Consider the following 144,179-nt stretch of genomic DNA (forward strand, 5'->3'; position numbering starts at 1 on the left):
GTAGAATAAATGCATCAAGGGGGGCGACTATCCTTCTATAGATTACGCAGTCGTCAGCGAGTAGTCGCACGTTAGATGATATGTTAGATGCTATGTCATTAATGTATATTAAAAATATTAATGGCCCTAAAACGGATCCCTGTGGGACTCCCGATATGACTCGTGAACTGCTCAATGAATACTCTTTAATTTTGACGCTTTGGGAGCGATTGCTTAAGAATTATTCGATCCAACCGGTGATGTCGCGGTGCAGTTGTAGGTTAACTTTCTTCATTAGTCTTATATGAGGAACGCGATCGAAAGCTTTTGAAAAATCTATAAATCTATATTCTATAGGTTAGCAACCTGTTCATTGCTCCTGTCAACACATTCATGTCATTATTTGCTGCTGAGATCCCACATTAATCACTGCGAACGGACAACAGAATCAGTAAGATAAATAGAACAGGCGCAGAATGCGGGAACCGCGCCAGTACATTTTTTTCACCATAAAGCACTCGCTGTAACCTTACCAAAAGAGGCACAGAATCATCACCAAATCGTACGTGGTTAACTTTATTGTTATTTCTAACAGCACCTCTCCCATAAGTAATGCCTGTCAGCAGCATTCAAAGCAAGTCCCTACGACACCAACCGCACAAGGCGTACCAGCTAGCACTGATCATTCGCACTGGTACGAGTGCAATCGCCATTAATTATTTTTCTCCTTAGCTCTGGTGACCTGCTGAAGCCGGCCTTACAGCGCCGCTGTTAGTGGATCAGTCCTGCTGTATCCGTTGGCGCTGGCGGAGCAGCACGGCAGGTGATGACCACCCTCACGGCGCTAGTGATCACGAGACCGGCGCCGTGAAGTCAGCACAGGCGCAGCCGTCTGGCGCCGAACCATTTCAGTCTCATACGTGACCCTCGAGTCACGATGAATCATGAGCATGCATCAAAACAAAGGCCAAGGGAAATCGCAAATTGACAACTCGCGAAATCATGCATTAAAAAATATTGCAGCCTAACGAATCATGATTCACCTCCCTCCCCTTCCTGGCACGCATCCCCTCCCACACCACTTTCCTTCCCCACCCCCGGGGCCTTCCTCCTCGGAGCGAAGGCCCTATTTAATCCCTGCCGATGATGAACGCTTTGCCCAGACGAAGACAAGTCCCCTTGTCGAAACGTTGGCTCTAGCAACCTGAGGTTTTCCCCTCCCTTGTTCATTTTGTGATCATAAATTCTAAAAGCGTACAACAGCTGCTCTGTATGAACGCATATATGAAAAAAGTACCCTCCCCCCCCCCCCCAGCATTTTTTCATGGTTCAATTGAACGCAGGTTACACCGTGTAAAAGATGCAGATTGATTAACTAGGCGCTGCGGGCTAACACATCCGGCGGTACTCGACAGATGAAGGAAAACGGAATCTAAGTGATTGTGACCTCCGGGACAGCGGCCGATGCTCGTGGAAGCCACCGGCCTGTTGGGATACACTGAGTCATTACTGCTGAGTGTGCGCAAAGTCAATCAGGACTCTTTTTTCGCATGACAACGTGAATAATTAGTCTCGTTGGAGTTACCCTGTGCTATTTATTTTCCCTGCTTTAACTGCAAAGGATCTGCAGAGCTCTCTTATGGCTGACGACAAACCCGCAGCGCCGTCACACTACGCTTCCTCTATTAATGTTATCAGAAATAAAATAGACGGTAACCAAAATGCCTTAACAGTCGTGCACACGCACACAAAAATTATCATGAACTCATCTGCCCATGAAAATAAATGAGTGCGCAGCTTATTAAATTGAATTCAAATTGAGAACAAAAATACAGCTCATTTTTTTTATTTCTAGGATTTTATCAAAAGTAGAAGCTAAGAAATGCGCAAAGAAAGAAATATGACCCGGACGTGATTCGAACATTCAACCTTCTAATCTGAGTCAGACACGCTACCATTGCGCCCCGAGTCTCTTACATTATCTGACCATGGTACCCATTACAGTAAATCAATGTTCTCTGCACAAGAAATATGAGCTACCGCCCGGAAGTAGCTGCATTCTTTTCAATAGTTCTCAAAACGTCCGTCGTTTGGTTTGGTTTACTAGAGTTTAACGTCCCGAAGCAACTCAGGCTATGAGGGACGCCGTAGTGAAGGGCTCTGGAAATTTCGACCACCTGAGGTTCTTTAACGTGCACTGACATCGCACAGCACACGAGCCTCTAGAATTTCGGCTTCATCGAAATTCGGCCGCCGCGGCCGGGATCGAACCCGCGTCTTTCGGGTCAGCAGCCGAGCGCCGTAACCACTGAGCCACCGCGGCGGCGCAAACGTCAGTCGTGTCGGTGAATTGTAAAGGAACAAATATAGGAATATAAGTTGGCTTTTTAAACAATTCAGCCAGGGTCGACTATGAAACAGATGCTTTTCTTTTTGGCAGAAATGTGAGAAAAGAAGCCACTTTTGTTTTAGCGCAAAAGCCTTATTTCACTACCAAAGCTGAGAAACCCGCGATATGGAAAGCTGAAATGGTTTTCTGAGAATTCGAGGTTATTCAATCATTTCAATCTACGGAGCTCCTAGGTAAAGCATGCAAAGTGTTTTTGCACTAGCATTTGAAATTGTGACGGACGTAATCGTCGATTAAGCTCGCGATAATGTTTAGGCTTCTCCTCATTGCGTTGGGGAAGTGCGAGGAAACTCGTTGTGACGTCATTATCGCCGAAACTTCAGATATCCGCTTCCTTCGACTGCATGCTGCTGTGTGTCGTCCGATGCCGCGAAACAATGCTTTGTGAGATTCTCCTTCAATGGAGTTGGTTTTCTTCCATCCAACGACTGTTTCTTCTCAGGAAACGTAGCGCCGTCGTATGTGACGTCATTATTGGAGCCTCAGCCCGTGGCTCTGCCCTGCAAAGGAGCCTCAACGCCGACTCCGCTTTATTCGGCGATTACGCCGTTATTTCAAATGCTAGGGCAAAACAAATTCGCAGCCTTTACCTGCGTGTTGCACACATTCGGCCCTTTTAAACTCATCGAATCCTAAAGCCTCTTCAGTTGCCCTAAACCTTTGACCTTTGACGGAACGCCTGCGGCGGAGGCCTCACGCAGCTGCTCCGTCAACGCGCTTCAATAACTTTTCTGAAGGCACAAGGCGAAGAGGTTTAGATAGTGACCCATAAATAACTTGATTATTCCTGGCCGTCTGCGGTACTCCATGCGCTATCCTTAGGTGCTTTCGGTGCAAAATTTCAAGACGCTTAAATTGGGAAACAGAGAGGGATATTAATGGTAGTTGTTACATTGTGCGGTTCACCACGAGGGCTTTATTGAGTCTGATCATTTAGTATGGATGACTTCGCCATTGTTATCCTGCAAATGTACGGATCAAATTGAGGTGCGAATGCAGAGATCAGCAATCGAGTCCGCAGTTCGTCGCCAGTGGTGGTGGGAGTCAAGAACGACGCCAAGCTCACTCTAAACCTCGCTGCTGGATTTCGTGGGAGGCCATGCCACCCTGATGCGGGTGCTTGGTGAAACTTAGGAGTATCTTAACATTCTGTAAGCGAATGACAGGAACGTTGTTTATTTCTAAGGCCTGGGTTAAAATTGTTCGTAGTAGGCGTCGCCCACGCCCTATGCTTCGACGTTTCGGCCGTTGTAAGCACTCGCATTAAGCGCGCCTTGATAACAAAGAACGTCGCAGGAATTAGTTTGCTCGCTCTGATTGCAGTTGCACTACATTTAAATGCATTAGTCTGTAGAAAGCTAAGCACTTAAAAATGGAAGTAGACGCAGGTTGCAATCGTTAAGGTGTTTGCTTAAAACACGTCTCTTTTCTGCCGTTACGAAAGAAGCCCGAATTGCACATGTATGTGAAGATGACACAGAAAATATTCCAAGCATGCATAAAACGCGCACAGAAGACCAGGAACAAACGACGCAGGATGGTGCTACATTTCTAAGTGATTTTATTTGAAAAAATTCGACGTTTAAAAACATTCAGTTCTCGTGCCGTGAAATCAAATCCCATTCCTCCAAAAAAGCCATTTCATTCTCAAGCAATGATAGTGAAGGCGTGCTGACGGGGTTGTCACCAGTTTTTTTGTTAAAGAAAGCTTTGACGGTTTCACGCGTAAGCTTTGAGCTTTGCCTAGGCATAACCCACAAAGTGCGCCTTCTGGAACATTAGTTTACATTTGCAAGTCCGACAATGTATATCAGGATGGCCGCTGATACCACCCTTTACAAGATTAAAGTGTTCTATAGTGCTCTTTCGTTAAAACAAAGCCCTGTTTGGCCAATGTACAGTTTTTTACACGTAAAGGGCATACTATACACAACCTTCGTAACGCATTTTGAGAAGTTTGTGACGTGCTTAATACTGCACGGTGCCTTCGTTCTTGTTATCACTGGGAAAATTTCTGACAGCTTGCATGGTGCAGAAAAAAACAACGTTAACGTTGTATAGGAGGGCAATTTTCTTTAAGTTGTAAGATATATCTTATGCAGGTACGATTTACCTGAGTGTTTCTCTGTTTTTTTTTTTCTTTCTTGCATTTTTTTCTTTTCTGCATTAGGCTCTCACAAACAGCTGAAATAAAATGAGCAGGGAAACCAGACATGAGTAGCCGCTTGACTTGCTGATTGAGGCTATCGGCCAATTGATGTGGGCAAGTTTTTTCCAAGGCGGCATTGATGCTGTTCATAACAATGTCGCGTTTTATGATTTTGGAGTGAGCACTGTTAAAAGGGAGAAGAGTCTTTTATGACCTCGGATTATACCTCCAACATGTGGGGTTGGCTCTTAAATTCTTAGACCTAAAAACTGTATGCTGTTTTCGCAGGGAAGTTCGTATACTTTAACTTTAAGGCTTCTGCTGCGGCTTTAAAAGCCATGATAATGTCTGCAATTGCGTCGTCAAGGTATGAAATATGCAAATTGTCAAGAACCACCAAGTATTCATCAAGATATCTAATTTTTTAACATAAAGTCACTGTAGTGAACTGTTAATGCGGTTATCAATAAAAGGATGATGTCACACAGAATGGGGTCTAGTGAAGAACCTTTCCAAATGCCAGCCTTTTTGGTACAAAAATGATCACTAAAATTTACTGCCGTTGTTTGGAGACAAAGTTTTAAAAGCATTTAAAGTTATCACTGCTGACGCCTGAAAAATTACAAAAGTCATTTCTCCGGTTTCTTAAATCTTACGGATTGAAACAATTCATCGTGTGGTACGGAATAATAAAGTTCTTCAACGGCTACGGAGAAACCGATGGTATCAGAAACAGTCAAGTGGAGCTCTTGGTTGAGTTCTTCGACGATCTCGCGCGATCCTCGAACCAGGAAAGGTTCTTCAAACTTCAACCCCGTTAACTTCCTTTCCAGGTACAGATTGCCAACAGTTCTCTTCTGAGACAGTGACTTCTCTTGCAGAACACACAAGCTAGAATTCCGGTTTCGAGTCATTGTTTCAGAAAAGAACTGCTGGCAATATGAAGTTGTGCTGACTGCACAACTGCACTGTGACTGCACTGGAGGTGACTGCACTCCAGTGACTGAACTGGAGGTGCGTGCTCAGTGCCCAATGCTTAGTGCGCTGCTTGATCCAGCTCCAGTTTAACTGCTTAGTACCACTAATCCACGGCCGCGTCAGGCGCTCAGAGAGCTGGCGAAACAGCTGCTTTTAGTGGACAAATGTTACAAATTTGCGATCCGTCACGATCCTGATTATTTGACACATAAAAAAACCTGGTGCTGCGATGTCATCAGTCCTGTACATGTGCGTTACAGAAAAGAAGTAACCGATTGCAATTACAGTAACTTCATTTGAAATGTAACTGATTTCAGTGGTCAATTCGAGCCCCCAACACTAAATGAACAATTAAAAAGGAGTAATGAATTATTGTATGCTATTTACGTGCACACTTTCATTAGCAGAAATTAAATATACATGGACTAGAATGAGACGGTGCGGCTTCCTTTATGGGCTGCGAGTTGTAATCCATAATATGTTAATTTATCTCAGGAGTTGTTTTCCAAGCTTTCGTCGGTATTTTTCCCACGTTTCCTCGTGAAAACATCAGCAGTGACACTGAAAGCTACCTCGGTGAAGGCGCTGGAGGGAAGGGAGGAGTTGTAAAGTTCGCAGAGCTTGAGCACAAGCTGGTAGTTTCGCAAAGCGGCGCGCTTTGTTATTGTTCGCGCTTTAAGGGGACAAAGCTCAAGCTCACTAAATATGAAGTTCTCTTGTGCCGCCGTGAAGAAATGCGAACCGCTGAACATGGGCTAGTTAAATGCAGAAGGCAAGCGTAGCAAGGGGCGGCAGAAAGTTACATGGGTGGATCAGACGAAGGGAGAAGTTCGCGGAGACAGGGTGGCCGTAGCTGGCAAAGGTCGGGGTTAATTTCCACATTTAGAAAGCAGCATTAAATGAAAGAGGTATACCTCTTGAAACTTGGAATATAACCACCTTGGCGTAAATAATTTCAGAAGGATAAAAAATGGCTGAGGCTTAGCTAAGGTTAAGCCTTGTCAGATGCGAAGCATATTGATGGCTAGGCTTGGTAATACATGGCTTTCCTTGGTTGAATACTTGGTCATTTTAATACAACCACTAGAAGCCTTCGTCGTGGGGGAAGACAACGGCATGGCTACAGCGGAACGCCGACTAACCCCGAGACGCGTGTTGCGTGAGCGCCTCGATTGCCACGGAAGCCGCGTCCGCCTGCCCGGTGGAGCGAGCGTTTCACCTACACCGAGTGTGAACGCGCGTTCGAAAGGCGCGGGAATGCTGCTCGAGGACATTCCGGCGTCTGTGCGATGGCATCGTTCTCCCTCTCCCAGCGCGTGACGGCGATCTGTCGTGACGTCATCGTGTCACGTGGTTGGTCGCGTACAGCTCCGAGCGACGGCGCGAGGTGGGGGACCTGTTTCTCATCGGTCATGACGTCATCGTGTCACGTGGTGTGACGTAATCGTGTCACGTGGTTGGTCGCGTACAGCTCCGAGCGACGGCGCGAGGTGGGGGACCTGTTTCTCATCTGTCATGACGTCATCGTGTCACGTGGTTGGACGCGTACAGCCACGGTGACGGCGTGGGGCATAGCTCTAGCAATATGCTTCGCATAAAAGAGACGAGGAGACAACGGACAGGCGCCAACTTCCAACTGTTTATTGCTAGAAAAGCACATACATTTATAGCCTTAGATAACGCCCACATTTTGACACGACGTGCCTTATCGCAGCCGTGACTTATCGCCTCGCACAGACATTATTGCACAGAATATCGGACTCCATCGCATACAATTTAACTGACGCATCACTCACGCACAGGCTGCCTTTTTATTTATGTGCAAGGCTTCCAATGAAAGCCTAGCCTGCTTATTCTTGCTTCTGCCTAGAATCCTCGCCTTTTCCAGTCGAGGTGCACACTTGCATGTGTTAACATGGCTGACCAAATTGGCATATTGAAAAAGGCGAGGATATCACAGCCGGAGGTACGGCCGGCCATATGGTACCTCAAGTCGGGCACGTTATTTGCAGCGGCTCTCTTTGCGGGTGCTCGCACCAACAAGCGTGTCACGAACTGGGAGCCAGATATTGTGGGGTACGAGGATGCCTTGGCGCCTGTATTTGTGAGCGCTGCGCGAATGAACGTGTCACAAACTGGAATTCGGAGAGAACAGCATGTGGTCTCTCTCGTAAAATAGTTCTTTCGAAACACATGCCACACGCCTGTGCGACGTCCTCGTGGCTGTGGTGACAGTAAAGTGAAAAAAAAAATAAATGTTGTGGAAACGAGAAGTCGGAGACTGAATGCGCCTGCAGAAAGCGCTGATACACTTTTCTATCCTGTTTCTCACTGATGACCCTCGCGAATCTCTCTTGCCGTGGGGCGAAATTCCGAGCGACGGCTTGAAAAACATAAAAAACAACCTGATGGAATCCAACGGATAGCTTCGACAGCCAAGTTTACCCCAACAGCACTTATTAGAAAATTATCTCTCTCTTGCAGCAGCATTTTTTTGTACCATCTATCGCACCGCAGGCATTAGCGCAGCAACGGAGGCCTAGTGGTTTGACAATTAGCCTCGTGTGCGGGAGGTGCGGAGTTTGATACTGGGTGCCGCCGGGTACTCGCCGTTGATACAATAGAGGCTTTTAGGATTGGGGGACTTATCGATTAGAGAGATACGAAGAGAGTGCGCATGCGCTGGCCGATAACCAGAAGTACGGTATTGTTCTGCGCCTGCGCATTGGCGCCCAGCTGTTTCCCTATGCACTACCCGATAGGGACCCGCCGTTCTAAAAGGTCTGTAATGGGTACAAGCTTTTTTTCTATCCTGGTGATCGGCATATCGGGGTGTTCTAAATAATTTTTCATACTTTACCTCCTGTGACATAGTGCTGAAAAAGCAGTTTTTCAAGCAAAACTTTCACTTCAAACCCTAGGCCAACACAGAATAAAAAGAACTCGGTTTGATGAAAAGTATCCTGTTAAGCAGTCTCCATACGAACTACTACAAAATGCAATTGATCAGTACCGATCACGTACAAATTATGGCTTATAAGGATTAACATCATTCATAGCAGAACTCCTGAACGAATACCCCGACATATTGAGACTGCTGCAGTATAGAAGTCCCCTACCATATTTGAAGCATGAAGTCAAGAAAAAATTTATTTCAAAGTTTCAGGCTTAGAAAAACTGTCTCTGATGTCAGTTTGCAGGGATGTGGTTTATCTCATTAATGTTCATTTGGCACAAGGTGTAGGTTTGACTAAAAATGGTGAAGATGTAGAGTTTACTTATTTATTAGTCCTCAAAGGTCCCGTTCGGGACATTACATGTCGCAATAGTTTTTGCTTGACCCCCCCGCCCCCGCTGAAAATTAGACACTTTATCTAGTCATTTATTGTTGTAGCTCTCTTCATCTTTATGTAGTATGTCTGATGGATGTGAAACCATATGTCAGATATTGCGCTGGCTCCGAGTGCTGTCAGTGTGTCATAGCCACGTCAGGCTCTTTTCGGTTCTTTTTTATATTTCCAGAGGCAATTTTACGCAACTGTCTCGAATGCAGCCAAGACTGCAGCTATCGAGTCGTTCAAGCCACCACATCCTGTCAAAGAGCTGCGGAGCTTCTTGGGCTTATGCTCTTACTTTCGCCGCTTTATTCATTGCTTTGCGAACGTACCTTACCCCTGACAGGTGAACTTCAGAAAGATGTGGCTTTTGAGTGGACACCTGAGTGCGACTCCGCCTTCCGCCAACTAAAATTCCTTCTGACATCCCACCCTGTACTTCGCCACTTCGATCCCTCCGCTTCCACAGAGATTCATACCGACGCCAGCGGTGTTGGCCTCGGCGCTGTTCTCGTCCAGCAATGCGACAACAAAGAGCACGTTGTTGCGTATGCGAGTCGCTCGTTCAGCAAGCCGGAGCGCAATTATACAGTCACCGAGGAAGAATGCTTGGCCGTCGTCTTCGCCACGCAGCGTTTCCGTTCCTATCTGTACGGACGACCGTTCGCAATCGTCACCGACCATCATGCCCTCTGCTGGCTCGTTAACCTTCGTGACCCGTGCGGACGCCTTGCACGGTGGGCTGTCCGGCTACAAGAGTTCGATTACACAGTCGTCTACAAGAGTGGTTGCCGTCACGCTGACGCGGACTGTCTTTCGAGGCTGCCCCTTCCTGAGTCGGAGTCTACCATCGCTACTTTGGACCACTGCGTCGCGTCAGTGTCACCTGCTTTTCCTGATGTCGCAACGTTCAAAGCGGAACAGTGGAAAGATTTAACCCTACGGTCTCTCCTTGCGGAGGCTGAAGATCCTTCCAATGTCAGCCACTTTTGTGTGCGAGATGGTCTTCTGTGGAAGAAAAACTATTCTTCTACGGGCCACCGCTTCCTGCTGCTAGTCCCGAAGAGCCTGTACAACCATGTCTTGCAGGCCATACACGATGACCCTACATCTGGACATCTTGGTTCAGCATGGGCTCTTCACCGTACCCAGGCACGCTTCTATTGGCCGAAAATGCGGGCCACGACTGAGCGGTACGTCGCCAGCTGCACTCAGTGTCAACGATACAAGCGATCTACTAGCCTTGCACCTGGTCAGCTTGACCCTGTGACACCGTCTGCAGCACCGTTTGAGCAAGTGGGCATATATCTCCTTGGTCCGTTTCCGAAATCCTATCAAGGGAACTGCTGGATAGTGGTTTGTGTCGATTACCTTACTCGATATTGTGAAACGGCAGCCTTATTCATGGCTACAGCGTATCATGTGTCCTCTTTTCTGCTACGATTCATAGTTCTGCGTCTTGGACCTCCAAAAGTTATCATCAGTGATTGTGGTCGGCAGTTCACCGCTGACTTCGTGGAGCAGCTTCTCCGTTCCTGCGCATCGCATTTTCGCCATTCCTCGCCTTACCATCCCCAGACGAATGGACTCACTGAGCGCACGAACCGCACGATCACCAACATGCTGTTAATGTATGTTGATTATGTTGATTCAAGGCACAAGAATTGGGACAGCGTCCTGCCGTTCATCACGTACGCGTTCAATACCGCGCGCCGTGAGACTACTGGCTAAAGCCCCTCCTTTTTACTCTATGCTCGCTCCCCCACACTACACCCTGGACACCATACTACCATTTTCTGACGAGCTTCCTGAAGATCCCTGCATCGCTGAGACACTGTCTCGCCGAAGAAGCCGGGCGCCTTCCTCGCCTTCGTGTTCTCGCCTCCCATGACGGATCAAAAGCGCGCTACGATGCCCGCCGTCGTCACGTCACTTACAGGCCTGGTGATTTGGTTTTGTTGTGGCGGCCTATCAGAAAGCGAGGATTGTCTCAGAAGCTGCTGTGCCACTACGATGGACCGTATTTGATTATTGGGCAATTTAGCTAGCTCAATTACCGCATAGCTCGTCTCACGGCAAACGGCGGTCATTCAGCGCGAACTGAAGTCACTCACGTTGCCCGGCTGAAGCCCTACCATTCGCGCGGCCCTTCTTAACTTGCCCAGCGGGCTTTGGCTGCGTAGGTGGAGTGTGACGCCCTATTCTGCATGGTAGGCGTTGCTGGATAAGCCGAAGACGAGGAGAACGAGGTTGGTGGCGTCTCGTGCTCGGCAAGCGGACCCAGCTGTTTTCAATCCTCCGTCCCGGTCTTAATAAACCCCTGGGCGTAACAATATGCCTTGCAAATGTGTAATAGACTCCGCCTTGCGTAGATGTGAGACACCTTGTGCCATGGTGCTGTCTGGCCAAAGGTGTCTTTGTGCCTTAAAAAATTAATAATGATCATCAAAGACAGAAACACCCGTCTCCTTTTTCTCCCTCCATTGAAAGAGCCTCACGTACCTGGCAGCTAGCTTCTTTGTAGATGAGGATTCAACACTCCGCGGAACGGCACGTGTGAGAACAGCGCTGTTGAAGCAGCACGAAGACGCATTGCTCAGCGCGTCCTAAGTGATTCATGTCGGCCGCTGTGGTGGATCTTCGCCACATTTGTGGACTTGCCGAGGAATGCAGTACTGAAGAAGACGATTACTGGAAGTTGGACTTGGCTGCAGCGGAGGAAGACCTGCAAGTGTGGCTAACGGACAACGCTAGGAGTCGCAGCCTACAAAAGTTTCTTGAAGAGGATTGTCTTCACCATATACTCTAGCTTTTCGACAACCTCTTCTTATGCCACAAAGCAAGTCTTCGAATTAAAAAGAAATGTAACAACACGAAATAACGAAAGAAGGCGGACGAAATCGCAGGGCGAAGAAAGTCGACGTCATAGAAAAGCTGCGCGGCGAAAACACCGCTCTGCGAAAAAAAGAGCACAGAGGTAGACCAGCACACTGACTGCACTGCCCCGCAGAAAGAAAAGCCCAGTGTTATTAGGACGACTGTCACCAGCGTGCAGGTAAATGACACTGAAAAAGTGACGTAATTAACGTTAGTGATGAGGGCGGAGCAAGAAGTATGGCTGCTGTTTGTAACCGTCCTAGTAAAAATGGTCTATGGACAGTCTATAGACTTCTTATTGACTCTATTGACTTCCTATATATGTTGCTTATTGTCTATTCATAGTCTATAGGCTGTCTATAGACAAAAGTTTACTAAATATGTATAGCCATAAATCTATAGATTGTATATAGACTGTCTATGGCATTTGTATTGCCTATAGACTGTTCTCTAGAATTTGTCTATAGACAGTCTATAGGCTTTATAGACATAAATCTATAGACACTCTATAGACTGTCTATTTTTTTTGTAAGGGCAGAATAACCGCTTCACCAATAAGTGTTTAGCGATTTCTTTTAAACTTTCTTCGCTCCTTGGAGTACGATCGAAAACGCACGTTTAATTACTGGGCTGGTCGTGGGGCGTTTTCCGCAGCTGTGTGCGTTTTGATCACTGCACATAAGAGGGACCCGCTCCATATCCTATTACGATGCAAAGTGTCTTAGTCTGAGGAATAGGCTTTGACTGGTGTTCATTTCTTCATTATTCATACTCTTTTTTTCCCAATCTCGGAATCGCTCTTGCCGTCTGGGACCTTGCGTGTGTTTCTCTCCTTTTCATTTTTCTCATTTCGACCACCCTGGCGTAATATGCACCTGTAAAAAAGAAACTGCAGCATAACAAATTTGAGCCTGAGCATATTGCGCGTGTGATAAAAGTTGCGGATTAAAATCCCCACACTGGTGAAACAAAGTTATTGAACCGATGATGACGCAGGATAAACAGTGAATTTTTAAGTACAGTAATGCATTTAAAGGCTACATTTTTAACGATTTTTACCGCAAAATCTGTCTGCCTGGTTTTCTTGAGTGAGCCCACAACACTAGAGAAGTTACGAAAATAAAGTACACAGTAGATAATTAGGGTTCAGTGGGATTTGAACCCACGCCTGCTGGGTGCTAGGCTGAGACCCTAACCACTTGGCCACTGCTTCTTTTATTTCTTCAACGTAGTATTTATTGCAGTGTAGCAATTCAATGTTCTATGCACATGAACTATGTACAAATCATTACGAAAACAGTGGCAATCAACACTATGCATAATACGACACACTTAAGCAACCAAGCGCCAGAAAAGCGGCAGTGCAGAGCACGTCACCAAGAGGGAGTGCCACCTCGGCTCGAACTCAGTCTGGGCATACACTTTCTTCAAATGGACAGTCATTCTACTGAAGTGGCCTTTTTCAGGAAAAAAAAAAAAGATTCACAATGTCAGTCCATCATGCATGTTTTCAGAGGCTGTGTCGTTCAACTACAGTGAACATATCTAAGAGTTCAAAAACAAATGGCAGTGCTGTGAGATATCGTATAGAATGTGGTGCCATATCAAGCATTTTTTTCAGTGTCCCTTGCATGATATCCCAGAAGAGCGCTGCATCTTTGCAATTAATGAAACAATGCACAGTTATTTATTGAGCATCATAAAGGCGGCAACTCATCGTAGGCAGTAGAATGTCTTTTTCCTCTACCTATATTTTAAAGGGTAAATGTGTCCGTGTAACTTATAGAAAAATGTCAGTAAACTGAGAGAGGGGCATTTTACGTACTCATTTTAGTATGTCATGTCCTGGTAAACCAAAATACACAGAGCGGTACATGGGTAAAGGGAAGAGCGTACAGACTAAATGCTCGTAAAGCCGTTTCCTAGGCAGTAAAAAAAGAACTAGAAGGGAAAACGAACAAGTAGGAAACGAACAGCCAAATATATCTCATCCATTAAGCGCCCGAAACACGGCCGATCAGAAGCATTAGAAGACGCAGTGATGTTCGAGAAAATATGAAATAAATTGACTTGCAAGAATGCACGCACTATTGGGTGCATAGTGTCAAGGATAAACATGAAACATGAAACTGTCTGCAAGACATGCAGGTGGACTAAACCAGAACCGTCAGTGTTTACAGGCTGGAAAATGTTGTCAGGTTTAATAGATGAAAGGAACGTAACTTACGCAAAAGTAATTAAAACTCTGGAAACGATTAATTTGTTTGATAACATGAAGTACACTATAAATATTAGTGGCGTCAAACCACGGTCGTAAGGTTGCTGCTCGTGCTTCTATATGGCATTTGTCTACCTAATAAGAAATGGGTGACCTGGATGTTGTGCAAATGGTCACTTGTCACAATTAAAGAAGGCAAAAAAAATCGATACAGAAAAGAGGCTTAGAAAATGTATTTTAGGAAGATTAGAAAATATGCAAAAAGTTGCTTTTTTAATATATCTCTTACTGCAAGATGACCAAACAACAAGATACTGCACACTTTCTGATACTGGAGCCCTTGTTTCAAAGTCATGTAGAGGTTATTATGGTCACGTCCCAGTTTTGGTGTTGCAAACGTTACAATTTTCGCGTTGCCTCGACCGACGAAATTTACAGGGAACTTCCATTCCTACACGCAATACTATATAAATAGTCTTTCGGAGCAAGCAAGGAAAAACACAGGTGAAGCCAACTGATTGGCTGGCGGGCTAGCAAGCGAGGGGCGCAATAGTATGGAAGCCACCTTACTGATATATAGCTCATTAAGATGGCGCAAATTCATGGAGTGGGAAGCTTACGACGAACTGCAACACTAAAGTGTTCGGGTGAGGGCTGACCTTGTTATGTTTTCTAGATTGCACTAGAACGAATTGTGCGCGCACACCGGCATTGAAGCCGTGCTGCACGTACTTTTGTTTTATTTTTGTCATGGCGTCAGACTCGGGCGAGAGTGCTCTTCTGCGCGTTATTGCTAGTGTCCATTACATGTCACAGACGCGGAACCTGACCGCCAGCTATGCGTGGCATTCGCAGCTGGAACTGGAATCATTACGGTCTATAATAATGGCACGCTAAAAAGGGAAGATATTTAGCAGCGCTTTGTAAAACTCTGCGTCGTTCCTGGGGGGGGGGGGGGGGGGGGGGCAGTACACGCGGCTGTATTGGTGTTATCATGGCCTCCTCAAATTATCTTCTTCGTCACATCATGTGCAGTTATGTCTGTTACGATGGCTTTTAAGGTGTTCAAATAGTTGAGTCCTCAATGTGGAGTCGTCTTCTACGAATTTTGACAATGTGTGCAGGCGTCGTCTTGATGCGGTTCTACGTTTTGGGCGGCCGCTCCTGCCACTGTTGAAGCATGGCCTGCCACATATGAAACGACTTTGCCTCTGGTACGATGTGTTTCCAAGAATGTTGTTTGTTCATGAGCTGCCGCCGCAAAGAGCATGTGCGACAGCTGCAGCACAGTCGGTGTCATTACAAAAATCCGTTACCGCACATGCCCGTCTGGGCAGATGTCATTTAAAGGCACCTGACACTTGTACACATCTCCAATTTAACTGAATTCTCTGGAAGGCCATAACGAGCAATAGAAAATTAAATGCATGCGGCACACTACCTCCAGCGATTCACTGGGGTGTGCATGTCACCTACCTTTCGTGTGAGTGCCATTCGTTTAGGGAACGAATCCCGAATCGTTAGCTGTGTGGTAGGGCCTTTCTGCGAGCTGCTTTTCTTGGCTAACTCCTGCACAAGGCTGCCATCGGTGCACTGAAGCAAGCATGTTGCTGTCAACTGGGCTTCTGCTACTACTTCTCTTCCTCATCGCAGTGCTGCTCATGTATGTCTCAATTACTGCGGCATCTACTTATTTCAGAACTTCGTGATCTGAGCAGCGAAATAATTTCACGAGATTCCCGTGTAGGCTTAGCTCGTAAAAAATCGGGTAGTAGGGAAAGACTTAACGCAATATTGAAGCTGGTGGATTCATTCCTCGGCGAGAGGCTGGACAGCAAACGAGCACAGCACTGGTGCTAGCAGGAAAGTTGAATCTTTTAAGAAGGACCATCTGCATCACTCTGCGAAGTCTCTAGTGAGGCGCTAAGCGCCGCAAGCGCTACCACTGCACAGCATGGTAGTTCTAGAAGGAGGCGAATTAGCGTCCTCCATTTTTTAAAGATCTGAAACATAGAAAAGATTTCTGCCACTGTCGAGTACATGCAATGGAAGTAGGAGTTAAGCTTTGACTTTCGTCCTAAACGGGTGCGAAAAGAACAAACTTCGGAAGCACATACCTGCAGGAGCAACAGCGTGAACTATAACCGAGCTCAGAAGGATCGATAAGGTGTGAAAACTTGTGCCTAAAATTTGTACCCATTTTTGTTGTCTTCAAGTATTCTATTATTTGCTCTCACTGAAATTCGGCGGGCTGTGCCTCCGTCAGCACGCTTAACACAAACGCTCGAAGCGCTGGTGTCTTTCACAGAAATTAGCGCCGCTGGGGGTCGGCCGCTTGGTCTGATACATTAATAATTTAATAATTCATTAGCGCCCAGCGTACTTTTAAAAATACAGTTAATTTTTGTAATGATTTCTACACCAAATATTTAATTTTTCTTTTAGAGTAGGTCATACTTTTGTCTCTATGGGATCGGCTTACGCCTTTGAAATAAGAAAGCGCGTTTCCTCTCCTCAGTATGACATCTTTCCATGGTGAAACTTCAGGATACTTGTTTCTTATGAACTGCACCGGCAGTCGCTGGCTTACAATTTTCTAGCGGCCGCGTTTATGCACATATTATGCTAGCTTCAAGTATAGAGCAGCAAGAAACACGAAAGTAAACAATGGATGCTTTGAATGTCCTGCACGTTTGGCTTTTTTGCGCTATGATGAATTATATGGCTGTGCTTTCTGTAGTACACTGGGCGTTCCTGTGTGCACAACGGCGCCTATCCATTCCAAGTCATAGATTTTGTGGTTCCTTGCAGTATTTCGAGAAAAAAACCGAGTTTGTCTGCTCAGCGAGGCCTCAGAGACTGCTGTACTTGTCGCTAGCTATCTTGAATATGATGATGGTGTGCTTTTAATTGGTTATAATAACAGGAACTGGATTTTCTGCAGATCAGACCGTTACTGTCAGCCGGTTACTCTTACTGATCAGACGGTTACTGGTTACTGTTATGCAAAGTCGGAGTTCGGAAAAGAAACTTGAAAGCGCGTGTTGTCGTTGCCTGATGAGAGTTCAATGCTTAGTGACCATTTCATCTTTTTTTGGCATATTTATACCAGTCGAGACATTCTTATAACGCTCCGCTGGGAGGAATTTCGGGCTACTGGAACCGTTCGCCAAAACGGGTTTAGGAAGTGTCCACTCGGCCAAAAGAAAGCAACGGAATAGAAGCAGTCAGGAGAAATTGGTTCTACATTCAATAGTGTAGGTTACGTGCTTTTATTGAAGTATAAGGACAACAGTGTAGTCATTATGGCCGGCGACTATACCGGCATTGAGCCTACAGGTTTTGTGTAGTGGTGGTTGCATAGAGGGCACGAAAAACAGGACTTTTGTAAGACAAAACTCCTTTCCTTTTACAACAGTGGTTCGGCAGGTGTCGACCTTTCGAATCAAGCCGTAAACTGCTACTACATCGGCATCAGGGACAAAAAATCGGGGTGGCTGTTGACACGAAAGCTCCACTCTGCAGTTGTGGTCACCTGAATAATCTGGCAAATTGCTAGAGACGAGCCTGCTAACTATTCTTGCTTTGGTAAGAACGTTACTCGTCATTACCTACGCCTTGACATGCTGCAACCAGCGGTTCGCAGACACTCTGGCTCAATCGTGTCTGATGCTTCTTTGCAAAGCAGAGAGCTTCCCGCTCAAATGAGAATACCTGCAGTGCCAGTATAGGGAGGAAAGATTCACAAAGGCCTGCAGGAAGTGTTATACGACCTACGTAAAAATCACGGACATAATAACAAAATTCACGCCACGAATTGGAGCGGAGTGAAGTAGCCACATGTGCTATGGGGAGGACCCAGCGTGCTATTAAAAGTACACCTGTGTAACTTTGGAACGAATGAAGGCATCGTGACGAAATTTCTTTAACCTGTTTTTTTTTTTATGAGGGAGCATTATGTGCTAAAAATGAAGAAAGTCGCTCCTTTAGATTTTTCATGGTTCCTAATTGGTTAAGGTGGAATCAGTGAAAGATCTGTTTCCAACCGCCGCACACATATTGTGCAGCATGGTACCGGTATCAGCGCCCAGAGCTCAGGGGCTGTAATAACAGTGTAGGACGCGCAATCGAGCATTCGTGTTAAAGGGGCACCGCGATGATTTCCTCCGTACCGGTTAATATCATTAAATAGATTCGCTGTTCTTTCCAGGGACCAGAGCAAAAATAATTATTGAAATCGGAGCACGCAAACGAAAGTTATTCCACTCTGAAAATTCAAAATGAAAGGCTCAGGCCAAAACGCATTTCACTCGCCAATTTCACTCACCCAGTACCGAGATTGGGCGCTACCAATCAGAACCGCGCCTAGCGCACACGCAGCGGAAGCGTGCATGCAGTTGTTGCTTTTTCGGGGCTGTAGACAGCCGCGCATTTTGACGGCGTCTTCCCCCCGTGTACGCGACGCCGTAGTCAGGGCAGGGGTGACTAACAACAAAGGAAGCCCCCCGAAGTTTCTTTTTAGTCGGACTGGAAGGCTGTCAGCAGTAGCCCCCTCCCCCCCAAACTCGACTGCCGTCTCCTGTCCGGCCTTTCTCTTCACAATTTTGGGCAAGGTATGTCGACAGGCTTTTTTTTCGCTGCCGTCTTGGTATGGTCACGGCCGGTCTCGACACGCGCGCTTTCTGGTTTGAGCCAACGTTTTTTGAACAGCGCTGGCAGCCAGGAAGGTTTGAAGCGGAATGGAAAGTGTCGCCCCTAGCTGTATCCTTGTTAGTTTTCGTTCGCTTTCCCTGCTTCTTTCCAGTTTTTGTGGCATCCGAAAAGCTTTCAGTACTCAGAGACATAATATTTTGGATCCATTTCGCAAGTATAAAGGAACAATATGCAAACTGGACGCCCAGCCAATGAGAAAGGCAGCGCCCTATCTGGATGCCACCTCATTTCCGCTGCCGCAAATGACCGCCGCGTTGCGACACCATCGGGTCGAAACAAGCATTTCTAGCGAAGATTAAAATATCAAACATTATGATTTCGGTGATCTCATTGTGCGTTAAAGACTGACAATGTCCCTTACTCTGCATACAAAGAATAAAGACCCCATACTTTATCTACGTCGCAGGGCACCTTTAAGTGGGCTGATGACGGTACTTCGTACATTATGCCCCATGACCTTTTCTGCTAGAGAGACATGTCATATTCTTCGGTAGTGCAAACTGCTTTCGAATGGAACTGTGCAACCGTACTCTGCTGAGAACGCCGCATATTTGGCTTGCGCAAAAGTGCTATACAATACACAAATTTCGGTTTGCGTCAGCGCTATACATACAAGGTGCTCGCAATCTATTTGGAAGCCTCGGGCGCCTACCTTTACTGAAAAGTGACGTGATTTGTTCAAAACATTAGAAATTGATTTTGGAGAAAGGATCCATCTCACATCTCGGTGGACACGTGAACCACGACGTAGAGCAAGATATAAAGCAGGGGGTTACAGAAGAAAGGAAGAAACCGGTGCCGTAGTGGAGGGATCCGAAATAATTTCGACCACCTGAGGATATTTAGTGTGCACTGAAACCGCACAGCACAGCGGCGCCTTTTGCGTTTCGCCTCCATCGAAACGCAGCCGCTGCGGCCGGGTTCGAACCCGGGAACGGCGGCTCCGTAGCCGAGCGCCCGAGGCACTGGGCCACCGCTGCTGGTCGCACTTGTTATTTCAAGACATGTGAATATCACTTCCTCCTGTTGATGGCAGCACATTGTGATGAAACTTTCATAGCGGTATCGCCCAACAACAGTACAAGAGTCAGCATGGGGAGAAGTATTCAAATATAAAAAAATTTCACAAAAACTTTTTATTTTGTGCAAAACATCTGAATTCCCCGGTTGTAAAGAAAAACTACCTAGGAGCAGAAAATAGAGAGAAGATTTTGAACAAGCTGGTGGCTTAGCCGATTTTCTCTGGAACGAGCTTTATGTACAGGACGCTGCAAAGTCTTTCGCTGTAGAGCGCATCGTCCTATCGGCACAGGGACCTCATCATCCGTATCTTCTGGACTTCGATAGACCAGACAACATTTTACCACTCACTCATTATCTTTTGAACCTTCCGGCATACATTGTGTTGAAAGGAGCTAAGCATTGGCTCCTATTTCACAAATTCTAGATGAGTCCTGAACACTCCGCTCTGTTATTAGCCATTTACATAACTGATTAGAGGAAACACGCGTCTCACCAGTATTTCAGAGTTTGATATATTTGGGGTGTTAAATTGTGGTCTTTAACTGTGGTCTTTAACGTCCCAAAGCGACTGAGCCTATGAGGGACGCCGTGGTCAAGGGCTCGGGAAATTTTGACCACCTGGGGTTCTTGAACGTGCACCCACATCGCACAGTACACGGGCCTCGGTATACGTCTACGCTAATGCGTCTCCGGTATGCTAAGAGAGTCTGTTATGTGTATCGGTCCATCCTGATACCGTACAAATCGCGTACCTCCAACCTCTGATGACACTATCGGCTCTCTGCTCCACTCAGCCTTACTAGGGTTGAAATATTTTTCGAATAGTAGATGCGGTCTCGGTTGGTGGTTCTTGGCGCCTTCCGTCATAGCACTCAGCGCTGCGCACGGCGGCAGTGAGCACAACTATGCGGCTGCCATTAGTGCGCGGTAGTCCCTCTAGGTTTCTGCATAAGAGCAGATAGAATACGGAAAGACCCTCTTCAGGAACCGTCCTCTGAGATATGTTAAGAGACTCAATTCACGGTCGCCCGTGACTGGATATCAGCCGTGAGACTCATCTCTGTTTCTCAGCGCAAGCCATTGACAAGCTACCAGGTCGACGACACGCGATGGCTGGTCAAAACGCATCCAACTGCGCTCACAGTCACGCCCTGGTAACGCTTACTAAAGGCGTACACTTTCAAAAATTTTTTGCACTGTTATTAGCAAAGTGCACAGCCCACCGTATTTTTATATAGCTTACCCGGTATGTAAGCTTCATTTTACCCTCGGCTGTGAAGAATTTACAGGCTCGGCTGTAAACCTTTATTTTTACCGTCATTTGTGAGCAATTTGCTGGTTACTCTGAAGCCTTCATTTTCACCATGATTTTTAATTTACAGGTTACTCTGTACCTTTCATATTTTATGGCACGGAACGGCCAGCGCAACATCTTCAGACATGTCATAGGCGCCAGGCGTGTAACAAACTTTTCAGGGCCACTAGATATCTCACCGGGACTGATTTTGCGGTTCCTCTCCGTTGTTGGTTGTCTCGGTGCATCTACGGCTCTTGTAGGACTGCGATGACTCGCGCTGCACACGTTACCGCTCTTTTTAGCGCGAAAGCATTTCCTGTCGCATGAGTGGCGTGTACAGGACCTGACATCAGAGCGTGTCCGCACGAAAGAAACCACTTGAAAAAGGAATTCGCTGGCATTGTGGTTCGAACCCAGGCCGTCTGTGTGCCACGTGGGCACGCAACGCTATACGCCCTGAAGGATCGTTGGTTGAAGCAGGGCACGAGGTGAACGCGTTGCGACTCGTACGACCGTAAACTGGGCTGGGGATGCGTAGTGATGTTAGACGACAACGACTTGAAAAAAAAGTTGTTGACGTCATCCAGGGGTCACATAATAAGTGTCACCTGACTGCAATGACTGGCAAGAAAACGTTGCCAAATGTCATCCAAGGTTCAAGTGATAAGTGTCACGTGACAACGATGACTTGCAAAAAAAAAAAGTTGCTGACGTTCAAACTCAAACGCTTTCTCATTTCTTCAATGCAGCAGACTGCAGTGCTCTCCAATTTTTTCCCTTCAAGAGGCGGCAAGCTTGAGGAACTGTTGTTTCTTTGAAAGCAAAACAACTTCTTGCACTACAGAATATGTTAGGGTCAGTGGATTTAAACTAAGGAGATTGTGCTCAATGCTTTCTCGCTGATTCGCCGAAATGCGTCTGTTTTTATTACTGGTATTATCCTTCGCGTTACTGCATTACTAAAGTTTAACACTTCTAGAGGCTAAGCCAGTGAAGTATATCTGCATAAGGTATTCTGGAACTGAATTAATTTCTAACCGATACAACGTTTATGTCTGCCATTGCAACATAAAAGCATTGAGGTCAATAATTATGAATTAATATAGTTTCCGTAATTAGTCGAGGAAGCAAGTTCTTTCTTGCCTTTTATTCTGTCCTCTGATTATGCGCTGAGAGCAACACAAAAGACAATATGCATGCTACGGTTTAGACACACTAAATGTAAAAGACACGCTACGTAACAGAGGCAATGCTATAGAGCCATTGAAATATATGACACTTACTATTTTTCATGCTAAAAGTAAAAGACTCGCTACGTAACCGAGCAAATGCTGTAGAGCCATTGAAATAAATGAAACTTACTATTTTTCATCCTAAAAGTAAAAGACACGCTACGTAACTGAGGCAATGCTGTAGAGGGACTGAAATAAATGAAACTTACTATTTTTCATCCTTTATACTCGAAAACACATTTTCTCATAGCGTTCTGTCAGTCCTGTGGTCAGGAGTTTTATGCCAGCGTAAGGTCCTGAAGTCACAGCAGTGCAGTAGAAAACGCATTTGATACTCCAGATATTATCTAGTTGTTCTTGCAGGCCAGCTTGTATTTCATGTCACCTTCTACCGTCTGATCCTCTGGTTCTTCACCATAGAAAATGTTCCTTGTAGCTCAAAATATGGGAATATAGACTGCCGGAAACGATGAAATATTGATATAATCACTGTAATTCAAAGTAGACATAAGTGATAGTGCATGCGTATGATATAGTCGCGTGCACCGCCGAGTGAAAGAAGAAGAAGATCGGTTCCGGCCTTCTCTGGGTGCTCTTGGTTTGTTCTCCGGTGCCGTCCATGTCACCCCCCATTAAAGCCTTTCGGTTACGAGACCCAACGGCTACGTAACACTGGTGGCGGTGCATTCAAGATCCCATGTCCCGGACCTCTTCTCGCAGCGGTTCAGCGAGTCCCGACCGACTCCCGCTGGTGTCTACGCCCGTTCATCGCAGCAGCCGCCGCGTTCACGGCCTCTCCCCAGAGTTCGGTCTCCTTCCCGACCGCCGCCCCGTTCAGCTTCATCCCATGGCGCAGGCGAGTTCCCCTCATCTAACCCTCCAGCAGCCCCGTGTACCGACGAGTTTCCATGGCGCTCCTGCTGAAGACGTCGACGACTGGCTTGAACAGTTTGAACGTGTGGCCAACTTTAATCAGTGGAGTTCTGCCATGAAGCTGCGCAACGTATACTTCGCGCTGGAAGACGGCGCCAAAACCTGGTACGAGAACCGAGAGACCGGTCTTCAAAGCTGGGATGCCTTCCGCCAGCAGCAGCGCGATACGTTTTCCAGCCCCGACCGCCGCGACCGAGCGCGCCGCCTCCTGGAAGCCCGTATCCAAATGCCCAACGAGAGCGTCGCCATGTTTGCCGAGGACGTGACCCGTCTTTGTCGGCGGGCTGATCCCGACATGACGGAGGCCGCGAAGTTGCACCACCTGATGCAGGGGGTAAAAGAACATCTTTTCGCTGGTTTGGTGCGGAATCCCCCCCAGACCGTTGCCGACTTCATTAGTGAAGTAACCCTCATCGAGCGAGCCCTGCAGCAACGTTCCCGACGAAACGAGTCTGCGTGCGTTCAGCCCTTCAGCTCAATGGCCGCTTCGTGCAGCGCCAGTGAACATTCCTCTTTGCGAGAGTTGATCCGAGACGTAGTTCGCGAGGAGCTCCGGAAACTCACATCATCTCGCCTGATCCCACAGCCGCTGCCCTCACTGAAGTCGTGCGCGAGGAGATCCGGCAAGCGTTTGCACCGCCTCAGTTGCTGCCCAAGCCACGCCCTCTGAGTTATGCAGCAGCTGTCCGTCAGCCCGCGGTGCCTCCCGCGCAGCCTATCCCGTTCGACTCGCAGCCGCCGTCCGTTCTGCCGCCACCCTCCTACCAACGGCCACCGCAGCAGGGACTCGCCATGCAACCACCGGTCCGGACGGCCGACATCTGGCGCACTCCTCGTCAGCGGCCGGTCTGCTTCCACTGCGGGGATGCCGGCCACCTGTATCGGCGCTGCCCCTACCGTGAACTCGGGCTTCAGGGATTTTCACGTCACGCCCCGCGCCCACGGTTCGGTGAGCGACCTCGGAAATCGAGGAATACCTTGCTGCCCAGCAGACTTCACCGAACGGCCGCCAACGGTCACCTTCTCCCGTCCGCTACTCGTCACCTAGCCGTCGTACTTTCAGCGAAACGATGAGGGGGCGGTCGCCAAGCCCACGCCGGGGAAACTGAAGGCGGCGACCTCAGGGGGGCAGGTTGCTGAAAAACGAAACCGACGTCCCGAAGACCCCCCTGTGACGACGCAGCGTGATTCCGCGACAGCGATGCCGCCGCAGCGTGATGCCGTGACTCCGAGCTTCCCTCATACCGATGACACAGCTAGCGCCGACCTTCCCGTGCTTGTTGACGGGCACCCAGTGACTGCTTTAGTAGATACAGGAGCAGACTTCTCAATAATCAGCAAGAATTTCGCGGATCGGCTCGCAAAAGTTAGGACTGAGTGGCCTGGACCCCAAATTCGTACTGCTGGTGGCCACCTTATGACACCTTTAGGGCGTTGCACTGCACGAGTCACCATTGCCGACTCCGTGTTTGTTGCGGTTTTCGTTATTCTGCCCAACTGTTGCAAGGACCTCATCCTCGGCCTTGACTTTTTACGACAGCATGGTGCCGTCATTAACGTTCCTCGCCGTTTGGTCACGTTTTCACCGCCTGCACCGAGTTCCGCAGACGCCGAACGACGCCACGCACCTTTGCGCATCCTTGACGCGGATGTAACCGTGCCGCCACGCTCATGTACTCTCGTTACCGTCAGGTGCGATGACCAGTCCAGTGCTGCAGTGCTACCAACTTCGGCAATGAGCGACAACGCATCGCTAAAGGGACCACGGTCGCCTACTTCGAAGATATCGCCGAAACTTCTGATTGCATCGCACTCCAGACCGGGACATCTGCCAGCCGAACGGCCCAATTCGCCCTCGATGTGAACCCCGCTCTATCACCTGCCGAGAAGGATCGACTTGTCGGGTTGCTCTGTCAGTTTCAAGACTGTTTCTCGTCTGCCTCCGCGGTCAAGCAGACGCCCCTCACCAAGCACCGCATAATAACCGACGAACGTATCCGACCAGTCCGACAGAACCCATACCGAGTCTCACCGCGGGAACGCGAAGTCATCGCTCAGCAGGTAGACGAAATGCTGAATGACGGTGTCATACAGCCATCGAGGAGTCCCTGGGCTTCACCTGTCGTCTTGGTTAAGAAGAAAGACGGCAGTCTGAGATTCTGTGTTGACTACCGCAAACTCAACCAGGTCACAAAAAAAGACGTCTACCCGCTACCACGCATTGATGACTCCTTGGACCGGCTGCGCCATGCGCGCTACTTCTCCTCGCTCGATCTCAAAAGCGGTTATTGGCAGATCGAAGTAGACGAACGGGACCGTGAGAAGACTGCGTTTGTCACGCCGGATGGACTTTACGAGTTCAAGGTCCTACCGTTTGGATTGTGCTCCGCTGCAGCGACATTCCAGCGAATGATGGACGCAGTCTTATCCGGCCTTAAATGGCAAACTTGTTTAGTATATCTGGACGACGTTATTGTGTTTTCCCCAACGTTCGAGGAACACCTCCAACGCCTTTCCACCGTGCTACGGGCTATAAGATCTGCCGGCCTCACGTTAAAACCTGAATAGTGCCACTTCGGTTACGAAGAGCTCCTGTTCCTGGGCCACGTCGTCAGCCGTCGAGGTGTTCAGCCCGATCCCGCGAAAACTGCAGCCGTCGCCAACTTCCCTACTCCATCCGACAAGAAGACAGTCCGGCGTTTTTTGGGACTCTGCACCTATTACCGCCGATTCATTGCAAACGTTTCACGAATTGCTGCCCCGTTGACGCGTCTCACCTGAGATGATGTCACCTTCGCCTGGACAGACGAACAGCAAAAGGCATTCGATGAATTACGGCACCGCTTGCAAACAACGCCTGTGCTTGCCCACTTCGATGCCCATGCCGAGACCCTGGTTCACACGGATGCAAGCAACGTAGGCCTCGGCGCTGTGCTCGTACAGTGGCAGGATGGCGCTGAGCGAGTCATCGCGCACGCTAGCCGGACTTTGTCTCGTGCTGAAACCAATTATTCCACCACCGAGAAAGAGTGCCTCGCTGTTGTCTGGGCAGTGATGAAATTTCGCGCGTATCTTTATGGCCGCCGCTTCCAGGTGAGCGACCGTCATTCTCTTTGCTGGTTGACGAACTTGCGCGATCCCTCCGGACGCCTTGCACGCTGGAGTTTACGTCTACAAGAGTTCGACATGACCATCGTGTATACGTCCGGACGCCAGCACAACGACGCCGACTGCTTGTCCCGTTCGCCTATCCAGTCGGCGAACGAAGACGAAGAGCCCGACTTCCCTCTTACCGCAACTGTCGACGCAGTCACTGTTTCGCAGCGCCAACGTGAGGACCCGGGACTCGCTCCACTCGTCGACTTCCTGAAAGCGCGTACTACGGAAGTACCCCGTCCCTTCGCCAGAACGCACTCCTCGTTTGTCTCCTAAACGACGTGCTCTACAAGATCAACTTTTCTCCCACGGGAAGGGATTAACTCCTCGTCGTGCAAGACACTCTCCGCGACGAAGTCTTGCAGGCATGTCATGATGAGCCCACCGCCGGTCATCTCGGCTATGCTCGAACTTTGGCTCGCATTTAAAACAGTTTTTACTGGCCCAAACTTGCGGCGGCAGTGCGCCACTATGTTCGAACGTGCCACGATTGCCAGCGACGGAAAATACCGTCTGTAAGGCCAGCTGGTTTACTGCAGCCTGTCCAAGTGCCCAGACTTCCATTCGAGCAGGTTGGCATGGACTTGTTGGGCCCTTTTCCAACTTCCTCCTCGGGCAACCGGTGGATAATAGTCACTACCGATTACCTCACGCGCTATGCTGAAACAAAGGCCCTCGAACGAGGCACGGCAGCCGAAGCAGCGAAATTTTTCGTCGAGCGTATCGTCCTCAGGCACGGCGCCCCGTCAGTTGTCATAACGGACCGAGGCACAGCTTTCACGGCCAAGCTGCTGGAATCCGTCATGCAGCTGAGTGGCACTACCCACCGTAAATCCACCGCCTACCATCCACAGACGAATGGCCTGACCGAACGTCTCAACAAAACTCTCGCCGACATGCTGTCTATGTACGTGGACGTTGAACATCGGTCTTGGGATGACATCCTACCGTACGTCACATTCGCGTACAATACGGCACAACAAGAGACCACGCGCATGACGCCCTTCTCTCTGTTGTATGGCCGCGAGGTGTCCACCATGCTAGAGGCCATGTTGCCCCTTAACGGTCATGACCCCGAAGCTGGTACCGAGGAATTTACTCAGCGCGCCGAAGAAGCACGGCAGCTTGCGCGACTGCGCATCCGGAACCAGCAAGGCCGAGACGCTTGGCGTTACAATCACCGCCACCGAGTAGTGACCTTCGAACCGGACGACATGGTGTGGGCGTGGACTCCGATTCGACGCCGAGGGCTTTCCGAGAAACTGCTAAAGCAGTACTTCGGTCCCTACAGAGTGGTCCGTCAGCTCAGTGACGTCACATACGAACTTCTGCCAGACGGCTCTTCTACTTCTCATCGCCGCCAGCAGAAGCCCGAAGCCGTCCACGTCTTGCGAATGAAGCCGTACTTTTCACGCGAGCACCGCTAGCAGCCTACCGCCACGCCATAACCGCATGCTTATTGTGACCGTTCATTTTCTCACCATCCTTGCTTACGAACTGCTTATTTTCTGCCATGTTCTTGTGAACTGCTTTTCTTACCTTCTTTTCTTGCGCATGCATCGGGTCGATGTTTTTTTTTTAGGGAGGGGGGTAATGCCACGTTTCCACAAGCAGCCACTAGGCGGCTGCTCTTCGCAAGTCGCGTGCACCGCCGAGTGAAAGAAGAAGATCGGTTCCGGCCTTCTCTGGGTGCTCTTGGTTTGTTCTCCGGTGCCGTACACGTCACCCCCATTAAAGCCTTTCGGTTACGAGCCCCAACGGCTACGTAACAATATTTTGTTTAATAAGTATAGATTTAGTTAGTGTTGTTATCAAACAAGTAATTACAGAGATTAGTTAGTCTGGAATTGTGACAGGAAACCAAGCATCGCCAGCCAAAATCCTTAAAACGTGAAAACTTCACCAATGTAGCACGAATGACTCCTTCGGAGCCGTATGCACTCACATGTAGTACCGTTATAATAGCCCGGTTATAACGGAGGCGCAGGGCACGAGGCATGATAGAACGCCATAGCAAAGAAACCTTACGCTTTGGGTAGTGCACAAGCAACCGAGAAACGTGAAACATGGCAAGAGGCAGTGAAGAACAGACCACCTCACTCCCTGTTTTTTTTTCTGCTACACGCTGCATGCTAAGAACAGAAGGTGCTCACTTCGGACACAGTTGGCCTTGAAAAAAAAGTATTTTTATACCGAACGAAGACGAAGTGCCCCTGCTAAGGTGGCTGCACACCATATACACTATTACTACTCCTTTTCTTCTATAAATGCTCCTCTTTCCAGCAGTTCACCGCCTGTGTCTTGGCCACTCCTCCTTAGAGGGTATGTGCCATTTTATTTGAGGCCAACCAACAAACCAACATCCCTCCAGTGAAAAATCTCGCCATCCGCGTAATTACATTCCCTATATCAAGAGAATTGACTTCACACCTTCTAATAAAGCTCCCGAAGCTCATGCGCCATCTGGCTGGTTGGCATTGAGAGAATGTCCTTCAGTCATCCCTGCAGCTGGATTGTGATCCGAGACTAGGCCTAGGCCCTCCGGTGACGCGCTGGCGGAGGTATCTCCGCCGGCGTCGCCCATCACGACAGCTTCCGCAGCAGCTCTTTTGACAATTGAGCGTGGGTCCCAGCTCCTGCTCCCGGTCCATCAGCGGCAGCGCACATCCCGCCTTCTACAAATGCTCCTCAGCCCGCGAGCGAACTGCCGTCTGGGTGGAACTCGGCAATGGCTACCCTGCCTCCACTTCTGGATGGGGCTTCAACCGCGCTGCGTGAGGAGGAGACCTCTCCAATGAACCTGCCTTCAGCACCTACATCCGTTACGTCGGCTTCCCGCGGTTCTCAAAAGCGTCCGTCAGGAAACACTGCACAGGATTCGCCTTCGGCCAACAGCAGCTCACAAGGCAAGGTAAAAACGTAGCGCAAAGAGACAAGGACACAGAAAGACAGAGAACACATGGCAAAGAGACAAGGACACAGAAAGACAGACTACACGTAGCGCCGTGTGTTGTCTGTCTTTCTGTGTCCTTGTCTCTGCGCTACGTTTTTACCTTTCAAATATGAATCAACAAGCCCAAGCATATACTCTTTACAAGGCAAGCGTTCCTGCCTAGCGAAAGTCAACCCCGTTGTGTCGACACCGAAATCGGTATCGTATAATGTGGCCATTAAGGCAATTAAAGCTCTGTCAAACAAAAGCCTCACAGACATTCTGAACAGGATTCTTCAGGCGAACCTGGACGCATGTCATGGGACCAACAGTTTGCGTGGCATCACGGCTATAACGAAATGTAGTACCATCGCTTTACGGTCCCCAACTTTGGCTGCTGTCAAGCGTCTGCAAAGGGTCAAGTGTATATCGATTACAAGTCAGACCTCAGTGCCGGTCCAGGTGTACCTAGTGGAAGGTGCGGACATACAATGCTGTGTTCTTTACAACGTCGACATTGCCGAAGACCAAGCCACCCTCCAGCGTGAGCTATACTATCTTTCGCGTTGTGTTATCCAAGCGCGGTGTATGGTCAAGGAAACGCTCCTCCATCGTCACACTGCAAGGCCCACCAACTCCTCCAGAACGCCGTTACTACTATGGCTGTGTTCTGTGACCTAGACCGTACAAACCGAGCATTGCCTACTGCTATAGTTGTTTCAGACCTGGCCACATGCGTCGACCATGCTCTTGTACAACACAAGATCAGGCTAAACCTTACCGGCGCGGACATTGTATGACAGACGACCACGAGATCACCTCTCCAACTTGCCCAACAAAACAGAAGGGAAGTGAAAAGCTTCGGCGTGGGATCTATAAGCTTGTGCCTCCACGCGAAAATACAGCCCCGATACAGACATCCAACAGGTTTGCGGCTCTACAGTGAGTTGACGACGACTGGCCGGAGCTTTCTGAGCCCAATGCACCAGCAGCCCCTGCCCAACAGTCTTACAGTGATAAAGTGCGCAAGGATTGCGTCGCCTTTAGGCTACACACAAGCACAGCACGCTGGAGCCTCTGAAGGTGGACATGGCGGCAATAGACCAAATTGCACGCCTTTCAGCCGAGGTTTCTAAGCTACGCCAACGCCGTGCTTGCTTGTTCGTCATAGACCAACAACAGAATACCACTCCACGCCAGTCAATGCTGCAGCACAGTCGACTACGTCCAGCCCTCATGCGTTGTTGGTTGACTCTATCAGGTACTGAATAACTCTACAACATCCTTCCTCCGATTTATGGTATCCCAGTTATCTAACCTAACATCAGTTCTTTTAGAAGGCTTGGGCGCTTAGTCAAAAATTGCGACTACATGTTGTCGTGCACTCCAGTGGAACTGCAGAGGCCACTCCACAAATGTGGGAGAGCTCAAATCGCGACTTCGCCTGAACAAGCTCCAGGTGTGGGCCCTGCTACTGCAGGAAACCAATGCCTTGCCATCCATTCCGGGCTTTATTGAATACATGCCACCTGCAATAAACGACTGTCGTGTGCACACTGCTGCCCCTCCAGGAAGGGCGGCCGTATATGTTTCAATTCAAATTCAATTTTCAAATTCTTTATTATTGTCATTTCTTCAGCACAATACATAACATCACTCTCTGGATCCTTAGCCAAAGGCTAGTTATGGATACGCGTTTTCCTCAAGTTCACCTCTCTCTAGACAACTGGCGTTCCTCCTACCAGGAGGTAGTTTCAGTGGCCGTGAAGTTTTCCAAGACAACTGTTGGGGTCCTGTCATACTACATAAGACCCGCCGGTGGAGTTCCCTGCCGCATTAATCGGGGATGGTTATTAACTCTCCGGTGACAACATTCAGGGTGCCCTAGTTTAGTCGGTGGTGACTAACGCACCGCTTCCCGACCGGGGATACCCCACTTCAAGCTCCCGTGGTAGGTGTGTGCGGGACGCCTTCGCGGATGCGTCATTTGTTTTACTCAACCATCCCGATTAAGCAACGCGGGTTGAACGCCATGCTCGCAGTCCAATATATGCCCCGGACCATACGTGGTGGTCAGGTCCCGGCACTCCCTCGTGGCACTTGGAGCCTGACTGCTGGGGTAATGACCACCATCCTATCATCATCGATCTTCATCTGTTACGGGCCCACCGATTACTCCGTAGGTGTTCTGTGGTCAATTCTGACACTTTTCGCACCACCCTTGATGTTCTCTCTCTCTGCTCTCATCTACACTACTCGTGGACTGCATACAAACTGCTCTTAATAAGGCTACAACTGTCACCTGGACAGACGTCAATCGCCCGGCGCCGGATGTGGGTCTGCTTAACTTTTGGGCTCCTCGCCGACAAGCGGAGATGGCAGCCTCCCGTGATTCGACTTCTGCGCAAGCACGTACAAGGCTGAGTTACCATGCCAAGGCTCGCAGATATGAACGCGATCTCTCACGACACCAGTGGCATGCGTGGTGTGAACAGTTCTGGACCGTCATCGAATGCTTCTCTATGGCGAACATTTCGTGCAATAGAACATGGGTCCGGTCGTCCTGACGCAGTGTCCACAGCATGCTTAGCTGCTAACTTAGCTCCCGATGATTTTGCAAGAGAAGCAGCGCAGGTGTTTTGAAGCGAAAAGCTTCACTAGGCTCGTCAACACCGGGAATGGCGTGCGCCGTGATCAATTTTAGCCACAGCTGCGCATGCGCGAAACCGAGCGACGTCACGCGGAGCGCAGGTGGCCGCTGCAGCTGCAGCCGTCGTCGCCGCCGCGCGCTAACGCCGTCGCCTGAGCGTCGCCTCAGCCATGCGCAGTGCACATTTGAAAGGAGGGGTATATAAGGCGCGCTTGCCCATAGAACAGGCGCAGACACTCGGCATGGAAGGAGAAGAAGCAACAGTCGGACGGCGCAGAAACACCGATCCATAAGTGGTAGCTTGGGAGTTGGCTGAAAATCAGCGAGAGCTTTTCGCTTATCCAGGCTTAACCTTAGCTAATCCACAGCCAATATTTTCCCCAAGTATGATGTGTTGCCTCCAAGGGTGACAGCAGCCTACTTTGCTGGCATTCCAGCATATGTCGATAGACTACCATCTACAGCCGACGCCAAGGGAATTGCAAGCCTATTTTCCATGCCCGAGTTGCTTGCAGCAATAGATGAGGCCCGTAAGAAGACTGCACCGAATCCAGACTCCATTCCGAACGTGGTGTACAATAACTTCAGTCCCGCTGTACTCTCACAACTCCTCGCCACAATTGGCAAGGTAAGGATAAAAGGCGTCGTCCCAAAAACCTGGAAATCGGCTATTGTGTTCTCCATCCCAAATCAGGAGAGGCCGCCTGCAGACCTTGGTAATTTCTGGCCTATACTCAGCACGTCCACTTTCTGCAAGCTTGCCAAAAAAATGCTTGTTACACGACTGTCGTGGTGGCTTGTGCACTATAGCTTATATCCCCCGGCCCAAACTGGCTTTGGTACGTCTAGCGGTACAGAACATGGATTCGCTATCTTGGCGTAAGCAGTTTTAGTATCAACTCGAAGCCACAATGTATGCGCCGTACTCGCCGTGGACGTTTAAAAGGCGTACGATAACATCAGGCGATCATGCCGATATCCTTGAAACCCTTGGCATGCTGCATTTCCCCGTTAGAGTGCGAAGGTTTGTAAAATACTTTCTGAAAGGCCGACAATTTGCCTTACGCCTCAGTGATGAGGCCTTCAGATCCTTTGTGGCTCTTCGCGGCGTACCCCAGGGATCGGTATTATCGCCAAATTATTTAATATTGCTTTTATCCGCCTTGCTTGGCGCCTACATGGAGCGTCTGAAATTAAGCTTTTGTTGTATGTTGATGACAACACTATGTGGAGCACCCACCACGACCTGCTGACTCAACTCTCCGCCATACAATCAGCCATAGATATTACGTCCATTTATGCCTTTTCAAATAGTCTTCAGCTTTCAGTGAGCAAAACTACGTACATGCCAGTCGCCAACCGCTGGGGACGCCATAAACTCGCGGCGACACCAATTCGTCTCCATCAATCCTGAACTCCACTTCGAGAAAGTTCGACGGTAAAAATCTTCGGTTTGATAATACACGAGTCATGAACAGGGACTGCTTGGCTTTATCGAGCTAAAAAGCAAGCGATTCAGGCGTTTGGTGTGACTGCATTGCTCCTAAAATAAGCGGCGCCCGCTATCATGTTGCACATTTGCTGCGGGCGTTGTTTACCAATCCTAATTCCAGCATTTGACGAGGGCCCAATGGGATTGTCTCGAAGCCGTCAATCAAGAGGCAATGAGGGGCATCCCTTGCCTACTCCGCATCACCCCGATCGTGGCGCTCCAAGAACATGCGCAGCTGAATACACTAGATGAGGTAGTGCAGCAACGACGTGATGCTCGCCGGCTTAAGTCTAACCTAACACACGCAACGTACGTTTGCACTCAGGGCATGTGCTTCATCGCACTCCATTCTACAGCCGCCTCCGCCAGTTCTCCCTCCCTGGCATTTTGTGCCGCTAACCGACAACAAACGAACTGATTTACGTCGGGCATCATTTACACTCGCGGCGTCGTCGTTTCGCGAAAAAATTATAGAAGAAGACGCCCATCTTTCACCTGGGTATATCGTTTTATACGTAGATGCAGGTATCCAAGCCTTTGAAACAGCGACTTTAGTTTACTGCCCTTGCAAGCATGCCCTGAACAAAACGTCCAGGTTTTGCCTCCCAGAACCTCCTTCGTGTGCTGTGCGATGTCTGTGCACGTTAAAGAACCCCAGGTGGTCGAAATTTCCGCAGCCCTTCACTACGGCGTCCCTCATAGCCTCAGTCGCTTTGGGACGTTAAACTCCAATAAACCAAACCAAACCAAACCAGAACCTCCTTCCTCCTTCTGTGCGGCGATGCTTGCTTTTAAAGAGGCACTTTGCTCTGCGGCCGCCGTTCCCCTGCTACCTACGGCCTGCATTGTCATTCGCACAGACGCTCTTCATGTCACACGCCTACTACTACGCGTCAGTCGCACCCCAGAAATTTGCCAAATCATCCATCGTCTAGCGGCACGCATCCCGCAGCCAATCCGTATTCAGTGGGTTCCACGAGACCTCCTGAGCTCGTAAAGCCGCGCACATTCTGCGACCCGACTTAGGACCCCAGCCTCGTCTTTGCCTCGATTCCTCACTCTGAAGGACACCACTCTCCTTTTAACAAGAAAGGAAAGCTTCTGGCGCCACATACGTGCTCTAATCCCTCCATGTGCGGTAACCCTCCCCAGCAGTCTTACGCGTGCAGAGGAGGTTGCCCTAACTCCAGCCGTGACACAAACTCGGCTGCAATTCTAAGGTTTATATCCCCGCCCCGGGTGTCCAGTCTGCAAAAACAGAAATCTTGAGCCCGACATTCGCCACCTGCTCTGCGTTTGCCCGGTGCTGAAGGCGACAAGAATTCCGCACCTGACGGCAGCGGTTCTTCCGCCGAACATTACAGCTTCATACACCGCTTGGACACAGGGACCACATCATCGTTCACTCCTAGGCTTTATTACATCAGCGAACTTTTTTTTTTCATTTATTTAAACATCCTCGTCATCCATCATTACACACCGCTTCATGCCCTGAAGCAATAAACATCGTTTTTTTTTAGTTTTTTTTTTTCGTGGTGGCGGCGTACCCGAGTAGCATCAGCGCAGGTGGCATTGGTTAAAAAGACACCTTTTCCTTCTCTTCCTCATGGCATGGGCATCACCGAAACGTTATAAGTTACTGTAAACTGAGGGTCTCAATATGTACACGAAAAGATGTTTTCTGTTTAAGTTACGTGGCGGATTTTTTCACAATTAGCGTATAAGCCGCCAGACTTCGGACGGTGTAACAGACAATATAGAATAGACCATGTTTGCTTTAGCTGAATTTGTTTTTCTGTAAATTTTATTCATCAGAAAATTTGTAATTTAGATGGTTTCTTTTTGCCTTGTATCACCATAATTCTATATGCCCCATCAACTATTACATTACTTAACCTATTTGCCTTACCCCACCATAATTCTATATATCACATTTGCTATCGGATAGTAAAATTCCACTGATGGCAGTGTATTGTATTCTTATTATTTTGAGAAAGCCGCTATCACGCTGTATAGCGTATCGAGGTCTGCGGCTTTGTAAGCTGTCTTTCATGAAAACTTATTCTGCTGGCCTCCAGTGTTTTGTACGTAAAGTGATTGGAATAAAGGCATTATTTTATTATAAAATGTCAAAACTATCCACGTTGCACCTTTCGTTTTAGCGGGCATCAATGCTGCTAACTTTTTAGAAGTAGCTTGATATGTTACCAAGTTAAGTTTATAGAACGACTGTCTTGAGCTGAATGCCACGCTGTCTTTTGCATCGCCGTGAGCGATACAGGGAACAGACAGCCATCGTCGGAAACCTTCGGAGTTACTTAATTCCACTGGTGTGGCTGGCTCGGCGACATAATTTTAGTCATGGCTGAAATGAAACCATGAACTTGTACCAGTAACCTCAGCTCTGATCTAACCTTGCGTAGCTCCGCCTGTCCTTCCCAGCTGATAACACAGTGAACACAGCTGCATGGCCTGAATCATGCGTTCAACAAAAAGTGATTTCCATGTTTATTGATTGACAGTAACTTTTATGTGCGTTTCTTCTTTCGACGAAAGCCTTCCAGAAGAAAAAGTACGCTCCTTGCCGAAGGTTAACATAATATATAACTCAAATGAACTGCGGGCACGTGTAGCGTTGTATTCAGAGAATAGCATTTCTACCATAAACATTGTCAACAGGGCTTAGACAGTTTGGGTGAAACAGCACATTTTACCTTACACCACTAACAGATTGCTGTACGCCGAGAAAAATTATTATTTAATAATAGATAGTAACCTAAAGCTAAAAGGGTCTTCGGTTCTAAGAAACTAACCTCGGTGTAACTTTCTTCATCCGCTTGGCGTGGTATCAAGAGCGACATCTCTATAAAGCAACTTTTAAGCAGAAATTTACGCCATAGCTTTCGCTATGTTAAGCAGTTGTTGAACTGCAGCTATTTTTTTTGCCATGAGTTTCCAACTTCTCCATGAAAGTTAGACTTGTTGCGAACTGTGATATCTAATGTGTTAGATTTTGTGTTACACTTTGTGAGCTACCTACAGTGTGAATTTTGTTCCCTTTATATTGCATTTTTTTTTTGTGTAAAGTTGATTTGCGTCATGTCGCGTTGTTTCCACCGATGCCAAAAGGTGGGCAGCCCCGTCAAGCATATGTAACGCCTTCTGTTAAGTCCCTCATGACATTTCTGTGCGGCAATGCCTTGAGAAAAATACGAGATAATGAAATATATTCCGAGTGCATTATTTTACCAAGCACCGGACAAAAATTTCTGCAACAGTTAGCTCGAGGTTCCCTTCTTTCTTATTTCAGATGGAGACGACGGCACTTCTCGTACTTCAAGAAGCTCGGAATCCCTGGGCCGAAGCCGAACCTTTTATGGGGCAACCTTGCGGAGTACCATTCGACTGTTAGAATGAAAGCACACCTCTCTAAGATATCATAGAATCAATGAATGAGCTGCTTGCGAGCGGCGGATAACTTTGCTACCATCACAAGCTAAAGTGGTTTATTTATTTGTAGCCGTGCCATTAGAGTTGAAATGACAAAGCAACATTTAATGGCATGCCATGGTCGACGGCGCAGGGGTGACGATGAACGGTTGTGAGACGGTTCGGGGCGTCGGGCTCAAGAAGTGCGGTTCAGATGGCGACTAAGAGCGGCGGAAATAGACGGAGTCCGGACAGCGGTGGTAGGTCGATGCTGGGGGGCTTCGGCAGTGTCGAGAAATGTGGCTAACTCGAGAGTAGTTAAAGCAGATGGGCCTGTCAGCAGATGTCCTCCATTCATCTGGATGGCGGTGGCGAGGATATTATGAATGGCGACAGTAATCCACTTATTGCCAGATCGGGTCAGGGGAAAGGGCCAAAAAGGTCGAGACCGACGCGATAGGAAGGAGCGGGAGATATGTAAATAGGCTGAAAGTGACTAGCATGCAGCGCAGATGTTTTTTTTTCGGTGTTGACGCACGTCGCAGGTGGCGACATAGCGACGGACGGCACCGTACAACCCTGGCCAAAAGAAATGGCGGCGGGCGCGTTGTATGTTCTAGAGACACCGATATGTCCGGTGGTTGGCAGGTTGTGAAGTTCCGATAAGACAGCTGAGCGGAGGCGCTAAAGAACGACTAACAGTAAGTCAGGGTGAAGATTGCGCTGGTACAGAATGACATCTTCAAGCACAAAAAGCTATAGTGAGGAATTAGGGTGGGTAGCGGCGAGCCCTTCAATGATCGTGCGTAACCAAGGATCGCGTTGCTGTTCGGTAGCGACGATCGGCAAGTCGGGAATGGCGAAGGGATGAGGTGCCATGTCGTTTTAAATTGAGTCAGGTGGATCCACAGGGTGACGAGATAAGCAGTCAACGTCGTGATGCAGACGTCCGCACTTGTACACGATGTTGAACGCATACTCCTGTAGGCTCAAGGCCCAGCGATTAAGACGTCCCGTTGGGTCCTTGAGAGAATAAAGCCAGCAAATGGCGTGCTGGTCGGTCACGACGGAGAAAGGTTGGCAGAAGAGGTGAGGGCGGAATTTAGCAACTGTCGAAACGAGAGCGAGGTATTCACGGTCAGTGATGGAGTAGTTACGTTCAGCGGCCGAAAGAACACGGCTGGCGTATGCAAATACGCGTTCGTGGCCCTGCTGCCGCTGGACTAAGACAGCGCCGATCTCGTGTCCACTAGCGTCGGTGCGAATTGCAGTAGCGATGGACGGGTCGAAATTCGCCAAAATAGGTGGTTTGGCCAGCAAGATGATGAGCGTTGAAAAGGCTTCCACTTGGCCTGGCCCCAAAAAGGAACGTCGTACTTCAGGAGGTCTGTGAGTGGAAGGGCGTCAGCTGCAAAATTTCGAACAAAGTGGCGGAAGAATGAACAAAGGCAAATAAAGCTGCGGACATCCTTGGGAGACTGGGGAATAGGAAAATCTTTGACGGCGTGGATTTTATTCGGGTCAGGGCGTATTGCCGACATCTGGAGAAAATGACTGAGGATTTTGAGTGGCGACGGCCGAGCTGATAGTTCGAGGAGTTGAGCTGGAGCCCACCGTGGCGAAAAATGGCGAGGATCACTGTAAGCCTTTCAAGATCAGTTTCAAAGAACAGCGGGAGGACTACGACAACGTCGAGGTAACACAGACATGTTGAGCATTTTACTCCTCGAAGAAGCGAGTCCATCATCCGCTCGAAAGTGGCCGGAGCATTACAGAAATCGAACGGCATTACTTTAAACTCGTCACGCTCCCTTCGCCACGCTCGCTTTTAAAGATCGCCATCAGCTTTACAGTACAGACTAGAACTGCAAGCATAATTCAGGTTTGTCATAGGAGGACCTCCATTCTCCGTGAGAATTTGATCGTGCGCCAGAATTCCGCGTGATTATCCAGCAGCCTTGCTCTCATACGACTGGAAATCGCGATTGCAGCAGCGACGGGTGTGGGAAGGTCTCCAGCAGTTTTTCGTGCTGTAGCTTGCGTGCTGTAGCTTTCGTGCTTAGGCTGTAGCTTCGGAGTAATGACAAGCAATCATTTGCTTTTAAATATTTTCTGATTGCACCCTCAGATCCAGACGCATTGTAGAATGAGTGGTTTCAATCAAAGCAATAAAAACGTGGGGTATTGCTAAAATTGGTATAAGATACAGCAATCCCTCATTCTGCAATATAGCATAGTTTTGCGAAGCACTAGTTACAATTTCTTCACGAAATGGTTCTAGGCAGTACATTAGTGAAAAAAAGATGACTGAAAAAGAGATACCATGCGTGCAATGGCGATATTATCGCTTTAAGACCGTTCTTTACGCGGGCATCCATTGTTACGGTGAACACGCGAGCGCATGGCTGCGCTCTTCGGAGTTCCATACTTCCGACGCAGCCGCGCATCGGAGCAAAGTGGCGAATGCGCACAGAGACCTGAAGGAGCGGCTTCCCTTCATCTGCCAACGCGCTTCGATGCGCGGGCGAGCGCGACGGACTCACTGGCGCTCCTCGGAGTACGGCCACACGCTCTTGCGTTCACACTAAGAGAGGACGACCCTGTTCACGATGCGGCATGTAATCGGATAAATGAATGAGTTCATTGCGGTTTACAGGAGTATCGTAATCGTATATTTCGTGAAAGAAAGTGAAGGAATTTTTCAACGAAATTCAAAAAATATTGAATGTCATGGTCAGTTTTCATGCTTGACATGCTGGAGTTTCTCTTACGGTTGAAAAATGAAGTCAGCAGTATTAATTTAGTCCCTCTTCAGTGAAGTAATTAAACTGACTTTGTTGTTGCAACAAGCTGCGTTAACATAACACAGTCTTGAACTTACTAATCTTTTATGAAACAGCGTTTTTGTGCATGGCGGAGAGAGAAAGAAAAGTTTAATGACGGGAAGGGTGGACAGTTTGCCCGGCGGTAACGCGACTTTGGCCTGCTAATCCACACGGGGGAAAGGCAAACGAGAGAGGTACAGTTAGGGTGGCGATGTCATGACACAACGACTTGCATACGGCGACCTGGAAAACAGAGATGCCCACGCAAAGACTGACTAAGAATTTTTTGTGGAGAGTCCATATTATAAGAGCTTCAACGCCAATACCATCAGAATTCACGAATTGCAAGGAAGTAAATTTAAGAATTTGCAAATCTGATTGGTTTTAATTTCATTTTATGGAGTTTAAAGTTAAAAACAACTCAGGCTATGAGGGACGCCATAATGGTGCGCTCAGGTTAATTTCAACCTCCTAGGATTGTTTAGTATGCACTGATATTGCACACTACACGGCCCTATAGCATTTCGCCTTGATCGAAATAAGACCACAGCAGCCGGAATCGAACCGTGTCTTCCGGGTCAGCAGCCGAACACTAAAACCACTGAGCCACTGCGGCGGCAAAATTTGAAATTTGAGGTTACTATAAAATAATCCTAATTATTTAACTAATTACTTTAATTGGCTAAATAGAATTTTTAGCTCACACAGTCTTGTGGTCACTGCCAGTGATAGTTCGACGCCACAGACAACATGATGCAGTATCAGTTCTTGAAACGAAGAAAGGGAAAGATAAGGACCTCGTAGTTGGGGATGAGTTTTTCTTGGCGCCAAGCGGCGACGCAAAGAATATGCATGACGTGGGAATATAGCGCCGACAGTTTAAATTGAGGGCCGTAGGAAGTGCAATATGCCACCAGTGGAGGCTATGTTTGCACCGAGCTTTCTGCGCTCTTCATGCTCTCAGTTTTGGTTCTGAGTTGAAAAAAGCGCTTGATTTCTTAGCGCTGAAGAGCTTTACAGAATGACTTAACCATCATTGCAAAAATTGATGAGGCATTGTCTTGCCCGTGAATTCTAACTCGCAATTGGTGCTGACTACTAGGCTGTCTTAAAGAAACAGAAATTAATTAGACCTTTTGGGTAATTACGTACCTAATTACTGTGATTTTTATTCTAACACCGTCCACCATAGCTGAGAGTTCGTTTCTGAGAATATTTCGTTTCTATTTGGAACTACCTGTCTTTAGAATTTTCAAAAGTCGGCTGAAACACCTGGTATGTTGTAAGCGTTTAGTAAGAAATCATCCATTGCGCTTTCAAAAGTTACGATCAAAGTTTAGTAGACCTAGTAACGGCAGTAACAGCTCTTTGAAGGCTTTGTCAAAAGCTGTGAAGAGGTCTAAAAAGATGCAGCCTGCAAAAGCTGATCACCCTAAGACGCCATCGTAATTTATGAGTGGATGATACTAGTTATATATGCTAAATATGATGATATATGTTCAATTGTTTCTCTCGGTATATCGCATAGTGCACATCTCTTATCATGGTTAGATTGTTTTCTATAGCTTGGCATTTTAATACACCCCACTCTCCCTCCAAACGGTGGGTATTGTATTTTGAATTGTCATGGAATGATGCCATCTTGATTTGTCTTTTCTATTTTTCACGCGTTTGCAGAGCCCGCCTTTTTTCTATCGAATGAAATCAATTCTCACCGTGCGCCCTTTTTTTCCATTTAACGCTCTTTACTTCCCCGTTCTGGGCCCGTGCCTTCACAGTGGTTAGTTCTGTAGTCCTTTTCTAACTCTGTGAGACAAGACAACGTTCTTTCTATAAAACACTTAAATACCTTAGCTGCCCATCTGTTTTCGTCCAATTTCGTCGGGAATTCTTTATGCGCTATTTTGCTCTTTGCTTTCTATTCTTCAAACCATGTCCAGCTCATGTCCCCCTTTACTGCATCATTTGTGCTTCCGTCCTAAGCACCTGATGATAACCTGCCAATAGTTCTCTGATTTGTTTATAGCCTCCCCTGAAGTTTTGCTTTTAGGCACAAAACTGCCCCCAAAAGTAAGACATTTCATTATTATTCCTTTACAAATACATCTCAGTACTTTTTACCTATCTTAGCCCCGTAATGGTCTATTATTTATTATCGCAGCGTCTCTAAGCCTTCTCACTCTGGTTGCTTGATTGTGCTTTTCCATGTATATCTGTCCTTCTTTTAGAGTCATTTATATGATGCCTGCAAATCCAGGTGTCTGGTAGCCTTGTACTGCGAGCGCCTGATCAGTCTGATTACAGATTATCAACAATGCTGACTCAATAGCGCTAAAAGGAAGCCTAGAGTTTCTCCTTCATCGCCGCAAGCATTAACCAAGTCTAAATTTTCTTGACTTTCAGCTAATAGTAGAATATGATCTACATGCATTAAAGATTCACTACTCTGTAGCAATCTTGCCTAATACGTACGAAATATTATATCTTAGGTTGCATTCCTGTAGTCTTTTTATGTTTATCTTATAAATCACGAACAGCATTGGGGATAACGAACAACCTTTCCTGGTCCTTCGTGCACGTCAACTGTTGCCGCGTTCCTTATCCCTTGGCATCCAATTTCAACTTGATTTTCTCGATAAATTTTCTTCAGCAATTTATTACCTTTTCGGAAGAAATAATTGTGCAGAAAACACACATGAAGAGGCTAAGAAAGACACAGGACAAGCGCTACTAACTATTTGCCCCTCTACAAGTTTTGTTTAATTTTTTATGCCGTTTTTTATACGTTGCCCTTTGAATATACTCCACAGAGCTCCCTATTTACCGCTGATGTCCAGGAAGGCTAAATAGAGAGGGCTCTTCGCCGCATTATTTACTTTTATGCCTTGCGTAAGCACGAACAGGCTGTCACCTACGCGCTTCCTGCTTATGAACCCATTCTGAAATCCTCGTAATATCTTATTAGATTCCCTATTTATGTCTGTATTTTTAATTTTACTGCCTGGATTGCCAGCGTTAAGTAACCGACGTTATCGGCTTAGGTTAGAAATATGCTATCATTGTCCTACCTTTTTTCTGTTTAGAGATCAAATGAATTCTAATATCTGGTCAGTATTCCATAGTTTAATTATGTGATATGACTTTATACTGCCTTTAGCAACGCCTCCTTGCTCGTTGGTCCAACTTCACTAGCTACCTGCTTTAGGGTTTTTAGGAACATTTGCCTCCGCTATTCTCCAGCCAAGAGCGTTAAACTCTTAGCTCCTTTCCATTATGTTGTCCTGTACCGCTTCTCCATTCAGGGGATACGCATCATCAGCCACCTATATATCCGTGAACTGTTTTATTTACCATGTACAGGGATCTAAGCTTCTAGGTTATTTTGCTGATATGACTGCAAGTGTTTCTGTTTCATCTTGAGAAAGCTGCGCCTTCTTTGCCTGCCTGTTCTCGCACGAAGCCATCCGTCATGGCTCGATGACCTCCTTAATTTCCGTATTCCACCACCTTCGGGGCTTTAACTTTCCTTTCCAGTGGCTTCCCACTTTTACTTCCCTTATTTTGGTTCAGATGAGACGTTTTTCCTCAATATAATACCACTTTTCCATAGGGCGCTTCTCTATTTCTTCTTAAATGCCTGCTGCTATTTGCTTGTTTTGTTTGTCGTTTAAATTTGTGCTTCCTTTTTGTGCACCATACATTTCTCTTTTTAGCAGCTGCATCGTTTGCAGACTAATATTTTTACGGTCGCTTTTAAAACCATGGTTCCCCTCTTCGTTCATTCACATTTTTACAAGCTTGTTGAGATTTCCTGCGATAGTAAGCAGTAGACACTGGTCGTGCGCCTGTTTCAAAATTGCCGCGTAATTTGGTATTCATATTTAGGTTTTCTATTTAGTATAATAAGGTTACTCTGTTCCCAGAGTTCTAGCATTACCTTCCAGTTACACTGGGGCTTTACATGAGCCCGACAAATGTTGGGTGGAGCAGGCTGTCGAGCTCATGTATACGCTAGGGGGTCGAGCTAAGCGACCGTCGAGTCCAGCTGCAGGGGGTGGGTTGACTCTGCCCGATCCGGTTGGAAGGAGCGTGTATATGCTCCTGCCATATATACGCGGTCACTGCGCAGGAAGTCGGAGGTAACCTGTTTTTGGTCACGCCTGGGCATTCCTCCTCTTCTAGCGTCCGCGCGTGGTTCGCTTGCTCGATGCTAGGGGAAGCGGCGATCTCTACCCGACAAAAACAGGCTCATGTGCACGCGGTCGGGTCGGGTTGGGCCAGCCCGACTTCTGGTGCGCCCCGGCTCGATCTGCAACGTGGGGCTCATGTATGCGAGGCTCTAGTTCGGGTATCCGTTCCGGTCGTCGATGTGGCTCCTATAGAATCATTTGGCATTGTTTCCAAACTGCTTCATATCGTCCTTAAGACATTTCACTGGATCTTTGTTTAATGCAAAAACATTACTGGTGTCATTACGAGAAAAGCCAGTGGCCTGTGTTAGAATGTTTGTATCTAATGTGTGTACTCGAAGAGGATACCGAACATCCCAGCGATGGCAAGAAAAATTGTGCAACGCCATCAAGCGGCCCACAAGACGCAGATCAAACCGAGCACCGCCATTTCAGACAATCATGTAAATGCCGTTCTTCAATATATAGCCCCCTTGGCTGACCTCGATGTGGCGACAGTTTTCACGACTACATTCGCACCATAATTGTGAGTAACCGCTTCTTCGCACAGTGTTACGGGTGGTGTCATACGATTTATCGTTGCATATAGCTTATGTGTGCTAGTCAAGTTGGAGGCTAGCCTGCGACAGCATTCTAACCGACGACATATGGAGCTTAAATTGTATGCCTTGCCAGAGTCTTTGCCTCTTTCCTTAAGGCGCGGTTGCGGTGTCCACACTGATGTGAGATAGTTATTACGCCATTTCCTTTACTCCAAGCCAAATTTCGTATAAAAATTGTGAAGTAACCACTCGTCGCGCACTGTTTCGGATGGTGTCATACGATTTCTCTTTGCTGATAGCATGCTTCTCCTAGTCAAAGTGGAGGCTAGCTCGCACCAGGTATGATAAAACCGACTATCCGTGTGTCCGAGTGTTTCACTCGGATCATGATGTATTCAGCGACTGTGGAATCAACGTTTAGAAACACGTCTTCATTTCATTTCTCAGTGCCTAACCTGCATCGAGGTCAAACCCGCACGATTACACACTAATGATTTCACCTTCATAGCACATAAGAAGTCTTAATTGTCCTCTGAATTATTTTTTCTGCCTTCCACTATTCCTTATGCATAAATAAGCTACCTGTAGCGATGCCCTTTTTTCAACAATTGCACCTCCTATCCACACAGGTTCTTTCCAAATTGATTTTATTCTCTGCCAATTCCTTCTTTGATGGATCAGCATGCCAACTCTTCCATCGATATGCACGTCGGTCTTTGAATCCCGGAGGTATGTCTCATGCAGAGCTTGCGCACCTCTTCCTTATTTATTGAGCCGGCGCTCTATTTCGACCCCATTGGGGTTCTCCATGTTTATGTAATTGGTTCTGTTGTTAAATTCTTTATATTTTTCTCTCATGATCAGCTCATTTGATCATTTTGTTGGCCATTACCTCCGTAATCCCTCTGCCTTCTTCACTGCCTCCTAATCCGTGGCACTCCTAATCCTGGTCACCATTGCCACCTGGTGCCCCTGGAGATGGTATGCGAGAAAGATAATAAAGACGCGTTATCTGTTTCTATCCTAGGTACGGAAAACTAAGTGGCGGCCGTGCCGGGCCTTGTATACCCCTTAAGGGCTTCCAGCCGTTTATGTCAATTAGCTTGTGCTGATTAATGCGCTAAGCCTCTATGATTAGCTTTGCCCGTGTTTTTTCTGTAATACATTGCTTATTAAAGGCTCGCTTAGGCGGCTATAAGCTTCGTGAAGCATCTCAGACGTCGTTAGCCTAGTAATTAAGCCCTTCTGTCACCTTGCAATCTACAACACCATGCTATAATGCTTTTACGCAGGACTTGTACAAGACTATAGGAAGATGGAAAGAGAAATATGGCGACACTTTTGGGTAAGATGGATTTCTAAGGTTACATTTTATAGCCATCTGTTGAAGGGAGTGCATGGAGCAAGCGTGATGCCGCCTTTGTTTCAGACATATGATATTTCTAATACATACTACCCTCAATGATTTACCTTAACGTTTCTGCGCAGTTTCTACAACGGAGACGTGCCGTTCGTGGTGACCCTTGATTTTGACCTGATAGAGGAGGTGTACGTACGGAATTTTAAGAACTTCATCAATCGCGGCGTAAGTACCCGGAGCCGAACAAAAACCCCGAACTCAAGACACACTAGGATTTATTTTTGTTTGTGCCGCTCATCGGGGCGCCTGGCAGGATCGCAGCAGAAAGCATGCCTGGTTTAATTAATTCTGGCAGCGAAGTATTTTTTTGCGTTGTCACTGAAGGTCTGGTGCCAGATAACAAACTCAATAGTACTTCATTAGAGTGGGAGTCAAAACGCGCCTGTATTTGTTAAAGACTCAATTCTAGAAATTTTTAGGAGTGACATCATAGTTGAAAGAAAAAACTGACGCCAACCAACATTTTCATATTGGTTGGCGTCAGTTTTTTCTCTCAACTATCTCAAAAACCCAACCAGGCGGACCTCCGTCGAAGATGTTTTCGTTCAAATGACATCATAGTCATTATGACAGTTCTGGATTACTGGCCTGGTAAGTTAAATGCAGCATGAAGGCTCACAGCGCAAGTGTATGGGCTCAGTGTCGTTTAGTGTAAGCTGGCACCGCAGTAATCAAGATGCCACTTGCTTCGTAAACTCGGATCCATGTTGGCCCCAGCATATATTTTTCTGACTAAGATATTGAAGGAATCTGAAAGACATGAGTGTAAAAAAAATGAATTAAGATTGAATGAATGGAAATGCCTACGTGAGTGCTAGCTAGAAAGCGATAATGATTACGCATAGAAGGGTCACTCTACAATGAAATGATCCTATCTAGATGCCCATGGGATGAAATAATTGTGAGATGATGCAGCTAGCGTCAACGCTGCTGCGGCCTTCTCATGCTTACGTGTACGGCCAGCTCACTAACGCGCAGCATCCTTGGCCCGAGCTTTTGCTCGGTGCCGGGCGTCCATGCAACTAGTGCAAATTCGCATTGATGAGCGCCGCCTCGAAACTACATAGGGGCCTAATATAGCGCCGTCCGTTTTTGTCGTGGGGAACGACGACGCCTACAAACGTAGCTCACTCGCTCACTCAGCTGTAGTTAGGATATAACATCATGTGTGAATAGCCCAATATTAGATGTACTCAAAACGCAACTCATAATGGAAATAGCTGGTATAGAACTTTGGTGCCAGGTATGAATTACCATCGTGGCATGTTGACGTTCTTTTACGCATCACTAGCTTAACCATGTGCCGAACATATGTTTGATTGAAAGCGCCTCATTACGAACAATTATTATGTTCAACCTCACACAGCATACACCATACTTTTCTCTCACTATGGGGACGATGTTTGTGAGAAGGTGGGCTGTCATTGTCTCATTGTTTTGTTTATACTGCTCTGGATCAACGAGCTAACTCTTTTGTTCAGGTAACAATGGCGTCATACCAGCTGCATCCGTACGTGGGAAAGTCACTCCTGCATGCCACTGCTCCCCACTGGAAAAGCATTCGAAACTCGATAGCGAATGGGTTTACTGCAGCCAAGTTAAAACTAGTAAGTACAAGGCTACGTAAGCCAACACCGATACAAAACGCAGTACAAAGTGCAGGCGTGCCCCAGCCGCAGCGTACTCAACAGGTATGACTGACTTAGAAGGTGATCTGAAATATTTGCGCAGGGCTACCCATCATAGCAGTTGTGTACGTGCAGTCGCGAGTAAAAAAGATTAGCACACATGACGGAACATCGGAGCGCCGGAATGACAATGCGTGGCGCTGCAGGTGACGAAGTGGCTGATGACGAGAGTGCCGGGCCGTTCCCATTCTACAGTATTAGGGTTCAGCGGACTCTCACGGACCAGCAATATTACCTGCTAAAAGCAGCGCTATTATCTATTCTTCCCGCGAGTTCCTTTTGACAAACCATCGCGGACATAAAAAAAAACAGCAATAAAAGGAAGCCATCTTTGCTCATGATAACCGAGCCAAAAGGAATGCCGCATACGCAGTCACGTAGGGTCGGCAATTCAACGCTCGGGTGGTGCACGCTTGATAAAGCATACTTCCTGCCGTCCGCCCCTGGCTGCGAACATGGAAACGGCCTGATAGTCAAGCCTGCGAACCGCAGCGCCGCGTGTTGAGATATCCCAATTCTGATCGTCTCACACTTTGATCTTAGCCAAAAGGCTACGCCTTGATACGCATGAAGGAGCGTCTTCAGGCGACAATGTGAGGATGCCTCGAGAGAGGTTACCAAATATGCACGGCAGATCGCCAGTGATCTGTGCTAATATTTTTTGCTCGCGACTGTACATACAAAGAAGAAAAACAACACCAGAAGCTTAATATCAAGGAAAACTGCGAAATATAATCCGAATGCCTCGCTGAAGGAAATGCGAATGAAAATATTAAAATGCAGCAGAAATTGAAATAAAGATGAGCGCACTAAAACCTTTGCTGGGCCCATGGCGCGATTCTTATGACAAGTGGTTCTACTAAGAAGTCCTCCAACGTTAAACTTTTAGAGTTGGCGCTTCCGCTCTAAAAAACAGTCACATATATTATGTCTCTTCCTTCCTATTTTTGGCACACAGATGATCCCAGAGCTCGAAGAAGACATCAGCATTTTTCTAAAATCACTGGAAGAATGCGCAGATTCGGGACATGAAGTGGACATGCTTCGTGAGTACGAGCATCTCGCTGTGGACTTGGTTGGTCGACGGTCGTTTGGGGGAGACGAGCACCTTCAAAACCAACGAAATCATCGAAATATTGGCATTGCCAAGCTCTCATGCCGCGAGCTGATGACTGGTGCTCTTCACATGATCGCACGTGAGTGAATTCAGCAGTTAGATCCTTTCTCTCTTTATCAAAATGGCAAACGCACAAAAATACAACGGAGTTACAAGAAGGCCCTCCTTACGGTGGTAGGATTATTATAGTTGCAAACACATCTTCAGAGACATTAAAGTGTAGCCATGGCAACAAGCAGAATTCTTCAGGAGTGACTGTCTTGATGTTTCACTGCAGAGCGGTGTCAGCTTCCCTTCTATTCGAGCTTAATGCAGATTCCAGCCTACCTGGAGGTTGCCACAGTATGAAGCAAGCGCGTTTTATCTTTCGGATATCCTCAGTGATTTTCTCTTCTATTTGAATGTGTTCTTTTGTGTGTGAAGATATTTTGAGAGACAGCGATCGCATTATGTAAGCAAACTCTACGTTGTGATTAGGAAGCACAAAACAAAAGCGTCGATAACAATACTTTTAAGCCAGCAGAAGAGGGAGAATCGCTGAGGATGCTTCCAATAAGTAACGACTGTTATTGGTGATTCAAATAGTCATTGCAAGCATTTGTTTTGACAGCGTTCTTGCAGTGCCGGTTTGATGGGGGCTTTTCTTTGAGTGCACGTGTTAAGGGCAGCAGTGAGTCTTCTTTTATGCCTTCCCCTTTTTCGTCTCAATTCTGTATGTCAGCTCAGCCACTGCAACCAGTATAATCAATCAGGAACGCTGCAGGTGCATTACCACACCGAATATTTCATAGTGAATAGCGAGAACAACACTGCAGCGTGGAAAGAGACACAATAACAAGGGCGATGACATTTTCTCACAGGGGTAGTTTGAAACGAAGTGGCTTTCACGCTACGGCTTCGTCACCGTAAATCCGAATACTACTGCAGTTTTTTAAGAATAGTCTCCTTCAATGTTTGTGATCAACATGCTTGAATGGCCACTAGCTTCGGTACAGCGCGATTTCTTGCAACTGATTGCTTGTTTTCAGTTTTTATGGCTTAAGTTGCAAATTTATGTCTGTGGAAAGGGCTAGTAGATGCAGACTGTTATACGAGTTTGGACCTGCAGATATTCTTCTGTTTTTTTTTTTTGTGCCAATTTCGCATGCCGAAGGAGGCGGAAACATACCGCAAGGAAATTACAGAGCGCCAATAACCCTTTTTATTCTAACTGCCACATATGTACACGTTGGGATGGAAAGGATAAAACTCATTGTGCCAGTTTTCATGATATCAAAACTTGCTGTCTGGGCGTTGCTTTGCTGTCGTGCTTTGATCCTGAGCATTGCTGGTAAAGAAAGCATTAAGCACTCTTTTCATTGCGCTTGTCTTCACGCCGTCGCCCAGGACGGCAACCAAGTGTTCTCGAGGTGTCCACGCTATAGTGCGGCTGCACCTTAGGGCCTGCAGATCCCGCCGCGCGTCTGGTCCAGGCGGCCTTGCTGCGCCTTTCACCTGGCACTTCCTCGAACTCCGGGCACCACGCAGAAAGCATTTCGAAGTGTTTGGTGGCGTCTAGCGGCAGTGCCTCCCACCCGATACCTTTAACTCCCCATACAGATGCGCACACAGTGTCCAAGAACAATTTCTAAGCGTTTGACCGCTTCGACCGCGCGTCCTATCCGATGACAACAAAGGTGGAACACTGCGCGAAGCACGACCTTAGTGCACAGGGAAGGCGTCCGCTCCTTTTCGGGGGACGCCCCAGATGCGGCTGTCGCTGTGAAAAGCTAAAACCTTTTCTAGGAGTCTCTGTATGGTCCCCTTTCGAGGGTATTTTGCACTTACGAGGGGATAAAAATTACCTCTCGTAAGGTGTCCTTTATACAAATCTTTGTTTCCTTCCTTATGCATTGCTGCGCACAAAATTAGTGTTAGTCTTTAGCAGCGCTCTTGTTCAGGAACCAATAATTGCAAGCTCACTAATATATAAGCAAGTTCCCTTTGAATAAACTTCTACGACTTGCATGCCAGTGAAAGGAGCCGCAGTGCCGCCTGCTCGCGTCGGAACAAACTGCCTCGGCGCACCGTGCTGCCACTACCCATAGTGGCACCTAAAGGGCGTGGGTTCTAATCTCACTCAAACATATACCTTTCCGCGAGTGTTTTATTTTCTCAAATTTTCCAGCGGTGTGGCCGTAGGGACGGACGGGCGGACAAAAATCGGCGATAATGTTGTTGTAAAATGCATTCCTACCATAAAATACGGAATGCCTAAAAAATGAATAATTGAATAAATAAATAAGTGGCACGCACACAGAGAACCGAAGCACTTCAATGCTCGTGTTTCGAGTCTCGATGTCAGCTTTCACACGCTAATAACGATAGCTACATGGCCTATAGTGCGAGCCGTCCAGCTAATTTTGTAATACACAGGCGACACAATTACAAAGACGTACTCAACGGGATATCCCGCAGGTGTACACCTCGCACTGTCTTGATTTCACGTAAGGCACGTTGGTTTTGTCGTGAGCACTACATGTGTACATATGCATACTTCATATGTACTACATGTGTATGCTTCAGTAAATAGCATATGCGTTGACTATAGGGGACGCGAAACTGCAGGGTCTTTGAAGGAGAGAAGGGGGAAAGGAGGAGACAAAGAGTGCATCCCGCGAGCTTCCGGAATATCTCGGCGGCTGCGCACGAGCGCTCGGCGGTGATGCGGGTGACCGCGGCCAGTCGCCATTTAAAACCCGACGCACAGCCCGGCCCAAGCCGACTAACGGATACGCTATCATGGGATAATAGCACGACATAGCAGATATTAGCATAGTTTGGCATAATGGCATCGCTTGGCATAACGTAACAAAGTTTAGCACAAACTGCCATAACTTCGCATAGATTGACATAGCTTGGCATAGCACAGCACAGCTAGCTATCGCGATATGAAGCGGTATCACTGAGCAGGCAAGTGAACTCGTGGCGACTGCTCTGTAGATGACCTGAAGGCATTCCAAAAAGATCCCGTGATAAGTACCAAAGCTTTTGCTGTGGCAAAAAAGTACCAGAACAGTTGCCGGAGCGGTCTCCATAAAGTTTCCACAGCAGAAAGCATTTCGAGCCCAAAGCAGTTCTCACAGCTACCACTGGAGGACATTGTACTTATTGCGCAAAATGTTGGTTTGGTTTATTGGGGTTTAACGCCCCGAAGCAACTCAGGCTAAGAGGGGCGCCGTAGTAGTGGAGGGCTCCGGAAATTTCGACCACCTGGGGTTCTTCAACATGCACTGACATCGCACAGCACACGGGCCTCTAGAATTTCTCCTCCAAAAATATTCAACCGCCGCAGCCGGGATCGAACCCGCGTCTTTCGGGTCAGCAGCCGAGCGCCATAACAACTGAGCCACAGCGGCGGCGCGTCGTCTGCTGCGCGCTGTTGCCTGTGGTGAGGTGATTGCATGCACACCTTCGATGGTGGTCGCTCGAAAAGAATTTTTTTTGGCTTAGCGAAATAAAATGCGTTTTCTGTGTTTTCTTTTCTGAAGCCTTCAGCTTAGTACGCGAGTTTAGTGATTCTTGGGAAAGCAGACTTGCTCTCGATGCCCTTCTTCTGATTGCTGAAGAAACAGAAATCGATGAACCTCTATTTTATGATTTGCACTTTGAAGCATGTTATTCCTATGTTACGAATGTGGTCTCTTTTGAGCTGTAGAGTGCTCCCGTATTTGAAAAGCGGCACGTGCCGCGCATGCCTACACCGATGTGCTCTTTTGCTGGCTGTCAAGTTCTTGCTCGCTATTAATCGGCTCGATAATTAAACAAATTATCTGAAGATGGCACCGCCGCCGCGGTGGCTCAGTGGCTATGGTGCTCGGCTGCTGGCCCGAAAGACGCCGGGTTCGATCCCGGTCGCGGCGGCTGAATTTCTTTGGAGGAGAAATTCGAGGCTCGTGTATTGTGCGATGTCAGTGCACGTTAAAGAACCCCAGGTGGTCGAAATTTCCGGAGCCCTCCACTACGGCGTCTCTCATAGCCTTAGTCGCTTTGGGACGTTAAACCCCATAAACCAAACCAAACAAGGTGGCACTAAAGTAACCTTGCGGCACGAAAGTAGCAGAGAAAAGTGCCGAATGCGACGGCTTCCCCGCTGCCTCTGAGCCTGTGTGAGCCGAACATGCAATCAGTGCGGCTTTTGCAGAACCATTGGCCGCTGGCAAAACCCAGCGGGTCTCAAAGTCCCCCAGGAATGCGATAATTAGGACAACTGCTTCCTTGCGTTGAGGTTATTTACATAGCTGTGCACAAACAATATTGCTCGTGTGCTTGGTATGAAACGCAAGGTGGGCTCTCCTTATCGAAAATGTTATCTACTCTAGCTCAGATGCTCAGGGGTTGTGGTTTTACTCGTTTACACACTACGATAACACTACAATAAGCGCCGATGATGCTATCGCTTGCTTGGGAAACGCTTCGCCTAGGACCAGCGTTTCCGCTAACTGCATCTGCTTCTTCCCATGGCACAAATATCAGATTTTGAATTGCTTCACCGAAAAATACGCTCGGACACCACTTGCATTAATGAAAACCGCCAGATTTGTTGTCCACCGGTCCTAAAAAGCGCATTAAAAAATTGGCACTAGCTTAGCTCGGCTATGCCATGATATACGTAAAGAAAGCAGGCATGCTACACAGCTGGCGAAGCGAGTGGAGGCGAGCGCAACGACGAGGCAAGTGGTGTGACGTCATACCAAACGGCGGCGGCGGTTCCGCGGCAAGGCGCGCGGTGTGACGTCACGCCAGATGGCGCGGCCAGCGCACGACGTTCGCGAGCTGCGCGGTTGCTAGGCAACGGCTCAAGATCGGTCTCTGTGCCTCCTCGGAGCAGCGCCACCGCGAAATCGCAAGTTCGTGGGTAATGTAGCTTTCGCTACAAAATTATTGCTGGACATTCCTGAAGCGGGGTGCTTTAACATCCCAGGCATATGGCTCCTTGATTTGAGCTGCTTTCAGAGCCCCTTTAACGCGTACTGACATCGCACAGTACGCGGGCATCTATTATTTCACCTCCATCGAAATTCGACTACTGCTGCCGGGATCGCACCCGCGCCTTTACGGTGAGCAGTCCAGCACGATAAGCACTGAGCCACCGCGGCTCCTGTATATATATATATATATATATATATATATATATGTGATGCGAAATTGAGAAACGCTTCTTTTAAGTAAACATTTATTGGGAGTCGACGTTTCGGACAGAGCCTGTCCTTTTTCAAGACTGAAGTTACATGGTTCTTGCTTCTCTTCTTAAAGGGTCTTCATCTGTACAGGTGTTCGACACATGAGCCAAAACAAGCCGACGATGCAGAAGGAAGAACGGCTCAGGGAAGAGAAAAAAGAAAAAATTAACAAAAAATACACAAACGCGACAGGGAGCGGGAAGGGTAAATGTCGTCGCCCGCCACCCACGTATGCGGTCGCAGGGAAAAAAGAAAAAAAAGGAGAAAAGGGGAGAGAGAAAAAAGAGCGGGAGGGGAGAATGGACGGAGAGCTGAGTCCTAAAACAGCGGACAGGCAACAAATCTCGCCTACATGGCGCCAAAATACATGCGGTTTGAGAAGCTTGCAGGCAAAGCAACCTCTCCAGTGAACCTAACTCGTCGAAATAGCCAAAATTTGTTGGGCCACAGCGCCGAGGTTAATCGCGTTCTCGAAATTCTAAAAACGGATTTGGACATTACTTACGGTGGGCTACATGCCTCTCAATAATTAAGGAGCCCAACGGTAATAGTTTAAAAGTTAACTATTAAATATTGGTTAACAAGCCTGCTAGTAAGCACGTCTTAGTTGAATTATGATGTACTACACCACTGACAATGCTATGCCAGAAAAAGCACGCATCTAATTCAAATAGCTTATTTTTAAAAATTCCAGAAAATCTTAGGTGAAACACCCTGTATATATATATATATATATATATATATATATATATATATATATATATATATATATATATATATATATATATATATATATATATATATATATATATACACACACATGGTAGAGCACCAGACCACCAGACGCGTAATTCGGAGGTGGTGGGTTCGGTTTCCACCGGCGGCATATAGTTGTTTTTTCTTCTGCTTTTCTCCTTAAGCATTAGAATATTTAGTAATATCCTCCATTGATCAACACCATAAATAAACAAATATAAATTGAATCCCCCGTGTTCCTTGGTTTCTGTGCCTGTTGGCTTCACTCATATGTATAACGAGCCCCTCATTCCCCTTCTCTTGTCTGCTTAATTGATTTACGAGGGCCTCGGTTGTGGCAGCCTTGATGCCAGAGGAAGCACAAGAGGGTTCTCACACGCCTTCTACCCTCGCCATTCGACGACGTTCCACGTCACACCAGCGGTAACTAAGGGCGTACTGCGCCCGCCGCTTATGAACTTGGGTGGCGCTGATGAACACTCTCAAGGTTAGGTCAATTGTAAGCAGAAATACCCCAAGAAGCAGAAGCTCTGACAGCCGTCGCCATAGCTCAGTTAGTAGAGCATCGGACGCGTAATTCGGAGGTCGTAGGTTCGGTTCCCACCGGCGGCATGTGGTTGTGTTTTCTTCTGCTTTTCCAATCAATTATCTTTAAGCGTTAGCATATTTACTAATATTTTCCATTGATCAGCACCACAAATTAACAAATATAAAAAAATTCCCTGTGTTCTCGGTTTCTGTGGCTGTTGGCTTCTCTCATATATATATATATATATATATATATATATATATATATATATATATATATTATTAGGGACAGGGGGGATTTTTAATTAATTTATTTATTTTGTGGTGCTCATCAATTTACAATATTACTCAACATGTTATCGCTTAAAGCTAACTGATTACAAAAGCTAACTTGACCTCTGCGGAGCTCGCCGCACTGAAGGCCCTAAAGCAGCAACACCGCAGCTGCCTCGCTCTTTGTGCCGAAGAACTCGGGTGGTCTTCCTGGACACACTAGCGTATCGACACTGCCGGTCACGGGCCCTTCCACCAGCAACCTCGTCGAGTCGCACTAGCCAAACGGTGGGTTATTCATCAGCACGTGGCTGAAATGCTGAACCTGGGCATCATTTCCCCTTCGTGTAGCTCCTGGTACTCGCCCGTCGTCTTTGTGCGCAAGAAGGATGGGGCAATGCGCTTCTGAGTGGATTACCGCAAATATCAACGCCGTGACCCATCTCAACGTCTATCCGCTACCTCGCTTTGACGACGCCCGCGACCGAGTGCAGGGGTTTCAGCACTTCACCACCTTCGACCTTCTTTCGTGCTACTGGCAGGTGCCACTTCATCCAGCAGACGCAGAAAAAGTTGGCGTTTGTGACTCCCGACGTTTTTTACCAGTTCAACCGCATGCCTGTATACCAAGCGCTATAAGAAAGCGTATTTCTCAAGAGGCACTCTTGAGAAATCTCTGTGATGAAATCCCCTCTGTGATGAAGTGACGAAATTTGATTTATGGCACTTTTTCTTCTCCCTCCAGAGAGCATGACAAGTTTCGGGCCATTTTTGAAGCCACTGGTCTTATTGATACCCATTGTTGGAAATTTCCGTACGTTAAGGCGAGAAACAATGAAGGTCATGGAGATGAGGAAGCGAGACCCTAAGGTAAGCCATGAATTTCAATGTGATTGCATGTAAGACGTCGCGTAACAAAAATTTCTGGCTTCTCTTTCATGAAATCCCTTGATTGGTCGATAGAAGTTACACCACCATGTGACAGCATCACAAACTGCCTACCGTGGCACGTGGCAACCTGCTAACCACATTGTGAGAAAACTGCCAAAGAGACTGTGAGCAAACTGCCCACTGTTACCGAATTTAATGCAGTTGCCACCTGCCCACCGTGGCGCTTTACATGAGCCTTCCAGGCGCTTGGGAAAAGCAACCTGGTTTTCAGAAGCCCCTCTTGTGGCTGTGATTGAAGCAGCCACCCACCAGAGTAGCGGGGCATCGCTTAACTGTTGCACCACGGCGCCAGCAGTGGTATGAGGACTACCCGCGATCTATGAGTGCTATTAAGAGGGTCTTGATGTCATCAACACCACGTGACCATCAGTGGACCAATAATAGGGCACAGCCAAATTTGAAAATCTGAGGATCGCCCAAACATGGAAGCTGGCCCATTCCCAATGCTTCCTCGGAACACCCGAAGTTTCGGAGTAGGCCCACCCCAGAAAATGGATTGACGTGTATTAGTGGGTGCATTAGGGTGGATTTGTGAGTCGGACTACATGGAAAGTTGTGCATGCCATGTAAGAGCAGAGGAATCAGTTCCAATTAGAATTGTGTGGAGAAAATCACGAGAACATTAAATGCTCACTGTTGACATCATAGCTGGCAACCGGTATGCGGTCACATTTTCTTCTTTAAGAATGTCAGTAAGAAAAGTCTAAAGGTTTTCCGGCTTTTCATCGGATAAGAGCCGAAGAAAAAGATCCTCAGATTTTCATTGTCAGCGATTTAGTTAGCACACAGTGAGTGCCTATGTTAACATCCTCTCTTTAAGAATTCTTTTACTCGCCATGCGCGTCTCCCCATAGTACATAGACACGTTTTAATGCGATGCATTTAAGTTGTCGGTCTCACAAAAAATTTCCGGCTTTTATGTAAAGAAATTTTCTGATTGGTGAAGAGGGGTCACATGGCCTTGTGATGTCATCACAACCTTTCCTAGCGGGTCAATCTGATTTGTCGAGAGAGGTCACGTTAACCCCAAAAGTTCGATCAAGGTGGATGAGTGGAGTTCGTGGGTGGTGTAGATGGATTATTGTGTCGGATTAGTAGAGTTCCACATGCTAATCTTATGTTAGATACTGAAGCAGTGACGACGATGACTCATGCCTACTATACAAGGTAAGTGGAACCAGTTCTAACAGAATTGATGTCGTTTGGTTTCAGGGGCTTAACGCTCAAGAGCTACTCAGGCTATGAGTGACGCCGTAGTGAGGACCCCTGGTAATTTCGGTACCTCAGGTTCTCTAACGTGTAATGACATTTCACAGCATACGGGCCTCTAGCATTTCGCCTTCCATCGAAAGGTGACTTCCGTGACAGAGATCAACCCGCCTTTTTCCAGCCAGCAGTCGAGCACTATAACTACTCAGCCACCATACTGGCTGATTCCAACTAGAGTTTTGACAGGAAAACCGTGAGAACACACTAGACGCATTCATAGTGAAGGTAGCGCGAAAGACGAGGACGAAAGGAAAAAGCAAGAGACGACAAGAGCGCCATTTCGCCCTATTTCTTTATTCCTAGAACACTGAATACGAACCCACCACGTGAAAAAATTGTGCTAGAAAGAAAAGAAAAATAGAAAAAGGTAGCAACCAAAAAACAACATGAATATCGCCGGGAAAGTAGTTCACTGAGGAGAAAAGCTGAGTAACAACCCACTTTGTATACTATCTTGAAAACATCGCTGCCACAATTCAAGAACACCAGAAGCAACCTAGTTCCACATGTGGTCTAGGTATGCTAGTTCTGTCGCCGTCAGATGAACTGATGGTTTACTTATACAAGATTCTCCCTGCCTGGATATGTGAAAAGCTTCGATAATTTCGCGAGAAAGTCGCTCTTTGTGTGCTGCTAATATTTCTGCTTGTCCGTGAAGTGGGCTACAACCTTTACATTCTCGACAGTGGTCAGTCAGATGTGAAAGCTGTGAACCTGAGAACGAATTTTCAGGTTCTTTGAGTCGCATCTTCAGACAACGTGCTGTTTGTGCTCTGTAGGTCTCGCCAAAGGAAACAAAAAGTTCGTACAGCACAACTGATTTCCAAGAAATGAATTCGGATGGATTACATGATTTATGTCATGCTCCGTTTTCTTCCATACTTCATTTCGTCCTCGTCTTTGGCTCCACCTTCACCACGAATCCGATCCAATTTTCTCATCTTTCCACCTGAAAACATGAGTCATTGTAGCCACCATAGCAGGCGACCTAAATGCTGTCGCATTTTTTGTTTGGGGGTGTGGTGACGAAGACAACCAGATTTTTTTAAGGTTTTGGTCTAACATGAAAGATCTAAACTACCTTATGACGTGAATGCTCGGAGCTCTTAATTTCGGAGGGCTGCTTACTTGTATCTGGCCCTCCTTGCATGCCCTGGTGGCGAGACGCTCAGCACGGAAAACTCGCTGATGAAAGGCGCTTTTACTCGCAATCAATTGCACCGCGTGGTAGAGAGGAAAGAGGAGATTGCATCATTTGACATGCGAAGAGGAATGCCTGGCTGGAGTGAATGCGTACGTAGTTCAGAATTCACCAAAAGCTCAAAAAGAGCTAGCATGTCTTTCCACTACTGCCATCTAGTGCCAGCTAAGGAGAGACCACGCGTTGCTTTTTGGCGAAAAAAAGAGACAAAAGCTCCCATTTCCTACCTAAAAATCATGGATCAGCGTTGTGGGCATCGCATGCTGTGGGCAGGCCTTGAAACCAATTCATTGTCCCGCACATGTTAGACGTCTTTTTCATTTCATACAGCTGCGTTAAAATGATGTTCATCACATTTCCTTTGGGCTCTACTAGCCGTTTACTGCTCATAGAATTTAACATTGCTTGAAATGAAGTGAATTAGTGCTATAATTAAGTTTCCAAAGAAAAATTCGTCTCTAAGTTCCTTGAAATACAACGGAAGAAACAAATGGTTTCTCCTGAAGCGCAACGGGAGGAGACAGTGCTGTGCAGGAGTTAATGTTTAGTTCCTTTATATTGTGATTTCTTGGAAATATCGTAGTGGTGTAAGTGCCAGAATAGAACTGACAGAGCTATCAAAGTTAAGAAATATAGGCTAGCTAGCCGACATAATGAAGGAAAACGAGCATGCTCTAAAGAGCGGAGGTGGCCTAAACACAGTGAAAAGGTAACTAGGCATAGGTAAAAACCACATCTATACGCTAAGAGACAAAGAGGACAATGTCATTAGAAAGCCTTAGGGCCAATGCAAAGGGGCAAAGCAGCTGGTGAGGAACAGGTAACAGCAGATCTCTCTAAGGACGGAGGGGAGATTGTGCTAAAAAACTAGCCACCCTGTATACGGAATGTCTTATGACCTCTGGAGCACCAGAAGCTTGCAAGAACGTTAACATTGAATTAAATCATAAGTAAGGAGATGTCAAGGACTTGTAAAATCACAGAACGATCAGATTACTGTCTGTTGCCTACAAGGTATATACTAAGGTAATGGCTAATAGAGTTAGGTCAACCTTAGACTTCAATCAACCAAATGATCAGGCAGGCTTTCGTAAAGGATACTCAACAATAGACCTTATTCACACTACCAGTCAGGTGATAGAGAAATGAGCAAAATATTACCGACCCCTAACATGGCCTTCATTCATTACGATAAAATGTTCGACTCAGTAAAAACGTCAGCTGTCATGCACACATTGTGTAGTCAGGGTGAAGAAGAGCGTTATGTGCAAATATTGAAATATATCTATAACGACTGCACGCCTACCATAGTCCTCCATAAATTTAGCGATAAAATTCTTATAAGGAAGGGTGTCAGGGTCGGAGGCATGATCTCGCCAATGTTATTCACCGCCTGTTTACAGGAGGTATTACGAGGCCTAAACTGGGAACAGTTGGGAATATGAGTCAATGGAGAATACCTAAGTAATCTGCGGTTCGCTGATGACATTGCCTTCCTAAGTTACCGAGGACATGAACTGCAAAGCATGATCAATGAGTTGGACAGGCAGAGCAGAACGGCGGGTTTCCAGATTAAGATGCAGAAAACCAAAGTAATGTTCAACACTCTCGCAAAGAAACAGCAACTAACTATTGGTAGCGAGATGGTGGAAGTTGTTAAGAAATACGTCTACTTACGACAGGTATTCACCGCTGATCAGGGTCATGACAGTTAAATAACTACTGTACGAATAGGGTGGACTGTATATGGCACCTTCTCTCAGATCATGAATGGAAAGAAAAATGCTAGGTGTAACGTTAAGAGACCGGAAGCGGGCAGAGTGGGTGAGAGAGAAAACGTAGGATAATGACATCCTAGTCGAAATCAAGAGGGAAAATTGAGTTTGGACAGGCCATGTAATTCGAAGGCAAGAAAACCATAGATCTTTAAGGGTAATGGATTGGATCCCATGAGAAGGCAAGAGTACCAGGGGGCGGCAGAAAGTTATGTGGACGAATGAGATTAAGAAGTTTGCGGGGATACAGTGGCCGCAGCTGCTAAACGACAGGGTTAATTGGAGAGACATGGGTGAGGTCTTTGCCCTCAAGTGGACGTAGTCAGGCTCATGATGATGAAGCAAGTGGTCTAGAGGTTATGAAAAGTTTTTATTAGGCTGGAAGAAATTGTGTGTACCTAGCAGCCTCTATATCTGGAAGAGGGTCGACAGCGGTCATCTTGGAACTCATGTCCAGAGAACTAGCCTTGTCTTGTGGAGAAACAATCTTGTTTTGCGCAGTAGGCGGCTTCCTGAAGCTGGAAGCTGTCCTTGCTCTAACTACAATCATTTTTAGTAAGCTCAAAGGCTAGAGTGCAGTTGCAGCGGCAGCAAGCTCGCTCTCGTAGGCGTACCCGCAATGGAAGTTTTGCGGCGCTGGAAGGTCGTTAAACTGCGGGATTTAGGTGAACTGCGTTGACAAACATTTCGTTTGGCGAAATTTGCCCATTCTCACTCGCGACCGGCGTTGTGCTCTGTGTTGCTTGTATGGATACACATCGACAGCACGTCTCTCTTGGAAGCTGAAAAGTGAGAATCTTAGAAACTTGCTGCTTAAACCGTACTGCCTCCGAAAGCCCTTAGTGGAGTGCAACAAGAGCAGTATTATCGAGGCCGTGCAAGAGTTGTGCCCCGGATAATTTGACCTTCGCCGGCAGTGCTGGAGGCGTGTGAACAAACCTCTGCAAATGTGGTCTCGCCCGTCATCAGTCGTTGAGCCAGTTCACTTGTTTCGTGGACAGGTCCCGCCGAAACATTGCGCGACTGCACACATGACGCATTCTTCAAAGTGAACCGTCTAAGAATTCTCGAGGCCAAAGCGTGTGGCTGTACTTACCTGCCCGTGATCATAGTGCTCCTCCTTAGCACTGGCTGCAGTGACAGCAACAACAGGGTACCAGATAAGGATAGGTGAGGGGCTGTTTTGGATACGTACTTAAGAAGCTAGCAGTTTTTGAATTTCCGCCGAGGAAACAAGTAGGATTATTCGATCTTTTTATGTTGTTAGAGAAGCAGAAATGTATGGGGCAATAATTTTAGAATTTAGGTTATTTAGCTATGAAAAATAGAATACAATGTGCTGTCTGTTCGCGCCGAACCCTAGGTATAGGAATTCCGGAAGCCGTGCATCTCTAATTGGGCAGCGGCAGCATCTAGTTTGTGTTCTACATTTCAAGCTATTTATGTTGAGTTTAGAGGTGTGCAAATAGTACTTTTTCCAAACCGAATCGAATAGGAATAGTATACTCTTGCTATCGAATCGAATACGAATAATGTAGCTAAAAACCGAATCGAATACGAATCGAATAGTGAAAGCAGCGAATCGAATACGAATCGAATATTCTGCAAGTTATGTTCATATCATTTGTACGTTGATTACGAAACATGAAAATGTGTCTGCATTTCAATTTTATTCAAAATGGTGTTTGATATATAGTTCACAACATTGCACAGCTGCAACAACCTTGACTACAGGCGAGGTCAAGAAAATCTTTAAAAACAAAAAAAGACTGCACAGTATCATAGGCGAAAGAAAATAGCACTCTATAAAGTGAAGTAGAGTTGGCAGGGGTTAATAAAGTTACTAGATGCAGCTTGGCTAGAAGTACAGCCTAGCACTACTAGAACGCACAACTAGAAATTGAGTACTGTCAACATGGCATCAGTTGAACAGCATCACATCAACTCAGACAAGACTTTCTAAGATTAACCATCAAAAATTTAAAATTGCTTGACTTGATTAAAGCACTAACACTGGTGGAAAATCCCATAGAAAATACAAGACTAGATTAATCTGCAGTTATTAAGCAGTTAATGACTAGGAGTGATACTTGTCACAATAGTTATTAGAAACGACCATTCACAAAGAGAAAATTTGTTATCGCAAAAGGTGCAACATTAGATGTAGTGCACATTGAGTGAGACGAAGCGCATTTCAAAATGATTTAAATGAGTGCATGAAAAACTGGGCATGTTACAATGGCAGCATTGTGCATAAAAACGAGTGTTTTAACTATGGGAACAAAACAAAGGCAGTCTTCGGCCTCATAATGTAACTAGGGATATTCGCCAACAGATGCTTCTGGACTGTAAAATTGCACAGCAGGTCTGTTGGGAAATGTTATTGTAGCTTGGACCGCACTGAGTTGTCGTGCAAGAAAACAAGGTGCTGCACACTGTCCGATGAAAGTGATTCCCGCCGACAAGTTACTGTGTTGGAGCAATTTGAGAAGAGTCTCTCGCTTGCCACCTGAGTAGCCGGAATGGCAAGGTACTTCCTGGCGATGGTTGCAAGAGCTCCATACTCAATTTTTTCCTCTGGTTGCCACCAATGAAATGAACTGCTATCACGAGGCAACACTGGGGGCTGAAGATAGTCGGACATTTCATGCATGAAAGAACAAGGGTTTTCTTTGTGTTCTGATGATACCAAGGTATTAAACACTCCGCAAACGGATGATTGTTCTCCTCTACGATCCGTCTGCTCCTGTGCAGAAGTTTCTACTGAGCCGAAATGTAACAGCCTTGACTCTTCCTGTTCCTGAAGTACTGAATACAAGAGGCACCGCATGTGCCCCTTTTCTTGCTGGTCACTGCAGACATCCTTGAACTGAGGGCCAAGCAGAGTGGCAACAACATGGGGCATCTGTGTGCTTATATCTTGAAATATTCCTTTCACAGACCTCGGGAGGTTCCTCAAAAACTGTAGCCCCTCAGCTCTACAGGCCTCTTTAGAAAGCAGCACCTGAATGCAGTGAACAAGGGGAATAACAAGAGACAGTGTTGGGTGGGGCTCAGAACAAGCTGCGGTATTGGCTTCTTCAATCGGTTGCAGCACTTAGACGAACGCTGCTACTTGACGCCTTTCGAGAGTGCTCAGGTTGTCAACAGAATCTATTTCTGCCAAGTCTACTGCCACAGCTGACTTCAGCTTCTGCGAGCGCGCTAAAATGGCATATTCACTAATCCATCTTGTCGGCACATCTTGTATCACCTCCAGTGGCTCCTCTATGCACATTCTCCTTTGTATTCCTTGCAGTCTTGTTCTCGCGCTGCTGCTTCGTTTGTAGAGCCCAACGATAGCCTGTGCTTTTCCACAGGCTTGCGAATCCGTTGTTTCCTTCTTTCTTCGCGTCCTGAACACAAAGTTGCAGAGTGTGCACGAAACAAGCGGCATGCACCCAGGGCGTTGACCCAATCGCGGTCACAAAATTCCGAGCATTGTCAGTCACTACATAGCAAGAAAGGTCCTCAGGTATGTCACACTCTTTAAAAGCGTCGATGAGTAAACAACGCAGGTTCTCTGCAGTATGATTTGGACACAAGTGGCGGAACGCAAGAACAAAGCTTTGAGGCATGAAGTGGTCACTCAACACGTGGCACGTTACAGACACGAAACTGTCTCCAGCTCGCGACGTCCAGCCGTCAGTTGTGATGGCGACAGAGCCTACATCCGTGCTGATGACGTTGCGCAGCTTATCATGGACGGAGCGTTTGCCAGTGTTGTACATTTCACGCACCACTGTCCTCGAGAACGTCGTGCGACAGGGGACCATCTATTCGGGTACCGTGTACCGCATCAGGTCTTGAAACCCTGACTCTTCGACAATATAGTAGCTATGCAGGCCACCTACAATGAAAGAAGCAATTTTCTCTGTAAGCGCCTTGGCGCGGGGGCTCTGAGGGCTCAGCTGTGGCATGAAAGACGAACTAACACTTGCCTGTTTCGTCTTTCATGTAGAACGCTTCTGAGCAGCAGATGCTCCGTTCTCATACTCCTTGCGGGCTTCTGGATGCCGTCTGCGGTGGTTGATCAAAGGCGTCGTTGTGTTAGCTGGCGTTTTGCAACCGCTCCGTACATGACACACGTGGACGAGCCTGCCTCTACACGTTCGTAAAAAGCCCAAACACCACTGCGTTTTTTTGGGCATGTCGCAGTCGCTGTTTCACCTTCATGCATGACGAGGCAGCTAGTGGCGTCGGAGCAGCGGCGTCGATCGGAGCGCAGAAAGGAGCAAGCGGAAACAGACCCGTATAGTTCCGTTTTACTTGTGGCGTGCGGGCAGGAACAGCGGAACGCTAGCGACGGCGCTGCGGAAGCGGGCTATAACTCGTGGAGTAAAACATGTGACGTGAAAAGGTGAAACCCTGATCTCCTCTAGGAGGCGCAAAAACTGATCTCTACGCATGTTGCCAGTTGATGGTTGTTTTTATCTACAACTAATATGTTTCAACGAATTTTTTAGTGAACTAGACGCATGATGCAACATATCAGAGAATGCGAATGGCTGAGCGACGCTTCCGTTCCCTTGCGTCCGCCTAAACTGAGGCGTTTCCCCTGCTGTCGGCTCTTGGAACCAGTTGTCGCCGAGCACGCGATCTCCTCATCGACCTCTACGTTTCAGTGACTTCCCTTGCTTTCGTTCATTCTCATTTAGCTTGCGTGTTCCCCTATAGATGGCGCTAGGCGACCGGAGATATATAGTGGAGAGATGTATTAGTATAAGCTGACAACATTCATGCAACTCTCGTGTCATGCGCCGCTCGCGTAATAAACTTAACCTCAACTATTGATGATGGAAGTGAATCTAATTTTCAGGGAGTAAACGTGTAGCGCCACTTCTCGGCAGATTAGAGAAGTGCAAGCTATGACACTACTATCAGAAGTGGCCTTCGCAATTGGAGATATGTCCAATCTTTAAGGTCGGCATTATGAATGCTTCCACACAAATGGACCGTGTCGCAGCCACGCTGAAGCCTGTAGGCTCCCTAAAACAGCGTTCTCTGTTTCTCGCATAGGTTGATTGCGGCAGCAAGCTGTGCGTGCTCGGAGGTGACGCTGCCTTCGAGAGAATGGTCGGAGGTAACCAATGAGTTATTTCGTGCCCGTTATTCGAAAAGTATTCAAAAATTATTCGAACATTTGCGAAGATATTCGAACAGATTCGAATAATTTTCAATTTCCACTATTTGATTCGTTTAACGAATCGAAGATGAGGATATTCGATTCGATATTCGAAGATTTCGAATATTCGCACACCCCTACTTGAGTTACATGTAGCCTAAACATGGGAATGATCACTAGCGCTACCTACTACCATAGCAGCGGACACGGAGCATGCTTATTTATACTGCAACTGCTATGTAATAAGTATTCGATGGTAGAAAGAGTAAGCTGTGCTAAACTCCTCTCAAAAATCTCTCAAGATATTAATGGCTTCAAGACTGCCTGAATAAAGACTTTCTTTGAAGTAAACAAAGTCTGATGAATGGCTCATTACAATGAATGCCCAATTTCTTTCCGCTTTCCTTGGTATTAAAGCATGTCAGCTACATAACAGCAAACCAAAAGATTTCTAAGCAACCCCTTACCCCCGCCTCCGATCTAGGGTACTTTTCTGTGCTCTTCAGGACCCCAATTCATGTATGTGACTACTGCACCCCGCAGCCACTTTTTCGCAGAAAAACATTGAGAACCCCACAGCGTGGGATTCATGTTTGTGCTAAAGCTCTCTTCACTGGCTGTTTTCAGTGCGACGGAAAGTGGCCTTAACAACTGAAAAAAAAAAACAAAAAAAACGAGCACACATAATCACCGACACCTAATCAGTGTTCAGTATTCAGATAGGGTGTGCCCCTTGTGCTGACTTTAATACCGCTGCTTCAAGGGCACCTCGATTCCTGAACGAATGCAATCCCTATAGAATTTTTGAGTGGGCTCGATAGTCAGTGCTGCTACATGCTCACACACGATCGAGATCCATGAGGTGGCCTGCTAAATTCCAGATGACACTGCATGCACAGAAAGTTTTGCAGAAGTTCTGGAAAACAAAAGTTGGCAATCAAGGAATTTTAACAAAATGAATTAATATAACAATTTTGCGATCGCAACTAAAGCAAAGGGGCTCCAACTATCGTACTACTGTCCTGTAAACATGGATAATGTGTTCTTGGTTGCACGCATATTCACTTCAACGAAAGCAGGCTCCCAGCGTTGACGCAGTTTTAGAAATTCCGCAGATGTGACTAATATATAACTTTAATTTAAACTTCAATATCTTTCATAGAATATTCTTGTGTACTTGTCATTTTAGTTTCCGTTTGACAGTTCTCTGAGCGCGCCGCCGCGGTGGCTATGTGGTTATGGCGCCCGGCTGCTGACCCGAACGACGAGGGTTAGATTCGGGTCGCGGCGGTCGAATTTCGATGGAGGCGAAATTCTAAAGTCCCGTGTACTGTGCAGTGTGAGCGCACGTTAAAGAACCCGAGGTGGATGAAATTTCTGGAGCCCCTCACTACTGCGTCCCAATAGCCTGCGTCCCTCTGGGACGTTAAACCCGCATAAACCAAACCAGTTGCCAGAGCATGACGCTAAGTAGCTCTATCGCGCTTCGGGAACCGGGCCTGGCTCGCGCGATCGGGCTAGATCGCGATGCAGCTGTCTGTGTAGGAACGTCGAATCTACATTGAGTTCGATCGATCCCAGTTCACCCAGTAAGGGCCGAAAGTACCCGTGTGACGATGCTACAGTTTGACAGTGTAGCCTGATGGACTATGGCTGCAGTGCGTGCTTTCAGCGTTGGGCTTCAAGCAGCGGCGATACGCAGCATTTTACGGAGCCAATACTCCCGCTTGCTTTAGCTCTGCTTTAGTGCACTGGATCATCCAGCTTGTGTGTGCATTTTCCGCAGCTCCGAAAGCCCGATACACTCCAAAACCTCCTTGAGGCAAAATACGTAATGCGAGGCAGCGGAACCCACAGAAGACATGCTGACAATGGTGAGACAATGAACCTTTAATAATCTACACAAACTAAATGACGTCTGCTAATACAGGTAACTTTTTTCTGCAATACAGGAATGCTGTTTTTTGGTGTTTTCGCGTCTTTTTTGCGGTTATTTCTATTTTTGATCATTTTGAAAACAATGTGTTTTGTGTGCCTCCTCCCCCCACTCCCGTTATGTAATATTCTCTTCTAGAGGGTGTTTAGGGGAACTTTAATAGATAAATAAATCCATAAATAACAGTCTCCTCAATTTCCCTGCAAGGAAAAGGACGGGGTGGTCTTGGGTTCGACTGGATCCAACCGGCACGCAGTGAACTTTCGGTGGGTAATATAAAAGGCAGCGGACGCGTTCTGTAGAGTAGCTTCTGTCTAATCTTTGAAAACTTCTTAGGATATGGCGAATATTAAACTGCGGATTGAATGCAAATTAAACTTCCTTTATTATGCCTATCTTTTACAATACATATACATCACTGTCTGGATCCTTAGTGAAATGCTAATGATGAATCTATGAAATGAAATCAAAGAAATCATTGAGAACAAATGTTTTTCGACTGCATACTAACGTAATACAGATATACAAATCATACTAAATTGGAAGGCACAATCAATAGCACATTAATCCAAATTACTAAAGTACACAACGGCTAATGACAATAAAGAAAGATCTGGGAAGAAAAGTAGCAATCATTGTACAAAAAATAAGCAACACATGCCTTTAAAGCGCTTATTCGAAATTTTCAGTAGCAAGCCCAATGTAGAAAATAGAAAGGAACGCAATGAGAAGGAACCAGACAACGAGCGTTGTGCATTAGGTAGTTATTGCCAACACGAAACAATTGTTCAATGAAATGGAAGGATTAGACAAGGCTAAGAGAGCAGAACGGACCTTGTTCCAAAATTGTACTCCCATATACCGAAGGCGACGCTGGCCATAGTGACTACGCGTGGTAGGGACAAAAAATTTTCCCCATGCTGCTGAGCGACTATTATTTTTGTCTGTACGATATTTGTGCGAAGGAAAAGGCGATACGCCGGACATGACTCCAAGTACGAGTAGTACGACGGGGAAATCTCGAAGCTGCAATACCGGCATTATTTGGTTCCTCAAAAATAAAGAACGAGAGGGCGTATTCGGTGCTGTGCAATTCATGATTCTCAATGCTCGCTTCTGTGTGAGCAAAAGAGGTGCAAAATTTTTGCAAGCGAACTCACAGGATTCTATACAGTAAGTTAATTGTGACTGTAAAAACTGAATTATTATATTTTAGCGTGTGAATTTGGAGACGTCTCCGGGCTTTAGCCAGAATAAAACATGCGTAAGAAAGTTTGTTGCGCAATTTCTCGATGTGCAATGTCCAGCTCAATGCGGCATCTAAAATGACACCAAGGCACCGAATTATTCCGGCTTGTTCAATACCGTTACCTCCTATCGATATTCCGGAAGAGGCATCCTGGAATATTTTATAGACCTAAACCGTGTTTACACACAAAGCGAAGGAAGGGGGGGGGGGGGGGGGGTTCGCGGTTGGTGGTTCCGACAGGGGGTGAAAAGTAGGCTTAGCGCCATTAGGAATACCTGGAAGGAAAGGTTTTCAAAGCAGTTTTCTGATTTCACAATGCACCTATGATGTCGTGCTTTCGTGAAGAGCAACCAAACGGATCCTAGAACAGGCTCTCTAAGTATAAAGCATCATTAGGGAGGCAACATATTTTTAAAACACCTATGCTGGGAGTGACACCCGGCTGCGGGTAAGAGGAGCGCGGCCCGTAGAAAGGCATATGAGCAAAACTTACCAAATTATGTTCGAGGGTAAAAAGAACCGCTACAGGAGCAGGACGTGGGAAAATAAGTGGACAGGACGAGCAGCAACTAGCAACTGGGGCTTATTGGAAAGAACGTGGTGCAGCAAAACTGTGTGCCTTCGCAAACCGTATCGCAACAGAGTGAGGTGAACTTCCGTGGCAGAATTCAGACAAAATGAACTTGAAAATTAACGAAATACAAAAGCAAAACACACAAAGAAAAAAGCGCGTACCAATATAGCCAAGAATCGAGTCTCCTTATATATAGAAGAGCCACAGAAGGCTCACTAACACGTGTCTAGTCCAAGTTTGCGCATGCATGCTGGTTATAAAAATTTCTCTGTCTAGCCTAGACTTCCCCTGCCCGATGACAGCAGCACTCTTGGCATTCCCGCCAATATTTTGGAAGATTGTCACCATTGTCTGAGAAGCATGGTTGCTCATAACACCAAACACGAGCACCAACCAGTTCGTGCGTTGTGCCATGGAAGTGGTCCACCAGTTTCCACTCCTATGCGACTGAGTTTACGTCGGCCTGACGAACAATAGCTTAATTGACAGGCTGTGTCAGTACTTTCGGTCCTTGAAACAGGAAAATAGCTCCAACTTCCAAAAACACTGCAGGGTATGCCAGGTATGCTACCGTGAGCTGAACAACGCTACTGCTATCAGGAGGAGAAAGTCTAGGGTAGAAAGGGAAATTTTAGAAGCAGCATGCATGCATAAACTTGGACTAGACACATGTGTTAGTGAGCCTTCTGTTGCTCTTCTAAGTAACGAGGCTCGGTGCTTGACGAGACAGACATGCACTTTTTCTTTGTGCCTTTTGGTTTTCTTTAGTTTTCAAGGACGTTCACCTCACTCTGTTGTGATACGGTTTGCGCAGGTGCACACTTTTGCTGGACCACTTTCTTTCCAATAAACCCCGGTTTCTAGTTACTGCTCGTCCTGTGCGCTTCTCTTTTCACGCCCTATTCCTATCGCGGTTCTTTTTACCTTTTAACATGTCGGACGAATTGGCGCAGAACTTTGCCGTGCTTACAAATTTATATTTCTCGCTTTACAGAGGACCCATGGAGGCAGGCCGCTACTTTGCAGTGGGTGAGTGCTTTGAAGAACAGCGTGACAAAGTATGGTACGTCAATTAGAAGCAATCTTTGTAAAAGCTCATGGTAAATATGTGTTATGAAGGCCGACGTTCCTGCAAAAGGCTCTGTGTCTGCTGGGTATTCCCCCAAATCGCGCAAGCTTTTGGTGTTGTCTGACATTTCTGCCGCTCACGCTTCGTACCCTCGCAAATACTGTCATTCAAACGATGAAACGATAGCAAGGTTTACATTCAAGACAGCCCTCAAACAATACGATAATCGAACTGCGCAGTGCAGCAGACGAATAACACCGTGAATACAAACCCAAGCAGCAGAGGTAATCGGCCCAGTAATGCAAATGGATGGTCTCACTCAGGTCATTTGCAGGACTGGCCTTTGCCAATACATTTCTAATATTGGGCCGGTTACCTGTGCTTCTTGGGAGACAGGAGGCGCTGGCAGACGCCGGAGCCCAAGGCGGCCAGTGTGTCGTCGTCTGCGGCGCCGTCTTCTGCAGTGCGTGGCGCTTTTTCGTGCTCTTGTCATGTCGTTTGCAAGACAGCATTACTTTTTCAGGTAATGCTGTCTAGGCTGTCTAGGCTATCTGGCTTTATTGATGGTATTAGTGAGCAAATGTAGCGCACGCGGCAGCATGTAGGACTACACGAGAAGCTTGCGCAATTCGGCGAAACACCAAGTCGACAGAGCGCCTTTTGGGGGTATGTGCGGCTTCGCAGCACATATTTATCAGGTATTTCACAATGATAGCTTCTGTATGACGTGCCATACTTGGTCGCACTCTTCTTCAAATGACTCGCCAACTGTTAACGACCAGCCTCCTTCATGGTTGGGTTTTGGTTTTATGGGGTTTACCGTCCCAAAGCGAATAAGGCTATGAGATACGCCGTAGTGGAGGGCTCCGGAAATTTCGACCACCTGGGGTTCCTTAACGTGCACTGACATCGCACAGTACACGGGCCTCTAGAATTTCTCCTCCAAAGAAATTCTGCCGCCGCGGCCGGGATCGAACCCGCGTCTTTTGGGTCAGCAGCCGAGCACCATAACCACTGAGCCACCGCGGCGGCCCTCCTTCATGGGTACTCTGTGAAACGATGAAAACATTTCGGAAAGTTTTGCTTGCACGCGTTTCTAAGGGCCGCGCTTCCGTACCTTACCCCCAACCGGGAGTCATTCCCACGCGCAGGTGTTTTAAAATAGATCGCCTTCGAACCGACGCTTCACACTTGTAGAGTCTGCTCTAGGATTGAGCTTGGTTTTGTTCACGAAGTGATGGCATCTGTGAAATCAGAAAAGTGCTTTGAAAAGTTTGGTCTTCATGTATTCGTACGGGCGCTACGCCTACTTTTCGACCCCTTGTTTTACCCCAGTCGGCCCAGTGGGCGACAGTAGCGCCACCGCATCTTGCTTACGTCAGCTATCGCTGTTGGTCTGTAGTTCCAGAATGCTTGAACTGCGCTCTAAAGACAACCCTGCTGAAAAAAGTTGCATGATGCAATAAACTCAAACAGTTTGTCGTAACAAATATCATAGATTTATCACACAAATGTCATACATTTCGGTAAAACCATACAGTCATCATAGACACGTCATAGAATATCATAAAAACTGTATGATATTTTATGATGGAGCTTTTATGAGGTTACTTTATCATAGGAAATTTTTTGAACAGGAAATGAGTACAAAGAAAGTACACAGAATGAGGGCTGCATCTCAGCTTTCTTTAGCAAGTATGCATCGCGCTTTTTTTCCATGCTTTGTCAACAATTTTGTGCTTTCTCCTGCAGCGTATTTTGAATACTTTATGAGAATTGCATATTTTCCTGCCAGCAATGCTAGAAATGAGCATAACTGTGCTGTATTCTTATTTCAGCCTGTATAGTTTCCCCTCAAGGGAACTGTATCGATCAAAATATTAAGGTTCGATTTTTGAAGGCCGTGTGCATTAAGAAATATTTTTCGCGCTGAGGCAGCGGCGGGTTCTCGAGCGCACACTTTCTCCACTATCGCGGCTTGAGTACAATGCATTTGCAAATATAAAGGAATTGTGTTATAATGTTCAGTGGCTCTATGCCGCGAAACACTATTGACATCTGCGTTGGTGGCGCCATACACGTGACAAACAGCGCAAAAAAAACTTGGAAGACCATAAACAGAAAGAGGTTGCACAAACGGTTAATCCCAACTGATTTTTTTAGCCTCCGCGGTTGCTCAGTGGTTATGGTGCTGGTCTGCTGACCCAAAAGACACGGGTTCGATCCCGGCCATGGCGATCGCATTTCCTTGGAGGTGAAATGCTTGGGGGCCGTGTACTGTATGATGTTAGTGCACGCTAAAGAACCCCAGATGGCCGAAATTATGGGGAGCCCTCCACTACAGCGTCCCCGATAGCCTGAATCATTTTGGGAAGTTAAAGCCCATAAACCAAACCAAAACATACCAACTGAATGTTAAACAGAAATAAGCAGTCGTTGTGGATAAGAAATTAAGCAGGTAACCGAGCGGCGGTCCGAGACGCACGGCGAAATCGAACAAAAACAGAAAAAAAAAGGCAGGCATCTTCTGGTGGGCGTTGAAGTAACGAGCGTTTGCTGTTTGGTTTACTAGAATTGATATGAAGGAGATTAAAGGGACGTACACCAATGGAAATACTATGCCACCATTTCGTCCCTTGACGTCATACTCACATAGTTCCACCTCTATCCACCATATTGCACCGTGACGTCATCATTGGCACGCGACAGGTGGTTTTTTATACAATCTTATTGCAGATGGTGCTACAAGTCTCAATGCGAGAAGTGCTGTTTTCTAGTTGCTGCCACAGAAGGCGCTGTGATCTCAGGGTGGTAGCAAACCCCACGAAGTCTCTAAAGGTTATGAGTAAGAGCTAACGCTCTTAAATAAATTCAGGGTGGCACTTTGTTGACCTAAAGTGTTTTGAGGCGAAAGCGTTTAGCGCTTTGTTGCTGCTTGTGTCACTGATGTGTGGTTAAGATGTTAATTAGGTACATAATTGTTTGTGAATCTTAAATGCTGGACACACTGGAAAATGTTTGGGAGGCATCCGTCTGATTCGACGCCTGTCTGCAAACACTCTCCAGCGTCCAAGACAAGGAAAACTGCATATGCGTTGGCAGAGAGTACAATAAAGAAAAAAAAGCGTTGGCAGAGAGTAGCGTAGCCATTAGCACACTCGGCTACGAACGGGAGGATGGTGGTTCGAATCCCATCGTGCACAAAGATTTTTTTTCTGGTCTTACTAGAAAAGCGTGACACCTCTGCTGACAACCTTCTGTCGACAGCGATGAGGCATTAGAGGTTTCCGCCTTAAAACAAGTGTGCAAAAATGAGAAAAGAGACAAACGCTGATATTTCCGGCATTTGACCGAAATAACCATTGCCCGCCTTCAAAATGACATTTAAAATATGTGTCTCACGTGACATGCAGTATTTTCACGAAAGCCTTTATGCTTTTTGTTATACCAGGAATCCCAGCGACAAGGCCACTAACCACAGACGAGGTGTTGCTGTGCGCGGGAACGATCTTTCTCGCCGGGTAAGTCCGACAGGTTTCAGTGAAAAGTTCAAATCTGACTTCTTTACGACCTTTACAGTGTCTTTCTTGAATAAATGCCGCAGGTCTGAGCAACTTTTCTTTTATTACTAATTTCAGGCAGAAACTAATCTGGTTTGTTCAGAAAATGCAGAAAATTAATCAGTCAATTTTTAAAGCAATCAGTTATTTTTGTGTGGCTCCAATAAAAGTTTTGTCGAAGAATTGGCCTCCACGTATGCGCGTAGCCCTCAGCTTTTTCGACCCAGAGAGAGAGAGAGAGAAAGGAATTCTAATGAGAGGAAAGAAGGTGCATACCAACAAGGATGATAAATTTTGCAAAGGTCGTGAAATTAACAGTGCCAATTTATTTATTTCACTATCTATTTTCACGTACTGCACTCTCACATGACGCTGCTTTAGGAAAAGGTCAAAACCACTCGTTGTTAGCGGCGAGCGGTCTCAACTATGATATGAGTGCTTTCAACAAGGCAAGCTCATTACTTGGAAATAACGAATTTCCTGGGTAGTCTTATGAAACTATTGTGAATGTAGCACTTTATTAAAGTCGTATCACACACGCCATCTTCAACTCTGCGTGCCGCTTATCATTTTTTCTTGCAGAAGATAAGAGTGACAGTAGAGGCGCCGTGCAAAAGCTCCGTTTAGGCAGACAAAAACTGACCGTTTGAAAATAACTGATGAACATATTCGTATGCCGAGCACCAGCGAGAGAAACAATATAATTCTAAAACTTTAACTTCTGAAACGTGCTTGCGGCTGCAGATGTGACATGTTAGTAGCCTGTAGCGTACAACCGGGCACCAATTGCCTAGCCGCACAATTAGTCGCTTGCTTCGCATACCTTCGCAAGTAAATAATAAGAGCTGTAGTTGCAGGTATACTACCTTCGAGCTCTTCTTTTTTTAAATGGAAGCACGTCGCCGGTCGGATTTTTCAAAGCAGGTTTTGTGACGCGAATTTCCGGGTCCCATTTTAGCACTTTAAATGCCATTATCCTCAACCGACATTAAACGCGTTAATGAAACTTATTAGTTGAACTCCCTGTATCCTTGTGCCCTATCAGTTGTGTTGCAGAAGTTCCTGCCGTTAATTTATTCCCGCTATTTTTTTAATCAAAACAACAAGCAGGAGTTCAAATATAAACTAGCCTATCCGACAAGAGCACGACCCCAGATAACGTATTGAAGTGGCTTTGTAACCCAAGCACAGCTGAGGAACATCCTGTTCGGTCCCTGAATAGAAGCATGATGCACTGTACGAATTGTAACCGTGCGTTCTATACACGTGCCAAATTTAGGTCTCAAAGCAAATTGACCGGTGTGTTAGGAAACGTTTCACAAATTTTCTTTCTATCAGACATTATGGAGTGGAGGCGAGCGAGCCCTGGGGGGGGGGGGGGGGGATGAAACCAGTGCAACGCACTCTACTTGCTGTACCGCCACTCCTAGATGTGTCGCCCACCAATCCAGTCAACGCAGCCCATGATGTTTGGCGTCTCGCCATGGTTTCCAGTTTGAAGACCCTCTCCGCTGCGGCACCCTGCAAGTTGGCTGATGTCAGCTTACAGTGCGAAGCTCGAGGAGTGGTAACTAGAGACAACCGGCCTACTCGTCTCGAGTAGGAGCGGTATGCAGAGAATTCTGTCCATGACAGACTCCTGGAATCTTATTATCATAGCAGCCCCTGTATTTTTTGCATCACTTGAACGGTTCACGCGGGGATAATGTGATATCCCCGGATATTGTCAAAGTTGCGGTCTAATCCGCGCTACCCCTGGATTTGCGTGCTGCAGGAATGCATGGGTGCTGTGTCGTGTTTTGCCAGGGGTACGTAGCGAGTACTACGGACAAGATGGCCACAACAAGCTTTTATGCAGTAGTTTTTTTCAGTCAGTAGTCAGCACTCATGTGAGAACAACGGTGACGCTCGAGCGGCACTTGCGCTTAAGCATTTTCTGTACTTCTCACCGTTACATGAGGAAGCATTTCAATAGGACATCGTGTTTGGCTAGCTTAAGGTAACCGGATGATTCCAAGGTGTTCTTTCATGGCAATGGCTTCGCGTACTGTGTCCGTGCTTTCCTGGCGTGACTTAACTCTGACATCCCCGCTCGGTAATTTGGAGCAATGTTACACCAATTCACAGAGGGTTTTATAGGCGCTATGAAACCGCTGTGTGGCAGAGGTCTTGCTCCTTCATCCCCCTATGTTTATTAGGTCCTCTTCTGATCAGTCCTAGTACTTGTTTACTTGTGGCCCGAATGGCCTTGAGGGCATCTTGACCTCCCCCATCTATGTGGAAGGTGAGGCCAAGGATCTTGAGGCTATCCACTTCAACAATAATGTTCCCTGCCAGTTTGATGTTTAAGGGTTTCCTCACATTAATGTTTTGCAGTGATCACATCCAGTGCATAATCTGACTTCCAGTGCAAGCACTTTGGACTTTGTTGGGGAGCACTATATGCCGATGCCGGTGGCGTATGAGATGACTGTGCCTGGAGCCTTCTGTAGTGTCTCTTTTACCTGTTGCTTGGCACCCGCATTGGTCCAAATAGTAATATCATCGGCATACAGTGCGTGTTTGACGTGTGGGGTTTTGCGCAGGATCTTCGGGAGGAATCTCATAGCTACGTTAAAGAGGAAGGGGAGAAGACTGCCCCCTGTGGCGTGCCATTGGTACCCATTTGTATCGCCGATCCTTGCAGCTCTCCAAGTTTAATTGAAGCTGTTCTGTTCCTAAGGAAGTTTCTGATGTAATTGTATGTCCTGGCCTCTACGTCCATCTCGAAGAGACCCTTAAGAATCGATTTATTGGATAAGTTATCGAAAGCCGTGCAGAGGCCTAAGCTAAGGATTCTATGCAGTTCTTTTCCCTTTTTGTCTGAGGAAAGGCGTCATTTTGAGTCATCCAGAGTATGTCCTTAGTCGGGAGGCCAGGCCTGAAGGCAGTTTGGTTACAAGGGAAGAGTTTTTTCTTCTTGGTTCAAGAGTTGAGTCTGTTGAGAACTACTCGCTCTAGGACCTCGTATAGGCAGGAAGTTGGTGAGATAGGTCTAATATTTTGAAGATCTGGTTTGTTGACCGCTTTGGGAATGATAATGACCTTCGCATGCTTCCATGTGTGTGGAATACAAATGTTCCAGCACAACATTCAAGTATTTGCTAAGGGCTGTGATTAACGCATAATCCATGCTGCGGAGGCTTTTATCAGTGACCCCGCGTTCTTCCGCCGACAAGATGGTTTTCATAGTACTTAGCACAAGGCGAAGCTCCTGGTCTCTAATTTCCTCGTCTAGGACTGGGTTATCCGCTCCCAGATAGTCCTCAGAGGGGGAAGCGCTTTTCTCCGTGTTAATGTATGTACATTGGAGCTCTTGTAGAAGCTCGTAATTGCTGACTGGGTAGGGTTGGGCTATGCGCAGCAGATTTTTTCTGCGCCGCTGGTTTAGTACTAATTGGGTCTGTAAGGTGTCTAAATAAATGTCAGATGTTTTTGCTTCCTAACTGCCCATTCATCAGGTCGCACGTATTATGCCATTGTTCTCTGCTTAGTTGGGCTGAGTATTTTTTTCATTTGGCGGTTAATTTTTGCCATTTCAAGATTAAATTGGCTGTTGTGCTTCTGCTTAAGCCATCTCTTGAGGAGACCTTTATGCGCTGCACAGGGGTGTAACAGGTGGGAGTCCGGCTTGGGCTTGTCCTCCTCTTGCTCCACATCCTTCGTAGCGCGGTTTGAGTGCTCGCATAGCTCCTTGGACCACTCCTCAATCTTTCTAATTTTGCTTTTTTCTTGTTCCGTTTATATCTGAACGCTTCCCAGTTGGTAATCTGGAAATGTGGTATCTAGCTTTGTGTTTTCCACTGGTAAATATGCTAGCAGAAACATAGTGCTCACTGCAGAAGCAGATCTCTGTGTTCTCCCACCGCGGATTGGTTACCACTTTAACGAACGTGAGGTCTGGTGACGCGTTTCTGCAAACGCTGTTGCCAATTCGGGTAGGTCTGCCCGGATCGAGCATAAGGGTCTGGCCTACTGAGTGGGCGGTTTCTCAGATTTTTGCCCCTTTCCTATTATGTGGCCTGTTGACATAGTCCTATGCCTCATGGGGTACGTTGAAGTCACCCACTATAGCTAGGGTTTGTTTTCCTGCCTGTTTTGCTGCTGGTTTAATATGACGGAATAATTTCTCAGAAGTAGTATCCTTAGGCGCGCTGTAAACGTTTAGGATATAAGTGTATTTATATCCTCTACTGCGTGGCAGTATTTGGATTAGGTTTTACGCGATTGTGTTGTCGCCAGTTTCCAATACAATTTGGTTTGCTGTCATATTCCTCTCTATCATGATGGTGGTGAGCCGTTTGCCTTTTGTGAATTCATTGAAAGTTGTGTAGCCTGATAATTCGCACTCAGCCCGTGTCTCCTGCGGACAGATTACGTCGGTTTTGGTTCCAGATCTAGTATTTTCCTCTCCAAAGCCCTGCGCTTTTCTGGGAAACTTCTACAGTTCCTCTGCCAAACCTTTATCTACTCTCTGGGTCTTTGGACATTGAAAGGTTCAAGTCTAGACGCTCCAGTGATGGTCTGGTTTACCTTTTGAACCCCTGCAGTGAGTTCGGATGTGGTAGGGGTTTGCAATATAGGCATTTGATGTGAACTTTCACTTAACTTTCCCTTTCTTTATTTTCACTTCAGATATTACAAAACGTTTGCAAAAACTGCTGGGCCAATAGCTGAAGCTAGTAGAGGCTGTTGGGACCGGGTAGCGTGGTCGTACCGGAGGAGGGGGCGAGGAAGTCGGAGATGTGGTTAAGAAGAAAACAAGGAAAACGTACTACAGGCTATTTACATGAATCACAACAGAGCAAATGAGAATGACTCTCAGTGGAAGGGAACTTCGCCAACGGAAGTCTCTCGGCCAAACTCACAGCTGAAATAAATAGGGCTCTCATTCCCTAGAGTCACTAGACAAAGGACGGCCTCGCCCAGGAGGGAGTGGCCTGAACGTTCACTTTTAGGCACAATTTCACACTTTCTCTCATTTGAAGCCACGTCCCTGTCACATGTTAGAGCTTGAGTAAGGAGAATGCCGCCGAGGTCGCGTAGGCTGCCATAGGTCAGCACGGGTTTTTCCATGGCCAGCTGATGGAAGATATGTGTTGCCGAAACCTGTGCTTAATAACACCTGACTCGTGGGGCGGGCATGCAGGAGGGCAACACCCGAAACAAGACCTTCGTCTCCAGGCCTGACCGCGATCATTGGGGGAGATAACGCCCGACTGCTCGCTGCGGTAGCTGTCGGCACGTGGGGCAACAGAGGAAATTTGGCGCTTTTGTACCCCAAGCATCGCCCCGACGTCTCTTTCAGTCAAAGGCGGCCGCACACAGGGCGGCTTGCGTTCCCCGGGTCTGCAGGTCGTTGCTCGAGTGGTGTGCGTTCGCCTTCGGCCTTCGCCGGTTCTTGGCCTTCGCCACCACCGCCGTGGTCACCTGGTCGAGGGAGTCCACTGCCGTAATCCACTTAGGCTGGGGGGGGGGGGGGGGGGGGGCTCCCAAGCACTACAAGACCCAATGTACATATTTGTTATTACAGCAACAGAAGATACCAACATGAAGCTCGGTTATAAATGATCAGTGAACAAAGTAATAGCAAGCAACACTCAACAGCAGACATAAAAAGATTAACACAAATAACCCTCTAGAAAAGTAGAAGCGCTCAGTAGAAAACAAAAAATTGTTAGCCATTTTAATTTCAAATGGTACACTATTCCATACTTTCGCCCCGCAATATTAAATTAGGCGCTGACCGTAGGCGTTTCGGGTTATAGGGTAATTAAAATTAATATTGCTTGCATCTCTAGCATTCCTATTAGGCAACACAAAAATATTAATTGAAAGCGGGGAATTATTTTGTATAATGTTGTTTACTACCATTGCGATTCTTATTTCATATAACAAAGGAAATTTCCTAGCGACGTGTTTGATTTGGGTTGAGTCGTTTTGATTGGCAGGGCCATGTCTCTGCTGTAGTCGGTTAGGGCTGGCGCCTCACGTTCGGCTGTTGGTCCTGTGCCCTAGCGGCGGAAAGGAAGTGTCTCCTCCGCTGGGGGTGTAGGTCTATTCCCGGAGCCTCGACTGACGCTGTCCTTGTCCACTATTCTTGTTCACCGGAACTTGGCTTCCAGTAGGCTTTTGTGCTTTCTGCACGTAGCGGAATTTGCACTGCGCGCTATTTGTTGGGTGGATTCCTTTACAGACGATGCAGTTCACCTTGGGCGTAGGTTCCTGATCGGGTGGGGGGTGCGAATGGTCTTCCTCGCACCTCGTGCATAGTAACTTCTTGGGCTTTGGGCATATGTCGGACCGATGTCCGATGCTGCGGCAGTTGAAACATGCTTCCACTGTTACATTGAATCGATAGACATGGAGGGTGAGCAAGTGACAGTCGACAAGTGTGGGCAGGTCCTGTCTAGCGAATGTGATTACCATGTGCGCTATCTTGCCAAGTCTTTTGGCGTTTATGATGCCCATGGTTGGGTTTCTGGCGTGAAACTCCTTAAGAATGAAGTCGTTCGACCCATCGCTAAGAGCGTTGTACAGCATTCCCTTGGTAGAGCTGCCAGGGGCAGGCAGGTAGGAAACTACCTTGTACTTCTTTGGGTCGACGCTTATTTCCTCCACCTTTTTATAGGCAGTTGCGTTGCTGTATGCCAGAGTACTTATCGTTATGGTTTTGTTGGTCGGGTGCAGTTGTATCTTGTCCGTATATAGCGTTTCAGGCCACAGACCAGGAGCTTGGCGTAAAATTTCGGCGAGGCATACTCGTCCCACCACAGTCGTCTCGAATGAATCTCCGGGTCTCATGACTATTTTATAGTCACTATCAGGGAGTGTTGGTACAAGACGCCTCGTAGCTTCGGCGCTGGTCTGCCTTAGCAACTTTTCATTCCGCGGTCCCCGGCTCTCTTTGTCTCAGCGTCGGGGAGCGGGATGTTTGCATTCTGGGCGCATCTCCTGAATCAAGAGAATTGTTGCCATGTTCCGTCTTTTAGCACATCGTGATCAATTTCTTCGCCCCTGACTTCCGAGGTATCCATGTGTTGTGCGGACGCTCAGCATCCAGCGGAGCGGCGTTCTCGTCGAGCGCTAACCCGAACGCTAAATGCGGCGTGGTCGCATGCAGAACTGTCGAAAAACCTCAAAAGAGGCGTTTGGGCGCGGTAAACTTGGGTCACCTGATAAGCTTGAGTCTGCTGGATGCCCGTTCCATTCACAGAAGTTGAGTTCAGTCAGAAATTCGCTTCCTCGGTGTCCTGGTCGGGTCTCCTGCGCGGTACACAACCTTTCAACAAGAATCGCGGCGGTTGCGCCAGATGGCGCCTTGTCCGTGAGGTGGCTGAAAATTCGGTATCTCGGGACTAATGAGCGCGTAGATCTCATGACCACGGCTTTTATGTGGGCACATGGATTGCGCGAGCAGTGGACGCTCCTCTTATCTACTGCGGCGACTTTGACGTCGACGCTAAGAAATCACAGTGGTTGCCGGTGTTCATGCGCGAACTATTCGGGGTCACAATTGTTAACAGCCCGCTTCAAGCCACTATCACAAGAGCATCTTCCATTTTTTACATCTCTGCATGACACGTCGATCTAACCAGCATGACTAAGTGCTTTACTTCAGTTACCACATGCCGTTACTGCCGCCGCGGTGGCTCAGCGGTTATGGTGCTCGGCTGCTGACCCAAAAGACGCGGGTTCGATCCCGGCCGCGGCGGCTAGAATTTCTTTGGAGGAGAAATTCTAGAGGCCCGTGTACTGTGCGATGTCAGTGCACGTTAAAGAACCCCAGGTGGTCGAAATTTCCGGAGCCCTCCACTACGGCGTCTCTCATAGCCTTAGTCGCTTTGGGACGTTAAACCCCATAAACCAAACCAAACATGCCGTTACTCGCTGTCCTGCGCGACAACACAGAGCACACGCGTGATAAGAAGGAAGTTTCCTCAAAAAGTGTATTTTGCTTATGGCAACAGAATATGGGCCACCACGCATGCCTTCCTGCAGTTGAATAATCTAGGCGTAGCACGAATTAGACCTCTAATTTTGTACCTTTTCAGTGTTTTGGCATATTTATTTTATTTTCCTTGTTTACTTTGTGTGATGTTCTGCCCTAATTTGCAAGAAACTCTGCATTTGTGTAAGCCTTTTAAATCGAAGCATAGGCTTTTAAGTTATTTCTTTTCTTCGCTTTTTGCTTAGCAAGTTTTTTTCCTTCTACGAAACCTTTCAGTTACTATGACATATAACACATTTTAGCTCAGTCTGCTTTTACGAGTCATGTAATTTCAAGAAACCAGTTTGCAAAACGTTTAGCTGGAATCACTGCAAGTAATGTTTGAGTGCTTCATCTTGCTTTTTTAGAAGGTTGGTGTTTTTGAAGCAGAGAAAAAAATGAATAAATGAAGAAAAAGTTGTCAAATCAATGCACTAAACTCTGTCGAAGTGAAATTACAAATCTGTAAGAAGATACAATAACGTGGCCTCATTTTTCTAATGCAGGTTTGACACAATGGTAGCATCGCTGAGCTACTTAACCTTCATCCTCGCCAAGTACACGAATGTGCAGGAAAAAGTTCGTCAAGAAATTAACAACGTCGTCTCTAAGGATGTGAGCAAACTACCGCTTGTAACTAGTCCTCTGTTAGTATGGCTGCCAATCGCGATGAATGAAACATCATCGACATGAACCTAATTCCCTCCAGTGGTGGACAAAGTAATCTGTGCCAGCTGTGACAATCTTATCCCCGCAAACTTCCTAATTCCATCTGCCCACTTTACCCTCTGACGCTTCCTGCTGCGCTTGCCTTGTCTTCGAATCTACTCTGTTACCTTAAGGGACCGATGGTCCCTTAAGGTAAGATATTAACTTGCGTTTGTCACCTGTCTCATTCTTTGTTTTTTTTTCTTGTCTCTTAACGTAACGCCTGTAATTTCCTCTTCCATAGCTCGCTGCGTTGTCCTCTACTCCAGTTGAACGATTTTCTTTTGGCCGAAACGTTTCTTTCTTATATGTAAGTATAAGTAGCTTATAGTTATCAAGTTATATATATATATATATATATAGTATAAGTAACATATCAAGTATAGTAATAAACTACTGCTCATCGCTTGAGAATGTCTGCCAAATACACTCTACCCTATTCTTGATCTTCTAGTTATTTCACTCTCGTAGTTCGGATCTGTGGCCACCACCTGCCCTAAGTAGATGTGTTTTCTTTACCACTTCTAATGCTTCGCTGCTGCTTTGAATTCGTGTCCTCTTCACGGACTGTTGAACATTACTTCACAGATTTCCTTATACTATTTTTTACTCACCGTTCTGCTTTGTCCGTCTAGGTACTTGATCATGCTTTGCAATTCGGACACTTAGTTAGTTTCCATGGCAATGTCGTCAGCTAATCGGATATTGCTACGGAGTTTTCTACTAAATTTTATCTCCAACTCTTCTCACTCTAGTTCACTGAGTACCTCGCGGAAATACGCAGTGAATAGTACAAGATAGATCGTGTGTCCTTGCCTGAAACCCTTTCTGATTGGCATTTTCTCACTTTCCTTGTGGAGGAGGCTGGTCGCTGTGCAACCGCTATATATATTTTGCAGTAACTTTATAAAATGCACTTCTATACTTTGTTACACAATGCGCGCACGGCTGCTAAGATTTCTTCTCAGTACAATGCTTTCTCATAATCGATGAAGGTTACAGATATAGGTTCATTCAATTCTGCACATTCCACTATCAGCCGCCGTACTGGGGTTCAGACCCGACCGCGGCGGCATCGTTTCAATCGAGCCGAAACGCAAAAATGCCCCCGTGTGCTGTGCGATGTCAGTGCATGTTACAGAACCTCAGGTGGTCGAAATTATTCCGGAGCCCTCAACTGCGGCACCACTTTCTCTCTTTCGTTTTTCACTCCCACCTTCTTCCCTTTCCTTACGGTGCGGTTCCGGTGTCCACGGAGATATATGAGAGAATTACTGCGCCTTTTCCTTTCCTAAAAAAAAAAGAAAACAACCAAGATCTATAAATGAAGAGCAGGTTTAATATCTAGTGGCATTCAATAGTACCATGAATATAAATATTTTTTTTTCAATCACAACAGTAGCAGTAGAGTATTCCTGGTACCAGTGGCACATTTAGCTTCACTTTAAACTCTTTTCGATCGATGTTACTGCCGTCAAAAAAGATTCATGAAAATGCACGGACGCAGTAACTACAACACAAGCTAATCGGTCAAGGCGTCTAGATATCACACTCATTACCACACAAGTATCAAAGATTCACACCGAGTTAAATGGCACACCCGAAGTGCTGACGCCAATCTAGCGAAAATAGGGCCGCGGTTATCTTCAGGGGCGTGTTTTTCATGTCTGTGCTGCTAATATGTTTTAGTATATATACGACTAGCCTCTTTAGCTTCGGCCGCAGCCATATTTGTTGGGTATTTAAATATTGTGTAAGGTAACGCAGTAAGAAAGACAGGACTACCGACTCTGGCATACCGCAACGTATTGTGCAAGCTCGAATGGGCTACGCAAACGCCCCGCATGCGTGGGGCGTTCGGCTCTACACTGTACTCTCTCCCCCCGCTCCCTTTCGCTCGCCGACGGGGCTTAGTGCGCGCTTTCCTCCTTTCGATATACACCTAGCAGACGCGCGCGCGCACACACACACACACACACACACACGCACGCACGCACACGCGCGCACACACGCGCGCGCACACACACACACACACACACACACACGCACACGCACACACACGCACGCACACGCACGCACGCACACGCACGCACGCACACACGCACTATCGCTACAGGAATGGGTTTATTTAGTCCAGTGTTGTAGGCGTTACCGAAAAAAAGTAACTAAATACGTTACTCGTTGCGCTAAAAATATAACGTGTTACCGCCCTACGTTACCTACAAAAAAAAGGTAACGCGTTACCGTTACCGAAAAAAAGTGTCGCACGTTACTTTGCCGTTACTCCATGGCCATAAATTTTAATCAGTGGGTCTCCGCTGTAGGAACTCAAGATAAAAATTTTATAAAGCTCATATTTCACATAATTACAACTTCACAAAGAAAATTGCTGAACTCAACAAATTTACTGTAATTCTGGTGTGCGTCTGCTTACGAAATTACGCGGAAATTGTTTAGCCATAAAGAAATGCTTAAATGGCATAGTTCCGGAAAAAATATATTTGCGCATATAACCATTTTTTTCACTTGAACCTGCATAATTCTCGAAAAAAGATGAGTGTTTATGTCAAGGTGTTCAAGGTCAGCCTCGCTCGCTTATGAGTTGTATGTCTGAGTGGTTTGGGGGTGAAGACAAGTGTGTGAATGCGTGTGCCTGCTTCTTTTTTTTGGTTGAGGCGTCGTCAAGGGCAGGTGTTTTCCGGCATGCATAGGAGCCGCAACAAGGGTCATAGAGAGCACCAGTATATTTTATTTTCAACATCATTTTCGGCCGTTTTTTTTTGTGAAAAAGAGGCGGAAGGGGACAACTGAAATAAAAGGTAACTAGTAACGTGACACATCACGTTACCCAAAAATGTTAACGTAAGTACGTTACCCGTTACAGTTCCGAAATGGTAACGAGTACGTTACTAAGTTACCGAAAAAAGTAACGCGTTACCGGTAACGCCGTTACTTGTAACGCGTTACCGACAACACTGTTATTTACAAGATGAGCTGGGAAATGGGTGTGAACAGGGAACGACCAGCGTCAGGCTAACCACAGCCCGAGTTCTCGCGCATCCGCCCCGTTCTCTTCTACCCTGCGCGCAGCGCCGCGCCATGCAGCCTAATCGGCGTAACACTTGCCGCCCCTCCAGGTGAAGCTTGTCCTCGAGCGAGTCAAGAAGACCTAGGATTGCAGCGTTTCAATCGAACCACGTGCACGAGCGGCGTCTTCCGTGAGCAGCGATTCGTCGAGGTCATCTTCGCGATGGCATAGTTGACGTCACTCAGCCGCCGGATGATGGGAAGGCGTCCGGCGTATCGGCACGAGAACTTCTGATACAACCCTTGGCGGCGTAAAGGCGTCGAAAGCAAAACGAGATCTCCAGGTTCGTAGGTGACTGTAACATGAGCGGCGTTGTAACGGACCTTGGAATGGTCTTGAGAGGCGAGGGTGAGTAGACGAGCGACACGAAGGGCTTCCTCAGCGAGGCAGAGATACTGGCGAGACAGAAGGATCATCGTGTATGGAGAATGGAAGAACGGTGTCCAGGAAGGCTTGCGGTAAGCGAGCGTAGAGAAGAAAGGAAAACAGCCGGTTATTTAGCGGTATTATAGCGGGGTTACTTAGCGGTGTTATAGCTGTATGTCCCATGGCAAGACGGCGTCCAAGTTATTATGGTCGCGCGCTACATACATCGACATCATGTTGATTAGTGTCCGACTGAGGCACTCTGTAAGGCCATCTGTCTGGGGATGGTAGGGGGTAGAATGGCGGTATTCTGAGCCACAGGCCCGGAGCAGTTCTTCCATAACGTCAGCCGTAAACTCTCTACCGTGTTAACTGGTGGTGCGCCGTGGTGAAGAACAATTCTGTCAAGCAAGGAGTGGGACACGTCGGCTGCTTCGGCAGAAACGAGCGCTGCTGTTATCATATATCGAGTCAAGCAGTCAACAGCCGCGCAAAGCGGTGTCCATAAATCGTTCAAACGTCGCTGGGACATTGCACATCCCGAAGGACACCGCATACAATTCGTAAAGTCCATCAGAGGTCACAAACGCTGTCTTTTCTCGGTCTGACGGATGCGTCGGTATCTGCCGATAATCAGACCGCAGGTTGACAGAAGACAAAAATGAAGCGGGTTGAAGACAGTCTAAAGCGTCATCGATACGCGGAAGAGGATAAACGCCCTTTTTCATAACGGCGTTTAGCCGACGATAATCGACACAAAATCTCCACGAGTTGTGCTTTTCCTCACCAAGATGTCGGGTGCAGCCCAAGGACTGGAGGACCCCTGTACTAGCCCTTTCTTCAACATGTCCAGGACGTGTTAGTTGATTACCCGCCGCTCAGGCGAGGTTACTCGATAGGGCTTCTGCATGATCGGAGTCGAGTCGTCGGTGTTGATCTAATCTAACGTTTGGAAGCTGCCGGCAGAGAAAAATAGGCTTTCTGGGAAAATCGAACAATTACGAATGTGCAACAATTTCACGTAAGTCACGCTGGTCGGAAGAATAGGGGGATTTGTTTATCATCTGGTTAATATTTGTGCTGTAGTCCGGATTCACGCTCGGGCCCGGATGAGGAGACAGAGAGCGCATGGTAAGAAAATCAATATTGTCGAATGTAGCCAACCTCAGGCCAGAGGGTGAACTAACATGTTCCGACGAAATATTCACAGTCCACATGTGAGCGCAACAATCCGCGGCCTCAATGACGGCATGGGGCACTAGCAAATTTTCCTTGGCGGCGTTGTTCAAGTCGGCTTCAATGAATACAGAGCGGATGCTTTCTCGGGCGCTAGAGCAATGGACAAGCACAAACGTTGTCGCCAGAGCTGGCAATAACACATCGTCGCTGACATAAATGCTCCGTCAGTGGGGTTAGGTGATTCTTGCACATAGGCGGACAGAATATTGCGCTGCAGAGAAATTTCCTCAGCTGCGCAATTCACCGTTGCTCCACAGTCGCGCAGAAAGTCAATGGAGAATCCCATCATGCGTGGCTCGTGCTAAAACTACCAACTCAGCCCGAAACCTTTCCCCAGCGATGGCGACTAACAGCTACCAGAGACCCATTTGGTGCAAATGTTCTCCCCCAACACCGCGAAAGCTGGCACTTTGGTGCCAAGTAAACAATACCGTTGGTCCTAGGCGATTTTTGAAACAGACTCATTACGGTGACTGCGGCACCGTTGTCCACTAAAACGAAAGTATTTAAACCATTTACACTAACATGCACTTGGTTCTTCAGTATCACAGCATGCAGAGGAATTGGCGAAAATGACTGTTCCGCGACCTCACCTCCATCGGCAGCTTATGCTAGTTTCCTGACGGTGGCGAAGGCAAGCGGCGAGACACTCCGCCTCTGTCACCGTGTAGCTGCGCTCGGCATTCGTTAACGTGCGGCTTGCGCAAGCGATAACATGCTGCGCGTCGTGCTGAAGCTAGACGAGCACCGCATCTATGCCCAGGCCGTTGGCGTCAGTATGAACGTCGGTGGTAGCTGCCGGATCGCAATAACGTAAGACAGGACCAGAGGTTAGCAGGAGCTTCAGTTATCGAAAGGATGACTTAAACTCCTGGTTCCACACAAACGAAGCGTCTTTGTGGTGCACGGAAGTGAGCGGATGAACAATTTGGGTGAATCCTTGAATGAAACGGCACAAATATGAACTATGAAATATGAAATGCTCGATATTTTGAGGTTCCGGAAAGTCGCGCATTGCTGCGATCTTTTGTGGGTCGGGCCGTATACCGTCTTGATCCACTAGGAATCCCAGCACCAAAGTCTGTCGCTCACCGAAGTGGTACTCCTTAGAGTTCAAAATTAGACCGGCCTATTGAATGCAGTCCAACTCAAGGCGAAGCTGCTCATTATGCCCCCAAAATCTATTTCCATAAATGATTACATATCTAGGTAGCACTTGCATACCTCTCATTTAAGCCACGCCAATTACGCTGCTACACTGTTATGCCGATTACGCTGCGTGGCACGGTGTTGCGTCGGGATGGGCACCGGCCTCTGTTTGAGGGCGGTGGTATGAAGCTGCAGTCAGAAGTGGGAGAGTCACTCCGAAAGGGGCCAGAGTAAGGTATTTGTAGACGAGAGTGATTCCGTGCAGTGTGATACCGGGAACGCGGGAAACCCGGCGAAGGTCGGGTCCAATGCTGTCGCCGGCAAAGACTAAACCGGGCGATGTGTTGGCGGCGGCCGCAGTTGTAACAGATCGGCGAGTCACGAAGAGGGTAGGTGCCGGCGGGAGCGGAAGGTGGTCGATAGACGGGAGGAGCATCACGGTACACGTCCGCATGTGTTGAAAACCGGGTGAACATAGGCTCAGAGGTGTGACCATGACAGTAGGAGGAGCGCGGATGTTTTGGCTGCCAGGACCACGAGGCTGGGGCTTCTGCATTTGGGGGGCTGAACAGTGTATTCGTAGTAGACAGGTGGTGCGCCGACGCCTTGGAAGTGTTTGGTCAGCTCCTTACTGACAACTCTGTGGACCAGTGAGACAAGATCGTCATGAACAGTACAATCAACACTGGCGACCGCTGTAACGTTAGAAAGGCATACAAATTTGGGCGAAATGCGCCACATTTTCAGCGTCTCAGACGTGCGGCAGTGCTGAATAACATCCGTAGTACTGCCGAGGGTTTTCTTTGTGTTCAGAAAATGATGAACATCTTCAGCAATCCCCTTAAAAAAAAAGATGGCTAACCTTGTATTTCTCGGACATGCGCCTGTTCACGATGCAGCAGAGCCTCAGGACACGCTGGATGTAAGTCGTGAACGTTTCTCTTGGCAACTGCGCTCGTTGAGAAGGGGTTTGTTCTGAATTGTGTTTCTTAGATGTGGAGTCTCCAAAGCATTTAGTGGTCTCGTCCACGAACATGTCCCAAGTAGATAGTGTGTCTTCATGGTTATGGAACAATAACAGCGTTGTGCCGGCCAAAAAGAAGACCACGTTGGCCACCTGCATGGCTCAGTCCCAGCGATTTTACTTGCTGGCACGTTGGTAGTGTGCCGGCCAATCTTCGACGTCCTCATCGATTTGACCGGAGAACGTTTTGTGCTCACGTTGGTGTGGCCAGGAACTGACCGATTCTAGATGTTCGCGGCCTGTGTAGGGAGCCGTTCCAGTCATTTCGGAAGAGTCTGCGTCTCCTTCATGGCTCGCCATTGCTGCTCAGTCAGCCAAAAGTCTGCTTCACTGAGGTTCTGCGGGGTTCAGGATTACCTCGCACCTCCACGAAGTTGTTACGGGATGGGTGTATTTACAAGATGAGCTGAATAAAATGGGGGGACGCTTAAGCTTCGTCTTAAGGAGTGGAACGCGATAGCGTGTTGCAGCACTGTCTGGGAGTCCACGGAACGCCATCGCCCGTTGAGAGCGGTGCCTTGCCCGTTGGAACCAGCTTTGAACGCAACGCATTTTTTAGGAGAGGAAATGCTCAGTAATTGTCTCACATCTCGGTGGACGCCCGAAACCCAACGTATGGAAAGGGAGGTAGGTGGCAGTGAAAGAAGAGAGAGAGCGAAAATGGTGTCGTAATGAAGGAAACGAAAATTGGATTTGAGGAAAGGAAGTTGCAGTGACTGTCTCACATGTCTTGGTGGACACCCGCAGCCTCGGTTATAGGTCACCGGTTCGAATTCCTGCCGCAAGCACTCTAACTTAACAAGCAAGTTTATGCTGCTCGGAACGCGGAATGGTATTACATCATCTGGAACATTCTGAGGCAAACGGCTGGCATGACCGACTTTTTTCCGAGGCGCGGTGCCGACAACTACTAACTATGACGGTGACGGCTTTTCGACCGAACGAGCTGTATACGCGGGTACGTAAACTACTGTGTGTGGGACACTGAAAAGAGCACCATAGAACTACACAGATAAGACGTCGCTCTCATATTCTCAAGCACAATTCATATCGCATTTACAGCTGTCGCTGAAAAGCGCGCTGACACGTGGTAACCGTCATGCCATTTGTTGTTTTTTTTTAACCTTAACCCGAGAGTAAGAGATATGAGATTTCTGAGGCATCACACGCGAGCGTGGAGTGCTAGGCTTCGGTGGCAAGGATGCAGATGAGCAGTGGAAGTAGAAATTAAAACATGGCCGGGGCACTCACGCGTGCTTTACATCAAGGCGCAGGGGCGCGAGTGTGTGAAAGCCACTGGATGAAGCAGCAGTGTGTCAAGTTTGTACGGCTGTGTGCGTCCATCCCCCCCTCCCGTTCCCCACAATTGTGCGTAGAAACTTGCAGGGGCACTCGGAGAACGCGGTAGACGCATTTCCGTACCCACGAAAGCCCGCATGACAAGTTTTGTATACGACAGGACGTCCTGGTAGTCAATACACTAGATCAGTTAAAACCTTGTAGGCTAATCCAAGCTACGGCCCGAAAGCCTTTTGTTCATTAATGCTTCTGGAATTTTTCGCTCACGGCCAACGCCGCCGACGACGACACCGGTTTTCTGCTTCACGGGGCCCTTAACGCTATCGCGATAAAAATGGGTGCGAACAGGGAACTGCCAGCGTCAGGCCAACCACAGCCCGAGTTCGCTCTCTCTCTCTCTCTCTCTCTCTCTCTCTCTATATATATATATATATATATATATATATATATATTAATCACTAGTGTCTATAAAAACCCACAGACAGACAACAGTATCTTCATTTCAACAGCTGCCACTCACGCCACTGCTAAACTTCAATCCCATATTCACAGGCCATCAGATTCAAACGAATTTGCTCACGATCGGAAGATTTTCACGAAAATGCTAATCGCATGCGGGACACTCTAAAAAAACAACATTACCCGTCTTCTATAATCAACGATGCCATTAAAAAGGTAGAAGCAACTAATATTAATCATGTCATTAAGAAATCTCAGCCATCATCACAGCGCTGTAATCTTATACTAACCTTCACAAATAATCTCCGAATATTAACAACATCCTAAAAAAACACTTTAATATCATAGAACAGAGTGACCGTCTTTCAAATATTTTCACAACGGTCCCCCAAGTAACATAAAGGAGACGAAAAAATCTGCAAAACCATGTTGTCCATTCGACAGTCAATAAACCGAGAGCTGTAGGTTGCACACCATGCAAAAAAAGCCGATGTCAAGTCTGCAAACACATGGAAACCACGGCACTGGCTAAAAGCACCCATTCAAACTTCAAGCATTCTATCCGGGAAGACCTGAATTGCGATTCCAGCAACGTGGTTTACATGCTCGAGTGTGGCGACTGTCGAATGCAATACATAGGCCAAACAGACAATTCCTTCCGTTTCAGATTTAATAACCACCGCTCACATACCCAATCCCTCCCCAACCTCCCTCTTTCGAAACACCTCCGCGAGAAAAGTCACGAGTTTGACAAACTTAAAGTAACAATACTACAGAGTGGCTTCAAAAACACTCGTGAGCGCGAGCAACGAGAATCATATTTTATTTTTAAATTTAACACAGTGCAAAATGGCATTAATGAAACTTACGGCACCCTCACCTCTCTTCCGAGGTCAGGGGCCTACGAAATTAAACAAAGCAACACTGACTAAGTCGTCTGAGGTCATACCCCTTTCTGCATGCCACACCTGTGCCACACCTGTGCCGTTTCCCCCCCGGGTGTGCTCACCTTGTGGTCACGCGAATGCTGCACAATTTCTTTTTTATTTTTTTTTATTTTTTCCTTTTTAATTTTACTATGTAAGCTCACATTTTTTATATATATTTTTCTTATATTTTTTTCCTTTTTTACATTCCTTCCAATACTTCCCCTCACGAGGGGTGGGTGCACTATAGCTGGGTGCGAAGAAAAAGCACTACTTTGAAGGATTTCTTTTACCTATTTCACTTTTTTTTTCGAGGTTTCTTCCTTGCTCTGTTCCTTGCTCAAGAACATGAGAGACTTGCTTGTCAACGCGAAAACAAAGAAGACCGCTGCCCGAGGTGGATGCCACCCATGCGGAAAACCCCGTTGCAAGGTGTGTCCGCACATTTCCGACACCAAACTTGCAAAATCCAAGTCCGATGGCTTTACGTTTCACATAAATGGAGACCTCGACTGCGATTCGAGCAATGTTATCTACAAACTTCAATGCGAGGTGTGTGGGGAGGAGTACATTGGTCAGACCAAGACAACATTCCGTTTCCGCTTCAACAACCACAAAGCGCATGTGTAATCCCTGCCCAACTTGCCCCTTTCTAGGCACCTGCGTCGGCCCCTGCACAGTTTTGAAAACATCCGTGTAATCCTTCTCCAGTCCGGGTTCCCTAACACATATTACAGGGAACAAAGGGAATCGTACTTCATTCATAAATTCGGCACGTTCTCTCATGGCTTGAACGCTACTCCCGGGAGACTTTCCTGCTTAAAGGAGCCAACGTAGGAAATCCCGCCGGTCATAGGCCTTGGACAGCGTTATTATCAGAGTACGCCGGAACTTGACAACTGCAGACACACTTTGAAATGGCAGGGAATCTAGCAGTTTATTTCCTGAGTACCTTTTTGTCCAACCTCCTGCCAGCATCCACGTACCATCCCAAATAGACACCTTTGATCTATCACCTAGACCATTGGGACCACGCGGCAGCTCCGCGGGCCGCAGACCTTTCGCGTTTTTCGCACACATGTATTATTATTATTTTTAATTTGTTAACTTTTGTATAACTTGTTGTGCTCAATATTCTCCATGCCATTTTTATTTTCATTTTTCTACATATTCCTTGTCATTTGTTATTTACTTACACCAACATCGACTCAACTCGATAATATCGGAATGATTTAACCTGCGCGTGCATGCAAATCTCGAAACCACATGCACTGCGCCAAACTTTATCAAAGTGCTAATCTTTTTCTGCTCTTCCCTTCTTTTGTTTCGTTCCCCCAAATTCATCTTTGCCTTCCCATTACGCGCTCGGGCTAGCTCAGTATTTTACCCGACGGACGCTGTTTTTTCACGGGAAACTCACTGCGGGACACGGGTTTGGACAGCCTAGTATATTTATGGGAAAAGGGGCGCCAGATTGTCTGGTAGAAAGGCCCGACAGGAGAGCAAAGCGACGAAATGAAGCAAAAATACGCAGAGGGCAGAGGCGCAAGTTGCCGTTGCAGCGGTTAACAAGTGAGTGTTGGCCGTCTCTCGAACGCGTCCCTTGCAAGCGTCTCAGGATACCTGATACGGGCCGCCCGCTCGGACCAGGCGGCGTCTTGCGGGGGTGTGCGCGTATTGGGAGGGGGGGGGGGGGGGGGGGGTAGCGGCTTCCGTGTGCGCCGAGAGCCGGGTTTAACGCTCTTTTGCTTCTTCTATCGCTGTGCTCTTCAGGCTCGTTCTTTGTTACTACTTTACCATTTCCACCTCCCCGTTTATTTTTCTGGTTGTTGTTCAGCCGCGGCCCGTGTGAGACTTGTCGTGCTGCCTATTATACGGTCCCCTGCCCTCATTTTCGAGTTTGTTTAGAGGGCGGAGATTATACCTCCTCGCTTGTTCTGTGTCCTTATATTGACGAAACGGATTCATTGTAAGCCTGCCCTGACGAAGGGAATACCATTCCCGAAACTGTTGGCAAAATAAACGTTAAAAGAACATTCGCGTTTGTCGTAATACTGTACCTAAACTAGTAAACTGGGCCATTGGAACCCCTACTGAATACTATATATATATATATATATATATATATATATATATATATATATATATATATATATATATATATATATATATAGTATTCAGTAGGGGTTCCAATGGCCCAGTTTACTAGTTTAGGTACAGTATTACGACAAACATACATACATATATATATATATATATATATATATATATATATATATATATATATATATATATATATATATATATATATATATATATATATATATATATATATATATATATATATAAGCAAACAAGGGAAGGGGAATGAGGGGCTCGTTATAAATATGACAGAAGCCAACAGCCACAGAAACCAAGGGGCACAGGGGATTTTTAATTAATTTATTTATTTTGTGGTGTTGATTAATTTAAAATATTACTGAATATGTTATCGCTTAAAGCTAATTTATTAGAAAAGCAGAAGAAAAACAACCACATGCCGCCGGTGGGATCCCATTCGGAGGTCGTGGGTTCGGATCCCACCGGCGGCATGTGGTTTTGAATATTGGAAAATGGCAAGGTACTGGGACAGCAATATTGAAGCTAATGGTCCATTCTTCCAATATGTAGCAAAATCTTTATTTGAATGTTTTTTCATCGCTCGAATCATGCCGTTAAGAGTGCCATAAACTACCAATAGGGAACTCTTTTGAGATAGGAAAATGTTAATAGGAAAAAAAAAATGAAGCCTGTCAACGGGAGATATAAGATATATTGATTGTTATAGTGAAATCTCGCTGTGTACTGCCGCGATGAAAAAAAAATGCGTTCACAACTCTTTCCTGTTAAAAAATGGTTTTGTCCTGAACTGTTTCGTATGTTTTAAAGTTAATATTTAGCAGGCAGGAGCATTTGCTTATTTATATGAAATACCACGTGCTGCTCGAAAGGAAGTGGTGCAAAGTAAGAAAAGGAGACATATCAGGTTACCGCAAAAATTCCAGGCGAAAAGAAAATAGAGACAACAATATGAGTAAGTATTTCGTAGCTTTGAAGTGCGTGTTCACGGGTCAACAAGGAAGGTAAAAACACTAATGAAATGTTCCTTTGGCAGATATAGAAAGACGAACTGTGTGAATTTTGTGTTGTGCATATTTACTTAATTTTTCTCCAGGGTGCTCTGGATTATGACACCGTAATGAAGAAGCTGAACTATCTGGACCAAGTCATAAATGAGACGTTGCGTCTATATCCCCCGGGCCTTACGTGAGTGTGCAGCCACCTGCTCATTCACTTCATGCCACGTGGAATGAAAATATACTACTGCTAATGAACCTCAATCCCATGCCGGCACACATTGAGAGTGTAAATATTTGCGGGAAAAAAAATTAGAATTCATGAAATTTAAATCACGCGCGTTAGAACAGAAACCAAGGTTGTTGCTTGGCAAAGCGCTTGTTTTCTATGTAGCACTTGTTACGTGCTACGGGCTAGACGCGAACTAAGCCTACACTGTCATTAAAGATGCCCTCAGAAAAGCTTTGTGAAAGAAATCTACACAAAACCTCAAGAATGACGCAAGAGACAAAAACTGGAAGCCAGACACTTGCAACCACAAACGGAGAGTAGCACTGGAATAACCCGGTAGCCTCAGTCAACTGGGATCTGTGATCTAAGATTTACATGCAATTTACTTTGGCGTCAAGCTCCAGTTGCTGTGCTAGCCATACATAAAGAACGTATACCTTCAATAGTTGCTAGCTTTTACTCTTTTAATACGCTGTTTTTGGATTCCACAAGTAGGTTTTATTTGATATCTTGCATACAAAGACTGACTTTACGGAATAAATGCCAGATGGAAGCTAGCGTTCGTGAATGACCCGTATTTCTTTGTCGTAACTCTTGTCGTAACTACAGGCACAGTTCCACCTAGTCCGAATCTTGCGTAGTTGAATTGCCTAGAAATGTTTTCTTTGCCCCTCTGAAACGCATAGGTGACATGCTTTATGACTAGACTTTAGGTCTTTTGTTCAGTAGGATAATATGTTTGCATGAACGAGTTCCCTAGGTGAGAACTTCAGCTTGTTAGTCGCAAACCTCGGAGCTTTTCAGACATCCAATTGCACACGAGCTGCGTACGGAGGAAATAAAGAAATTCATTTTCTTTTCTTGCATAAGGTATGAGAGAGAGGGACCCGGGTTATACTTCAGGCTTCTTTCTCCTTACGACTCTTCGGCTTGTCTGCGTCACTCAAACTTCTGCCCCCCGTGCAAGTCGCACAGCGTTTCCTCGAGTGTCCAAACACAAGCTTCACTTGGTGTCGAGGCCAATCCACCCGTTTTGACGCTTTGAGCGGAAAATCTCTCATTTCATGAGCATTCGACGGCAGAAAGTAAGGAAAATTGCACTTTATAAATGCCCCGTTATTCTTGTTGTAGATGCCATTGTCCAGTGTGTACAGGGCAGTCATAAACAGCCTACGGGTCGCAAGGCGCAAACTTCGCCATTGTACGTATTAAATTAAACTTAGTACGCACATTAAATTTAGTGCCGCACACTGTGACGGCAAGCGGGCGCAAGAAATAATACCCGAAGTCAAAAGGCGCTTTCTAATGATGTCGCCAATACACAACTTATTTCTGAAATTCCCATGACATTTGTTCTACAGCGGCTCCTTTTACAGCGGATTATCCCACGCATGCTCTAGAGCTGGCCTGATAGCGCCATGTTTCTTCCAGACTAGCATGAAGACGCGCACGTTTGCTACGGGCAGGCCGCCCCGGGTTCGCCTTTATCGAGGGCGTCCACTACTTAGGGCAGACAACTAGCCTTGCCTTTTCGGGTCAGTGAGACTCGCGCACCGTCTGCACGCTGGAGAAATCTGCCCGGCAGGCAACAACTGAGATCACCTACCCGCAACTGCAACTGTTGCGGCTGCTGCTCTACTGGCTCTTGCGATGCCTTGAGAACGCGTGCTTCTTTGAATCGTGCTACGCGCGGCCACGTCAAGTGCGTCGCCACGTAGCGTCGTATTTCACTTTCGGTAAATATTTCACGAACGTAGCGGTAGTACACTCTTCAGCCCTGGTGTCCCCATATGAGGAGGAGGAACTATCAACACTTCGTTTAAAGCCTTAAATTTATGATAGTTATGGAGTTGAAAGGTCAAATTGGTAGAAAAGAAAAAATGCATTGATATGTGTTCTGTCTAGCACACCTTCGTGCGTTTCTGAAGCGCAACATGCATATTTAGGGCGGCATGAAGTGTTATGATGTTTATTTTTTAACTGCCCATTGAAGCGGAACCATAACTTTGTACTTTTTTTGCGACTTTACTTTGGACAACAATTCGCTTAGAATATTTTTGCTTTACGGGTGCAAGTACAGTCTTTGTCAAAAGTTTAGAGCCCAGGGGGTTCACTTTCAAGCTTTATATTGGGACTCCAGGAGTATTCATGGAAGTCCTACCTATTGCAGGAGGCAGTACCAGAAACCTTCTCATGTCCAGGAAATTTGGAGCGCTAGAGATCCATTAAGAACGACACAGTGTGGCTCAGAAGAAAACCCCCTGGGCTCCAAACTTTTGACAAAGGCTGTACATGTAATGCAACATTCTTTTCATGCCCTCACGTGAGGACGACACGCATGGTGGTTAGTAGTAGTAGTAGTAATAAAAATGTTATTCTAGAGGATGTGAGAGCGAATCGGGGACACCCGTAGTTCTGGGTTCTCTTGGCCGACGCTGCAGTTGCGGCGCAGCGGACCAGCCATTGCTAACGCTCCGGCCAGGGTCCTGCAGGGCGGCTTTTCTTTCTTGAATGGAGGGGTGGGGAAGAGGAGGCAAAGAAGCAGTGACTGGCATCTTGAGCAATAGAAACTAAGGAAAGCTTGCTCACAAATTTGTTTTAGGTTTTTATTCACAGGAGTGATATTGACACTCAGATTTTTTTCTCAATAAAAACGTTGGTGCGGGTGTGCGGTAGTGGACGATGAATTCAGTTCATAATTATTAGCAGAGGAACAAATAGAAGAGCCAGAAGTAGCGCAACACGAACATTCACTGGTAGAACTAGAAGCAGTCTAAAACTTTACTTCCTTGCGTTCAAAGTTATTGTCGCGGCCTCACTGACAACACGTAGCAGTGTCTGCAGCCGTAGAAGTAGCGGGTGGCGGCAATGTTGCCCACTACACCCACGGAAAAGAGCAAGCTTTTCTTGGTTGTTAACGGTAGAGCTTGTTTGATACGACCTAAAGGCCCAGTGGCTATATGCAGCCAAGAAACAGAAACAGTGCAAGTTAGAAGGTTGCACCGCGATAGTGAAATTAATTTCAAGCAAGGATAAACAGGTGCAGACATAAGTAAAGGCAGCAAGCTATTCCGTTCTATCTGCAATCATGTCTTCCCTATGGGAAATGAAGAAATATTGTTTTTGCATAAGAAAGCACACCGTCTTCTACTCCTAGCACGCACATACCTTAGCTGGCAATTTCAATTAGGGAAAGCATAAAAAAATGTTCAACGGTAATTGCATGTTTTGTTTATTTTTGTCCGCATCTGTACACATCCGTTATTGGGCAATTGTAAGAAAAACTGCTTCAAGGCTTTTGATGCGGGCTACTTGCTTCGATCAGCCTCAGGTATGCTCACGTCAGTCAAGACGCAATTTCTGTCGCATGAGATGATCCGCGTACCGAGGGGCATGGGTAAAAAATTACACGACGAGTTGAAGCCAATGGCAACCACTGGATCTTGGAATCCTCACATGTGGATACGGTCCCATTGTTCTGCAGCCACGCATGCGCGAGATACCTTTTCCATTTACCTGGCTGTTAAAGAATCCAAATAAACAAGGAAAAGAATTCCAGAATCGTACGAGAAATTCAGAGCTCAAAAGTATGATTCCGGCAACCTGTATCAATCGAATTTTCACATAGAGCCACCTTTATTTGTAAATTAGAAGACATTTGATTAGAAGGAAACTTCAGAGGCTTTAGAATTCGACCAGCATAAAGCGGTTGAATCTGTCTAACTTGCACGTAAACCACGCGAAGCCCTTTTGGGCTACCATTTGAAAGGGTGACGTAATCATCGATTAAATTCGTGATGGCCTTCTAGCTTCTCCGCAGCGCGCTGCGCGCATTGCCAAGTGGGGGACGCATGATGACGTCACCTACACTTTAAATGTCCCAAACAAACTATTTATTTGAAAGAAGAAAACCAACGCCGCCTCGTGGCACAGCCCGCCGAGCGTTGTTTGACAGCGCTCAGGGTGTGGTTGACAGCAGCGGAAATTTGAAATCTTACTGGCCGTGACGTCACTGAGAGCTTATCTGCACTCCCGCGATGCTCCGAAGAGGTGCCTGGATTTTATAGATGATTATGTCACCATTTTAAACGCTAGCGCAAGAAAACGTGGCATGCTTTCTTGTAGCGTATATAAATCTTAATTCTTGAATATCACGAAATTCTCAAAAAATTGATGCAGTTGCCCTTTAGCTCGCACGCTCCGCCACACAGGCAGACCACTCAGTGGTACAGACATGAAAATTATTTGTTGCATTCTTGATTATCGCCCCGCCGCGGTGGCTCAGTGGTTACGGCGCTCGGCTGCTGACCCGAAAGACGCGGGTTCTATCCCGGCCGCGGCGGCCGAATTTCGATGAAGGCGAAATTCTAGAGGCTCGTGTACTGCGCGTTGTCAGTGCACATTAAAGAACCCCAGGTGGTCGAAATTTCCGGAGCCCTTCACTACGGCGTCCTTCATAGCCTCAGTTGCTTCTGGACGTGAAACCCCAGTAAACCAATAAACCATCTTGATTATCCTGCACAATGTGACGCTTTCGTATAACTGAGCCAGCGCTGTGCGAAAAATGTACTTCGCCGCAGGTTTGTAACAAGGCGGGCAGCGCAAGACTTTGAGCACAAAAATCTGAAGTTCAAGGCCGGAACGTGCTTCATGGTGCCGGTCTACCAGATTCAGAGAGACCCTCGCTTTTGGCCCAGTCCCCTGGATTTCAACCCCGACAGGTGTGCAGCGGTTTTAAAGTTGCAAATTATTCGCTCTAAACTCATGGTTTGTAATAATATTTGCGAGTTGCATGCAAAACTTGTCACCTTCGTGTATGATTGTAGTCATATACTGTGCCTGACAATGAGCGAGCAGTTTTCGGAAACTGTAGCTGCCGTTGTCAGGTGCTTCGCACGTAAGAAGCTTTCGAAGGCCAGGCTACGGTGCCTGTGCCTTCGCCTGTCATTCTTGCCGGCATTGTGCTATAGCCATGTGCTGTACACTCACCGCGGGGAGTCAGTCCACATAGGCCGACGGTCGCTGCAGGAGCTGATTTTTTTTTTTTAGGCTGGAGTAACAAAGACCGCTACGAAGGTGAAGGGCACTGCGGTTCCACTGGGCTCGTTTCACTACTGGTGAACCACTTTCGTAATCGCAACTGCGGTTCCTTCGTATTGTAGAGCGACAGCTCTACTACTCGAGGTATACAACTAAGAGTTTCGACTGGCTTTGTGCGATTGACTTTGAAGCGCGACCAAGGCCAAACCAAGCATACAGCCCGAAGGCTAACTATGTATGACTATGTGTGTTGCGGCGCATAAACACGATATGCCTGTCTAGTATGGTCATAGCTAATAACCAGTAACCATGTGACCGATGACCAGTGGTCATTTCTCCCTTGAAGCCGCCGCGGTGGCTCAGTGGCTATGGTGCTCGGCTGCTGTCCCGAAAGACGCGGGTTCGATCCCGGCCGCGGCGGTTGAATTTCTTTGGAGGAGAAATTCGAGGCCCGTGTACTGTGCGATGTCAGTGCACGTTAAAGAACCCCAGGTGGCCGAAATTTCCGGAGCCCTCCACTACGGCGTCTCTCATAGCCTTAGTCGCTTTGGGACGTTAAACCCCATAAACCAAACCAAACCAAACCATTTCTCCCTTGACCTTGAACTTTAGAGCTGAGATTCGAATCGCCTGATGTGACGTTATGTGGTGGTGTAGTAATGACATCGCACCATTCTTCGCTACAAATACCGCTGGCTTTGCTTTCGCTCGTCAACTAGGTTCAGCTGGGTTGAACCTCAGCCAATTTTTTAGCCCCACTTTTGCCGGTCAAACTCCCCTCATCTTTGCATAATGACACTTGTATGCCCGTGCAAAACATGTGCCGCCTAGCACATTATCGCGAAGGAACCGCACAGATAAGTATCGCTCAATGAGTAAACTTTGCTAAGTCTTGCTTACTGCGGCATCACAACCCGCATTGATCGTGACATTTTAAAATATATGATGTTCCAAATGACGTGCATAATTTGTTATGGTTCTCTTAAAAGTACTTGCCAGTGATTAACGAGCGGCCACTTTCATATGTGCACTGGGAAATGAGCAAATGATTTTGGGATGTTTTGCGTACATCTGCGGCTATGTTCCGCGATCACGCCCTGTAGGCTGCCTCTCCACTCCCAGACGGATAACTCCGGTATGCACATACTGATTTGTTATAAGAATACACCGGCTTTCAAATGCCGCTCCATACTTGCACTTTCTGTTCTCGTATGTGCAGTCAAATGCGATTTGAAGGCGATCACTTCATTCCGGCAAAACATTGAAGGACTATGGTTTACGCTGCACTGAATAAACTGCCTTAGCTGTGTAAATTTTGCAAAAACATCTGCAATCAATACATCAGCTTAACTAACCGATGTATTCCTCTATTCTGCACCGTCATGTATGTTGGGACCGTCATGCCAGGGAGAATTTTTTGGTCCGTTTCAGCCGGAACGGACGTGATAACCTTCAAATCGCGCTAGACTGTACTTAGCTTTTTGTATCAAAGAACTTCGTTAAAAGTGGACGGCGAAATCAGAAAACTACTTTGAAAATTTTTGTTTAAGAGCATTCGAATGGGCCGTATCCTCTTCTGTTATTCCCCAGCCGGTGACAGCAGCGGCACCACACCTTACTTACGTCACAGATCAGTGTTGCTCTACAACTGGCACTGATCGCATGTTCTGTATAGTGCACAGCAGAACTTGAAGTTTGCGAGTTTTTTGGCAAACGCATGGAAATCAATAAAGCAGTAATAATCATGACCAGACGATGCTCCGTTCTCTCTGGTGACAGATTTTCTCCTGACAACGAAGACAAGCTGAGGAGAGACGCCTTCGTGCCTTTTGGCATAGGGCCACGCAACTGCGTCGGTAAGATGATAGCCATATTGAACATGAAGTTCACGATGGCCAAACTGGTACAAAAATACTACATGCAACTAGGACCCTCGCAAATGGTGAGAGCAAAGGACTGCGGTTCATAAGATGTATGCGTGATAGGAGGCAGTAGTGAAGTGTCAGAATCTGAGAAATTTTCATTGGTCGAATATTTTATGACTGATGTGGAGTTTCATTGGAGGGTTTTTCTTTGTGAAAGCGATAAGCCTTTTCTTTCAACTAGGAAAAGTAACCTAGAGAATTGAAATTTCAGCCAGTGAAAACATCTTCATTTACGAGAAGCTTACAACCCGAATAGGAACTGGAATCGAGGCTCAAACTGAATCCCCTGTGCGTGAACGCTGTAAAGCTGTGGAACGGCAATTTCGGGACATATTCTAGCCAGTGAATGCGTGTCGTATGTTTAACAAAGTTAAGTCGGACGAACGGAATGTATGACACATTTTTGAAGGAAACCAGTTTAAAACTATTTTGTGTTATGAATCATCAATGAGGCGCACCTATAGATAAACGGGGCTATGTGTACACTGCACTATTTGATAGAAGTAAGCAAATGGGCAAATACTAGTCTTTATTCCTGAGGCCACGTCATAGTCACATTGGAGCCGATTATGTTATTTTCGAAGAAAAAATAAGCAGTATTTTGTTCTGAAGTCTGTTTTCTGTGAAGTGTGTTCTTAAATTTAGTTCTATTTTCTCGTTTTTATAGCGATGTATAATTATATAACGATGTTAAAATAACAATCTTCTGTTTGCTTCTGTTTCGCACCCCAGTTATGTAACCCCCCTCACAAATACTCCAGTCGGAGCCCGTCAGGTATTTGAATAAATAAGCTAATTAATTAATTAATTAATAAGGGCGAAAAAATTAGAACAATGATGACTGAGGAATCGTTAAAAGTTATACTTACTGGAAAGCTGCCATGCGCCCCCTGTTTGTAGCGAAAATATCTGCGGAATACTTTTCTGCTGACATGTCCACGCATCTAACTGCCTTGCACCTGCACGACTTCAACTTTTAAAGCGAAAGCTTTACTACTTGCACTTTCAAGCCTTTGCCGTGCGACGAAGTTGCACATGAAATGACCTTTCGCATGACCTCTGTGTGACGTCACGCCGAAGAGCTGGGCGCCCATCTCGCGCCGTCTGCGAGTAGTGTGGCGCCACCAGCGGCGGCCTTAGATTAGATTGGATTAGATTACATTACATTACATTAGATTGGATTAGATGAGATTAGATTGGATTAGATTGCATTATATTAGATTAGATTAAATCAGATTACATTAGATTAACTTAGATTAGATTGAATTAGATTAGATCAGATCAGATTAGATTAGATTAGATTGGATTACATTACATTGCATTACATTACATTGGATTGGATTGGATTGTATAACCGATGCATCACCACAAGTCTAACCACAAGCACCACCACCAGCTACACTACCAGCTGAACCATGGCGTAGGTACGGATATTGCTTTCGCAATTACCGGGCTTAACCAAGCTAAGCCACAGTGAATTTTTTCTTCTTGAAAACAGAATCAAGCCACCTAAGATCCCGGCGTTTGATGTGTAAAAACACTTATAATCCCGGCCGCGGAGGCTGTATCTAGATGGAGGTGAAATACAAAACCGTCCATCTGCTCTGCGATGTCAGCGCCCGTTGAAGAACCTCGTGTGGTCTAAATTACTCCAAAGCCCTCCACTACGGTGTCCCTCTTAGCCCATGGGTTGTTTCGGAACGTTAAACCCACAATTTACAAATTTCAGAAACCCCGATATCAAATATATGAAATACCGTTTGAGTTTAACAATGATAAATCGCAGCCCCTGGGATCCGCGCGAAAAGTCGACGCATGAAGTTCACTCGAGAAATCAGCCGATCTTGGCGGCACCTGTGTTTATATTATAGCGTATAAAAGGTGCACTTTCGATTAGAGTTGCTTTATTGTGATTAGAACCTATCAATAAAGGCTAACTTCAATTTGTCCCCATGAGTCCCTTTAACGCTGAAGTTCTAATGACGTTGAAAGGAACACGTAATGAATATGAAATAACGAGACTGCAAAAGAAGAATATGAGCGCATGAAACCCACACACACCTATTATTATCGCTCGCTCTATTAGTGTGTACCATTCAGTTACTAAACATATTTAGTAGTCTTTGTAATGGTAGCAACTGAGCTAGAAAGACAGTTGCGCTTCTTAATTACTATGTGAATAAATGAGAAACCTGACTTAATCAGAGTGTGAAAATGGAAGGCGAATACTGTTCTTGTCACCAGGGCGAGGAATTACGATCTGGAGAACCAAATGAATTTTTTTACTAACAGAGATGGAACCTGGCGCACATAGTGACCAGAGGTATGATTATTTTGACATTCAGCCGATTCAGACCTATCGCTGTGTTTTGTATTATTTTGTCCACAGGGTGAAATGAAGTTGGCCTCGCATGCAATGGTGTCTGCGCCTGACAAGGGACCTTGGATCATCTTTCGTCATGTGACCAAGTCGCCTTAGCATAATATTCTGACTGTTGGAAGCAAATTATTGACATCTAGATGTGAATACGCTTCATCGTTCCAGGGCTGAAACTCTCCACTGCTTATCTAGTCACTACCACCCTTCCAACGCACATCACTTGTGTTCTTGCTAAGTGCTCTGATAGCGACAGCGTCGAGTGTATTGAATAAAACTTGAGACCGTGACTTTTACCGTGCCGTGTGAATATGTCGCAAGGAAAAAAAATTCAAATTCGTTGCTTTCACATAGAGCGCATTGATCATAAAAAAGAAAAGGTGCCTGCATCCTATTAAATATTCTTAATTTTTCATTTATTTATCGGGACAGCGAGATTCCCGTGGCGGCTTTTGGAAAAATATGTAAGCGAATATCTCTGTTAGAAAATCGCCCAACCAGACAGCGCTATGAGCACTCCCACCTTCTATTCCAAGTGTAGGGTAGCCAACTGGGCATCGCCTGGTTAACCTCCCTGCCTTTCCGTCCTTTTCTCTCTCCCTCTCTCTATTCACCGACAGCAATACATGTTTCTTCCTGAGCGTTAAATTGTCTTTCCCATCTGATGCTGGGCCCAATGAAAAGCGTATCAGACGCGAATTCCGGTGAAGACGAAATGCAGACCGCGAATGCGCTGCACACAAGGTACAGGTCCCGGCTCCTCTTTTCAGTATACCCTACTGTCAGTATTCAAAGATTGTGCAATAATGTTCAATTGCTTGCCATAACTGCTGCTCGTAGCATGCTTGCTTTTGAAACTTCTTGTATCCTTTTATACAACTCGTCCTCCGCAAATTCCTGGGTAGGCTTCTGTTATATTTCGCAATTTTATGGATGGGCAAATTTATTTTTACATTCATGATCTTTCACGTTTTTGTAATATTTCCCGCCATCGTATTTAATAGAGGTAAGGACCCTCAATCAAAGACGTTAGAGCGGAAGCTTGGGCTAGTTGGTACGACATTTTTTCTGAATAACAGCGCGAACTTGGACGAGGACAGAAGAAAGACACATGGACGGGCGCGGACTTGCAACTGAAAATTTTATTGCTTGGATAGTGAAAATAAATGGGTGGCCAGCAAACAATAAAGGAAAACAACACACTCAATCATACATACTCATGATTCATACACGCACAATCATGAAGGAGCCATACGCTATATCACTTGTATATCGATAAAAAGTACAATTCTTTAGAAGAAAGTGAAAAGAGGGGGTGCTGACACAAGATTCTGCTGACCGGATGATTTGTTCCGCTTCAATGATCTCACATGTTAGCTGATATTTGTGTTTACTTATTACCTTTGTTATCACCTCAATAAAAACCTGACAATATCTGCTGTGCCATAAAACAGACGGTCATCACGTGCAGTTCATGTCTTCAAGAACGACCGGCCCTTCAAATTTTTTGGGGCACAATGCATTTTGGTGCAACAAGCTGGATAAAATATGCAAATCAAAAACATGGCCTAAGAGTTTGAGCATTCGCCTCGCATCATGGAGGTGCAGGGCTCGATTCCCAGCGCCGCCGGGTGCGCAGTGATGGTACACTGGGTAAAATCTTTCACCAGACCTGTTGTCCGGCTTGAAATGCTTGGGTAGTGAGTGAGACCGATGACCCCACCTTGAGTAGACGAAGATACCTCTTTCACGATAGCTACCCTTGCGCCACAAAAACCACCATCATCTTCATCACATAAAATTTAAAAAAATACCATTGTAGAGCCTTCCTCATTTGAAAACACTATTCCAACTGATGCCTAAAATAACAGCGCTACGCACAAGACGAAGGACGAAGGGAAGGATAGACACACCTTCGTCTTGCTCCTAGCGCTGTTCATTTAGGTATTCAGTAGGCACTAGCCCGACACCTTACTCTTGCGAAATCCAACTGATGAATGAATGCTTAGCACTCCTATCTATAAAGCCGGTTGTCGTATTTAACACACTGAAATATCATGCAGCCACCGGACGCAGAACGAAAGGGAAAAGCACCAGTCCATCAACAGAGAGCGCATTGGCAAATGCGCACTAATATGCTTTATTAGTAAGGCAGCGTCATCCATTCGAAACGTGGCGGCACCGGCTTTACCGTCAGCAAGGTGTAGGCTTGGGTTAGGCTAATTTCAAAGCCCCGAAATGGCTGGGCAAGACTGCCACACGCAGCGTCATTTAGGCTGTGTTGAGTTCGTCTCGTATTGTTATGTCACTCTTTCCGATTGTATTCCAAAAGTCTAATCTAAATCACACATTTCAAGAGCGTTGAAATAAAAGTGAGATCTACAATAATTTCGCGTAGGAACCAGCTATAACTAAACCAATTTCTATCAGTGCAAGGAACACAAACCAAAGGAGTCACTTTCACGTCAGCATCCTTTTAAGAGCATAAAAATGAACTCTGATGCGAGCGAAGAAAAGTTGCCGCGCTCTGTACCTGCTCAGAAAAGGAAGTCGGCTACCACAGTGGACGAGACTGAAAAATATATGCACAAACTACGCTGATGGCAATGGATGAGAAGATGGCGGTGGGGGTATATCACGCCCCAGCAGGCGCAGCCGTGTGGCCGCAGCGATGGGCGAAGCAGTTATCGCCTTGTTGCCAGACTCCTACTGTTAAGCTATAAAAACATATGAACGTGAAAGTGCCTAAGCAATAAATTTACAGCTTGGGTTAGTGTTCGGGTTCACTACCTTTAATTTTAGCTCCAAGCAACATTTCCTTCCTATTCTGACCAGATCGAACAAAATACTATTAATACGCTGCATTTCATTCGAAACATTTATTTTTAGTTCACTTCAGCGCTTGAATTTTTTTTCCAGCGTAATAAGAGCAAAGCTAGCATACATTATTAACCTGTTAAGTTTTGTTGGAGTCAGTTTTGGGTTCACTGCCAAGAAAATGAATCCTTTAACTTGAGGACAAGCACCATAAGCTGGATAATGTGAAGGGAGTGGAGATGTGGGCCCTTGATTTCTTCTTCCCCAAAACAAACAACGCGCTTCAGGCGTTGCTAACACTAGGAACCTTCTAGTAGGAGGCTGTGTAGTTCTTCGGCTTTCAGTGAACAGTCGGTGTCTGTTCGTTTTTCATCAGCAGTGTAAGCCTTAAATTCCTCTTGAGTACATAACATTTTCGCGGGAAAATCAACTGCTGCCTGTGGCTGCTCTTGATCTGCTGTGGCGAACACGTCAGTCCGCTTTCGCATACATGCCAGATGCTTTGGCTGGCAACGTTTCTGCACTGGTCAGCGTTACATGGCGCTTAGCACCTAAGTAAACTGATGAACAAAAGAAGTAGATTCCAGCAACAACTCCTCATAACTTTTCATGGCATCAGCCACGCTGCTCGCTTTCGGGTTTTCATTTCTGACACATTCATGGGGCGATTCCAACAGGTAGTAAAGGAACTGACTACTGCTTCTGCATGAAATTCCGCAGGGAGTTCGCTGGCAGGCTCCAAAGCTTTCCCTGTCTATTTCTTCGGCCTATCGCTTTTTGTATATCAGCTCATATGCGCCTTCATGGCGAAAAAGGTCTTTGTAAATTTTCAGAAGTTATAACAACCATTGTAACATGGCGCCTGCCGACGTCACATAACTGACCTACCGGCTAAAGCTTGGAGGCATCGAGAACAAACTCATGGGACTGTTGCGAGTGTGTAACGCGAACGCATATGTAGAAGCTGGGGTGTGAAATCGAAGAGTTTTTTTTTACAAATTTGTTTAGATTTGCTACTTTTCATTATCTTAAGGGACCTAATCCAACATTCTGATCGCGCCGCAGTGTCCTGACGCGATGTTCACAGGGCGAGCCATCGTCGCAGGTGCGCAATGAAACATAAACACGCCGCGCTGCTACCCGCCCACCAGCCACTTGGCAGCGCCGGCGGAGCCGCGCTTATCTTGTGGACGCCGATGAAGCCGCAGAAAACCTGAAGGAAAAGTAAAAATTAAGCATACCTAACGTTCTAAAAAATTGGCTGTGGTTTTGCTCTGGTTAAACCTGGAGGATTGCGAAAGCAATCCATGTTATATTGCGTGAGCTACTTTGCCCACAGTTTCGACGTTTCGCGTGCTCTTGCACGACCATACTGCGCATGCGCGAGAAGCAAGTGACGTCACTACAGCACAACTGACGTGCCTCGCCGCGTGCGCTCGCCTTCCTTTCATTAAAATGATCGGAGTGTAAAACGTTGACAACGCCAACGCCAATGAACACAATGAACGCCGATGACCTATGGCTTCTGGCACAACCGCGTTTCTGGCGCAAACTCGACAATGCCTGCAGCTCACATCTCTCTCTCTCTCTTCACCCCACGTACCTATAAGTAAGCACGATTCAGGTGTCCACTGACCCAGGGGGTCATTATGAGCACTTCTTTTCCTTATAATAATCTGAGTGTAAAAGTGTAAGTGTAAATGATCTGAGTCCGGAGCCGCTGCCGGAGTGGCAGCGGCTCCGGCACAGGCCCCGGCGCGCCCATGTGACGTCACCCGCACCTCGCGCATGCGCAGCTTGGCCTTTCCAGAGCTTTGCGAAATAGCTCGGCGACTAGCGTAGTGTTGCTTTTGAAACAAAATTCACAGCATCAGCTGAGCTTCTGTGAGCTAGAGCTCTTGCTTCAGCATAGCTATGGACGTAGCCGTTTACCACAATTATCCTTCTGTTATCGTACGACAACGTGACACTAAGTGTGTACATGCCAATCTGCTGGAATGGTCTCATTGGAGGCTCAATTGGCTTCACAAATGTTGAAGGAGTTTCAAACTGGCGAATATGGCACGCTGTCGACTCAGCGTGCGACCTCAGTTGACAGAAGAGCCGGTAATATTGACTTGAATCTTTGTAATATTTGCTTGTTCATGCTGAAAACCACACATGCGCATCATGACATGTGACGAAATGCACGAATAGATTTATATGGAATGTTTCTAGCCGTACGTGACTGATTAGTAATATTTCGAGGTTATCTTAGATGCTTTCCGCGGTTAATATATAGCCTCTGCGTCCCCTTTAAATTGTGGTCGGCCAAGAACAGCGGTGATTCTTCTCTTTGACGAGGGCCTTTGCTATCACATCCGCCGAGTTGTTCAGTTCGTTGTGGGTGCGAGTGATATCAATAATGCGCTTCTTTTCGAACCCTTTCACTGTCTTCCTGACTTGTTGGCTGCCGTCACCGCTATGTCATATCTTGTGGAGGTGCCGGCCTGCGGTTCCGCTATGCTCCCCTAGATGGACCTTGGTGCACAAGCAATAAGCCTTGCATTCCGCCAGCCTCGTGAGCCGGAGTCCTTTAAAGGGACCGAACACTGAATTTTATGCACCCTGTTTTTTTTTTTTCAGCACAACAGAAAGTTTACTGCCTAAGGAGCTCCATTCCGCTACGGTTTCGCTTGACACGCTGTAGAAGATATTCACCGAGAATGTTTATATCAGTACATGCACCGGTTTTTATGTATCTCGATGCTAGAAATCGTGATCAGCAAGCGCGATGTTGTGTTCACGTCGGCAAAAGTGCTGTACCAAAAATTAATATAAATCTCCCCACCCGACAGTAATAAGGTATTCTGTACATCCTAATAAGACATGACCAGCGCTCCTGAAAGAAAACAAGGCGCACTTGAAACAAATAAGCGATAGTTTACCGAGATGTGGTAATGTGGTGGGTTACACTGATATTGGCGGGTTTCACCGCAAGATGGTGCTTATGTCATTGTCAATGTGAAATTCAATTATTAATATTCGTTTCTTTGATATTACAGTCTCAGTTCGACCAATATGAGACACGATCTTTTCATTTCCGCCGTAATATCGTGGCCCGGTCGTCGGTCGGTCCCTTTATTGGGCAACCGCATGAAGGCGTGGAAGAATGCGTTGACGAGTTCGACAGTGTGGCTGCGCTGAACTCTTTGGACAACAAAGCGAAGCTCAGGAATCACCTTCTCGCATTAGATTGCACAGCGCGGACATGATTCAGAAGCAACGATGACTCTCTTGCAACGTAGGAAACACCTCAAGAACGAGCTCCTCATGTCGTTTGTAAGGCTCCTAAGGCGAAAAAAAAAGATCCGAACTGCTACATCAGGCGTGCTTCCAACATCAAAAGGAGACTGTCACTGCTTACGTCCAAGATGTGATGCGCCTTTTCCGACAACGATTGCCATATGGCCGAAGAAAAGATGGTCAAGGAGTGAAAACGGCGCGGCGTCAAAAAACAACTTTTTGATGGCCTAATACAAACTCCCTTAATGCGACCGTCAGAAGCGGCTTCTCACACAACTTAAAAAACATGGATGCGAGCAATGACAACCTCCGGACAATCATCCGCCAGATCGTGCGAGAAGAACAGCGACGTCTGCTATTTACATCGCAGCCGCAAGTAGCTTTCCTTACGGATGTTGGAAGGTGCCGCAGCAGGCACTTCGGAAAACACAGTCGGTAATAGGGCTACCGACCGCGCAACCAACATTCCCTCCAGACGTGATGACCCTCGCCGCCACGGTACGCAGATCATGACACCCTGTCAGCCCACGCCAGAAGCCCTTTGTACCTCCCAAACCACTGCAGTCGATCAGCACCCCATCCACGCGTCAACCAGCTGCTCTAAGGAAAGCAGATGTCTAGAGGACCCCGATGAGCGCCGCCCATTCTGCTTCCTTTGCGGCAAGCCCGGTCTCGTCTTCTGGCATTGTACATACCAAAGAAGGGGCCTTCCAGGCTTCATGACGCACCCCCACCACGACCCGTCCTGCGACCACAGAATGCAATAGATTACTTGCTTTAGGACGAGTACATGCCGAGGCACATATCGAGGTTGCCATCACCGTCATCAGCATGGATTGCTTTGCCACGACGCACCATCGCACCGTATCCTCGAGGAAGACGTTCCACCCTTCGTAGGGGAAAGTAAAAAGAGCAGCCTTTGGAGGTGAGGTTGCTTCTCAGCGTATCAACGAAGGTCTTCCAGCACTGACAATGCAAGGCCCCGCCACATCCGCGACAGCAACGCCGACGACGAGGAGGGGCCTGACAGCCTGACAGAGATGTGATATAACTTCGAGACGACGACGGTGTCACGTAAAACGACAACGGCGTGCCCCAGCTGTAGTACCAACACCCGAACGAGCTGTGATCCGACACCGAGACCGACATTCAACTCGATAACACGAACCTCGGATCAGGAAGTGTCCGTCGACGCCCGCAGAATAACGTCTCTAATGTGCACTGGAGCTGCCGGACTGATCCGTGATAAGTTAACCCTTGGCCGAACATCTAAAGAAAGTGACAAGCGCATAAATCAGCCTAGAATACCTCGAAATTCTCTCATACCGCTAGCTTACTGATGGGCTTCTGCTCACTAATTTCTTCAGTTAACTGTTCGAGTCTAGAATAATTCGAATCGTTACCATCCTATAGTCGCTGCATCGCACCTTTCCGAGGACATCCATTCCCCCCAAAAGGCATCGCTGAAAAACTAAACTTTGCAAGCTCTCTATAATACCGTAATTTAGCATGCAACGATCCAGTAACACGATTGGCTCAAGTGTTAGCACGCATTAATTATTCGTTAGATATGCACTATACATATCGGGGCAACATCAAATAGGAGGGTTGCAAGCCAACGCCTAACGAAAGCTCCCAAGTAGAGCTTTCTTAAACTATCGCCCAAATGATGGTAAGGAAAAGAAACACCCAGCGCTTTGTTTTTAATTTTTACACAGTGGGTCAGGAAAACGGGGCGAGTGTATGACCCAGGTTCAAGCAGTCATGGTTATGATTGTCCAGCGGCCTTATTTCAATATCGACAACGACAGACTAAAAATGACATCGATTATTTAAGCGAACCTAAATTCATTTTCAAAACATATGCTATTAAACAATAAAGGCGGAGCTGAGTTGAAGGTGGCCTGTTATTTTTTTTTTTGCGAAAGCAATACTACGCCAGGTCTAACGGCTCGTCGAGTGGTCCGTGGACCCCCCTGCTCCTCGAGGAGCCGCCGCCGCGATAACAGATGGTATGACGTGAGCCTCTCTCTTGCTCTGGCGACGCGTGACGTCAGCTTGCTCTCTCCACCGCAGCCAGGAGGAGCCGGTTGTGCAACGCTCCTTGAGGAGCCTCGCCATGGAAGCCACCGACGAAGAGTCTATTTCTGAATCTAGTTGCTGTACTGCTTGAGAACAGTTTAACTTTAAGGCGACAGCCAAGCAAGCTAGGAAGAATGCAAGAAAGAGGTTACAACGTGCCCAAGAAACGGAAGAACAACGAGAAGAACGACTGCGGAAACGACGAGAAGCCGAAGCAGCTAAACGAGCTCTATCGAGTTAAGAAACTGGGATTAGGCAAGCTAAACGGAATGAAGCCAAGCGGAAACAACGTGCCCCGGAAACAGAGGAACAACGAGAAGAAAGGTTAAGAAAACGACGAGAATCAGAAGCAGCTAAGCAAGCCACTTCAAGTTCAGAATGTGAGTCCAGCCGTGCTATGCGGAATGCTTGAAAAGCGTAGGAGGAGAGGCTTTCGCAACCAACCAGGTTTAACTAGAGCTAAACCACACTAATTTGTTTTTTTCATAAATTCAATAGAAGGAACGCCGAGCAAAATTTTGTTGCTTAATATGAAGACGAAGACGTTTCGGCTTCCATACGGAAGCCTTGATCACTCTCATACCAATTTTTTTTCTTCGACAACCATGCTAATTCCAGCAACAGTAAAAAGAACTTTTTCCGACGAAAGAGCTGATTTCAGTTCAAGCGCTGCTCGTAATCTGAAATTTGCGCTGGAAGCGAACACAAAGTGTTTTCAGGGTAAGTGCTGCCGTGACATGTTTCAACCCAGCATTTTGCGAATTTTTGGACGTTTCGCCGTGTAGCAAGTGCTTATGAAGAAAAGCTTTCGGCAAAACTCCGAAAATGGCGCAAATATATATTTGTTTGGGCCTTTTCTGCGGCAGGCCCTCTCACTGCCGCTAAAAAGGCGGTGAGTAACTCTCAAGTTAGATTTGAAGGAAGTTCATACATTTCTATACGTGTTCTGTTACTAGGATTAAGAAGTAGCAGCCCATTTCAAAGAACTGCTGCCGATCATACAATCAGCATACTGAACCCTTTCTCGATAACGGTGCTGATTTTTGCTTCTGGCTTCTCTCAGTTCTGACTTTTTTTCTGTTTATCTAAAAAAATAATTCTCTATTGAGACGACCGCCTGCAAGTATTGACTGTAAGATTGACGGAATAAACTTTTACAAGGAGAAGCATTGTGTTCAATGTGAGAACGAGGAGCACTTGCCGATCTTCGCTCTAAGGTAGTGCGGGTAACTCCTTTTTGCCGGCATGGTTGTCCTACCGTTTTATATATATCCCAACTTTGAAATTACATTCCTGATTTTCACACAGCGCACTAAGATACACTAGGCAGTTTTTAACGTGGCGCATACCTAAGCGCAGCCGTCTGAAATTGGATACTGCTTCAATGAACTCTGTAGGCCAGTGCCGCCATGAGATACCGTCGGGCGTGTTTCGGGCCACCGGTATTCCTGTTGGTTTCAAATCAGACGAGGATCTACAGCAAAAAATATTGAACGCCATTTTATTTCGGATCATACTGAGACAGTACATCAGTCAGAAAAAAATGTATTTCATGGGAATGAGAAGCCTCAGTGGGAATTTCGCAGCAGTCACGTGTGTTGTGTATTGCAGTCTGCTATAATGACAGTTATGCAGGTTAATTAGACCCCTTTTTTCTCCATTCTGAATTCTTTATTTACGCCTCTGCTGGACGCCATGGCAGTAACCAGTGCAGTGGCGGTCGTAAGGGGGAGGGGGGAATGGAGGAGGCAGTCGCCCCAAAAGCCTTTGCACATTTTCCCGAACGTCCGTTTTCGGGCTCTCATAGGGCGAGATATGATTTTGACGCAGAACTAGAAAGCGTTTTCCTCTGTGATGCGTCAAGTAGTCCCCTACTTTGTACGTTACCGTGTTATCGGCTGTCTTATCTTACACTATTCGACATTCCACAGGTTGGTAGATATACAATACAATGACTAGTGATTGAAGAGGTATCGTAGTCCTGCCGTGCTTCCACCGTTGTTTTCCCTTGGCACCGGCGCGGCTACCACGGCGGCGGCGGTGCCATTCACTTGCGGTTGCGGAGGCCAGCAACCTCGTTGAGGCGGCAAGGAGCCACCTATTCATGCCTTTACAGCGTCATGGGACACAGCGACGGCAGCGAGGGGATAGAGTGAGTCTTTTTGGCTTGAAAAGGAGCGCCGACCAACGGCCTTGTCGGAGGATACGATGAGCGGAACAAAGCCCCTTCCAAGCACTGAGTAATCAAGACCGCTAACCACGCTCATGAAATGTCCGGGCAGGTTCTTTGACCTTCCGGGACACGCCGTGGCGGGATACCTCAGCTGTCGACCTGTATTTCCCCGGTATCGAGACGAATATTGCTCACGTGACTGTTAACATTCAAAGCATGATTTACGTTATAATATCTATATTCTTCGCCGTATATCTTTCAACGACAAAGCGCACAAACGTTGTTGTACAAATAAAATGTAAATAAAATAATCGTTGTTTCAAATTTGATTTCCTTTTCGGTATACGGGATTCAGTCCCCCCAAAACTACTCTCTGGGACCGCCATTGAACCAGCGACGTATCTGCCCGCTCTTTTGCTTACGTTGACGCGGTCCCTAAAGCGCCTCCACATGGCCGATAGCTTGCGATGCGGCATCAAGGTAACGCACGTGTAACCGGAGAAACATTTCTGGTGTACTGTGCCTGAAAACTGCCTTTGCGTTCCAAAACATAGAGTTTTTTCCACGTGATCGCTTACTTTACGCCTGTCTGCAACAAATATCGAATATTTAACTATTTCACCTTATTGGAACGTCGGCCATCATAGGTGCTGAAATGTCGGACATCTCGGGCTGGAGAATTCTTTCTCCTTCTTTCGAGACTTTTTATTCTCCTTAGGCCCAAAAGCCGCCTAAGTAATTCTGCCCCCTCAATTCGTTTTGTTCACTTGGTCGCATTAGACAAATGTGGCCCTCTTGCTTTGGATGGAATAGGAAGAAGAAAGAGAAGACCGCATGAAGGCGGTAGGCTGGAGGCGCAAGGCGCGAGCTGAGGCGGCTCGTGTAGCGCTGCAAGAGCTCGGCTCGAACGTTCCATTCACCCTTGCCTGCAAAGCTTACCGCTAGTACTCGACGCCGAGGGCCCCTGACAGCGGGTACTCGTATCTGCGCAAGGAAGCACAAGGGGAGAACGTTACTCGGGGGCCTTGTGCTGTTCCTGTGGACAGAGGTGAACCAGCTGTGACGGCGACAAGGAGACCAGCGCCTGCCGAGCGAGAGACATTGCAACCGGAGTCAGGCTTTCTCAGGTGAGCAGCTTCTAAATTGCGCGGTTGCTTGAGCTGCAGAGAAATAGAGGGTTGAGAGTGCGTTTTACGGGCGGATTAGAGAAGATATTTTCGTTCTGTTATCATGGCAATTTTTACATTCGTTGCTCACTCCATAAATCCAGATCCGTCATGAGCTAACATTGTTATATTTAACGCCACTGTTCACTGCCATGTAGCCAGGCCTTTGATGCCAGGTAGCTTAAATTGTGGAACATCACAGTTACTATTTATCATGAGGTCTATACCTGGGGCTTTTCTGTCTTACATATGAGTTACTGTGAGGCATACTATTGACTGACTTCTATATTTTGTTTAGAGGAGAGCATAATAAATATTCCTCTCTGTGCACTGGCCGAGTTCACATATTTTCATTTTTTTGCGAATCTAGCGCCCAGCTGGGTTGACTGCGTTTTTACTTCTAGTTTTCTGATGAGCTTGTGCATTTACCTGTTCTATTGTTACTGAAGAGTGAACGAATGAATCTTTTCTTGCGAATCACTCTAGAGTGATGGCACTTAGGAAGTGTTTGCAGGTTAATATGACTTGGGACGCTCTTTACTCGTCCCCTGTGGTTCGCTTCCCAGCAATGCACTCTCAACTCGTCCCCTGTGGTTCGCTTTCCCACGATGCACCCTCCTTAGCTGTGTTAGTTTCCATAACAAGGGACGACGCCGGCCTCGCACCGACATGAGCGCCAGGGATGGCGTGTTTGCAGCGCGCGCGCGGGGGAAACCGCCCTCTTTGGCTCGGGATTTGGCCGCGTCTCGCGCGGCGATCCGCCCATCGTCAGCGAGCGCCTCGTGGTGAGAACATGCTCCCGCCTGCTAGTGGGCGTGGGCGAACGTTCGCTCGTAACTGTGCTGGTGAGTCGGACGTCCTCGATTCCTCAGCGTGTTTTGTTGCTAGCTGGCGTTATTGTTGTTATAGCAATAAATGCCTTGTTGTGTTGGCCAGAGTGTCGTTCCTTTGTTCCCGCAGAGCAAGGCCCGCCGTGGGCGGCGTGCCCTCGGTAACGTACGCGACCACGGGGTGGGGTCCAGCGGTTTTGAATTTTGTCACCGCGGTGAAACGGGGAATACATGTGCATCTCCCCAAATAGAACCCCACAGACTTGAACACATCGCCCTTTGTTTTACCTTGAATGTAGAAATATTTGCGGCAGAACTGCCCGCATATAACTACACTAAAGTTGGGTCAGCATCAAGAAAGTTTCCTAGACGAGTACATTAACATAAGATTGCTGCGAACGCTCTCTGCAGTCAAGCCGAGAGATCGGAATGAGCACACCCTTATGCCCCTACTTGTCTCTTTCCGTGTTTTCAGGACACCCTCCCCAGCAACACTGGGTGCTGGTGCTAACCCGCTTCCATGAACGAGTGCTCGTTTTTAGCACCATGTTCAAGTGGTTGCGTGGTACTGTTGGCATCGCCGGCATGCGGCCTTCACTTGTGTTCCTCTTCTCCCACGCCGACCTACGATCGCGTGAGAGGTGAGCCAGAAAGTCTAGAATAGGCCGGTTTTAGGCTATGGAAAAAAATTCTGGCGGGCCATTCAATTGCGTGCAGGTTCTTATGTGTCCTGGGGATCAAAATCCGTATATCCAGCGCAGGCGGTATCCCATAACCTGCAAGCCGCAATACCCGAATCATTCTCGATCACTAAGTATGACACGTTTGGCTGCATTCTAGTGTTTTCATGTGACCAGCCGAACTACTTTCATGCCGATCAGCAGAGCGCTTGTGTTTTCCAGTGTCAGTCCTGATTCGGTCTTGGAGCTGAAACACGCTTACTTGCTTTACAATCATTCAGCCTCATTAAACAGTGCTACCGAGCACGTGGACGAGCAGGGGATTTGTTTCAGCCACGAAGGTTGCAGGATCACGGTGCTGATTTAGCTGATTTTCCTTTGCGTCATCGCGGTACACTGCGCCACCTCTTCTTGCATACAGTTACTACCATCTATTTTGGATAGCTTTACCGTGCTGTTATTCAAAGGCGTACCTATCGAGTGGGCTTTCAATGTAGGTTAATTCATTCTAGTCAGCTAATTTCTAGAAAGTGAAAATGGCAATAACTGTTATAAACGCCCTTTTTATCCTTGCGGGGTTGGGTGAGTGGTTAAATGCGTCAGTTGCCCGTACTGCTACGCCCGCGCCAACATGAATTCGAATAAAGCCGTACATGTGTATTAACTTCTGCGCGTATAGAAATGGATATAGGACAGAAGATCGTGTCGCTTTCGGCTTCACATTTGCCATCAAGCCCCTTTCAGTTTCGACGTCATTTCGGTAAAACGTTGCACTTAGATTGATCAGAACGGCACCAAAAAACACTTTACACTTAGTGTTCGACGGGATGATAGCATGCGCTCATTCCCTCTTGTGGGGCGCCAAATGCAGCACACATCGAAGTCTCATGAAAAAGAACAATGCGCAAAGGATTGACGCGGGCGTAGAGGGAAGACAGGTCGAGAGGTGACTTTCAACAAAGCTATTTGAAAGAGTGCTATTTCATACAGAGCTCCAAGTTACAGGGTATTAAAGAGCTTCCAATAGTTTATAGTTGGGAGCTGTGTATGGGAGCTTCTAGCAGCGTATTTTATTAGGAAAGCAGAAAAGGCTGCATAGATGCACTTCGACTAAAGCGAAAGCGAGGTCTTTAGTGTGTAGGAGAATGCAGAGGATCTTTTGTTGAGGTCCGTTTGATAGACAGGGGCGGGGCAGACCACGCTCAAATGGTGAACGCGGGGAAAAGCAATTCGCGCTAAGAGGACGGAGGAGTGGTGAGCCCATTCCCAGCGTCTCTTCTCACGTTGCAATGAAGAGTCCACCGGAAAGCTAACACCTGGCCATGTCGGTGGTAACACAGGTCTCTCGCAGCAAAAAGTTCGCAGGGAGGTTGATCGATGCGCAGTGTCCTGTTGAAAGCGCGAAAGTGTAGGCTCGAAAGGTAGCACTCAGCGGAACAGGCCCGCGCGAGGCAGAAATTGCAAATTGATGTTATTACTGCCCTGTCACCTCGGTTCAATATATAACGGGACGACTACGCCCCTGAGTACGCAAGCATGACAAAAAGGAACAGTGCGACGGCTTCTGGGCTGCACTCTAGATTAGTACTGGCACGCTGACATCGGGCAACATTCGAAAGTGCATTTTCTTCGACAGTGGTGGAGTGCTATCACAGGCTGCTGGCCACGGTTGACAAGGCGATAAAACTCGTCAAGTGTGAGCTGGACCAGGCTCTCTACGGCGAGGAGGAGTCGCCCCAGGGAATGTGGAGCGAGTCCCTATGCCGTGCCTACATTCGCCCATCCAAAAGGCACGACCCGCTTTACGCCATCGAATACCAGCAGTCGCCGACGAACCGCACCACACACTGGTGAGGGATTCATACCAAAAAGAGTTGTTTGTGTAATTAGTGGCTACAGCCTGTTGCGAGCAGTTTACGAATTCTCGTTTTTCAAGGAGGAGCTTTAGCTAGAGTTTTAATTAGTCATATGATACCATTCGCGACACACACTGTTGGGCTAGTTGGTTAAACAAGTACATAAAGTTAATGTAGATTACGACAGCAGCTACGCCCTTTGCAAGAACTAACCGAGCTGCAGGTTTTTGCTGCTGAACTCTTTAACGGAGTCTTTACGTCACCCTTAAAGATCGAAAGGTGTCAGAACGTGAGGAAAAGGGTTGATCTTACGTCACAGCTTCAGCGCAGGCATAAATGCTAAAAGAAACAAAGGACTGGCAGGAGGGAAGGGGAGAGAAATCAACAGCATTGCGACATAACGACAGGTACATTGCGGCTATTCACTCGCTTTACGCCCCGACGTCCTGGCAGCGGTCATGCTGCCTGTAATACCTGATGCGCGCTTTATATGGATGAATGAGCAGCGCATGGCTCTGTGTGGCATAAAGTTCCATGCGGATGCAAGCCTGTGCTTGAAGCACGCTCACCAACCACCCATACTCTCTCCACGCATACGCACTCTAAGCAGTGAGAATGACACCAGCATTTCGCTCCACCGCAGCCGTCGTTCAAATATAGATCAGCACATACATAAAAGACCGATGATTTTTACTCGCTTCTCGAATTGGAATTTAAGAACCAACTTATTTTTACGGTTCGTACTGTTACATAGTAGGGAGCATGTATCACTGAGCGTAGTTATAAAACCGTCCTCTTTGATGCCCACCACTAATCAGGCGTCGATAAAGAACGAGTAAACGTGGGTTAACTCAAATATTTCAGCTTGGTTCGTACTTGGTTCCCGCACACTATAATTCTTGATTGAGTTTGACATCCGTTATATGCACTGATCTGCATTTTTGCACCTTGTCTGTTTTGAAAGAAACGTCTGCGAGTTCGGCTCCACATCAGTCCTCTGCGCAGAATAGCCATTTCCGCTTGTGCACAGGCTGGTCCTCAAGAAAACCATTGCAGCGCGTCGTTCTCCGGTTCCGGCGCCGAGCAACAACAGCGACTCATCCAACACCACCAGGGTGGCACGCCACGCTGCTGACTCGGCTCCAGTGCCGTTGCTGCTGGCTGCTTTTCCAATCGGCGCTGTGACCTCGGCACACGCTGCGCTGCCGCTGTGCTGCCTGCATGCACTCCGGGTGCGGGGACTGCGGCTGCCTGCCTGCACTCCGGGTGCGGGGACTGCGGCTGCGGCTGCCTGCGTGCACTCCGGGTGCGAGGACTGCGGCTGCGGCTGCCTGCATGCACTCCGGGTGCGGGGAATGCGGCTGCGGCTGCCTGCCTACACTCCGGGTGCGGGGACTGCGGCTGCGGCTGCCTGCCTGCACTCCGGGTGCGGGTACTGCGGCTGCGGCTGCCTGACTGCACTCCGGGTGCGGGGACTGCGGCTGCGGCTGCCTGCATGCACTCCGGGTGCGGGGACTGCGGCTGCAGCTGCCTGCGTGCACTCCGCCTGCGGGGACTGCGGCTGCGGCTGCCTGCCTGCACTCCGGGTGCGGGGATTGCGGCTGCGGCTGCCTGCCTACACTCCGGGTGCGGGGACTGCGGCTGCGGCTGTCTGCCTGCCTGCACTGCAGGTGCGGGGACTACGGCTGCAGCTGCCTGCGTGCACTCCGCCTGCGGGGACTGCGGCTGCCTGCCTGCCTGCACTCCGGGGGCGGGGACTGCGGCTGCAGCTGCCTGCCTGCACTCCGGGTGCGGGGACTGCGGCTGCAGCTGCCGGGCGCCGCCCTTCAGGCCACCGCGGGGCTTGGGCATCCTCAAAGCCCAAGTGGTGGCCGACGCCGGCGAGGATAGGGCGGCATCTGCTGTAATCGACCACCGCGGGATCATGCAGGTACCAACACGCCCCCGAAAGTTTATTTTTAGGTATCACAACCTTGTGAGTCGACATGAAACACTTTTCCAAGAATACTACCGGATCTGAAATTACAGGGTTTTTATTTCTTTTTAGTAGTTCTCTAGGGCACTATTGTTCCTGCATCTTTATAGATTTCTTTTCTTCATTCTGGTAGTATTGGTTGGCTAGTTGCGTCAATCATTCTCGTCGCTCTTCGGAAACTTTACCTGCGCATCGCCGCGTGGTAGCATTTTAGCGGTCGATATTTTAAGGCTGAGATTGAAATTATGATTTCCAAACAATGACTGAACATGGTTCTACACACAGGCGCTTCTCCTCGTCGACAAAGCAGCAGCTCTGGAAGCAGCCGGTGCCATTTAATGTTGGCATCTGCATTAAAACGCCTGCAGCATGATATTTATTTTTTCAGTGTTGCGTTTAACAATGTCTGACTCGTCTGTCACCGGAGTGAACTGTCCTGGGAGCATGTCATGTTAGGAGTAAGTGAACCCACCATAAGTTTCCAGCTATTTCACGTACTTCCATCTTTTCAGGAAGCGTGGAAGATTATTGTGGCAGTTCTGCCTTTAACTTTTATTTTTAGGTTCTAGGGAAAATATTAGACCCGCAAATTATTAAATTTAATTTGTTTGACTAGCGAGAAAATAGTATGTTTCCTACACACTATGTCCCGTAACCACGTAAAGAGGTTTAAAAGAATTAGGTTTAGGCTGTCCGCATCAGAATATAGAAAGAATGCAGCCCAGCCCAAAGCAACCTGACTTCAGTATGTTCAAACTGGACAGTCTAATTGTTTAGGCAAAATAATCAAGTTTTATGCAGGTAAACCAATAAGGAGTATGAAAAACAGCAAAAATCCGGCCATACTCAAGAGAGTGCAGAAATGAACCCAAGGAGGAGATGTAGAAGGTTCCGTCTAAAGGGGTACTCAAGCTTTCTCGCAGCCTGGTAGTGACAAGTACTCGGAGGGCGAAGGAACATTTTGCTCAGTGTTCAATCTGGAACACTTCTTTCCCGCCGCGACCTACAGTTCTGTAATTGTTCTTTCCGCTCCCTCTCTGTCTCAGCTTTTCCAGTGTTTCTCGTTATCGTAATCTTGCGTGTCCCTCCCCCCTCTACACACCAAAGAGTTAAGACGGCGATAGTAAACTGACAGGGCCGGCTCGCATGGCCACATCACTAAAGTGTTCCGTCAAGCAACCAGTCATTCACTGGTACTGCAGACGACTCTAAAAAATACTTCTCATTCGAATTTCCTGCGGCATATACAGGGTGTCCCAGCTAACTTGGACCAATATTATGAAAAGACCTAGGCGTTCTTCAGAACTGAAATTGTGTGGATGTTGTTAGGGTTTATCAAAGCTACATTGCCATTTTTTGGCTCGTCCTATTTGAATAATTACTCAAGATAAATAAATTAGCTTTTTAAATGTCTTGAAACGTTCAGCTAGGTCAATGGAAAAGTTGTGGAGCTCCACAAATATTGTTCAACCTAGGCACTTCCAACGAGATACACTAAGCGTGGCCGTTGTTATTCAGGAAAAACGAACGCCCGCGGAGTTTAAGAAATGTGACGTGACAGCGTGCTCCGTGCCCTCAGCTGCGCCACAATTATAGCGTTTCCATCCGTGCTTGATAAAAAATATCACTCGCTTCGCTCCTTCCGTGCTGCCCAAGGCAGAGCTCCGCGTTGTGCTTGGTTCCAAGATAAGCGCCAGTGGGTTCGGGCGGCATTTGAAAGAAAGCGCGGCTCCCGTTTTTCATCGTCATTCCCACGACGTTATCAAGCTTGCTACATGCGTGTTTGCTTGTTGGGATCTTGCTCCCAAATTTGAACTCGTGAGGTGGTCATCGTTCCTCCGCATGCATTGTACAAACGTGAGAGCGCAATTATCGCCGGAGAAACGGGAGCCGCGCTTTCTTTCAACTCTCGCCAGAACCCACTGGCGCTTAACTTAGAACCAAGCACAATGAGAAGCTCTGTCTAGGGCAGCACAAAAGGCGTGAAGCGAATGATGCTTTTTAGATAGCACGGATGAGACTGCTGCAATCGCGGCGCATTCGTGCTCACGGAGTGCGCTGCCATGTGTAGTATTTTTCAAACTGCGAGGTCTTTCATTTATCCCCAATAAAAACGGTTATGCTTAGTCTATCCCGTTGAAGTGCCTGGGCTGGACAATATTTGTGGAGCTTCACAACTTTCCTTTTGACGCCTGAGCGTTTGCAGCTCTATTTAAAAAGTTAATTTCTTTATCTCGACTAGTTATTCAGTTGTAGGTACGAATTGCGCACAAAAGACACACACAGGAAAAAACACGAGGGAGACTGAAAGAGCGCAAACTATCAACTGGTGTTTATTCGATTCAGTGCCGCTTTATAGGCAGTGTGTACACGTGCCTACAAAGAGGGGAAGGAAAGGATAAGGAGGCAAATCAACCCTGCGCGACAATCCATCAAAACCGCTCCAAAAAATTCTTTTCCGCGTTGTACAATGAAACGGAGGTGTCACTCACACAGTTATCACCTCTTGCCTTGATGTGGTATGCCTCTAGAAGTTCACGGGAAACTTTGTCATTACTCCTGCCCAGAATTCTGATATTATTCAGCAGTGGCTCACAACCGGTGCATGCAATGCAATGAGCCGGCAAATTTGCTCCTTCTCTATTCCTAATTGAACGCTGATGCTCCCCTGCGCGTTCATTCACGCAGCGTCCTGTCTGGCCCACATACACGCGACCACACTTGAGCGGGATGAGATACACAACGCCCGTGGCGCATTTTACGAATTGTGCCGCATGCTTTATCACGCATGCTCTTCGTCGAGCGCCTTCCGCGCTGATCCTTGGGCACAACCCGGCGAGCTTGCGTGGCGCCGAAAACACCACAGGGACGCCATGCCTATTTGCCACTTTTTTCATGTTGTGGGCCACCTTGTGCATATACGGGATGACCGTAGTCTTTCTTCGCGGCAATCGCTCCTCGTTGTTGGCGCGGTTTCCTTTCTTTACCTTCCGAAGAAGGTTCTCGGCCACAGCGGAGATGACCTCGCAGGGGAAACCGGCTGAAAGCAGCCTGTTTATCTGATTGTGAAAGCTGGTGCGCATTGCATGCGGGCATGATTTCGTCAAAGAAGATTCCAGGCACGAGCTAACTATGGCTCTCTTAACTATCTTCGAGTGGGCAGAATCATAGGGAAGAAGCCCTTTCTGCGCTCTCGGTGCGTAGTGCCAGCAGATGTGATGCAAACCAATCTCTAGGTTCAGATCTAAAAATTGCAACGAACCATGGTTCGGAAGTTCGTGCGTAAAATTTAAACCCTTCCCATAGCGTTTAAAAAGAGTTAAAATGCTATCCACTGAATGAGTGGGGGTCAAGGTTTTTTGTTTAGATAAAACAATTAGAAAATCGTCAACGTATCTAAATGCCTTAAGTACACCCTGGTTACTAAACACCTGATTCAGGGATCGGTCAATAGCGGCTAAGAAAATATTGCAAAGGGTCGGTGCGACGCAGGATCCAATGCAAATGCCTTGTCGTTGAATGTAAAAGTCATCGTTAAAAGAAATAAAAGTGGCTTGCAAATAAAATTCTAGCAAGGAAATGAAGCTGTCTGCTGGCACACCGGCTGAGTTTCGAAAACTTACTTCACCATTCCTTTCAATACATTCTCTGACGGCAACAAACAATTCATCATGAGGCACGGAATAAAACAAATCCTCCACATCTACAGAGAATGCGTATCCAATAGGAGCGTTGGATTTCAAAAAGCGCACAACATCACCGGAGGTTTTTGTGGCAAATGGGTCCTCAACTTGTAACCCACTCAGATGCTTCTGCAAATACTGGCTTATTAGGAACTGCCACGAACCCTTCTCACTAACAATTGCTCTGAACGGCACTGAGTCCTTGTGGGTCTTTGCGGTGAAGAAGACCGATAACGCTCTCTTCCTGCAATCAGTTATCGATCTTGCCAGCTTAGTTAAATCAAGATCACTGCACAAAGCCGCGGCCCTGCTCTTGATTCTTGTTGCACTGGGCTTCACGCGTACAAAGTTCTTAGCGATCGCTTGGCCAGCCTTTTCGTTGAACGCTTCTTCTCGTAAAGCGACGAACCCTCCAGTCTTATCAGCCTGTAGCAACCGCAGGTTGTTTTCCCTGAAGAAAGAGACAACACTTCTGGTCGGGTCTTTGGTGCGTTTAGTGTTCACGGTTCTTGCTAGAGCTTCTACTCCTTCCAAGAGGCACCTTTCACGATCTTCTTGTTCAACCTTGCTTGAAACACGCCGGTTAAGTGCTAGCAGGTCGTGAGCTGGGACCGTAGGCTCGTAGCTGTACTTTGGACCCTTGCTGAGTATACATGCAACTTCTTCAGGTATCGCAACGTCTCCCAGGACTTGAAGACCTCTTCCCTGGATTGGCTTGGACGAAGTTCTATCGTAAGCCCGGACCTGGTGCAGGCACTGAGCCCACCTAAATTCAATCAACTGAGCAGCAAATCTTCTGGCGGCACATAGCTTGATTTCAGCTAGCCAGGCCTGGTCTAGGGCATAGCAAATCGTTCCCAACGATTTGCTATGCCCTAGACCAGGCCTGGCTAGCTGAAATCAAGCTATGTGCCGCCAGAAGATTTGCTGCTCAGTTGATTGAATTTAGGTGGGCTCAGTGCCTGCACCAGGTCCGGGCTTACGATAGAACTTCGTCCAAGCCAATCCAGGGAAGAGGTCTTCAAGTCCTGGGAGACGTTGCGATACCTGAAGAAGTTGCATGTATACTCAGCAAGGGTCCAAAGTACAGCTACGAGCCTACGGTCCCAGCTCACGACCTGCTAGCACTTAACCGGCGTGTTTCAAGCAAGGTTGAACAAGAAGATCGTGAAAGGTGCCTCTTGGAAGGAGTAGAAGCTCTAGCAAGAACCGTGAACACTAAACGCACCAAAGACCCGACCAGAAGTGTTGTCTCTTTCTTCAGGGAAAACAACCTGCGGTTGCTACAGGCTGATAAGACTGGAGGGTTCGTCGCTTTACGAGAAGAAGCGTTCAACGAAAAAGGCTGGCCAAGCGATCGCTAAGAACTTTGTACGCGTGAAGCCCAGTGCAACAAGAATCAAGAGCAGGGCCGCGGCTTTGTGCAGTGATCTTGATTTAACTAAGCTGGCAAGATCGATAACTGATTGCAGGAAGAGAGCGTTATCGGTCTTCTTCACCGCAAAGACCCACAAGGACTCAGTGCCGTTCAGAGCAATTGTTAGTGAGAAGGGTTCGTGGCAGTTCCTAATAAGCCAGTATTTGCAGAAGCATCTGAGTGGGTTACAAGTTGAGGACCCATTTGCCACAAAAACCTCCGGTGATGTTGTGCGCTTTTTGAAATCCAACGCTCCTATTGGATACGCATTCTCTGTAGATGTGGAGGATTTGTTTTATTCCGTGCCTCATGATGAATTGTTTGTTGCCGTCAGAGAATGTATTGAAAGGAATGGTGAAGTAAGTTTTCGAAACTCAGCCGGTGTGCCAGCAGACAGCTTCATTTCCTTGCTAGAATTTTATTTGCAAGCCACTTTTATTTCTTTTAACGATGACTTTTACATTCAACGACAAGGCATTTGCATTGGATCCTGCGTCGCACCGACCCTTTGCAATATTTTCTTAGCCGCTATTGACCGATCCCTGAATCAGGTGTTTAGTAACCAGGGTGTACTTAAGGCATTTAGATACGTTGACGATTTTCTAATTGTTTTATCTAAACAAAAAACCTTGACCCCCACTCATTCAGTGGATAGCATTTTAACTCTTTTTAAACGCTATGGGAAGGGTTTAAATTTTACGCACGAACTTCCGAACCATGGTTCGTTGCAATTTTTAGATCTGAACCTAGAGATTGGTTTGCATCACATCTGCTGGCACTACGCACCGAGAGCGCAGAAAGGGCTTCTTCCCTATGATTCTGCCCACTCGAAGATAGTTAAGAGAGCCATAGTTAGCTCGTGCCTGGAATCTTCTTTGACGAAATCATGCCCGCATGCAATGCGCACCAGCTTTCACAATCAGATAAACAGGCTGCTTTCAGCCGGTTTCCCCTGCGAGGTCATCTCCGCTGTGGCCGAGAACCTTCTTCGGAAGGTAAAGAAAGGAAACCGCGCCAACAACGAGGAGCGATTGCCGCGAAGAAAGACTACGGTCATCCCGTATATGCACAAGGTGGCCCACAACATGAAAAAAGTGGCAAATAGGCATGGTGTCCCTGTGGTGTTTTCGGCGCCACGCAAGCTCGCCGGGTTGTGCCCAAGGATCAGCGCGGAAGGCGCTCGACGAAGAGCATGCGTGATAAAGCATGCGGCACAATTCGTAAAATGCGCCACGGGCGTTGTGTATCTCATCCCGCTCAAGTGTGGTCGCGTGTATGTGGGCCAGACAGGACGCTGCGTGAATGAACGCGCAGGGGAGCATCAGCGTTCAATTAGGAATAGAGAAGGAGCAAATTTGCCGGCTCATTGCATTGCATGCACCGGTTGTGAGCCACTGCTGAATAATATCAGAATTCTGGGCAGGAGTAATGACAAAGTTTCCCGTGAACTTCTAGAGGCATACCACATCAAGGCAAGAGGTGATAACTGTGTGAGTGACACCTCCGTTTCATTGTACAACGCGGAAAAGAATTTTTTGGAGCGGTTTTGATGGATTGTCGCGCAGGGTTGATTTGCCTCCTTATCCTTTCCTTCCCCTCTTTGTAGGCACGTGTACACACTGCCTATAAAGCGGCACTGAATCGAATAAACACCAGTTGATAGTTTGCGCTCTTTCAGTCTCCCTCGTGTTTTTTCCTGTGTGTGTCTTTTGTGCGCAATTCGTACCTACAACAGTATGCACCAACTCGCCCAACAAGAAGTTCTTCTTAACTAGTTATTCAAATAGGACGAGCGAAAAAAATGGCAGCGTAACTTTGGATAAACCCTGACAACATCCAGGCGATTTCTGTTCTCAAGAAGGCTTACGTTTTTTTTTAAATCTTGGTCCAAGTTAGCTGGGACACCCTGTATATCCCTGTTTCTGTTCCTTTCTTTTTTTTTGTCGCTGTCAGCTCTTTGTGCCTAACTCGTAACCAGCCTTGTAAATAAAAAAGAAATAACCTTGCAATCCCGGATTGCAATAAATTGCAATCCCGTCATTTGAAATACAACTTTTCTCTTCAGTGGTCAGTTACTGCCCCCAAAAGCAGCAGAGCAATTGCAAAAGGGCAGACGATCACTATCGCATTATTTTCCTTCCCGCTTTCATCGCCACAAAAAGAATGTACAGCCTTTGTAAAAAGTTTGGAGCCCAGGGGGTTTGCTTCTGAGCCTCACTGTGTGGTTCGTGATGCAACTCCAGCGCTCCAAATTCCCTCTGGGTAAGAAGAATTCTGGTTCTGCCTCCTGCAATGGGTAGGACTTCCCAGAATGCTTCAGGAGTCCCACTGCAAGGCTAAGAAGCAAACCCCCTGGGCTCTAAACTTTTGACAAAAACTGTACCTGTTGCTTCCTTGAGGTCTTGCCTGTTGCAATTAATACGCTGCTGATTTTCAAGTTTTTGGCGATAATTTATTTATATTTAATTGTGAAAACATCGCATGAAAACTAAATGCTCTCTATGTGTGCATGCTGGAGGGAAGGGTGGAGTTGTAACGTACGAATACCTTCCGCAAAAGCATAGAGTAACGCAAAGCATGAAGCTTCGGGATTGTTGGTGCTCTGAGGGGCAAAGTTCACTGAACGGGACATTCTAGCCAAATACAGGCCGCGCAGGCTTGATTGTCAGGACATCCTTGCACGCCCTGCTTATAGATAGCCCCACCGTTCTCTCTCTCTCGGGGAAAGAATAGTCCGCGCAAACACGAGTGTTTGCCATCAGCTTTAGGTTCTCGGAGTTTTACGCACGGTAATTGATTACTAGCAAGCAATTACTAAAAAAATGGCTGTGGTTTAGCTCAAGTTAACCCTAGTTGAATTGCGAAAGCCTCAAGTCTCGAGCCATCTTGCACGTTCTTCCTCCATTTCCTCGGCATATCGTCTACGCAGCGTCTCATTCCGACACTCTCGAGAACTCAAACCGGTCTCTTCCGCGTTTGAAGAGCCGCTCCGGGACGCGGCACGACTTCTTCTAGCTGCATCTTCGTTACGACGCTTCTCGAGTCGTGCGGCGCGTTCTTCTGCCGTCTCTTGAGCGCATTCTCTCTTCCTCGCATCGTTCTTTCGTTGTTGCCTCTTTCGCGCTCTCCATAAAGACTAGAATCCACTGAGGCGAAGCGCATATATAATGTATAGACCCCTCGAGGCGACAGGTCCTCTCCCTCTACGCCAGCGGAGCCCATCTGGTGGAGCGAGCGGTGACGGCAGCAGTGTGGACGGCGGCGCCATCTGTTGGAGCGTGGCTGCGGCATTGCTAGGCAACGGCGACTCAAGGTCGTTCGTGGGCCACGGCATACGGCTGAAGTGCGACCATGCGATGAGTCGAGCTGGCTGGCGTAGTGTTCCTTTCGCAACGAAAATATGGCCACCTAGTGACCGAAAATGCCACCGCGGTTACGAACAACTGAAGTTTCTCGGCCACGTTGTGAGCGCCGCCGTTGTCCAATCCGATCCCGCCAAAACTGCCGTCGTAGCCAAATTTCCGGTTCCTACCACAAAGAAAGCGCTTAGGCGCTTCCTTAGTCTGTGCGCCTACTACCGTCGCTTTATCGCCGCCTTCTCCCAAACTGCCGAACCCCTGACCCGTTTGACGTGTGACGATACCCCGTTCGTGTGGACTATCAAAGAACAGGAAGATTTCACAGAACTACGCCGACGCCTGCACACCAGCCCTGTTCTTGCGCACTTTGATGAGGAGGCTGCCACCGAGATCCGCACAGACGCCAGCAACATCGGTCTGGGAGCTGTCTTAGTCCAACACCAAGATGGCGTAGAACGCCTGATTGCATATGTGAGGGGCGTTCTGTCTCGCGCCGAAATTAACTACTCTACCTCGGAGAAGGACTGCCTCGCGGTTATGAGGGCCACGATGAAGTTTCGACCCTACCTCAACGGCCGCCATTTCAAAGTCGTTACGGACCACTATTCCTTGTGCTGGCTGGCCAATCTACCGGACCCATCAGGCCGCCTAGCAAGGTGAGGTCTCCGCCTCCAGGAATTTCATTACACCATTGCCTATAAACCTGGACGCAAGCACCAAAATGCCGACACGCTCTCCCGCGCACCGGTCGCGCTAGCTGATGACAGCACAAAGGACGACAGTCGTTTCCTTGGAGTGGTTAGCGATTCCGACGTAACAGCGAAGCAGCCAGCTGACATCAGCTTACGACCCGTCATTGACCATTTGGAGTACCGCACTGCTACCATACCCCGGGAGTTTTCCCGGAACCTTTCCTCTTTTTGCATGCGCAATGGCATCCTGTTCAAGAAAAACTCAAGCCACGGTGACCGCGCGTATCTCCTCGTCGTGCCGGCAGACCTCCGTGCCGACATCCTTTTTGCCTCTCACGACGAGCCCACCGCTGGTCACTTGGGGTTTACACACACCCTCGCTCGAGTACGCAAAGCCTATTATTGGCGAAAACTTGGTGCCACCATTCGCCGATACGTCCGAGGTTGCCGTGACTGCCAGCACCGCAAGTCACCTCCCCTCAAGCCCGTGGGTTTACTCCAACCAGTTGCAGCGCCTCGGACGCCCTTTGACCAAGTCAGCATGGATCTTCTGGGCCGATTCCGAGTATCGTCGGCCGACAAAAAGTGGACAATTGTCGCCACAGACTACCTGACACGCTATGCCGAAACCAAAGTGGTGCCGCGTGGCATATCGACTGAAATCGCACAGTTCTTAATGCATCGCATTGGTTTACGACCCGGTGCCCCGTCCACCGTAATCACGGATCGGGGAACGGCTTTCACAGAGCAGCTCATGCACGAGGTATTCAAGTTGACTCATACCAGCCATCGCAAGACTACTGCCTACCACCCGCAGTCAGATGGGCTCACCCATGCGACTCAACAAGACTGTAGCGGATATCCTCGCAATGTACGTAGACGTCCAGCATAAGACTTGGGACGAGATTCTTCCATACGTGAGTTTCGCGCACAATACGGCCGTACAAGAAACCACTGAGTTAACGCCATTTAGCCTTGTTTATGGGCGTGATGTGCCCACAATGCTGCATGCCATGTTTCCATGCACTGCCGACGACCGGGCGCTCACGCCACACGCCGAAGAATTTGTCCAAAACGCGGAGGAAGCCCGCCAACTCGCCCACATGCACATCAGGAGGCAACAGGGTATAGATGCACGCCGCTACAACCAGCGACACTGCCACGTCGAGTACCAACCGGACGACCAAGTGTGGGTGTGGACCCCTGTCCGTAGCCCAGGCTTGTTGGAAGAACTCCTATTCTGCAACTTTGGCCCCTACAGAGCGTTGCGTCGCATCACGGATGTGACTTATGAAGTTCTGCCCGACGGTTCGGTGCAGAGTGCGCGCCGTCGACCCCAGACTGAAGTGCACGTACTCCGTATGAAGCCTTTTTTCACGCATTAACTGACTACGTCCTAATTGTTTTCCCTTTTTCTTTTCATTTTTTCGGGAGGTGGAACAATGCCACCAGGTGGACCCAGGTAGCATCAGAAGACAAAGAGGTGAGGGTTGGCTCATGCGCCCTGAGAGCTGGTTCTGGAAACGCTGCTTGTGAACGGTGTCTCCTTTCTAGGTTCCGTGACAATATAGATTGCCATGAACTTTACCCCTCGAACACAGTAAGCAATGGATTACAAACTTCAAAGGGAATGCAACCCATTACAGGCAACCATTTACCTGCAAGGCGCTTCGAACGACTCTTGTCGCAGCGCTGCCTTTCCAAAAACTCTTGCGTTTCACATCCTCGGAATTTCAGCTGAGCAGTGACGCGCGTAGAAGCGTCTGCACTGCACAGGATCAGGGTGGGTTGCTCCACAATGGTCCCGAGCACAAGTTTTTTGGGCCCACCCACGCATGCCTGCGCCTATTTCTCTTTATTTCTCCTCCACCCACGACGTCCTTTCTCTCAATGCGCGGTTCAGGTGTCCACCCAGTGTGACAGTTTCAGGGGACTGCATCTTGGTGTCAGCGGACCTTGTTTTCGTCTTCTGTCTCTTACAATGGTGTTCCAATGGACCAATTTTAACTGTCGATGACGTCAAGTTGTGTTTTTTTCTGTGGGCCTCAGTGCAGTAAACGAGGTGTCCGAGCAGCGCGGAAAGCGAAGCTTCCGAAACATGGAGGTGCAAACGAACTCGCGCCGTTACAACCGATCATAAGCAACGTACTCCAATCTGGTCGGTCGCGGACCTCAGATGCTTGACGATTGCTGTGTCCATTGCTTCTTGAGGCGGCGGCATTACACAAGATTTTTTAGGGATCGTATGTTCTACATTCTTTTTGTCAAACGTTTGTTGTATTTGAGAGCTCTGATCCTTGAAATGTGCGCAATGAGCGCTGCAAGCAAGGACGGTTGGTTTGCGATTCAGAAACTCTCTCACTCCAGCCGGACGGAAAAAACACACCGCTCGGCGCCTTCAGCACTGGGGCACCAAATCACTGCTGCCCTCCGGATTCAATAATAAAACGTGCTTAGCAGTTGTATTCCCTCCGCGAAGTAAAACGGGGGCAATGGAGAGCACTGTGAGTATCTCATTAGAAAAATTTTGAGACGCACCCGTGTCAGACGACATGTTGTTTGCGTCGTCAGTGTAGCATCCGGCTGCAACTTGCAAATCTGTGACGTCAGTGACTTGATTCGCGAGTAGTGACATCCGCCTCTTTGTGAAAATCGCATTGTTAACTGCAATGGAACCTTCGTGCTTCTAGGTTTAAAGTGTTCTTATACAGTCGAAGCCGTCCTGTGTGAACACCGAATCTCTAAAAGACGCCAAACCGAGAAGCTATGGCATGTGAGCTACCGCATGTCTCGGCCCTATTTGAAACTGATTTTGCAGCACACCACCTGACAGTTGATATTAGAAAGGTGAGCTTAGGAAGCTACAGCGGTTTCTTCAGTTCAAAACCTCCGCCGGTGGTTTGGATATATGACGAAGCCAGTGTCCTCGTAGCAGTTTGTTACTGCATTTTGATGAATATGTTTGTGAAATGGCGTTACCTATGACCTTTACCGTTGGCGTTCTTTTTATACTTTGCGTACTGCTCGGTCTACATTGTAAAGCGAATTAACATTCACCATTCCGCAAAAGTTGCTATGCCTTGCATGTACAATGTCTATATCACCCTACTCGCTACGCCGCAGTGGCTCAGTGGTTATGGCGCTCGGCTGCAGACGCGAAAGACGTGGGTTAAACCCCGGCTGTGGCAGTCGCATTTCGCTGGAGGCGGAATTCTAGAGGCCCCTGTGCTGTCCGATGTCCGTGCGCATTAAAGAACCCCAGGTGGTCAAAATATCCGCAGCGCTTCCCTACAGCTTCGCTGATAGCCCGAGTAGCTTTGTAACGTTAAACCCCCTAAATCACCATCCTGCTCGCGGCCAACATCAATTGAATTGCTCTGGTGATTGGTAGTTCCTTCCGTGAAAGTGATTGTGTGTTTCCGGGAAGAAAAGAATATTTAAGATTAACGTGTCTATTTTCGAACTTTCTGTAAGAAAATTACGAAATTAACTTTGTAAATGCAGCTCTAGTTGCCATGGAGGATGATAAGCCACCGAAACCAAGAAGCATAGGGTAGTGCTTTTAATCCTTTTAATAATCAGTGGTGTCGATTAATGGAAGGTACTGGAGTAATTACTTTATCGCCTCAATCTGATTGATTATAAAGCAGAAGAAAAGACAACCAGATGACGCCGGTTGGACCCGGATCAACGACCTTTAACTTTCACTTTCGGTGGTCCACCAACTGAGCCATGGCGACGGCTGTCCGCTCTTTTGCTTTTTTTTGAGGGGGGGGGGGGGGTATGCATGTTTAAATGTAAACAAACCTAGGGAGTGTTCTCTAGCGCTCCCTTCTTCCATAGCGGCGAATGTAGCGCGTCCTGTGTTACCGCGAGTCTCTCGTGAAACTCGATCGAACGATGAGGGAGGAAGCTGCGCGAGAACCCTCTTACGCTAGCTGTGGCATCCAAACTACCTGAACCGAGACCGTCCTTGAGCTATTCAGCAGACAAGGGAAGAAAAAGGGGGAAAGGACAAAATAGGCCCTTCGTTTTTTATTTTCTTGTCTGCTGACTAGGCACCAGTGCTGTTTGATAAGTAGTCCGAGGAAGGGCGCTTCAAATCTTCCAGCGAAGCGCGATCAGCATAGTTCTTTCAATCCTCACTTTTAGGAGGCGACAAGCGGTCGTAAAATGCGCATATTTTACATTATGAATTAAGAAAATACTGAACACACTACTCCATTTCCATAAAACGCATGACATCCCCTGCACAACAAGGATGGCGATTGTGAGGAGTAGATCTCAGGAAAGGGTTCCCTCTTCAGTACGGAACATGATTTTATGCTGTGGGTGGTGTATTCGAATGACGATGAACACTCGATTCTGAAAAGCCAAGTATAGATCATTAGGAAAGCTTTCAAAGTACAAGCCAACTCTCTGTTCGTGACGAAAAATCTCTGCAAGAAAATTTCCTTGCCTTTAGCTGTTTTCAGACAGGCAAGGTAAGGACAAAACATACTCGAAGAGCGCTGATTAAGTCTGAGAGAAGCGGCTTCTGTGTCGATGACGCACTTTTCAGCAATACTGAAGTCAATTTTAGGCGTAATGTCTTCAGTCAGTTTTCTAAGCTGCTGGAAGGGGGAAGCGTGAAAACCGAATATAGAATTGTTCAGCAATGGCTCGAAAAAATGTCTCAAATGGAGTTAGAACGCTGAAAAATGCCCCAGCGCAAGAAAAGAGAGTTTAAGGTGACAGCCTTTATTTATCATCCTCTCCCTAGGAAACCAGCACGTCCACCTGGATGTTATAAATGATAGGTAAACAGCGAAAGAGAAAAAAAAATCACAACAGAAAGTAGAGCAGATGTGGAAGGTCATTAACAAAGAAAGCGGTGCTCTAGGGATTTTAGCGCCATGCCAGGTTCGTACAGAAGGCGGCACACACCTCCACTCCTGTTGTTAGTTATCTTGCATTGGCCTGGTCGTCCGGTTTGCAGCCTAATGGAATTGTTCGAATATGCCGAATTAACAAAATTCCAGTTAAATAATCTGTCTGCTGTTCAATTCGAGTCTAATCCCTTCCTTTCATTCTTTTTTCTCTTCTTCTCAGGGCTCCGGCTGTGACGTCGCGACTCGGCGGCCCGGCAACGTTTTCAGCGGAAGCCGCAAAATGGACGAGTTTTAGTAATTTTCGCAAATAGCAACAAACATTGCAAAACTAATGGCTGTACTTGGCTCGAGAATACCGCGTCTCTGCGAAGGAGATGGTCGCCCCAATCACCTGGGTCATGACAGTCTTATGAGAGGCTGAAACACAGCTATAAATCTAATGACACGTATCCATACCAACGTATCTACATGCGGAAGCGGTGGCACTGTCCTTATGATACTCCGCTGCTCAACCGAAAGGCGCGGGTTTGACCCCGGCCGCGGTGGTCGAATTTCTTACGAATTTGAAATTCGAGAGTCCCGTGTACTGTGCGATGGCACTGCACGTTAAAGAGCCGTGGTTGTTAGAAATTCCCGGAACCCTTCACTACTTTGTCCCTCATAGCCTGAGTCTCTTCAGGACGTTAAACCGCCATAAACAAAACCATTGTATCTCCCATTAGCCCAAAAGCTCGCGTCCTCCATCCGCCGTCTATCGCACGAAATTCAGAGGATATCAGAACATTTTTCGACGCGGCACCGATTTTCGTTTGGGTGCCGCGTCATCAGGATCAACGCTTCTACGCGTTCCACCATTGGAAGCATCTGTATCGTTATTCTAAATCAACATGCGCAGTGTACTGTGCACGGGAACTCCATGTAATGACACGATGCAATCAAGCTCTAAATGGACCTCGCACTGCCTTAGCAGTGGCTGCTGGGCACGGAATCATCGGAAGCATGAGGAGCACTGATCTATTCATATAACCTCACTTCTATATGGAGTGTTTTCATACAAGTAATTTTATTTGTCTGTGACCATAAATGAGAGCTCTCGACAAAATTAACCAGTCCGTTCATTTTGAGCATGTTTCTACAGGCTTTTTACATACAAGACCTCTTCGTTTGAATTCTGCACACTAATTTTGTAGTTCAGGACCGTTATAGGCATTTCAGTACCAATTCGTCAACTGCTGCCATGCGCCACTAACTGGCTATTATACACACTCACTAAAAGTTTTGATGATAGAACTTCTTACTGAAATATGTAGTCTAAGCATACAAATGTCAAGCCCTTCTTTTGGCATTAGCATTTAAGGTTTTCTTCTTGGACAGTTCTTAATTTGTTTTCGAAGAGTTCATTACTATCCCGTCCTATCTTTTGGCTTGGTTGGTTTATGGGGTTTAACGTCCCAAAGCGACTAAGGCTATCCTATCTTTTTGCCCCCGCAGTTCTGACCAGCGCAGCTTTGACGCTAAAGCGGCACAAGTACACGAGCCCAAGTCGTTTACTGTCTATCGATATCGCCGAATTTTCTGTGCTCCAGCCCCTTGTGACTGAGCAAACGTGCTAGAACGTCAAGGCTGAGTCGGTGCTTAATCTTGAACTTGTACAAGTTTGCTCAGTGATCACTAGGCGCTGAAGCGTGAAATGCGTTCAGTTACCTCAGATATATTACGGCACCTGTGCCTTACAATCCCAGCCTCCCGTCTTTCCTCCTCCGGGTGTCTTGAGCGTTCTTTATGCTCATTCTTCCTCTTGGGATTCTGCGGTTCAAACGATGACCGCTTGATATATATAACATTTCTGGTTGCTTCATTCGTGAGCCAGCATGAGCGGCAAATCTAGCTGTCGACCTTAGTGTGAAATTCATTCCCGCTGTCAGGCATAGTACGCAGTTTGCAAACGCAAGACGTAGCATCATTCTGGCTTTTGCCCTTCGGCAAATCACTCATGTCGCCACTTAATTATTACGCCCCAGAGAATCTTTTGTTTTCTGACAGCCAATTTCGCTTCGCTTTCTTTGCATTGCACATGCAGTTTTTCTTTACGACAGATCACAACATAGTGAGGTACGAACTTGTAAAAGGTTTGGTTTGGTTTGGTTTATTGGAGTTCAATGTCCCAAAGTGACTGAGGCTATGAGAGACGCCCTAGTGAAGGGCTCCGGAAATTTCGACCACCTGCGGTTCTTTAAAGTGCACTGACATCGCACAGCACACGGGGCTCTAGAATTTCGCCTTCAAGAAATTGAGCCGTCGCAGCGGGATCGAACCCGCGTCTTTTGGGTCAGCAGCCGAGCACCATAACCACTGAGCCACCGCGGCGGGGCGAACTTGTAAAGGGCGTCCTAAGTACATGTCTCGAAGTGCGTTCGCCCCAAAGGCCGCCGTCTGGTCGGCTGAGTACAGCTTTTTACGTTACGAGACTCAAAACTCGAAATAAATGCGCATTGATGATGCTCTTAATTTTGATAAATAGCTTAAGCCACCGAGCTCATTTCGTGGGATCTAAATGGGCATTTAAATTTGAGAATAGCTAGTTTTCCTACTATTTCTTCAATATACGTATCAGTAACTAATTTAATGCGTTCGTGTGGGATTCATGATGAATTTTAACACTTTTCCGCATCGAAATGTCTTCTATACATATTCGCGCGCACACACACTCGCGCTGCGTGCGTTGCACACCGCGTCTTCACCAAATTCCACCTGCGGACCGAACACATCAGACCAGCTTAACCTCGATCAGAGCTTAACTTGAGTGTAATCTCTTTGCCAGACGGGCCCATGACCCAGCAAAGCAAAACCATATGCCAAACAGGCTAAACACATGCGTTCGCACGTCTGCTCGGTTTAACTACGTTAAACTCCTACCGCTTTTTAATGGTTTTACATGGTGCTCCGTAATTCCTATCATTGCTCATTTTTTATTTATAGCGCTGCCGCTCACAGCGTGTCTCTTATTTTGGTAACGCAAAGCTAGAATATGAACAATTACCTAAAAAAAATTAAACATTCCTTGCATTCGCCAATGCCTCCGTAGCCATAGCGTGACAGAGTGAAAATATATTTATTATGTAGCAAGAGTCTTCAGCAGCTCGCTTCGCCACGTTAGAAAGTGTCAGCAACAAAAAAAAAACATTTCAGATAGCACCATCAAACTGCCGGTGCATTCGTCATGTGATCGCTTCTGTAGCGCGCACTCCGCTTCTTAATATGCCACCGTTACACCTCGCCTTGTTTTGCGCATTAGATTGCAGTATTTCCAACAAGGTAAACGCCAGCCGTAAGCAGTCTTATGCACTTAGTTGAAAGTGAGGACTCTGCCGAGACAGGCGCAACCCAGACACATATATGTTACTGATCGCTAAGGTAGATCTTCCAGAGTGATATTGCACTCAAGTGGCGGCGAAAATGAATGCGCAGGCTGGACCCATATATAAAAATCGCTGTTTTATAAAAAGCAACGAGAGGAAGTAAGCGCGTTAATCGCTGGCCAGAAAACAGCCGCTAACGAGGTTTACTAACATAGGCCGTCGATCGCAGAGGGTTTTTAGTGTCTCGATGTTGCAGCCATTCGTGCCCCCTCGTCGACAGCCGCGCCACTAGCGGTGCGCGCTGTACCGATATGAAAGTTTGGTCGGAGTTTCAGCGAAACAATAAAGCTGCACAGACTGTAGAATCTACAAGTTTTTGAGCTCATCAATACAAATGCAGCCCAGCCTACTTTTGAAGGCCGCTGTTATAACGAATGCTTCCTTATTACGAACGAAGCTTGCGCTACTGTGAGAATATGCATTAGGGCAATGGCACTGCCTGTTAGATACAAAGAACACACGTCGTTGTACAACTCGGTTACAGCGTATGGGGAGGCACTATAAATTCGGCTTCGGAGTCGAAAACAACTGCTTCTGGCAAGAGCGAAGAGTGACGAGCGACTCGTAGCCTCCATGTCACAACCTAATTCGACGACTAAAAATAAAAAAGCAATATAAGAAGCAAAAAAATAAGAAATGCGGGACGCATGAAACACCCACAAAAATGTTTACCAGATGCGATCGTCAAAACGGATCCCTTAAAAACCGACGTTTACGCTTGTGGAAACTGCACTAACATTGGCGGTGCAGGCTTTCAGTGAACGAACATGAACGCAAGCGAGCGGTGTCGCACATCTTCACTCGGAAGACTCGCAAGGCGCACTGCTCGGACGCCCTTTCAGGCCCAGTTATTCCAGTTGGTATCACCTAATTTACGGGCCACCAGTCTTGAATTGAGCATGAAAGTCCTGCTGTTTCTGCAGTATTTAAGGCATTTAGCAATTCACGAACATATTTTAGCGGCTTTCCACACCACAGTTATATGCTTGTGCGTAGGAGAGGCCAATTAGAAACTGCCCACGCTTTGCTGTCACCATCGCCTGGTGCCACGCCGTCCACCGTGTAGAAAAGAAAATCATTTTTCTTTTCCTCTAATCACGTGAAATTGTGCAAGTAAACCCCACATTGCTTCTTCAAATAAATTCTTTCGAGTAAACACATTTACAAGCGCTAAAATATTTCGGAAATAGTAATGATTCCAAACAGAATCACTGGGACCTGGTGTCCCTATTCTAGAATAAGCAGCACGTTCGTATTTGAGATGCTTGTGACTGCTTGTGTCGTTTAAATGTTGCCTCTTTCGGAGTCTTCGAGTAACAATGAGCGTTTTTTCCGAAGAAGATGCGTACATTCTGCGCCAGTACTTTTCATACGGAAAGGACGAACTTTGAAGAGCGGCCCACAGGACGTGTTGATAAGTCGATCCATCCGGGGATCAAGAAATAGCATTAATCGCATGTATATGATCCACAACAACTCAAAGGGAAAGCATAACACAGAAGAATTGAACCGCTGTAAAATATCGTCCATGCTAGCCAACTGAAAACTACAGGACGATGCAGAACCGGATGCTAGCGACGGCATGGTTTGACGAAAAGCAGTTAAGGGCTACCGCTTTTCGTTTTGGTTTGAAATCAGACGAGGATCTGCAGCAAAAAAAAAAATATTGAACGCCATTTTATTACGAGTCTTACTGAGTCAGTATATCAGTCAGGAAAAATAATGTGTTTCATTGGAATGACCAGTCTCAGTGAGGACTCTGCAGCAGTCACGTGTGTTGTGTACTGCAGTCTGTTGTAATGAGGGTTATGCTGGTTAAATGACCCCTTTTTTCTCAATTCTGAATTCTTTGTTTACGCCTCCACTGGACGTCATGGCAGTAAGCAGTCACGCATCTCCCCGCTCCCTTGCTTAGCTCGACGCGGCCCCCCCAGGGCCTCCTGAGAGGTTGCGATGCTGCTCCGACGCAACGCTCGTATAACTGAAGAAAAAGTTCTGCTATACTGCGTCTGAAAGGTGCCTTGGCGTTCGCAGACATAATAAGTTTGCTGCATCTGCTCGGTTGCTTTACGCCAGTGTGCAACAAATTTCGAATATTCAACTATTCAGCTTGATTGGAACTTCGGCCATCATAAAGGTTCAAATGTGTGACATCTCGGGCTTGTGAATTTTATCTCCTTCTTCCGAAACCTTTTTTATTCTCCTTAGGCCTAAAAGCCGCCTAGGGAAGCAATTATGTTCTCTCACATTCGTTTCGCTCAGTCGGTCGCTTTGGACAAATGTGGCCCTCTTACTTTGTGTGGTGCTGGCCGTCTTAGTAAGGAGAGTCGAGTCCGTGCCGCCGTCTCCATGACCTACAACAAGACCAAGACGCTTCATTGGACGGACACAGCCTATATATACACAAGATCACGTCACAAGACAAGAATACAAGACAATCCACAAAACCGAAACAAGAACTGAAACAAGTACAGAAAACACATGAACCACAACACAACATACTCCCTTTCTTGGGAGAAAAGGATTCACAGATACATTAAAAATTGACACACAAACAAGAAAACACACTCTCTCTCTCCTTTGGAAAAAAAATTCACAGTTACATTGCAAATTCACACACAAGAAAACACACTTATTCCAATTATTACCTTAGGAAAAAGAAACAATTCACAGATATATTGAAAATTGACCCAAACAAGGAAACATACTCCCCGGGGAAAAACAATTCGCAGCTACATTAAAAAAAATGACACATACAAAAAACACACACTTTCTCTTTCTATACACACAAAAAAATATACATACAAACACACAACAAGTCCCTTTGGGACATTAAGCCCCACATACTACACTGATCAGGTTGGCAGAGCTTTGGAGATGCGCCGCAAGGTTCCAGTTCTTCAGAGGTGAGCTGTGCCACGGCATCACTACCCTTAGCGAAAAAGAGGATGTGCTTAATATGCATTTCAAACATATTGTATTAATTTCATATTTATTTCACATTTTTTGTCCCTATGCTTAAACTGCAATACGAATGTTTTCTAAGTATGCTACGAGTGCGTGGCATAAAATACGCGAAAAATACTTTTTTGCGGGCTGAGCATATTTATAATGCATTAAAAATATATTAAAAATACCCATTAAATACATTATATTACATTAGAAATAAACTAAAAATATACATTTTATACGTTAAAAGTATATTCACTTTGGTTTGAAAAGGTCGACTTCACAGAATGATACGGGTTAATGCTTGAACTTCAGAACAAATTGCATAAGCGCAGTTATCATCTGTCATAAAGTACATCACATTATAAAGGTCACGTGACGGCATGGGAATGGCAAAGATACCTACACAGCAAACGATGGCGGAAGGGCTGCAACAAACAACAAACGCTCCGACAAGCGACATACTTAGCTTGCCTTATATATACCCACCGAGAGCGACGCACGATCTTGCCCGGTGAGGCGTTTATTTGCGAAAAGACTGTGGGCCCAAAAATTATCCCAGAAGTGCCCTACTGGTCGTGTTCGAATCGGAAGGCAATCTAGAACAGAATTGCTAGTCAAAACTTGCGTCTGAAATAGGTCAGGAGTCGAACTGTCAACCAACAGATGCACTAGCGTCTATGGGAGCCGATCGGCCTTGCCGGTTGTGGTCCTTTTCGCTGGAATATTCGGGCCCGGAAATACCCAAGGCGCCTTTGCCGGTATCATGCTATCCCGTTCTCCGCACGTAGTGTAAGTAAGTGGTGATTACCTTCCTGCGAGAAGTTACCATAAACGAAAGGACTTCAGAACAGAAAAGGCTTGGGCAGGTTGGTAATTCATTGCAACACAGTAATCATAGCTCGGGGACAACGCAGGCTTTCTCGTCTGGTCTCGTCTTTTTCCTGCGTTGTTCCCGCGCTGTTACTGTGCGTTGTTAGTGTGTTGCAACGAAAGGACGACAGGAAAGGGAGAGTTTTCACTGTTCCCTGAAACGTCATTTCGAACTCTAGATTGTTCCACGGTAGCTTGAAGTGCAATGCAAATATGTTTACCGGACTGCCCATTTGTTCGAATCGAAGTATGCTTGGACGGATTAATTGCGTGTTTACGAAAGTACGCTTTAAAAATATTGCCAACGTCAAAATTCGATTTCCCTAAACTCGATTTCGAGCATTAGGTTGTTCAAAGGCAGTTCGAAGTGTGCTGCAAATATGTTAAGGCGGACTGCCAATGTGCTAGAATTTAAGTATTCTTTGGATGAATTAATTGCGTATTTACGGAAGTACACTTCAAATACGTTGACAACATGCAGATGCCTTTTCCCGAAACGCGATTTCGAGCACTCGACTGTTCAACGGCAGCTTGAAGTGTGCCGCAAATACGTTTAAAAGGACTGCCCGTTTGTTAGAATTGACGTATACTTCGTATGAATTAATTTCATATTTACGAAAGTACACTTTTAATATATTGACAAGATGCTAAAACTGCATACATATACGGTTACAAGGACTGCCCGTTTTTTAGAATTGTTGTATACTTTGGATAAATTAATTTCATATTTTCGAAAATACACTTTAATACACTGACAAGATGCTAAAACTGCATACATGTTTTTTGACGTATTTGAAAAGTGCTCGAAGTATGCTTTAAGTGAGGTATTTTTGACATATTTTAAGAATACATTTCGAATACCAAGCATGAAATTTCAGGAACGTATATCCTACATATCTTTAGGGCATTCATGAATGCAAAATATGTTTAAAATACAATTTAAATAGCCCACCGTATATTCTA

General features: G+C 46.9%; 1 protein-coding gene across 1 annotated transcript; it reads left to right on the forward strand.

Moving 5' to 3' along the window:
- The first annotated feature begins 15,405 nt into the window (after positions 1 to 15,405).
- LOC149355002 (cytochrome P450 3A14-like) lies at positions 15,406 to 105,379 on the forward strand. Its single transcript, XM_089577572.1, has 14 exons — positions 15,406 to 15,609; positions 36,685 to 36,781; positions 45,653 to 45,705; positions 45,849 to 45,945; positions 47,262 to 47,387; positions 48,427 to 48,664; positions 56,110 to 56,234; positions 67,511 to 67,598; positions 74,004 to 74,073; positions 82,648 to 82,756; positions 95,614 to 95,705; positions 100,328 to 100,468; positions 102,567 to 102,729; positions 105,102 to 105,379. The coding sequence occupies exons 1-14, from the start codon at positions 15,551 to 15,553 to the stop codon at positions 105,189 to 105,191; spliced, it is 1,548 nt and encodes a 515-aa protein (XP_089433698.1). The 5' UTR covers positions 15,406 to 15,550; the 3' UTR covers positions 105,192 to 105,379.
- The last annotated feature ends 38,800 nt before the right edge of the window (positions 105,380 to 144,179 follow it).

Source organism: Amblyomma mixtum, chromosome 3 (genome assembly GCF_055824585.1).
Source record: "Amblyomma mixtum isolate Tamu chromosome 3, ASM5582458v1, whole genome shotgun sequence".
NCBI classification, from domain to species: Eukaryota; Metazoa; Arthropoda; class Arachnida; order Ixodida; family Ixodidae; genus Amblyomma; species Amblyomma mixtum.

What these genes read in the sequence shown, in the direction of transcription:
- LOC149355002 (XM_089577572.1), top strand. Translation starts at nt 15,551, where the DNA reads ATGTTGCTGTCAACTGGGCTTCTGCTACTACTTCTCTTCCTCATCGCA. An exon ending in AGAACTTCATCAATCGCGGC is followed by an intron (nt 45,946 to 47,261) that starts GTAAGTACCCGG and finishes TCTTTTGTTCAG; the next exon opens with GTAACAATGGCGTCATACCA. An exon ending in TGAGGAAGCGAGACCCTAAG is followed by an intron (nt 56,235 to 67,510) that starts GTAAGCCATGAA and finishes CATTTTCCGCAG; the next exon opens with CTCCGAAAGCCCGATACACT.